The sequence below is a fragment of the Serinus canaria genome, chromosome 3 (genome assembly GCF_022539315.1).
Source record: "Serinus canaria isolate serCan28SL12 chromosome 3, serCan2020, whole genome shotgun sequence".
Taxonomy (NCBI): Eukaryota; Metazoa; Chordata; class Aves; order Passeriformes; family Fringillidae; genus Serinus; species Serinus canaria.
Genome location: NC_066316.1, coordinates 41,887,470 through 42,031,648, shown reverse-complemented (window position 1 = coordinate 42,031,648; position 144,179 = coordinate 41,887,470). Strand labels below are relative to the sequence as shown.

General features: G+C 39.9%; 1 protein-coding gene across 1 annotated transcript; it reads left to right on the top strand.

Moving 5' to 3' along the window:
- Positions 1–42,539: 42,539 nt before the first annotated feature.
- Positions 42,540–132,440, top strand: GALNT2 (polypeptide N-acetylgalactosaminyltransferase 2). Its single transcript, XM_030236274.2, has 16 exons — positions 42,540–42,727; positions 91,819–91,909; positions 93,739–93,892; positions 98,844–98,942; positions 99,521–99,588; positions 100,495–100,560; positions 103,627–103,748; positions 110,355–110,442; positions 114,212–114,299; positions 114,845–114,948; positions 118,773–118,899; positions 122,351–122,443; positions 122,663–122,746; positions 124,512–124,638; positions 128,249–128,368; positions 129,585–132,440. The coding sequence occupies exons 1-16, from the start codon at positions 42,611–42,613 to the stop codon at positions 129,738–129,740; spliced, it is 1,704 nt and encodes a 567-aa protein (XP_030092134.1). The 5' UTR covers positions 42,540–42,610; the 3' UTR covers positions 129,741–132,440.
- Positions 132,441–144,179: the final 11,739 nt, after the last annotated feature.

Below are 144,179 nucleotides of genomic sequence, written 5' to 3'. Positions count from 1 at the left end.
TCAGATGCACCTCAACACCACCAGGGAAGTCTTTCCACAGTCCTAAAATAATTTCAATGGGTTTCATTAGCAAAAGAGGATCTGCTTTGAAAGTGATTTGTCTGAACTCAGGACATCCCTCTGGGAGTCCGGAGTTTCCTGGAACCCTTGCCAGGGGGCTCAGAGACCCTGGCACACAGATAGTATAGGGATAAAGTATTCACAGAGTGTAAATGTAGGTTTTAGGATTTTTGGTATAGGGGTTTCTGGTGACAAGATGGAGGGATTTGGGCATGTCTAGCCTTTCTTCTTCTTCTCTACCTCCATCCTGTCTGGTGATGTTGGCACTTTTAGATTGGTCTAGAGTAGAAACTCACTGTCTAGAGTAGATGACAGGTATTGGAAAATAACTGTAAATATTGTACACGTAGTTTGTAGTATATAAAGATAACACCGCCCTGGGGGAGGGCGGAGTGCCTCTGACTGTCCTGCTGAACGGATCTCGGCTGGACAGGGAGAAAGAATTTTATAGATAAGATGTAATAAATAACCTTGAGACCAAAAAATGAAGAGCCCTGACTCCTTCTTCAAGCACCAGGCTGGGAAAAGAAACTTTTGAACTTTTTCGGGGTCACTCTGACCAGCTAGAGAGAGAGAGACCCCGGCATGATTTTTCTTTAGTGGATGTTTCTCTTTGCAGTTACCCAATCTAAAAACACTCTAGTCTTGATTTTTGCAGTATTTAACTGAAACCCAAGTGAGTTTCCCCTGCTCCCGTTTTCTCTCCCTGTATGCTGTATTTCCTCCCCTGAACATCAGCCAGCATTAAGTAAAGGCAATCTTTTTTTTTAATACCTGATATCTTCAGTGTTTGCTGTTTTGATTGCATTACCCCTAGCTCACTTATACCTACTGTATAAGCAAGGGGCTAAGAACTTTGTTAATTTTCAAAACAAAATGCATCTTTAGGCCTAGACCTGTATGAGTGATGTGCAACACAGAGCTGTGGCTGTGGCTTGATTAGACCTTAACATTTAAAATAATTGAATCTCCTTTAAGTGGTGCTCACACTTTTTTTCTGCCTACTCCTCAGCCACCATGAGGAGATATGGTGGAGCTCAATTAAAAGAAAAGGATTTCAAAATAATGTTCCTATACATGGGCACCCAAACTGAATTTGAAATGTTTAAATATGCATGCCTGCTTTGCCTTCATGTTAATCAATCACAGAGGTGAACTGGCCCATTTTCTGTTAGCTAATCAATTAGGCAGCACAGCTTACAAGCTCTACGTCCAATATTGGGCAAGATGGCTGTCTGTCACACTTGAGAAATAGATTTAGGAGTTAATGGTCTGTCCCCAGATATGTTATGAACAAAAAATTGGCCTAAATGTGTAGAATGAATTATTTACTGTGCACAAGTCTCACAGTTTTTCTCGTTCAAAATGCAAGATAGTTAAACACATGCCATTATCTCCACTTTTCGAGATTCATAGATCTTAAGGCCAAGGGGGTAATTAAGACCATCTAGGTTGACCTGTAGCTTAATGCAGGCTAAAAACTCAGTTCTGATTATTTCTGCATGGAGAGAGTAATGTTTGCTTGAGCAACAGCACATCTTTTAAAAAGACAGCTAATTATGGTTTGGAAACATCGTGTGTTACAGAATCCAGCACATCCCTTTAAGCTGTTTGGGTAATTACCCTTGCTGCTAACATTTTTTTTCTTGTTTCTAGTCTTTTAGCTTTCAGCCATGGAATCTTATTATGCCTTTACATCCCCAGATTACAGATCCATCTGCCACCAGAAATCCCTTTCATATAGGTTTGTAAGTCAGGATCAAGTCACCTTTTGCCTTCTCTTGAATAAGCTAAAAGCATTAAGCTTTGTTCATCTTTTACTATAATGCCTGGTTGTCCCATCTTGGATTATTCCTGCAGCTTCCACCTGAACCTTTTCTGGTTTTAGTTTTTATTAGGCAGGCACAACATTTTCTTAGAATTGCCAAAATCCATAGCTGGCAATTCCCTGTCTGGGGGACTGCATTCAGCATCATAAAGCTCTGGATTAGTCATTAAGTCAGAAAGAAGGGTGCATTGGGCACAGAGCTGAGACTTGCCTTGTTCTGTGTCCCTATTACATTCATAGGGACTAAAATCCAAGTCAGTAACATAGAAGGCTTAGTAGTTAAAAAACCCAGTTTCCTGATGTCAAAAACATTCAAAAGCCAAATAATCCTATAGAAATAATTTGAAATGCAAGACATCACGGTAGTTTTGCTTCCCTGCAGCTCCAAATGTGTAAAGAAGAGGTAGAAAAGTTCAGAGGATAAGTAGAAAAGTTCAGAGCAGGACAAGAAGAATGATCGCAGATACAGTGAAAATACTTTCATTCACGGAGTGATTAAATAGACTAGACTTTGCCAGCTTGGAAAAGAATTGATTGAGGAGGGAAGGTGGCAGAATGCAACTGAAAATGAGGCAGAAAAGGTGAATGGCAATGACTGAGTGCAACAATGAGGGAGGCATCGAATGAAAAGACAGAGTGAACAAAAAGAGCTGCTTCTTCATTTGTCCTCTCACACGCTTTGATGTTTCCTGTCACGGGGCCTGCGTGGCTGCTAAAAGTCTGTCTATATTCCAGAAGCAACCAGGCAAAGGAAGGGAAGAAAGATCCACTGAAGGCCTCCAATACCAGCTAGGGAGGACATGCAGGGTCTGGAGGGGTGGGAGGGGAGGTAGAGGGAGGTGCTGCTGGTGTTTGTGCTGCTCTGTTTGTACTCCAGGCAAGCTGGCTGCTGCTGGAGGGTCACTTTGGAAGGCCTTTGATTGCACTCTTTCCAGCTGTTCTCGTGATCTTAAAATGGGAAGTGTAATTGGGAATTTTATACAGTTGCTTACTGCATGCCCCAAAGCCACGCAGCTCCCCAAGAGAAAAAATGTTGCATTGATAAGAAAAACCAGACTGGCTTGAAATAGGCAAATGTAGCTGAATACAAATGCACACACACACAGAGGGAAAGGAGATAGTAAAGAATATCAATTAGAAGGATGGGAAACCAGAAAAAGTCTTAATGAAGTGACAGGACACCAAGAAAAAGCCTAAGGTAAGAGGGCCATTGGCAATAAAAAAAAAAGGTTTGACTATGTCTGGTAATACAAAAAAAAAAAATCCCTAACAATGATTCTAGTCTGTAAAAACATGTTTTTAATGTAGAAATGTCAAATAGTTTCAATACATCTTGTTCCAAGTGGTTTTTTTTTGAAAAGTCTGCATGAAGAATTCACAGAGGGTGAAGATGAAATCTGTTCCCTTCCAACAGTAACTTGGCATTATGCAGAGCTAATAAGCTGGCTGTTTTTAACCAGTAGGTCTGGATGCAGCAAGAACTTTAAAGAGCTGGATGAGGAGACGTGTGGGCTATTAAAGTTGGTAAATCATGGGAATGCTAGAAAGGCTTGCCTAGAGAAAAAGAGGATTCAGATATTGGTAATTATAGACATATCAGCCTGGCATAGACAGTGAGCTGGAGCAAAATAGCGCAATCTCATTAACAACAAGGCAAAAGAAAAAAAGAACTGCACTTTACAGAAATCAGTTTAGGCTTAAGGGAAACAAATTGTTCAATACCATCACGGCACCACATCTCTTTGTTTGGTGGCAGAGTTGTTTGGAACAATTTATTCATATTTGTCTGAGGTATTTGATATTGTAATATTTTTTTTTGTTAACAATTATTCCAAATAACAAGTCATTTTAAAAATATGGTAACATACTAGGTCTAAAACCTGCTGTTGAGTATAGGGCTATACTCAATAGGGAACTCTTGGCTTTCTTCACCTGTGCTGTCTAACCCTTGGCTGTATGAATGTCTTAAACGCAAATCTCCAAATATTATTGAAGGCTGGGGAGAGAGGATAATGAAGACACAACATTAAGACAAATTACTTCTTAAAATGGGAGCCTACAAATGCTGTGTACTTGAGTACAGCCACAAGTGAAGTGGTTCTTGTAGGGAGGACATGAGTAGGCTGCACTTCCAGAAAGGGGGATGCTGCTTTGAGTAACAGCAACCCCAGAAGGGACTTGACCACAGCCTATATAGCTACACCAAGACCAGAAATCTGATCTTGGAGGGCTCCTGACCCTACAGGATCCAACAGTCTGAGCTGCAGCTACAAAGCTCCATTTTGAGCTAAGATCCACTCTTTTTAACACCATGAGTTCCTAGCCATCTAACTCCTTCCTAAGATTTCTCACAGACTCTTTGTTGCCATAGAAGCATATAAAGCTCTTTTATACAGGAGGTCATTCCAGAAAAGCAATTTTCACTTTATTCAGTAAATGGACTTAAAAAAATATTCCATATGCCTACTCTTTTTGTGCTCTTTTACAGACCTTCCACAATTAGCCCATGGACACCTCAGGAGACCAAACCTGCCCATTGACCCCTTCTGCACACAAACACATTTCCATGAGTCTCTGAAATGGGCACAGTATTTCTGTGAGTTCCACTGGATTTTTCCAAAGGATTCTTCCACCTCCTTGGTATCTTCTCTTGTCAACTGCATAACCATACTGTTGCATAGGATGTTAAGCTGTGTGCTCAGGCTGATCATCCTCACCCTTTTCAGCATCCTGCTGTCCAACTTTTAGGTAGTACTGTGTTCTGTCTTCCTACAGACACGATCTGGCTCCTACGTTCTGAACTCCTTGGATTGCTATGTATAAATGAGGTGTCTCCCTCACTACTTCATGCTCCCTTCTTTTTAGGCTCAGCCAGAACATTATCATTGATGATTTTAATAATTTATTTCAGATAACAGTGTTAAATGCAATTAGCTTGCAAACTGATAGTAAGCAGAGGTCTTTATTGCCCAGCCTAATTCCTCACCATCTACAAAGACACTTTGACTTTGAAGGGAGGTGGATTCAGATTTGACCAAGCAAATTATGTTAGGATTAGGATGGTAATTTTGTACTTAGCTTGTTTTTCCTGCTTGGACTGCTAGACAACACTTCTGTCTCATTTATTTCTATAACAGCAATAAGGGACAAAGCCAGGATTCAATAGAGACAAAGAATGAAAGGCAGAAGAAATGTTCTTCAGTGGTACAGGATTGTTTCTCTCTGCAGAAGCACACAAAGTGCCTGTTTGTTGTGTGTGCAAATGCCAAGCTGAGAAGTTATAGACCATATTGATTTGGGCTCCCAGCTCTTTGGAAGCAGGCACTGGGTGGAAGCCAAGAAGGCTGAAGTCTAAATGCGAAGCTGTTTGGGCTCAATGAGCCATTCTTTGAGAGAGGGGACCCTTCTTTTCAGTGTTTGCACCTGTGTGTGTTATGTGTGTGTGCATAAGGAGTTAACAGGAGGCAGCATTGTCCAGACACCACGGCAGGGAAACCAAGGGAAGGATACTCCCCACTAGTTCCTGCTTCCAAACTCTCTTGCTGGGTTTGCAGGCAGTCCATGTGAGCTCTTTCCTAGGCTACATTTAAGTGTCTCAAATGGGGATAACACGATGCACAGCATGTTGAGTATGGTCAGAGGGGTCTAAATGAAAGCTAAAAATAAACAAGTAGTAAGTTACATTTTGAAATTTCACAAATCCTTTTCATAAGTTTTGATGGATATTAGCTTCTCATGTCATTTCATGACTGTGTCAACCACAAACCTCCTTCCACCAGCCATGAGATGAGTTAATCCAGATTGATATGGCTCTTATTTTTTCAGGTAAACCTTACAGGATGACACAATAATTGTTTGACAGTGACTTCACACAGGTAAGAAGAAATATAACTTTACCAGCCTTTCTGGGCAGAGCGTTTGGACTGGATGTGTGTGTGTTTCACTCCTTAGTGAAACTTTTCTGCCATTTGAAATGTTTCTGTCATGTTCTCTTTCTGATGTGGGGAGCTCGCTGACAGAGAAAGCATTTCTCAATCACAAAACTGGTTGGAAAGTGTGAATTTGAATTATCTTTTCTGCTTTTATGAACAACACCCTTTCTATAACAACATTTACATGGCTTATGACTCTATCTGGTTTTTATGGCCTGTAAATGTGGAAAACGTGTGCCAAAGGGCAAAAGCATTCCCAGAGATCAATATAATACAAACAGTTCTCCACAGCCAGCCTGCAAGAAAAATGTGATGGTTGACAAATTCTCTGCTCCCCACAGGAGCAAACTCTGGGTTCTTGGCTAACCTCAAGCATACATCAGTTAAAGTCTGTGTGGATGGCAGGATTTTGCTCACATTGGCATTGTCTGACCTCTCCATTTCTGCTGCATATCTGTGTCACCTCCTGATTGCTCTCTCTGTAAAATAATCCTCCTTAAATTATTTAGATACATATTCTGTCTTCCCCTTGGCTGCCGTTCTAATTCTGGTGAGTGAAATGACCCCAATTAGAAATTCTTGCTAAAACATACAACATCACTGAGAGCCTTGCAGTTTGTCTTGTCCCTTCTTGCTTTTCTTCAAGGCCCATTTTGTATGGGTTTGCTTGTCTGCAACTCATTAACTCCTGTCATTACTTTCCCTTAAAACAAAACTAAGTAGAAGATAATTATTCAGTTTGCAAAAAGGAATTAAAAAATGCCATAATTAAGGTTACAAGTTTTCCTTTTTATATCCTTGAGGGGATACTATGTTCCCTAATTATATAATCATACAAAACCAAGCACCATACACATATGTGTGTGTTTTATATCAGCGGGAGGTTTTTTATTATTTCATTAGAAATGCTTCCAATTTGTGGCAGCAAAAGCAAGACTGGTGTGATGGCTGCTAATTTGTAACTCAGAGCCTTTTATTGTTGCTCATGTTACTATACTAATTATGACATACAGTGTTGAATGTCTCTTAACAACTCTGTTTCAGTATCACTTCCAAATATGTTTTGCACATTATTCTTATGTCAAAATCAGTAGTACCATGGTTCCAAAAGTAGCTGTTTTTTGACAGAGTACTTAAATTTATCAATTCTTGCTAAAAAATTGTTTCACCCCAGCATCCACTTACTTACGTATATTTTTTTTTGTAGAAATGATCTTGATCTGAAATTTAATTCTGTAGCCCACAAAAAATTTTATCACATTTTTACTTTTTAATTTACCTTTTTGAAACTTCTGGTGCTTCCTCATTCTTCATTACCCCTGAGAAAATCAGGACTGATGACATTGAACTCTGACCTCTGCATGAACCAGGGGTCTCCTTCAGGTCAGGCTTTCCAAGGTCACCCCTGGCTGTCACATCCATGTCATCTGAAGTTTACTGAAAATATGCTCCAATTTTTCCTCATCTTTCCAAAAGAAAGGTACTTTGTGGAGAAAACCCACATCTGTCTGACATGATTTGACTTTCAAAAAACTCTCCTGACTCATGATTAATAAATAATTCTCTCAGAATGCACAGTTTATGGCCCAACTGTTTGATCCCTAATCTCCAATATCAACTGTGGATTAACTCATACTTGCCTGGTACTTTGTGTCTGTGTCCTACATGAGAAGCACTTTTGCAGTCTTTCAATAATCTCAGTAGTCTCTGGTTTGGACTAATTCAGAAACTAGGAAAAAGTCCAGTTGGCTTTTTTTTTTTTTTTTCCCCAAGAGTTCTATTTATTGACTCATTATTTTTCTGCAGTTTTCATTCCTCCACTATGCTGATGACATTTTCTTTCTTTAATGATAACATTTCCTTTCTATATTCTATAATATTAGAATAATACTTCTATATTTATACACTTTCTTCTTGGTTGCCTTTCCCCCTCTTTTTCTCTCCATGTTCTAATGTTACTGGTGTCTCTTCCTATAAATTCTGAAGATTGCTGCTCTGGTGTTTTGTTCAGTACCCACAGTTAGACCATAGTTTCTTTACTGGAATCCTGGAAGTATGGCCAAATTCCACCCTGATAGCATTTGTTGGATTTGGCAGATGAAAACCAAACAACCCACATCCGGCAATGGATTCATCTGTAGATGGATTGCAAAATCAATCTTATATTTACTTCAAATATTTACTGACGTCAAAAGACACCTTTCTTCTTCCTCCTGCCTTTCCCTCTTCTTTTTTTCCCCTTCATTTTTTTCTACCATACATCACCATATGCTGCATCCTGGACGGTGTCATGGGGCAACATCTCCTGGAATCTGTCTCCAGTCACCCTCTTGCCTCTAGCACTGAACACCTCTGGCATTCATGTTGAAGGCTGTTGGATGAGCAAGAAGGAACTGCTGTCTTCCCCTTGAGCCACTGGGCAGGAGCAGGAAAAAGAGAGTGGATTGAGCACAGTGCATTTTTTTTCTGCATCATCTGATATCTCATTACAAATGTATAACTTAATGGGAAAAGAGGATTGGTTAGAAAAAGTGATTGAGGCAAAAATCCAGGAAAATGAAAAGTGTTTGAGGAAAAATGAGAAGAGCTCCACTTCAAACTCGGTCAAATGAACATGACCTTGCTCTATTTTGTAAAACACTATTTCTGTTTTTTCATCATTTCTAGCAAATACACAGGAAGAGAGCTGACAGGAGAAGAGATTTATGGTGGCAAATTATAGTCGGTGGCCAAAGTAAGGGTAGCCTTTTTCACTGACTACAACCTTAGAAAGACATTTGAGATGGTATGAACCCAGCTGTCTGCAGCCTGCTGAATATAATAATCAGAGAGGTACCTGGTGGGTTTTTTAATCTGTGTGAATTTATTATGTAGAGACTCCACACCTGGTGGCTGCGTGCACCAGTATCCTGTATTTTGCTGTCCCTGCTGCCAGTTACTATAGCTTGTAAATCTTCTCACTGGCAACAGCACTATCATTCAGTTTTGACCACCTGTGTGAGAGCAGAAGAGGCAAGCTAAACCAGACTGCTTACACCTACTGCCACTTTGGGTTTATTTATCTTTTTATCACTTTGCTTAGCAATAGTGCTTTGAGACTGACTGTGGACTGAAACCCTACTGTGCTACATGCTGTGCAAGGACAAAACAAAAAGGAAGTCCTTGCCCTGAATAGTTTACTTTTTCAAGATAAAACCCACCCAGACAGCAGAAAGAGATAAAGGAACAATAGTCATCCTAGCAATAGTGGCGCACCAGGATTATAGGCAGGGGATGTGGGTCTCTGCAGCATTGTCCCTGTAGAAGGATAATGATTGCTTTAGCCAGGGAAATGGATATTAGACCAACAGAGATGTGAGATGATGAGGAACAGGGTAAGATTCTTGCTGGGCAATTGCATCATATTATGAAAAATACGTGATTCGGAAAGAAAAGACTGTGGGACTAAGTGGAGAGCCTTGGAATCCCAAAACATGAAGGAAAGACAGAGAAGACTTCCCAGCTGAAGGGACAGGAAAGAAATGCAGCAGCTGCCTGCATTGAGAGTGATGGACCAGCCAAAATAAAGGATAAGGAGGAAGGTGGAATCTTGCAGTCTGATTTAGAACAGTCATTAAGACTTGCCTGTAAATCCCTTGCCAAATCATGTCCCTAATGATTTATGAACAGCAAAAATATATCATTTTCATGTCCTCAATTCCTATATGTAAAGCAGAAAAGGTTATTCACAGGCAGGTGGAATAAGCAGATGTGCAGAGAAAGCAGCATCCCTGTCTGAGAACTATGATTGTTCAGGAAAGAGGAAAAGGAAGGATTAGAAGCTGGTCACACCTTCTCAGCTGCACAGTGCAGGAAGGGAGCTGCAGGGAGCTCTTGTAGAAGCCCAGAGCAGTGGCAGCAATTGAAAAAGGAAGCATGGGGAGTCCAGGAATGATGCTGAGGTTGCCAAAAGCACATGGAAGAGGAAACATGAGGAAAACAATTGAAATGTCAGTAATACAATTGGCAAGAGAGCTGATGAAATCCACCAAGAGATCAGGAACACCAGGACAAGGGAGGAGAGGAAGGAAAATAAATATCAAGATGATGCCAATACACCCCTGTGTGTGCAGACAGTAGCCCCTGGTTCCTGTGCTGTATCCAACAGTACTGCTTCTCCAAAGATGCTGGACAGAGCAGGAGGTGAACAGAGATGTTGGCCAGACACCATGGGGCTGGTGTCCAGTGAAAGGATTGGTTCTGCTGTGGCCTTCTTCCTCTGCACATCACCCCTGCCCCAAAGTGCACACCTGAAACAGGCCATTTTCTAACCATCAGGACTTTTAAAACTCATCCTATATTTTCTGCTCATGGCTTGTGACAGCATCCTCTTTATGTTTATATTCAACTTGGTTTGTTTCTCTGTTTCTTGATGTGTGGATTTACACCTCTGCTTTGTGGTGTGTGAGATGGGGAGAGCCAACATAATATATGGCAGGTGATGTTTATTAAAAAAAGGAGACCAAAACCAGAGAAGTGAATGATTTGGTACAGTAACTCAATAAGCTAAAACATATTTTACAAAAAAACCCACTGGCAATCGTGTAGTATAATATCACATGCTGAGCGAAATTCGTGGCTATGCATAAGTTAGTGCAGTGCCTTGGCAGATAAAAAGATTAATGAAATCTTCCCTTTCTGCTCACAGAAAAAACAGTTCCCACAGACTCCCTTAAATCACTTGTCGTTGCCAAACTCCCATTTTCCTTTTCCATGAACTCAAAAGCCAGGGATGAAAAGGCATAGAGAAATTTTGCCAACCTCCAGCTTCATATTTTCTGGCATCAACATTTAATTATCTCTGCAAGCATGTGGCAGGCAAGTCTGTTGCCATACATTTTTTATACACAGAGTATGAAATTTTGTGTGGTGACTAGAAGGTACCTGATGTGGGATGAGGAGATTAATTGGCTTTAAAATGATTGTCTGTGTATCATCAAAAGTATGTAGGGCACTCTACATACAAATTTAGAAAATCTAACTCACAGTGAAAACGAAAACTTTCCATCTCCAGCTCTGCACTGATTTACATAGGCACCCAAATTAACCTGCCCATGCTGCTTTAGGGGACTTGGAAACCACTGGACTTGATCCAGTAAGCCCCATATGGATGTTTGGAGACAATTGAGGTGTCCCTGGATAATGTGCCACAGCTGCAGCTGGTGACCTGGAGTGCTCCAGAGTTCCCAGGCACTGCTCCACCTGCCCATGTGTCAGGAACTGGAGGACCTCTCTGGCAGCACCAGAGAAAACCTGGTCCCCAGGTGGCTTTGGGAGTCTCTCTGGGTGGCATTGAGCTCCTGGTGAGGTCAGAGGTTTGGGATGCCCAGGTGCTCGAGGTGCCTGGGCCAGGTGACAGCCAGCAGACACTGAGCTGGACAATAGGGTGAGAATTTTCCCTGGCACTGCTTTCCCTTCCAGGATGCTTTGTTAACACCCAGAACAGTGGTGGAGAGGACTGAAAAGTGAACTTAACATTTATTGTTTTCCCTCAGACAGGACTCAGCTGCAGCCTGGACAGCTGTTCTGTCTGCATTCTTGCTGGCTATATTTTTCTAAGATGCTCATTATTTTAGGTGCTGAGTTGTTCAAACCCTGTCCTTCTTCACAGCTGCCCTTTTAGCAGCTCTGTGGATTGCCAATTGATTTTCTTTTACTTTTTACTGTATGTGAGAATAAAAATTGGAGTGTGGAAGAGTTCATTTCCATATTTACAAGACAGATGCATGCTGGCAGAAGGAGTAACTACACACATTATTCAGTCTTCCTTGTGGACTTTCTACCCTTCTTTTCAGACCCTGCTCATAGTCTCTGCACTGTCACGTCTTTCAGCTGCTGAAAGGGCTCCTCTTGGGAGGCTTGGTGTGTCTACCCAGATGAGCTGGCTGATGAGTGAGTTTGTTACCAGCACAAAGCAACATATGTAGTTATTGTGAATGTCACATGGAGACAAATAGTCTACTTTGACAAAAAGAAAAAAACCCAAAACCCAAAAAGGAAATTCTTTAACATGACTTTTTTTTTTTTTTTTTAATTTTGGTGTTTGATTTTAAAAAAATCATTCTGCTTTATTTGAATGCCTCTCCACTGTTAGTATTTTTATTTATTTATTTATTTCCATTCTCCCTTTGGAGGGAGTAAATGTAAAAGAAAAGATGGAAATATGTAAAATGATGGATTTTTCCCTCATGGAACAAACCAGAGCTGAATATTTTTAACCAATTTCCCTAACTGACATAGCTCTTTGCATCAGCAAAGAGTGTAAAAACACTTAACAAGCTCTTGCCTAGAAAAACAGAGAGCAGCGAGCCCAAACTTTCCAGCTCGGTGGGTCATGATGTCATTGTGGTGTCAGGGTGGGCTGGATGCCAGACCCATTTCTCTTCTATCTGACTGGATTTCCTGCCCATGCTCCATGCAGTCCAGCACTTGAAATCCCAGCCCCTCGTCAGTGCATTGCACAGCACAGGTCATTGGCTGCTGCTTGGGGACGCTGAGCAGTCCCCAGCCCAGCAATCTAAGAGCAGATTGTACAAACATCTGTCAGGAGGGCTGCAGGTTTAGCATATGATGAGGCTGGATGGCTCCAGGGTCCCTCCAACCATATGGTTGTGGATGCTGCCCACGACGTTCCTGTCATTCCTGGGGAACTCGCAGGAGGTGGCCACCAGCAGGGCAGTACTGCTGCCTGATCTCCACCACCCTTTTCCTGAGAAATGCCTTCAGAGCAGGCAGACAGAAATGCACTCTCTGCTGTAGCTGCTCTGACAGCTGCTGGGAAAACTCCTCCTTGGTCACTCCCAAGAGAAAAGGGACCAGGGGCAGGCTGTGGACCAGGTAAATAGTCCTGGTAGTCTGCACTTGCTCTATATATGAACTGAGTTTGGTATTCTGGTTGCAGATGCCTCAGGACCTCTCCAGGCGACACACTAAGGTTCAGGTAAAAGCAATGCAGAAAAATGTGAGTGGAAAAGACCCACAAGAGTGAGACATTTGGAGGAAGACCAGCTGGTGGACCTTGAGATTTTCATCCTAAGGAGCTGAAGAGGTAGTAAGAAAGATGTTGAAGAGGCTGGAGGAGACTAGACAGATGGCACCAAATTGGTGTGGGAAGCAGCATCCCAGAGTGCTTCTGGAAGAGCAGCAAGGGAAAGCATTGAGGAGGAATGGGGTAGAGGTTCAGGGAAAGGCAGAGCCAATGGGAGCATGAGGAGCTTTGGGATGTGATATGGGGAAGAAAGAAAGGTGGTGTACAAGGATCAGGCCAAGAGAGGACAAAGAAAGATTGAAAAGCTAGGAAAAGAGGTTATCCATTGCACTGGTTTATACATGGTATGGCTCAGGGAAGGATTATGGTTACCCTGTGAAATGAGGGTGAAGTGACAGTAATAGCCCAGCAAGTGTGTGGCCCCAGTATGAAATCACAAGCTGTGTCTGCCTTTTAATCACTCAGAGACACATCTGGCCAGGATTAGTGTGCTCATGACCAGAGCAGCTCCATTAGTTGTGCCTTCAGGGTGGGTGAGACAGTGGGCTGGCAGTGGCTGGAATGCAGGGAGATCAGGGATAGAGACTGAAAAGAGTAACTTGAAGCAGGGTCCTCCCTCAAAACCTCCAAGCAGTTCTTTGGAGGACATCTCTGCTTTGCATGGACCACAGGGGCAGGCCAGGGAGACTCACCTCCCGCCTCCAGCATCCTCTGCCAGCAACACTGTGCCTGGCAGTGGGGAGGGCAGGCAGGTGGGGTGCCCCAGAGCTCCTCCTGCCATCCCTCAGTCATTGATGCCCTTGCCCTGTCAGCACAAGCAACTGAAATCTTGGTCCCCTCACAGTTTTATCCAGCTATGTGGCTTGCAGAGAAAGTGCAACACAAGTGTCATAGGCAGGTCTGCTGGCCTCAGCTTGGTCCAAGCAGTGCTCAGACTTGCAGGGTGTCAGGTGAGTGCTGTGATAGCTGCTAAATGCTTCCCATGTGCTATTCATGTCCTTATTGTTCTTCTGAGCCGTGACACCTTTTTTCCATTGAAATGGTATCCCCTTCTTGGCAGGCTTTGGGTCAGCAAGGAGGAGACCTGGCCTGATTTAGTTAATTCTGTAATTGCCATCTAACTGCTGACAGAAAGCTTTTGGGACGCTTCCTAAGCAGCCTAATGATTTTACATTGTGTACACCCAGAGAAGCACTCAGCCTTCCCAGCTCTTTGGTGCACTAACATGTCATGTAATGAAACCACTGAGCTGAGATTAGAGGGAAGCTGGAGGGGCAGGCAGCAGGGAGTTGGCTGGTCACAGCTGTGTCTTCCTGGCTCTTGTACTGCCAGGGTCACAGAAACGGGGGGAGTGGAGCATGAAATGAGTACATTGCTGAGAGTCTATTAACAAACCAAATTGATGTTGAGCTATCTAATAGGGAGACTGAGATTTTGCTCCAAAATCCAGATGTCACCCTCAGATTCTTAGAAAGCACTTTCCTTTCTCCAAGACCTTGAAGGACATCTTTGTCTGAGCTCAATAAATTTCAGTGCAAAGAGATGGCAATTTCTATTCCATCACGGAAGCTCTCCCATGCCTTGTTATTAATTGCTTTTAAAAGCTGAAGTTAGGTAAGCAAAATTGCAGTTGCTCTTCCCCTAATCTTCCAGCCAAGGGAGAGAGCATATATAGAGATACTGCTCAGAGTACTTGAGAAAATATTTGTTTGTGGCTTTAAGTAAATTTCCAGTGGAGCCCCCCCAGGGGTTATTTCATAGTTCTGTGCTTAGGGAACTCAGCTATAGTAGTGAAGGACAGACTTCTGCAACCCTCCCAACTGCTGGGTGGCTTATGCTCCTGTGAGTAGCTCCCAGAAGATTCAAGGGACTGCTTTTGCAAGCACAACTAAAATTGCTCATGGGTTTCAGGATTTACCCTGAGAAACCTCAGACAGTGGAGTGGTTTCTCATGCTCCAAAGAGAAGAAATTGTATTTATTTTGTTCTGTCATTCCTTCATTTCTTTCCTTCCTTTACTGCCTTCCCGTCCTTCCTGGCTTGCTTTCTCTTCCTTCTCTTTCTTCTCCCTCTTCTCCAACACAGATAATTGGAAAACCCATTCTGGAATTCCTTTGTCCCTGTAGAAGGCACTGAATAGTGATTCCAAAATAGTTCAACCTTTCTTTCAATCCATAATTCATCATCCTAAATTGTTGCTCCTCACTGCAACCCTGAACAAAATGTCAGACTCAGCATAAAGAAAAGAAATCAAGCAAATGAAACAGGGACAAAAGGAAATGCAGCAAACCCTGAGGGTATCTGCAAAGACAAATAATTTAATCCAAAAAGCCTTCTCAGCTCTCATACAGGAGATCTGACTTGTGCCATGTGTGTCACCCTGAATTAGGGGAAAGCAAGACTGCTCTCATCTCGAGGCGTGCTGTAGAGCGACTTACTGCGGGGTGGGGGGGGGGAGTAAAACAGAGACATGGAAAGACAGTAGAAAACAATTTTATCTGCCACCTGTACTTTCAAAAGCAGAACTGCAGTGAGTAGCCAGGCTTGGCTCTGTCAAGGTCTTCTCCACCCCATGTCAGACTGCGGTTTGCTCAGCTGACACAAAGAGCTGTCGCTGACTGAGCCTGGTGGCCCTGCCCTGATCCCTGTGGAATACTGTAGCAGCCATGGAAAAGCTGTGAGACTGAGACAGTAAAGTGGGATGGGGTCTGCTGGGGGTGGTGGTAGCGTCTTCAGATCCCTGAGATCTGTTCCCAGTGCAAAACTCCTCACGCCTCTGAACATGCAGGTTGCCTCGCAGTGACACACACGCCAGCCTGATGCTGCACTAACATGGATTTTCTTGAGAATGGCTTTAACTGAAAGGAATCCAAAGAGTGAGTTTTGTGGGATTGAAACCTGTAGATTCTCTTCATCTCTGGCAGTGGTCACCTGGAAGCAGCATCCTTCTGTAACCTGTGAATGGCCACCAGCTTCAGGTATAGAAGCAGACAGAATCCAATCCTGTCCAGACAGGATTGTAAGAGTAGGCAGGTAGAAAGCCAGCTAGGCAACAAAGGATCCTGAGGGCTGGAATAATTGAATTGATATGTACGAGTCTTTCTGCCGCTGTTGAGGTCAATAGGGGCTCTTACTATGATCTTCACAGGAAACAGGATCAGGCTCACTTTGGGGAAAAGATAGAAACTGGGGACAAATGCTTGTACATGTGATTGTGCCATGATTTGAATCTTGTTTGTTTTCCTGTGTTTTCCAAGCAAGGATGTTGGAGAAATTAGATTAAAAAAGATTTTAAGCTCCTCCTGTCAAGAGAAAAAGAATGGAGAAAGCCATGGGGTTAGTAAATGCAATTATTATCCATTCATTCCCCTTATCCCCTTAGGCTTGTGGCATTCCCATTAGAGTTGTCCTTTATACACGCTGATTTCAGTTAGTCTTGATGCTCCAAATAATGCCAGAGGAAAAAAAAAAAGATAAACATATTCAAAGCCTTTCAAAAACATGTTTTGCTGTGAGAAAGAGAGGTTAAGTCCTTGATCTAGCAAGGTATTTTAACATATGCCTTTATTTTAAGTGTGTGAGTTGTCCCATTGATTTACACTCAAGAATTCTGCTGAAGAGGGGTCTTTGGCTTGTGCCTCAGCAACACAGCTACACATGCTTTGCTTTTGGCATGTGTAGTCCTGTGACTTTCATGAGGACACTCACATGCTTGGCTGGCTCAGGGCTGAGGGAGAGTCTTCAGGAGAAGAAACATTGCAGCATGGCCAGGGTTAGAGGAAAAAATGTCCCAGATCCGTGTCTCTGTCCCAGTCATCACCTCTCTTTTAACTGTTTTGCTCTGTCCAAAAGTTTGTAGTTCTGGGATAAACCATAGTAGTGGGAGAGATTCTTAGGAAAAAAACCCAAACTTTTACTCAACATTTTGGCCTTTGCAGTTCTGTCCTTTGCCAGACATGGAAAAGAAAAGATGTAGCCAAAATTTTAGAGTGTGTAAGAAGAGGATACTATAAGTTTGGTTTTAATCAGGGAGAGGAGCTTTGGAAAGCGGAGAGGAAACAACAATTTGGGTCTAATTCTGCTCCTTCTGGCAAAATCCCACCCCTCACCCTCTGCATGAGATCATTAGTGTGGCTGTTCTCCAAGCTGATAGCAGAAGTGCCTGGCTCGAATGCCTTGCTCACATGCTCAGATAAACCTCCCGCCAGTTTTGGGGCTAAAAAGGATTTCTCTCCCAGGTCAGCTGCAGTGACTAAGTTTCCCCTTCCTCTGCAGACAGAGGCACAGTTTGCTCCCCCAGACCACTTAGGATGATGTGTCAGACCTCATCCCAGTGCCTTCTGTGAGAATAGCTTCCTGTAGGAATAGCTTTCTGTGGGAATAGCCTCCTGCAGGAATAACTTTCGGTCTTTTACTACAAGACTTGAAGTTATAATGGCACACTGAGAAGCATGGTAGGGTGGAGTAGATTGTTCCTCTGCCCCAGGTCTCACCCCACACTGCCTCCAATGCTGGAGTCTGGGCTCAGCAGTCCCAAGAGAGTCCCTTCCCACCCCATGCCCTCTAAAATCCAGCTAGTGTGTGCACTGTGGGGAGAGACACCCATTGCAAGCTGTAGCTCATTAGATGCTGGCAAATAAATGTTATTACTGTAAGGGAGTGAGGTGGATACATACACAGGGTGTGTTTTGTCAATTCATTTTGAGCTGGAATATCTTCTGTCTCGCTGTCAATGCACAACCTCCCTGCTACTTTCAAAGCAGAGCCAAGCCTCTGTGCCAGGCATGCCACTAAAGCTTTGCTGGGAGCTCAGCAGCCCAGGCAGCTGGAGCAAAGCACACAGAGAAAGGTCTGAGCATACTGGGGTATAGGAATGCTGGGGAAAGGATGATTGAGTTGTCTGGGATTCCAGCTTCTTGGGCCTGACTCAAGGCTTTACACTTTGTTTATGCAATAGTAATCCCAAGCACCTCACGTGATAGATCCCTGGTGATGCATTTCGGGGGGGTTTGCACTGATTTACACTGCTCGAGGCTTTGGCCTCTGTTTTCCAAAGAATTTTCCAAAATTTTCTAATGAAAAATACCAGAGTGGTCGGATCAGTGCAGGGTTAGGTTACCTCAGTGAGCAGGCTGGAGAATGCAGAGAGCCCCTCTCCCCAGTGTGCCCAGAGAAGCCCTGGGTGAAATTCCTTCCAGCCTGCTAAGGGGTACAGGTTGAGGTCTGTAGGCACTTGTCCTCCTAGAGTTTATCTACTGGCTCTCACAGCCTGTGGAAGACTGTCTGTAATGCCCTTGGCTCCCACTTTCAAAAGCAGTGGGGAACCCCTTGGAAGGCACAGAATTTAAGTCTCAGCACAGATTAACTCCTTCAGGCCCAAAGAGCACCCCAGAAATATCCTTCTCCCATTGCCTTCTTTCAGCTCTGGGAGTGGCAAAAATGAGATGACAGTGCAAAGGGGCCTGCAAGATCCCATTTTCCAGGTCAGATGAAACAGCAGTAGGATCCAGACTTATTCTCCATGTTCCTGCTGCTGTACAGCTCAGAAACAGGCACTGCTTTGCCAGTACCTGCTGGGGGGAGTCATTTTGCAGGAGGCAGGAAAAAGAGGTCAGGCTCTGTGCTCTGCAGGAGCCTCAGACCCACCTCTGCACATGAACAGCTCTAGTAGGTCAGCCATGGGATCCAACATGCCCTGGCTCCTGTTTCCAGCAGTGGCACTAGTTGGATGCCACACTTGTGACCCTCAACACCCTTGGTTTCCTTGTCCAGAGCTTCCCTGCAAGGCACTGTGTTCCTTTGAGTAAGGAACAGCACAAAAGTAGGTAGCATCTGAGCATTTCCATCCAGGTAGGAGGAATTTGCTTGTGCTGAGTTTATGGATCAGTGGAGAAAGGGTGTAGGAGGAGAAAAGGGATGATGAGAACTAAGTGTGCAATCTAAACCAGAGTGTTTGTCAGGATTTTGAAGTCTGTGTAAACCATATTATTAATATTTAAACAAGGCTTGCTTTTGAATTTTTTCCTTTATTTTTTTCCCTCTCTCCTGCCTTCTTGTTACAGGATTGCAAAACTCATTTCCAAAGAGGCTTATTTTTTTGCTGTTACTTTTAGCAGCAGAAGTGATTTATATGCACATTGGGAGAATAAGCGCATCTAAAAGAAAAAAACATCCATCCTTTCTTCCACCTGTATCCAAACTTAGTCTTTTTTCTTCCTCTTTCCCTCAGGGCTCAAACACACAATGAACTTAGTGTGGTTTCTGGAGCTGCAATGGTAACTTGATAGTGTGTCCAGGCCCAAGAAAAGCCCAGCTTTGCCTTGTTGAAAGCAAAGTTTTAGTTTCAGGAGCTGGGAAAGGCTGAGATGTTAAGAATATTGTCTGCCTACAGGCAGTGAGGTTTGCTCTTAAATTCACTGCTCTGGTTAGAATTTGCGTTGCAGATTTTCACCTGGAATTAATTTTAATAATTCCATCATGAGAGCTGTGCCAAAACAAGTTTATAATGGGAACATTGTCTTCACTTTAATGGGAGTAATGAGAGGGCAATATCAATGCCTGGGAATATTTAAGCTTGTTTGGGCTATTTTTGGTATTGGAAATCTGAAGGTCTTCCTGAGGAGCCCCAGCCCAGCATCAGGTTGAAGTGTGGTGGCAAGGCAGTGGGTGGCAGCTGTCCCTGTGACAGAGCTGCTGGAGAGGGAGGCACAGACCGTGGCCACACCAGCCCTGCAGTTGGTAGTCTTGCCTGAATGCTTCTCTGTGCAAGTGTTTTGCAACCAGAATAGAGGAGCTCAGCACCAGCACTGCGCTTACACTGTGGGAGAAGGGACAGACTTAACTGAAAAAGACTTTCTAAGGTGAAACAAGTGGCCGTGGGAGGGTTTTGTCAGGTTGGAACACATGAAGTTGACAGCAAATACTGTTCCTGATTTTGGTGGGAGGGTTTTCTCTCTGAGGTTGGTAAAGGTATGTTAATGAGTATCATTAGAATTGGATAACAATGCACTTCCATGTAGGGTTGCCTGACTCTCTTGCTGTGCTTTCAAGCTGAACACATGTTTTCAATTATTAACATGATTAATGGGAGTGAGATGACTTGAATCCCAATGAGCTCTATCTTGCCATCACGTGCAAACCCCTTGGTTACGGGTATGTTTACGCAGTGTGGAAGTGCATGATTTCCTTCTCTTTCTTTCCTTCTCTTTCTTCCTGGTCTTTGGAGGTCCAGGTCTAGGTGTCTAACTCTAAACAAATTTAGAGATCCACAATCAGAGCCCCTTTCTGTATTTGAGTCCCTGGGCTCCTGCCTCTGTGTCTCCAGGAGTATGGGATATGGAAAGGGCTGTGCAGGAGCCAACTCATACTCTGTGCCCCAGCTTGGCCTGGGTTTTGGTCCCAAGTCTGAGAAGGTTTGGGAAACATGAAACCACCTTCTCCCCATCATCACCTGGAACAGCCTACAGGACACACAAATCTGCGATTCAGCTGAGACCCTCCCACTAATTTGTGTGGGCTCTAAACCTCCCTTTCCATTCTCAGCAAATTTTGCTAAGTTGTGCATAATTTTTCGCCCTGCTCTATGTTTTTGGGAAGGGAGTAAACTTGAGGATCTAGAACAAGAAAACCAAACATTGAATATTCTTGTAACGCTTAATTTTTCTTCAGCTGCTAGGCCCAGAGATCCTCTATATCTTGGACCTTTCCCTCCACCCCCACCTCAGCAGTTAAGTCCTGGTCTATTTCCTTCTGACAGAAGTATACATCACTCACCCAAAATCTGAAACCATGTATCTGCCAATGAGTCATTCAGCACCTTAGCAAACAGAGATCAAAGCAGAATTGTACAGAATGAGTGTGTTTGCCAAAGATCCAATATAGAAATGGATGGAGGAACACCCTCCCTCAGATCAACAGAAGCAAAGCAGTGCCATGAGCACTTGAACCAATGAAATCATATTTCCCATTGTTTTGGGTCTGGTTCTTGAATGAAAGTTCCTGTTTAATTTTCCTCAGATTTCTAGACTTTCAAAATTTGCTGTCTCTTGCAGATTCTGTGCATTAAAGTGAGGGTGAGTTCATACCACATCCTTTGCCTCAGTCCCAATACAGATTGAGGTTTTCTCCTGTGTCTCAATGCATAGGTTTGTTGATTCTGCAAGAAACTAGCCATTTCCAGGTAAGCTGCCAGAAAGGTTTGAGATTGCAAGGAGAGCAGGCAGGTGGAAGGAGAATGAATTCTTAATTTTTTATCCTTGGGAAATGTGACTAAAACTGCTATACAGTGCAAGCACAGATGGCTTTTACAGTACCAGCAGAGTGTGCATGTGTGTATGCAGATAGACATAAGTATGAGTTAGCATCAAGGAGCTGTGTGACTAAATCTCCTTTTTAGTTTTGAAATATTCTATATATGTGTAAATATGTATATATACACATAGGCAAAAATTCTATCTTTCTGTCTGTCTCTATACTTATATGTGTGGATTTTTCTGTCTAAGAATTCTCTATATATTTAGAAAGAGTGTACAAAATTGTTAAACAGGCTGATATATGATTATTTGTCTTACTGCACTTTAGTAATATACTTATTATTTTCAGACTTACCAAATCAAACAAACAGGTTGCATATCTGGGCTCTCGAATTCAGCTGTGGAAGAGTGTGGGGGGGGTGTGTGGGGGGTGTGTGTGTTAGTTTAGGTGAGTGTTTGTGTGCAGTAGGTGATGTGCAGCTACACAAAGGTTGCATTCACTTGATGAAAGACAGCTACTTATCACAAGAGCAGTAAAGCCACCCCAAACAATGCTATCAGATAGTCCCTAGTCACCTGTTCGTGCTCCATCTTTCTGAGAGGAATTTTACTGCTGGCAGATGTGAGAATTCATGTCACAGGAATAATCTGCAAATGGTTATGGGTCGTATTTCCCTGTGTGAGTCCAACTGGGGTCTGTATGAACAAAAACTTGCCTAGTAACAAACTATGAGTTCCCAGACTGTAAAATTGTACAATGATCTGCACTCAGCTGCTGCTTTGTTTGGGTGAGCTGCCATGACAGAGAGGAACATTACCAGTTAACTGATGGCATGCTAGTAGAAATTATGGACTCAAGACCATCACTGCTAGAGGTGCACACAGAAGTTGCTGTCAAACAGCAACAATTTCTGGTAATTGCCAAGCACAGGGTGAAACAGCAGTGCTCCATATTCCATTACCCATTCTCCCAGACATCCACTTCTGCTGAGGAAGGGATTTTAGAAACAGAACCTATATTTAAGGTCAATTGAAGTCTGAAGAGATTCCAATTTCTTTTAAAGTTGCCATTATTCAGTGTAATGCATCACTATGAGCATCTGGAAGAGGCAGTTCAGGGGAGGGAGCTGCTCTAATGCTGGGAGCTGGAGCAGGTGTCTGGAAGCAAAGCAGCTGATGTTTGGTTGGGATAAAGCAAGCCCAAACTGCGGCCTTAAATGAAAGCAAACTGCAGCTTGTGAGAGAGCGTGTAGCAAACTGTGAGCCACTTTCTGCGTGATACTTTATCAGCATCAGCTGGGCTAAAGAGGTCATTATTGCAGATGATGGGATTTCAAGCAGGAAAGAGAAACTGGTTTAGCAAAGGGTGTTGATGCATGCTCATGTAGGGCCTGCTCTTATGGCTACCAGGCTAGATCTCTTTGCTTCCTGCATCCTTGGCTGCCTCCACTTGGGAGAAAGCTATGTGTGTGCTATAGCAGGACCTGACAAAGAGGACTGACTCCTTCACACATCTTGTTTTTCTATATGTAGTAGGAAGTAAATAACACATGACAGCCTGAGTTTTAATAGCAAATGTTCATCATCTAGGAAGTGCCTCCAGTTAAAGCTGAGCAGGAGTCCACGGTGCAGCAGTGCTAGCTAGCACCTAAACAGGTTGCAGGGGTTGTTGCCCTGTTTTGGTACCAGCTTTTGCTGGCAAACTTTCAAAAGCCAAATCTTTGTATTTCATTCTCAGCATCAGATTAATCAGTCTGTTGGGCTCCTATGTGACCCTGCTTGAACCTCAGTTCTTGAATTATCTAAAGAGGATGGAGAAAGGGGGATTTCCAAACATGGGTCTGGGAACAGATCATCCAGGCCAGGGTCCAGTATGCAGTGATGTGGGCACTGCTGAGCCCCCAGCTCATCCTACTCAGGATCTGGTGCCCTGAGATATGTGCTGTGAGCTATGTGGGGGTGAGGAAGGAGTGGAGGTTTGCTTTATCCCACCCCTCCTTTCCCAACACTTTGGGTGGGCTGGCAGCCCCTGCCAAATGGCTCAGGGAGAGCTGTGGGAGCACAACAGCAGCTGTGCCCAAGCCTGCCTTCCCTATGCTTCAGTCACAGGCCTAACTCTCTTCCAGACTGAATTAAGATAAACCAAATTAGGGGCTCTCTATTTCTGAATGAGAGTGTTTAATCGGCTGCTGATTATGTGCCATCACCTAATCCCTTACCAAAGATAAATCAATTTTATTCTTCTGGATGTCCCCACATCAACAAGCCCTGAACATGACTCTCTTCCATGCCTAAGGTGGCTGGAGAGATAACCAGGTTTAAGGACATCTAGAGCAAGTGATGACTGGAGGCAGGCATGAGGCATGGCAATAACCTACTTCTCTACAATCCCATGAAGGTTTTCCTGCGAAGACCTTTGTGTCTGTGTCAGCAGAGGCATTTGGTGGCCTCAGTAGGAGAGTGAGAGCCAGAAGCCTGCGGGTGCTGGTGTTGGCTCGTTCTCAGCTCCATCACTTCACACGCCCAGAGCACATTCCTGCAGCTGAAGGCAGCACCATGAACAAACCCACATTCTTCTGCCCACATTGTCTCCAGCTGCAGTAAATCTTAAGCAAAATCAGACCTTGTTTAACAAGGAAAGCTTACCTTTTTTACTTCTTCTTGCAGGTTTCAATTTGTAAATAGTACTTAAACCTCCGTATTAGAGTATTTTACCACTGTGACATGGCAGGCTGTCAGTACAGTGCAGTACTTTGATGAATGCCAGAAGAGACATAGTGATCTGGAAGCATACCAAGACCTGAAACTCAGTTCTGAAAGTACTGTGAAAATTTGCCTAAAATGTAGATGTGTATTGGTACTATTATAAAACTGAGAATCTTTGATTTTTTTTCCATGCAATGGGATGACACTGAGAATACAGAGTTTGCTACTGCTGTGCTGCAAATAATGGGGTTCAAACCCAGCCAACTCAGACAGAAGAATCTTCCCTGCACACTGTTAGAAGGCTGGTAAGAACAATGACAGTTTTGCTGTTGGAAACTACATCTAGAACATCACAGCAGGAAACCTGAGTCATATTTCAAGTACTTTTGAATTAAATGTTTGTTTGAGAGAGCTATTTGAATGCCACCCCCTGAAAATTCAGTAACTGCTCATACAGGACAGAACAGGGAAACATGCATGCTTCCCTCTCTGTAGCCCCCAGTAAGAATGTGTTATAAGCCTCTATGTGATGCACAGAGGGTAAGAGTATTTACATGTATGAAGAGGTGCAGCTCTTTGAAAGCCAGTATTTATGATTTTGTTTTGTTTAGGAAAATCTTGGGATAATGATGATGATGATGATGATTATTATTATTAATACAACATCATTTGAGATGGAAACAAACTATTTTATTTCAGAAAAAACAAAATATTTAATGGAAATTAATTGCAGATAGGCTGTTGTTCATTTCACAAAATCTGTATTTTTTTCCCAGTCCATTTTATCTAAACCTGGAGCTGTTTTTCGTTTTCTTCCTCCTGCAAATGCACACCACACTGGAAATCCAAGTATCACATATCCTAGATCCAACTTTCTTTCAGCACTGTGTTTCACCCACTCAGTCCTCCTGGACTGGAAGGATGTGTCCATGACACATATTAGCTATGACCTGTTTTCCAATCATGGCAAACCCCAGAAACAGAAGGACTCACCTCTGAGCAGTGGGTTATATGACACACCCTCTCTGCTGGTGTCTGGGATTTTGGAAAGAAAAAAAATTTCATGTAGAAGATCCCAGATTTCTTCCCTCTGCCAGATGTCGGCTGAGAAGCTGCCTTTAACTGCTGATGTGAAAGCTCAATTTTTGAGACACATGTCATCTGGTCCAGACCTATCAATATATTGTAGCCTGTGGCTTTTAGCTGAGCAGGATGAACAGGTGAGAAATCACCTGAAGAAGATCAGCAGGGGATAAATATTCCTCTCTACGTAGTGATGGAAGACAAGACTGGATAATGAGTGATTTTCTGTTTCAACAGATGGCTGTTGTGATTTCTTCTTGCTCTCTGCTATACCCAGAATAAACTTCAGTAACTCATTTGTAAAAATACCATTTCATCTTCTGCAAAGCTCATGTTGTTTGTGAAGTACTGCTCAACTGTTTTGAGTAAATGTTTATTAGATGTTAATCACATGGTTTCATGTATTCCTAGTTGTATCTTCTAAAGGACATAGCTGTAGTACTTGTGCCCAGAACACAAGTATCTTATAATTTCTAGTCCTTCTCTTCATTTCTCAATTTCTTCCTTATAGGTCGTCTTCTTGCACTTGATTGCCTTAAATATGATTTAAATGTATTTGATTTAGAGACTTTTTCCCTTGGTGCTTGAATGACAGCATGATTCTTGTCTAGCTATAGTATCAATAACAATCACACAATATTTTCTTATCATCACAGCAGGGACAACATGATCCTGTGGCTTCATCCTGCTTCCTACTGAATTCTGTGGAAATTCAGATAATTCCCTATCTATGGCAGGGGTGAGCTGGAGTCCATTACAACTGCAAGTCATCGATATCACCCTTCAAGGTGCATACCAGGGGCTGGGAGGTTCTGCTGGCTCAGGGCACAGCTCATGCCTGGGTGCCTTTGTGGGGATGTCTTGTGCTTGGTGCTGCTCTGGTCACACTGGGCATCCAAAGCTGAACTGGAGGGATGGTCAGTTCCTCACCCTGATCAGCAATGTTTCTGGTAGCACTAAGCCAGGCAGTGGCTCTTCAATGTTTGCCCAAAGTGCCTGAATGGGAATAGCTGAGATGCCAATTGACAGCAAGTAGCTTCCAATCCAAAACACTGAATTGCAATCTCAGATGCATTTAATACCAGCTTGAAACAGCTGTTGTTCATCTGCTTGTCCATAGTGCTGAATTATTTACCTGTTGGCCATTGCACAGCATTTTCTTGCTGCAGTTTACTGTTTTGTACCCTGCACTCACTCTCAAAAGAATAGTACAGACTCACAGAAAAAAAAACAACTCACTTTGCATGTCAATATCCAGCAACTAAAAGTCCCTTTTATTGCTGCAGTTCATTTTTTAACAACATGAGACAAAGGACAATTTCTGAGATAGATGTTGTTCCAGCAACACACACTTTTGGGCCTTCTACACTTTTCCAGGCTTTTTATTTCACTCAGACCTCTTTCACAAAAAACAAGCGACGTACCACAGACAAGTCTGGCAGGTCATCAGGAGGTAAAGGTTGGACTGTACACTAAGAAAAAAATCAGATATAGTTAACACTTCAGTCATTGTTCCCAGAACACCATCCTTTTGGTTCATGGGCCTAAATATAGTCTGACTGGTAATTTATACACTATTTGACCTAACACACCCACAGATTATTGTTTTTATCACACTGGAATAACTGGTGAAAAGTAACAATTACTGTACTCTGAGCTTGGAGTGGAAGCAACTTCCCAGTGCTGAAGGCAATGTGCCATGTCCAAGGGAGCTCCACACACAAGTAATTTCTGGGTATCCTTTCGGTTCTGCTGCAGATTTTGTTATCGCTGTTTATTTACTGAGCACTGCCAACGAGTTCGGCTTTGCACACTGTGTAAGAAAAGCACGCAGAGCCTGACTCCCAGCCAAGTTAAACTGGCATGTTGTGCTCTGGTGAGTCTGGCTCTCATTCCCTTATCCTTGGGGCTTACCTTCAAAGGTTTTCCCTGCTGCATTTGGTACCAAGCTTATTTCATTTGCTAACTGTGTATTCAAACACTGTTGGGGAACCAGCCTTGATGAGAAACTGGGACTTAAATCAGCTGCAGTGGGAATTCCAGTACCTCATTCCTAAACCACACCAGTCTGCTTTTCCTTTTATTGTGTTTCCCTTATTTCTTTTATACCACTTCTTGCACACAGAAAAACTTCTTACTGTATCTCACTGGAAGAAAACACAAAGGTTTCTCTCATTCCTTTGAACATCAAATCAAAATTCTCCTGGACATGAATAGCCTCACTTGGTGGTGTGAGGTGCTGCACAGCCAAAAAGTTAACCTCCATTACTTTCCTCCTTGCTTGGACTTCTAAATGCTGTTCAGCAAGGGGCTACAGAAAGTCTCTTGTCTGGGGGAAGGCTATTGTATTTGCAAGGAAATGATGAATGTGACTCCATGTTCTCAGAAGGCTAATTTATTATTTTATGATACTATATTATATTAAAGAATATTAAACTATACTATACTAAAGATTACAGAAAGGATACTTACAGAAGGCTAAAAAGTTAATGATGAAAACTTGTGACTCTGTCTCCAGAGTCCAGACACAGCTTGACCCCGATTGGCCATTGAGTCAAAACACACCAGAAATCCAATGAATCAACCACCTGTGGTAAACAATCTCCAAACATATTCCAAAGGAGCAAAACACAGAAGAAGCAAATCAGATAATTATGGTTTTCCTTTTTCTCTGAGGCTTCTTAGCTTCCCAGGAAAAAAATCCTGGGCGAAGGGATTTTTCCAGAAAATGTGAATGCGACAGAAGGCCATTTCCTCGTGAAGGAAATTTCCTTGTGAGCTCTGCAGGGAGCAGCTGAAAGGCTACATTCTTTTGGCAAACTCTGGGCAGAGATGTGCTGAGACATCATGAGTTGTGAGGAAAAATACATAAGAAAAGGGGGCTCAGTTCTCTCCACTGCCATTTCTAGACAGGACCATGTCTCCTGGAAAAGCCCGAGGAACATCCCCCTTTGAAGACCAGCAGAGTTTCTGTGTTTCTCAGAGCATTCTGCAGCACAGGCTGGGGTAATGTGCAGGTGGCTAAAGGCTGTCATGCCCTGCTCATGGAGGTTGTGAGCTCCCTGCTTCACCTCTTACAGCTACTTTGCTATGCAAGAATGGGCTTACATCTCTCTTGGGGCTTGTATTTTTGTCACAGCAATGAGCTGAGCCACAGCTAAGGCTCCATGTATTTATTAAGATCCTAGACAGACTTTGCAGTCCATGCTAAACTCTGCATGGCTCTAGTCCTACTATTTTCATACTGAGCTATTGTGAAACTAGGTGTTCCTTCAGCTGTAATTGTACCCTGGCTTGTAGTGTGCTCATAGCTGGAGGGATAGAGAACAGAAACTTACCCCACCTCCAGGGAACATGAGTCAAAACTGGGACATGATGGGAAATGTGAAAAATGTGAGGGCTTCTGTAAGGACAATAGCCAAAAGCAATAAATTTATAAGTAAATAAATCCATAAATAATTGAGGAAACATATCCTCAGGTGTCATAAGGAAAGTAAGTGCAAGATGGGATAGAATTAGAGAAAGGACTGGAAGAGAAGAAAGGAGAAGTTATGAGAAAAACAGAGTATTTTACCATGTGTTCATTTTTCTTAGGGGAAGCTGGGAGTGGGAATTGTGGAACAGGAAGAAAGGAAATAGAAACATTAAGATCTGTGAAAGTAAGGAGAAAAAGGAAGATGCTGAAAGATGTAAAAAATGTTAGAAATAATGTTGAAGTTAGCGATTGGAAAACACAGGCTGTGAAAGGAAGCCGAAAGCAAGGAGAACCAGACTTTACTGTCCTCACACTCAACATCTCCTGCTCAGTATGATTAAACCAGTGAACTCAGAGGGCTGCTCTGCAGAGCAAAGGGTCTGTCTGTGAGAGAGAAGAGGTAAGAATCTGGCAAGACGGTGAGGTAGATGGAGAATTGGACGGCTGAGTATGTGCGAGAGAAAAAAAGAAAAATCAATGTTACTGTGGAAAGGCTGATGCCAGAACATTATGGCAACAAATATTAATTATTCAGTTTCTGCAGAGCACGACTGCTGAGAGGCAGGAGCACTGGGTATGTTTGGTGGTGGCTGAATTGTGTGTTCACAAGCCCCTGCAGCTGGGTGCAAGAATGAATCTACCTCATCAGAAGTTTTCTTGAGATTTTTTTAGGAGTCACCTAAGTGCATCCATTCAGTGACCGTTTTTGGTGCACAGTGATACATCAGAAGCCAACAAGATCAAGTTAGCAGGAGCCTTCCTTTATTCTGACTTAAAATCCTTTTTGAAAAAAAATAGCAATATAAAAATAAAGAAACACGATCAGACTGGAGATCTTCCTTACATCACCATGCAGTGCTTTTATTAAGGTTGGAAAATACCCTCCCCCTGCTCCAACAGACAACCAAATTCATGTGGAGAGGTAGTAAAGCAAAATGTAGAATCTTTTATGCAAGTGATTCTCTTCTTAGAAAGTGTAAAAAGGTGCAATTGCCTGAGGCTGTCATTCGGTTGATTGCATTGTGGGGGATTTTAGGGCTGTGAACAAATAAGAGCCACAGTGAAACAAGGCAAATCAGCTTGTGAGGTGCTCTATCCTCCAGCAGATAAACTGCATCTTGTAATTTGAGGTTGTCTCACGCTTGTTGACACCACACCACTGTCAGCATCACACAAGAGAGTAGAGACTAAGACAAACATTGCCCACACTGCTCCTCAGCACCAAGACAGGAGCAGCTGAGGTGATGATGGTGGTACCTTCATCTTCTTGCAGCACAGGCACTCCCTGTACTTTAACCTGCAGGGGGTATATTGGAATAGTGCTGTGGATTCCTCATTTTCTGGGCCCTGGTGGGCAGGGATACAGCACATGCAGCAGTTCACACAGACCTGCACAGGAGTCTATGGTTCAGGTTGGAGGGGTTACAGCATCCCACTCAAGCTTTGCCTTTAGCAAGGCTGATCCTGGGATGGAGATTGAATTTTAGGGGTCTTCTTGGACAGCTGAAGCCTGAATAAACCTTTTCTGCCTTTGACTACAGAGAGGACAAAGATTTAGGGTGATCTAGAAAATATTATTGGTAGAGTTCAATGTCAGAACAAGATCCAGGAGTGACTGGAAAGGGGTTATGTGTGACCACTGGAGTTTACTCATGCCATGTAGCTGTGAACATACACAGCTCACCAGGGGGAGAAGGGGAATGGAAATTCCTCAGGACTCCCACCACTGGAAAATCCACATGTGAAAGCAGGGAGCAGAGTTGGACGATGACAATGATTCCTGCTTGTCCAAGAAAAGCATGAGAAAGGAAAGGTGACTGATCCTGAGTTTTTAACAGCCAAAGTGTTGGAATGTCTGAAAAGCACCTGCAGCTCAGCTTCAAGTCTGTGGTGCTGCAAATATAAAGGAACTGGATGAATCTTTTGATAAAATAGGATTGAGAATGTTGACAAGCTGTATGAAACCACTGAGAAAATTCCCCTGCTCCAAGAGGGATAAAATATACTGGTAGCACTGTCAGATCTCTTCCTAAACTTTTCTACTAGCAGAGTCCCAAGTGTTCCTAAGAATTATTAGCCAGTTCTCAATTTTCTTTCATCACTCAACCATCATTCTACCAGATCCACTGGACACTTTCCTAAAAACTGAGCAAAGGAAGTAAGTTGCTCTTTCTTGGACAGTCTTTCATATACTGGAAAACTATTATTAAATCTCCCAGTGAAGCTTCTAGAGTGACCAACCTAATTACACAAGCTGTTTCTGATAGGCCATATTCTATAAATGTCCTATGTTTTTATTGTTTGGTTTTTTTTAAAGAGTTACCCAGAGCTAGATCCAATACGCTAGCTGGCTCTTCACCAGTGCATTGAAGAGCTGAATAATTCCCTATTGCATTTGATACTCCTGTAATAATGCATCTCATATGAGATTTGTCCTTCAGGAGATTTAATTGCTTTGTTCGTATTTGCATTGAGTCATATTCTAGTTCTCACATCATTTTTTTTCCCCCAGCACTTCAAACTCTTTTATGATTTCTCATTTTGTATTTGTGCATTTGATCTTTCATTTCTCCATTTAGTGCTTCACGTGCATTGTTACTAAATTCTGTCTTGATAATTTTAGACTATTTCTCCAACATATTGAGATAATTTTGTATTCTGATCCTATCTTCTAAATTACTTCCATCCGATCCCACCTTGGTGTCATCAGCAAATTTTAGAAATGCTGTCTCCACTCCATTATCTCTGAGGATAGCAAGAAGATACCGAGCTAGGTAATAAAACAGTATTTTAAAACTTTGCAAAGATAAATAGTGAGCTAAACTCTGATAAAGAACACTTCAGGCTGAAAAAGGTTGGAATATATATTGGCTCTAGGATTCTTAATCCCAGTTTGTGTGACAATTTTGCATGTACCTGCACACTTCAGTAAAGATTGGGAAAATGCAATCCTAATTTTTGTTAGAGGCCTTTTTCCCCTACCAGCATAACTGCAAATGAAAAAAGATGCTGGTAAACTAAAGTATAAAAAAAGCCATATTGTATAGTACAAGATAGTACCAGGAAGAAGTTTAGTATTCAGGGAATGTATGGCACTAAAGTACTTGTCAATGTTGCAGTATTTTGACATATAAGTGGGACATGTCTGAAGCCTTCTCTTTGCCCTCCATTGCCTAGTGCTAAGACTTGGCACAGTGACAGAATTCATCTTGCTCAGGAGTCAAGATGTTACAAGAGCCATCTCTAGGAAAAAAAAAAGAAAAAGAAAGAAAGAAATGGCAGCACCTCTAGAAGTCTTATACCTCTGGGCTGGCAATTGCAGCATCTATACTCTTGACAAGCTTGGAAGATTTTGTCTGAACTCAGAAAGGCACAATTTGTGAACTTGGTCTCTGAGAAAATGTCAAGAAGCATTGGATGAAGAGGATACTTTCCTTAGCCTTTGGGATGCTGCCAGTTCTCCCAAATTGCTGTCAACCTTGCCACTGCCTGTATGATTTTCCCATCTGTGTAATCAATTGACAAAATATATCTTTTTGTTTCCAGAAGGTGTTCATTCTGCCTTCACCAGAAGTGTTTTGTTGTAGATTTTTGTTTTGGATTTGTTTTTTTTTTTTTTTTTTTTTCTCTGTAGGGTTGTTTTCATGCCTGGAGATCTAAATGGGACAATGAACTGAAAGTACAGTAAATTCCAATTGTATCTGTTCAATTTTTTTGGTTGGTTCCAGCAAATTTAACGGTTTTGAATGGTGCTGGGCCAAATGCCTCTGTACTGATGCTGCCTTTCTTTTCCAGAAAGCAAGAACAGGATCAGTGCTGGCTTTACCAAGGCCCCATTACTGGTTTGTGTCTCAGCCCAGTAAGGCTAACAGCAGTGTAGGCACTCGGTTGTGGTCCCATCACACAGGTACCTGTTAGAAGTGCAAAAGATCATGAGCTGTGCTGTGGACTCTGATCCACTCTGAGTGGGCTAAGGCCAGACCATTTCAGAGACAGCTGTTGAGCAGCACTGGGAGGGACTGAGCAGCCACTTCTCTCTGGCAGAGACTGGGAGCTCTGTATATGCTGTTCCCAGCTGCCTGGGGCTGCCAGCTCTCCCAGCAGACACATGAAGCCCCTGCTTGTGGCAAGACCAGTCTGAATGCTTCTGTGCGTTTCTCCAGGAAGCAGAGGAAAACCTTGGCAAAGAGAGACTTAAATGTGAAGGGAGTAACTGATTACACACTAAAAAGACTCCTTGGCTCAGTTGATTTATTTATTCAAACTTTTCTCAGCTCTAAATAATGTCACTCGCCATGGGGCATGTAGGATAAAAGCACAGTTCTAGCAGGGTTTCATGCACTGGAGAGGTTCCTCTCTATAGTCTTTATTCTTCTCTGAAAGCAAAACCTCTCCACCTGGTAAATTCAGACTTCTCTCATATTTGCAGGTACATGCCCTTTGGTTCTGCATTTCTCTGAATGTCAGAAGCACACTAACTCCTCTCAGCATCCATTAGGTACTGCCTCAAGTTTCCACCAGGACCCTTCTTCCTTCTCTGTGGGGGTGGGGTGTGGGAACCCTGTCAGGGTTCTCCTGGCTCTTGGAGGCCCCTTTTTTCAAGTTTTTTTCCCTGTGCATTGGCAGAGTACAATTTTTCAAGAACTAATAGAATGACATATGCAGAGGGACCCTGACATGCACTTGAGATCCAAAGTCCCCACCTTTCCCTCTCTCTCTCCATGAGTGATGGTACGAGCTCATGGCTGATCAAATGCAGCCGTTGAAGCACAAGTGGGATTCTGAACTTGTTTGGTGTCCCATCAAATTCTTTGATATAACTGTATAACAGCTCAATATTTTAGTGACTAGGGGAAAAAAAAAACAAAACAACAAAGCAGCTCTTCTGAGTGTATTAGGACTGCTGATGTTTTTTGGCTTTTAGAACAGAAAAGCTAGCTAAAATAATAATCTTATGAACTGCTTCATTTTTCCTGTTTGTTATTGTTACTCAGGCACATGGTATGCCTGGAGATAATCTAGCCAAGAAAGCAGCATTGACAGCAAGGAAACATTGTAGAAAGCCAACACAGAGCATCATAAACCCAGGGTACCTCCAGCTGCCAGGTTAATTATTATTTACTCACATGGTGGAAAATAAGTGATTAATTAAAGCAAGAAAATACACTGTCCGTTATTGAATTTAAAAGAAGTCTGCCTGCGAAGGAGAAGCACAAAATAAGTGAAACTGAAAAAGGAAGTAGGAGCAGGAAAGAGAAAGACACAAGCTAACAGTTGTCCTGCAGTAGCTGAGGCTTCCCATTCCCATTCAGGCTCTGGCAGGACCCCATCAGAAAGGAGGGAAAACCATGATACTCAAGCACTGAGGATATTCCTTTTGTTCTGGCTGAAATTCTGTGCCATGTCAGGGTCCTGAGGAAGTGTGAGAGCACAGGGAGATATTTCTTAAATACTGTTTCTCTTTGCTGCGCAGGTGTGTGCCTGGCTAAGGTGTAGCGCCATGGCCCTTTTCCTGACTGGATCCCTGCCTTCAGGTGTGGTGGTGTCTGTAGCATCAAGCCACCATCCTCCTCGCTCTCTCCTTAGCAAGAACTCCACGCCTCAGCTGCTCCATCACACTTAACATGCAGGATCCTGAAAAAGCAGATGGCTCAGGATCCTGAAAGGGCAGACAAATGGCTCAGAAAAATAATGGTTTAGGTGAGGCACTGCCAGACTTGGCAGGGACTGTACAGGTTAAAGACAGGATCCTGCTGCTGGACTGCTAGGATTTTTGCCAAGGTCAGTACAGTGTATGCACATTTGTCTCGCCACTGTCACACTGTACCTCTGCAGGTACATCTGTGTCCCTAGGCAAGTATTTAGTGAGCTCCTCTGTAACAAGGACACACAGAGAATAGCTGGTAAATGTTTTATATGGGACAGTACACTCAAGGATATTTGTTCCCATAAGAGTGTCCTGGGACATCCATCTCGAGGAGATGACTCAGTGCCAAAAAAAAAAGGTATGCAGTAGAAGTGCTACTTGCAAAGATATGATACCAGAAACAGTGCTTTTCTTGTTCAGCATCACAGAGTTTTCTATTCCCAGAGTCACAGCGGGAGGCATTTCCCAAAATGTGTGAGGTTTCTTTCCTAAACAAGTGATGTGTGAGAGGCTACAGTGCAAAAGCTTCAGGTCCCTATTGCTGGGCTACCTGACCCAAGCAGTACATCACCATACTTCACCAAGTGGAGGGCATGTCTTCTCTTTTTCAATTCTTGCCTCTTTTCTCCCTTCCTCTCCCTGTCCCACTCCCTTTCCCTCTCTCTTTCACTCTCCCTCTTCCTCTTTCTGGGCCTTCTTTACCCTTGCCACCTCTGCCATCCCTGCACACAATCCCCATGAGCATTTTCATACCCTGTTTCCAGTGGTGATACTTTATGCTTTTTTAGGAGTGTTTGGTGAGATATATATGTTAAAGTGCAGGACTCTGGAAGCACTTTTCTCCACTGTATATTACCATTTCTTGGTAAGAGAAGGAGGTCTATAGGAAACCTGATTATTTTTTTTCAACTTACATCAATTTAACCTGTTGTAATGACTTGGCCTTCTACAGAGTCACTCCCAATTTACACCAGTGTGTGTGAGATTACAACTGAACAAAGTATTGCTGTCTTGAACTTACGGTGAATTCCTGAGGCAAAATATGTTATTTTCATAGGGGAAGCCTCATTTACACCCCTATGTGCTGGAAAAATCTAATTTACAAGTAAAAATAAAATCATTATTTGACCACCTCTCCCCAGAGTGCATGCCTCTCAGTTCAGATATAGTTTTGAAAGCTAGAGAAAACAGTGAGCAATATCCTGGTAGAATGTGAAAAGAAAAGGGATATTAACCTCAGCTGACAAAGTCACAGACCTTCAGCTCACAGGACAAGGACAGAAAGTTCTTTTATTTGATGTTTGGCTCCTTGGAAGAAAACAGTTGCTCCTCTACCTGAAACTCTTGAAAGAACAAAGGGGATGGAAAATACATGGGCTCTTTGGGGAAATCCCAGTTTTCCTTTCAAATTATTTTGTGTGATAGGCACTGGGACCAAGGTCATTGTGGTTCAGTTGTCTTATGGAGGGGGTGGATCTGGCTGCTTCTGTTGGAAGAGGAAGAGTGTAAAATTAATTTCTTGAGGTTTGTTGTTTTTGGTCCTGTTTTCAGAAACAGTCTTTCATGATTTTAACAGATGATGATAAAGGTTTGAAGCCAAACTGGTTGTGAAGGTTACAAATGGGGTCAATTTCCATCTCTTGTGGTAAGTGAGCCTATTTACTGTCTGTTCCAAAGTACTGAAAGATTAAACTTGGGAGAAATCAATATATGACTTCTGGAGAGTGTGTGAACTGAAAGAAACATCTCTTTCCCCTATTATATGAAATACGTTCTTGAGTGTGATAGAGATGACCTGTGCAATTTGTTATAATTATTCGGGGATCCAAACACAAAATTTTGCAAATTGGCAAATATGCAAAAGGAGCATGACAAACTAATATATTTATTGATAATATGTGTTGTCTGAAAATGGTACTTTGAATTGCACGATGAAAAATATTCTTGAGCAATACCCAGGAGTACAATATATAGCATTGATAAAAATACATTACTGGTGTTTGTTTGTTTAGCCACTGTTGTAATGCAAAAAACAGAGGTGGTGCTAAGGCAGGTGTCAGGGGAGTGGGTGTCCTTCACCTGGTGCAGAGGATGAACAGCACTGCTAACTCTCAGATTGCTTTGTGTCCAGTGGGAATAGGTTGCTATGGGCAGCACACCACTTTTGAGGCATGAGCTCCACTACGTGCACCTGAGTGGGAGGCAGTAGTATGAAGATGGAAAATTATATTAAAAAAATTAATCAAAGCCATCTGAGCTGTATTCAGCCTGCTCAGGATGGCATTTCTGATGTGACTTGCCATTGTCAGTGATTAGAATGTTTCTCCAGAGAACTGGAGACCTGTTTGCCCTATCTCAGACTAAAGGCACATGCTTTAACTCCTAATATGAGGGAAGTGGGAAAGAAGTAAGAAAATGCTTTCTACTATCCAGCTGAATCTAAAATATTGCATAGCAAGGAAAGGTTTTCTCCTCTGCCCTTCTGAATGATACACCAACACTGAAGAGAAATATTTACAATACCTCATCCAATACTCACTAAGCATCAGGTTCTCCCTGCCATCTGGGTCTGATATCCTGGGTAGCTGGTGATCTGCACCACTTATCAATCTTTTCAATGCAGAAACTTTGGGAGATAAAAGCAGCTTTGGAAGACAAAAGCCTGTGTTGCTTCTTGTACCCTCACCTCCCCTCTTACCATGCCTCCTTCAGTCTTTTTTATGTTTTTTTCTTTCTTTTTCTCTTTTTCTATGGCATTCCCTGTAGTGAGCTGATGATGGTGCAACTGGCTAAGAAAATCTTTATGTAAAGACATGAGCAAAACTTGCTTCTGCTAAAACACGTTGACTAAGGAAAATCTTTCTCTTAATCTCCATGAATCTGATTGTAGGGTAACTTAGCTGCATTTTCTATGCTTTGCTGCAGCAAACTTGTATCATAGATAGTCTCAAATTTCTTGGCTGAAGCCTTATTGCTCTGGTTATAAATCTGAATGGACAAAGCACCAGTTGAGATTACAGCCCCATTGTCTGATGGGTTCACATTTGTCTTTGTTGCTCAAAAATAGGCTTGTGTATTATGCATTAGCACATAGTGTTTACCTCTAGCCTCAAATTACTTACAGTACTACAACTGCACTCCACTGCTACATAGTGTTGCTCGAGAGGAAAGGATGGAATTTCCTGCCTCGTCTCAGATTGTAGATCATCAGTCTTTACCACTTCTGGCAGCTATGACCTTTGGAATTTGGATAACCCCAATGAAGGAGTGTCAAATTACCTCAATCAAAGGTGAGGTTGTTGTTTCTGCAAGTCTCTCTCCACGGCTGATTCTCTCTTTCATCTATCGTTGCTCTCCTATGAGAGAGACTTCTGAGCCATATCACATTTTGATATCCAATCAGCCTACAGAATGCTGCAAGAGGTTTGTTTTGTTCCGCTGAAGTTCAGTCCAACAAGCAAAGTGACTCAGGAAGAATAGCTGGCAGTGGGACTGCAGTTTGTTCTGGCTTCTGCCATCTTTAGTGGGAGGCCGAGCAAAGGCTGAGTTGCTCTTTCTTTGTCTTCACCACCCATAGGAAAAGAATCTGTTTCCTCTCCTTGTTGAACTGAATGACTCCAAGGAACGTTGAACTTTATTTAATAGAGAGGAAAGGCTTCCAGATTTGGATAATTTGCCTTGGAAGCATGAGGGCTTAAGCTGATACTTCAAACTCGTGTGAGAAAGTGCAGTGTTTACAAAATCTGCATTGCATGATGTAATGTGTTGATCAAACTCTAATGTGGAAACAGCATAACAGCAGTGCTATCAGAGGAAATAGCCATTATTTTATGTTTTAAAAAAGAAGATACTACCTTCTCAAATTCAGAGTCTAGGATGAGAGAGCTTTAGTTCTGCAATGCCTGAACATATTTGGACCTTGCCTGGCAAACTCTGTGGTCAGGCACGGTGACACACTGTTTTCAAGGTAAAATGTGCATGTACAATACTGCTGCTTGGGGTTTTAACAGTTCAAAAAACATTCTTGGAGGCTAACAAGATTTTCTGGAAGTGAGCCACTTTTGAATGCTATTGCCAGCACGTCTGCCTACTCTGGGTAGCATCAGAATCTCCACTGAAAAATTAAACAAACATAGTTCTTGGCATCTAAACAGATGGGAAAGGACATGTTGACTCCCAAGTCTTTAGCTGAGGAGGTAGTCTGTTTCTCATTGTTACCACTGTGCAGTGAGGGATTGCAAAACACCTACATAGATTTTCAGACCTGCTAGCTGCACTTAACCTTTAATCCTGCAAGTACTCAGCCATAAGCATATCATTTTAAATGTCTGAGTAGTCCAACTGACTCCAATGGGAATACGCGCTGAATGAAGTTAAACATTTGCATAAACGTTTTCAGGATCAGGCTCCTTCACTACAAACAGAATTCCATCACTACAAACACATACTGGCCTCGTGCTGAGTCAAGATTTCAAGATATTAGTAGACCTATATCCTCTACAGATGTATTTTGAATTTCATGTAAATGTGGGATTTCTGTGTTATAAAACACCCTACATTAGGCTAATAAGTAATCTTTCTCATGAGAGAGGAGAAATTATTTACTTTGTGACATAACTGCATAGGTTTGAAAGAATGTAATACGAACTGGATCACCTGCATTTTAGCTTCCATGTATCAAAGAGGTTGTGACATCTTGAACAGTTATATTTTTGCTTTTTAAAGTCTTTTAAACTTATTTTCTGTGTTTCAGACCTGGTCTGAAAATCCTTCTTCCTGTTTTTGCAAGGACAAGATTGCTAGCATGAGTAAGAGTTTGACTCACTTATTCCTGAAGGTGAGGGTTGCTTTCCATTTGCCTAGCAGAAGGATTTGTTCACCTTTGACTAGATAATATAACTCCAGAAAAGGATAAGCAACTTTTGTGTTGTCCAAATTAGTCTGATCATGGTTGTGGCTGGTTTCATACCCTCTCTTATATGAGTTCAGTGATGTTCCCTCTGGTTTACACCCTAACTAGATCAGAATTCTGCCCCTCAAATCTAGGTGTCTGCATTGCAGATCAAAAGCAAAGTTTTGATAATTCCTTCTGCAAATTTCACTCCCGTTAGTACTCTCACATGCTTGATCTCTTTTGTTTAAAGGGCTGTGCTTGATACAGAAGCATTTCTCTTCAGTGAATCATTCTAGCAATGCTGCTTTTAAAATATGCTAATATTTTCTTTTGAAATGCACTGGAAAAATAATTTAAAAATATCTTACATTTTTCTTGAATTCCTTCCTTTAATTGAAGTGCATTTTTTTCAGTTTTTCTTTGCTGACTAAACATGTTAGGACTTTTGAGGTAAAAAGATATCTGTATGCAGATGCATTGTAATAGAACAGGCAGCTTTTCCTAGAGTTGAATCAGTGTAACATTTTCCATTCTAAACCTCTGTGTTTTCTGTGGTCTCTGAAATATAAATGATTCAGGATGAAATCTGCCGAATTGGGACTTTGTCCAAATGTGAATATTTTGGAAAGACTTGAACAAAACTGGTTCAGCCAGTTCAGAATATCAGGAGTGTAGGAAAAAAATCTTGATCTAAATAGACTCTTGCAACATTTTTTTTGAACATTTCTGTAATTTATCAGTGGAAGGCTGAAAAATGAACTCTGACATGGAAATAGCCTTCCTTGAAGTAGGCATGTATCTGCTTGTTTGAGAAGAAATTAGTTTTGATTTGACTGAGTTATAAACCTTTGAGAACTGTGGTTGAGCATGAGCAATGGATTATTTCCATAAGCTTGTGAAGTGTGCAGCTATGTAAGAATTTTCTGCACATGCATGGCTAGCTAATTTTGCTGGAAAGGGAAAAATCTATCAAAGCACATTGCTAAAATCATTGAAAATACTTGCGGTTGCAGGGAGACCTTTGAAGACCATCCCAAGATATTTAAGATTACGAAAAGGGTAAGAAAAGTTCCTGTAGGCTTTGTAGGGTGTTTAAAGACTAAATGGTCTGCAAATTTTGTAAAGTTAAATAGGATTATGGCTTCCCTTAGCACATGAAAGTGTATGATGTTTTCTGTGGTGACATATGTCACGCAAAGCACCCTTTCTCTCAGCAGATCTGCCCAGTGAAGGAATCTCCCAGGACAGGAAAGTTACTTCTCTATCTCATTGTAGAGCTCAGGAAGTAGAGTTTATCAGGATGTTCCCAAGCTTGGTGGCTGAGTCCTCTGATTTATATAGAAAACCTCACTATTAGAAATTTAGCTTTGGAGTGAGGAGTATTTATGTGTGTATGTGTGCATGTGTCTTTTTAGATGCAGGCACAGTCAGTGATTTTGGAGGAACTGCTCTCACTTGCATCAAACACTCTCTAGATAAATCAAAAACTCTCATCTAGAACATCTGTGGGTCTCCTGGCAGCCCATACTCTCCAGTGTACATCACTTTAAATATATGCTAGCTATTTGATCCCAAAACTTGTATTTTGCCAAAATTGGGTGTCTGTCTCCAACTCCCTCCAAACTGAATTCATAATGCTCAGTTAATTGATAGATTCATTTGCTCTGAAGAAATCAATCTCTTTGTTTTACATGCCCTGAATGGATACTTATTTGGGATTCCTTCCTTTCTCTTTTTACCCATGCTATCTCTCCAGCAGTGCTGTGGCAGGTAGGAAGGTATGCAGTTATCCCTTGAAATCTCTGCATGCCAAACAACTTCTGCCCAGGTAGTGCCAACACTGACACAATTCACCTTCTTGACAAGACTGTCAGTGGACTGACTGTGCTGGTGAGCAGGTGAGTTTTTGATGCCAATTCTTCTAGCTGCTGGATCTTTTTATGCAATAGAATTTATGCCAGACCTTCTGGCCACATCCTGGACCAGCTTGGTGAGCAGTCTGCTACAGAGGCTCTGTAGCCACCGGTGTGGCTGGACTGACAGAAGCCTGACATTGGTGTGGAGACAAGGAGAAATGTGGGGTACAGTCAGAACATGTGGGAGTAAAATAGTCTACTGATAGAACACAGTGAGATGACAGGAAAAAACCCAAAACAGTTCAAGCCCAGGAATGCTCTTCTTTGAGTTGATATTATGCCTCTGACATAGAGGTGCTTTTTAATTGTTAGAGAATGTGTCTCTTGTTAGTTTTGTGTTCTCATTTCTTGATGTCTCACAGTGGGATGAGATAGCAGCAAATGCTGAACAACAGGAAACTCATTGGCATGGAATAACAGCAGCATGAGCTGTGCACATGCGAGTCAGTGAACGAGCGGCACTGTAGTGTCTGTCCTGGGGTGTTCAGGGGTAGAACTGGGTAAGTACAAAGACAGAGAATTTTACCAGACAATGAGCCCATATCAACAGACCAGCCTCTAAGAGCAGAGTCTTACGTGGGTCGCCCATCTGGGAAGATCCAGGCAGAATCCCCCAGAGATCCCTTTAGGCCTGCGTTAGTGCTGCCCATGCTTCCAGACTGGGCACTGCTATAGTGGTGACTTCAGAAGTGCAAGTGGAGCAGGTACGTGACCTCAGTGGGGTGGTGGGCTGTCAGGTCCTTGATGTGTCCCACAGGGCCATGGAAAAATCTCTTCAATAATGTCATGCAGAGGGTAGTGGACATGTCCTGACAAGACTTTGCTTTCTGACCTTTGAGGCATATTGAAGACCTGCCTCGCTACCTACCTCAAGTGACTTCAGGGACAACACCTTCATAGAGCACATTTTCCATTCTGAAAAGAGTCAGAGACACAACTTGTATTGTGGTCAGTCTGGAATTTCTGGTGACCTGGGAGCCTCTAGGTGATCATCCAATATGAGTAGGGGAACAAGACAGCTCCAAAGAGGTGAGAGCCACACACTAGCGCTGTATTATGGTCCTTGGAGGATGCACTGAATGAGGGCGCAGCCACTACCAACCGCTGTGAGCCCGGAGCACCCCTGTCCGAGGTGTCGCTGCGGCACTGCCCACGGCCCAGCTGCGCGGGGACAACGCGCATGGCTCAGGAGCACGGGCACAGACACTTCGGGCTACGGCAGGCCGGGGGTGCGGGGCGCGGACCGGGGCCAGTCTGGAGTTTTTGCGGTATCGAGAGTCACCGTGTAATCGGCCAGTATGAGCGGGGAGGGAGTGGGACAACTCTGAGGAGGAGAGACCCGCACAGCCGCGCAGTCCCGCGGTGCCCCGCCGCCTCAGAGCGGGGAGCGGCCTCCCCCCCGCCGCCTGCCCGCTGCCCGCGGGGCGCGGCTCCCGCCCCCCAGCCCGGCTCAGGCAGCGCCCGCGGAGACCCGCGGCCGGCGGGGGGCGCCCGGGGGTGCCCGGCGGCGGGAGGGGCCGGTCCGGGCCGTGCCGGTGCCCGCCCTGCGCGGGGCGCGTAGCCCCCGGCCCGCGGGCGCGGCGGAGGCGGCGGCCCGGCGTGCTGCAACCATGGCGACGGCGGCGGAGCCGGCCCGCCCCCCGCGGGGCCGGGCGGCGCGGGATTGGTCGGGGGGCGGGCGCTCGCCCTCTGCCCCCTGACCCTGCGCGGCGGCGGCGGCGGCGGCAGGAGCGGAGGCGGCGGCTGCTGGCGGCCGTTTCCTGGTGGCCTGGCGGCGGCGCGGGAGGGAGGATGCGGCGCAGGTCTCGGCTGCTGCTCTGCTTCGCCTTCCTCTGGGTGCTGGGCATCGCCTACTACATGTACTCGGGCGGCAGCGCCGCGCTGGCCGGCGGCGGCGGCAGGAGGAAGGTGAGAGCTCAGCCCGGGGAAGGTGCGCCCGCTCCCTGCCCCGGCGGCGGGGCGGCGCGGGCCGGGCGGGGGGCAGCGCTGCGCAGCCCTGGGGCTGGGAACAGGGGCGGCGGCCGGGGCGATCTCTTCACCACCGCTCGCTCGCAGGCGGCGTGAAACTGCCCCGGGCTGCTCCTTCCCCCTTCCCGCACGCCCTTCTCCAGCCTGCTTCCCGGAGGCAGATGGCTTCTTTGTGGACTTCAGACCGATTTCAGCCCCGTCGCGTCGCTCCTTATCCAACTGCAGCCGGCCACGTCCCGGGCCGGGGGAAGTTGGTGTGGAAAAGGAGGGTGGGGAGGGCCAGGGCTGCGCTCCGGGGCGGGGGGGCCCCGCCTGGCTCCGCTCCGCTCCCGGCACTGAGCGTCTGCCCCTTTCAGCATTCCCCGCCGGCACCGGAGTCCTTCGGGCTCGTGTTCCCACCTAAGAGCACGCGAGGATCCGAGCTGCTAATGCATTTTCCCTTTGGATGCAAAGCACTTCCCTTTCTCTTTAGCTCTGTGTCTGAAGGGTACCGTTTTCCGACCGGTTTTGCAATATTCCAGGAAACTGCCGGATTTGTCATGTTTTGTGTCTGTGGCGTGGAAGGTCTGTCTCTTCCTTCTTACAGCAGCTCATGTTACAAGTGTTAGTAATGTTCAAGAAGTTCCCTGCGGACAATACATGAGTAATTTTTCAGTATTCTAGCCATCAAGTTATTAAATAGATTTTCCAAGGTGTTGTAGTAATTCATCGATCAGGAGCACAGCTGGAAGTTAAGCGCATCACAGTTCACGTTTGTGTCAATCAGAACGGGTTTTTGTGGCATGATGCGGACAAAGTTGCCACTTCCCACTATCTCTGCTAAGAAAAATTCAGTGCTTTTTCTTTTGTGGTGTTTCGCCTGCAATAAAGATTAGAAAAGCAAGAGCTTTTAGAAACTGCTGTTTAAGTCTTCTATTTTGAAATAGGAAAGGTGTAAAATATCTCATAATCATGTAATTTTTTTACAAAAAACCCAGAATGGGGCAAGAGGGCAGCTGAATGAAGTGCACTACACATAAACATTGTTGTTTGCTAATGAATTTCTGCCTCCTGTTAAATGAAAAGTAGTGTTCTGTAGGTCTAGCTGATGTATAAAAAGAAGAATATTTTTATCTTTCTTTGATACAGTTTGGTTCATCACTGTATGTATTCCCTGTAAAAAAATGCTGATGACTGGTTCCTGTGTCAGGTTGTGGAAGCAAATACTTGGATGGCTACTTATGTGAGCAAGGGTTTAGAGAATGAGTCACTGCTCGCTGATAATTGCCTCTCTGTCCTGTTTTTTATTCTCTCAGTACCTTAGGAATATGTTCAACAGGGACTTTTGATGTAATATATTAAAGTAAGTGTAAGTATGTATTGCCACATACAAGTTCCTGGTCCTTCAAAGTAGATACAATAGCAGAAATAGATCAAGCATGTGATAGGAGGTAAGGCAGTAGCCTAAAGCCTTTCTTGAAGAACCACCAGAGTGTATTTAGAAAGTAAAAGCAATCTTACACTGCTGCTGTATAACAGGATAAAGAAAAGCTGTCAAGGCAAATGTATCTGCAGATAGGGAAACATATTTTTAACTCTTATGGTGTGTTACATTTGGAGTTTCCAGATAGATTTGCAATTCTGTTCAATTAATTTTTTCTGCTGGGGAAACTGCAGTGTGGGGGTAGTGATTTGCCCAAGGTCACCTGGAAGACTTGGTAAGAATAAAATAGGAAAGAAACCAGTATTTCTGAGTAAGAATCTGGTGTTTAATCTGCTAGAACCTGTTGCTGTTTATTGTTGATATTAGTAGCAGTTTTTATTATGGTTTTAGGAGATCAATGAACCTGTTACTTGCTTCGGTAGCATAATTTGGTGTCATTCTGCACAAAATTTAGTAAACCTTACTGGTCCGGGTAATTGGGAAAGTTTAGTAAGGAATAATTTCAAGAAAATGAGACATTTCATAGACCTGAGCCGAAAACCAGTGCTGTGTTTAAAAATTTGGAAGTTTAAAGTAAGGCTGTGGTAAGGAAGAAAGTAGGTACTGTGACCACAAGAAACAAGTGGGGAAATTAACTATTATATGTGGATTGGTGATTTAGGATTCTATTTTCTGTCAGTGAAGCATAAAATTTAATCCCAGGCTTCAGCGTAGGTTAGCAAATGTAAGGAGAGGAAGATGTGTGTATTGTAATAGCTTTTGAATCAGAATAAAAGGCTTATTAACTTAGTGTCAGACACTGGTGTAAAGCAAAAAACACAGACTGTCTTAAACTTAGGAGCAAAAACCCTGCTGTAGTAAATTTCTTGATGTGTATGACTTCATATAGTCCTTTTGACATGCCCACTATTTCAATATAATGGAAACAGAGTTGCTTATAGGAGAACACAATTTTTAATAAATTGTAGTCTCTGTTGTTTTCAGTCTATAAATTTACAAAAAGCAGGAGGGAATAGTTCTTCATTTGTTTAAGTAATTTGCATGTTAATTACAGATCTGGTTGTACAAACAGAATGTGTTTTTCCATAAGGATTATATTTTTCTTTTTTTTTTTTTTCCAAGCACAGACCTAATGTGTTATTCAGACATACTGGACTTGTTTGATATGGCACCCAGTCCTGTGATGTGTTGAACAGCACCAATTCTCTTTCTCTTCAGTAGAGTTGAAGGTGTTTGCCTTCTGCCAGGATTGCACCTGAGTAAGAGAAAAGAGTGATTTTTTTTTTTTAATTTGCTTTTCTTATTAGAGTAGTGTCAGAGTTAATTTGAGTTCCTTTTATTTTGGTTCTTCATCTGCAACCTATCTAATAAGACCTGTGAAGCTGTTTGGATGTTGCAGGGTGTGGTACAGCCTTGATAAAGTCTTTGGCCCCTCTCAACAGTGGTGCAATCCACACCTCTGTGTGCAGTATATTGGCCTGCTAGGGTCTGAGCAGACATGAAAGAGTCTAAAGCACACAAACTACAAGATGTCTCACTGGTAAATGTGTAAATAATAATAACCTAAAAAAAAAAGGTACAGTGCTTCTCATTCTGGACGTAGGCATAAAAACTGTAGTAAAAAGAAGTGATGTATTCCACATCTGGAATTTTGTGTGTGACAACTTTTCTTTTCAAGGAGATGTTTTTTTTTTTAAAAAAAGGGTAGAATCAAAGCCTTTCATTCACAGTGTACTTGCAGGGGACAGAAATATTTTGGGTTTTTTTCCCCCTTCTTCCCTCCAGTGAATCTCCAATCAAAATTTTTGTGAACATGAGAGAGCCATGTTCAGTTGTCTCCTTTCCAGCTGGATCACTGAGTTGCAGATTGGAAAGAGTGAGTCTGATTCACATGTCTAAAGGTTAGAGAAATGATTCCCATACAGAGGCTGTGACAGAGAAGAGAGCAAGTTGAAAGCCTAACAATTGTGAGACTGAAAAAAAAATGTGGTCTACTTTTATGTTCACTAAATGTGTTTTATATTAGAAAGCCTTTGGAGTTGAGACTGGAAGTTCCCTTTTTTTCATGGATAAATTTCCTAACCCAGAGCAAAAGCAGTTCATGCTCTCTTAGACTTCCATAAAAATGCAGCAGCTTCTGCAAGATGGGTAGAAAGCCAAAGTCATCCTGATGTGATCCCCTCCTGTAACTGGTGTGAATTTGTATATTTGTCACACAGATTTTAAGTTGTTGAACCACTAAGCTCTTGCACAATAGAGTGAACTGGAATCAAAAAGAAATTAAAAAACCCAATACAACAAAACCCCACACCAAAACCAGCCAAAAACTCCAGCTGATTTCTAAAGAACTTGCTCTTCTAGGTATTAAGAAAGTAGCTCCATGTAATTGAGCCCTTCAGGCTGGACAGAGGAAGGTCTGCATCTTGTTGAAAGTGCCAAATGCTTTGTTGCTGCCAAGAGAGAAATCCTCAGAGGCATCCCCAGAAGGAGGAGATCTGTGGGCAGAATGGGGATTTAGTGGTGAAAGCTAAGGCATCCAGAGAAGCCTGCAAGGTTAAGCCACAGCTGAACCAAGGTTCGGAGCCTTCTGGATTTAGGTACCAGAGTGCTGACAAGCTTTTGCATTTGTTGCCACATAAAAAATCTCAGTTGTTTTTAAGTAGAACATCTGTCATCTTCCACCCTGTCTAGAGGAGAAGGCTAAAAGCAATATTTTGGTAAGGAGTGATGGATCACTTTCACAGGTAGTTCCTACATCTAGAAACATTCTTCCTTTTCATCAACTCCACCCCTGTGAAAACCATAACCCCCAACTGCCTTGAACTAGAAGGCTGTTACTCTCTTGGCTCCCCAGATTTACTGGGTATAGTGGAATGAACTGGAGAAATCTAATTTAGGGCTAGTTGAGCCACAAGGAGGCAGGCTTTTACTGTGGAACTGGTTATCCTGTACATAGTGCTAGTTTTCCCTTCTCTTCCCTTTTGTTTGTTTTGCTTTTTTTCTTTATTATGGAGCAAACTTTAGATAGGTGACTGTACTGGAGCTAGCTGAGGTGAAATAAATGAAGGTAGAGGCTGATGCTTCATATTGAGTATGATTAAAAGTGTCTCAGTCGCTGGGTAAAGCAGGGGGAAAAGAAACAAGCCTTGTAAGTTCTTGTTCTGGATGGATAAACTTTAAAATAACTCCTTTCAGCATACACAAAGCTTTCTCTTCCTTTTTTTTTTTTTTTTTTTTTTTTTTTTGGGACCCCCCCTACTATTTCTGTTACTGGTAAAAGAGGCTTTTATTGACATTGTACGTAATGGCACACATAGCACTCTTCCTCTCTTCCTGCATAAACTACAGATTTAGTGCTTTTTTGATGGTTTAGGTAAGGAGGAAAGGAAATGTGTGTTGACTTAAATTCATTAATCGCTTTATGTGCAACTTGAGTGTTTCTCTTGAGGTATGTGAAACAAAGAGGTTAAACTTCAAATCTCTTGGTTTCTTTCATCACAGGAAGGCATTGCCTGCTTTAATTTCTAAATACTGTTTACTTTGCCGCATCATTTTTAATGTAACTTTAGTCCCTTATGTGTTGTGACATTGAATGTAGTTTTTGGTACCTTGATCCTGAGACAAGTGAAGATATCAGAGGTTAAAAAAGTCAAATTGTCATATGTCCTGTTCTGTATCATTCAATTCCTAGAAGTGCAAGGAGACAGAAAATGATGTTCCTCTCTATAACAGGTAACAGTTTCTGCTAATAGATCTTTCTTTTATATGATTCTGTAATAAATGGGAAAGAGATTAAATGCCTAGGCACTTCAATAATAAATCTGTCCTCTCACTAGAATGTAAATGTCATACATGTATATTTTCTTAATCTAACATATGTCAATTGACTAAATTACTGTCTCGGCAATTCAGCCACTTATTTTTATGGATTACTTCATAAAACTTAACTTTGGGTGCAATGAAAAGGTGGTCTATGGCAAATTCTGCGCAGTCACTTTAGGTCTGTAGCTGTTTTCTCTTTTCCTCTCGTTTTTTAAATGCCTCTTTGAGGGAGTTTCTTTGTTTGTTGACATTGAGAAATAAATTCTTTGCTTAGAAGACTTGTGTTGTCCCCTGCAACCTGCTAGGTTAGAATTTGAGTGATACAGAGGCTATGCCTCTTGGATTACTGTTAGCTGCTTGTTTCATAAATGCAGAAATAGAGCAGGGTCGTAGATAGAAGGGGTTGGAGAAACAAGAATGACTTTTTTGGTAGTTTAATACCAAATGGGGTAGTTAACCACCTTTCCCTGTTCTTTATCCCTTTCATGTGGGTATTGTAGTAGTTTGCTATGCTTCTGTGTTATTTCATTGCTGCTGTGGTTTGCTGCTTTCTGGAATCTCTGGTACAAAGGTTGTAAGTTGTAGTAATGTCCTTTGACAGATAGGTAGTCCACTAACTAATTGTGCATTTGCCTTACCTGTTTTTGTCCCATCAGTCTTGTGATTTGGGGTGTATTGCAAATAAATGCCAGTAATTTTTGACATGTGTTCTAGACACTTCCAAAGATATAACATAAAAAGTGGTGGAATGGCACCTTTTTTGTAATTTAGAAAGGGCACAATATGACTTTATGTGAAGTGGGAAAAAAGTTATGAGATTCATCTTAATGGTGCTACCTCACTTATTCTTTACACCAGCCTAGAATAAAAAGATAAACAGTGTAAACAAATCTTAGCAAACTTAATTCTTAGTCTTCAAAATTACATGAGCATTCAACATTTTTTCCTTGGAAATCATGTTATTTTTCCTCTTTTGACTTGCCTGGCCTTTTCAGTTTTTCAATGTGATGTGTTATTTAAGTGTGTGTATATAACTGGTACTGTTTGGTTAACATGATGGTATGTTAGATGAGAGAAATGATATTGTCTGCTGGAAAGCTGCTTGCGATGATACTCTAGTACAGAAGAGAAGAGACACCTTTGTCATGGAGCTGGGTGTCCCAACAGAGTGACCCTTGTTGCATGCCTAGAAGCTGTTTAAAAACAATTCTACCAGGCAGCCTAGAAATGAGTTTGCTTGGCTTTTGGTAGCTACATATAATTTATACATAATTTAATATGCAGTACTTTTGGTTAATTTAAATCAGTTTGAAAAGAAAACATTAGAATGCAGTTGGACCTGTGAATAGAAACTGCTTAAATTAAGTCAGTGCCAGTGATTTGTTTTAAGTTGATTTGGTCCACTTTTCTTAAATAACCTACTCTTGACAGTGGTTAAGCTATAGTGGTACAAAGCAATATATAGCCAGGTGGTGTACAAACATTTTTTAACTCCCTGCCCAACAGTAACATTGGGACTAAATGTGATTTTTATTAGGACTTAGGAGAAGATATGTATTGCTAATATGTTGGCAATGCCATGTGTTGGCAAATCATTTGAATTCTAAAAATGAATCTGCAGGAAGCAGTGAGGCATTTGCAATTTTTTCAGGAGTATGGGGCTGAATGTCATTGCCCGAATATATCAGGATATTGTGGAAGTGGAATATCAGTGTGGGTGTTACAGAAGGAAACGCTAAGCAGGTTGTTAAAATTACATATTGCCATCATGTAATGCAAAGTGGTGGTATCTTAAGCTATATGAATTTTAAAACCTGGGTGCAGTCTTTCATGCTGTTTGTTTTGAATTAAGTTAGGTGCCCTCTTCTCTTCTGCTTTTCTCTTTCATTTAAGCTTTCAAAGGAATAAGGGATGGATTGAGGAGGTAAAAGGGGGGAAAAAGTTAGGTGTCCACATCAAAATGTTTGGTTTGTGTGTTTAGGATTTTGAAGATATGGCATAAGGGAATCTAGCTAACACTAGAAATTTAACCATTTCATGTTCCCTCTAAGTCCATAAAGTTCTTTCAAAGGAATCTTCTTACGGGAACCTTTTCTGATAAGTGGAAGCGAAGATATTTGAATGTCTGATGTTTTTTCCTTTTCCTCCATAACTTGGAGAATGAATTTTTTTGTATACCAGTATCTTACTGTCATATCCAGCTTATGTGTTCAGCTGTCATTCACTTAAATGTTCATTTGCCATGTGTTCTTACCATGAATTAAGCAGAACTGCTATTTATTGTGTCACATGAAGTCAGTAATGATCAAGAAAGTTAAAAAAAAATCAGCATGTGTTTTCTTTTCTATGAACTGAATCCCCTGTTAGAATGTAGCATATTTTAAATTTATATTTGGCTTATAGATAGGATTTTTTAATTGTTTCTTTGTGTGTTTTTATTGGATCTGTCACATTGAATGTTAAAAGCTGTTTTTCTTCTGCAAAATTAAGGTAACTTGTTAATATGACTGGCTTCCAGTGTAGCCTACTAAAATTACTATCAACACTATTTTTTTTCTTTTTCACTTTTCGTTTGTCTAAACTGTTTAATTTTTCCACTATCCCTGTTTTATACACTAGTTTTGTTAATTGCTCAGGGTACCTGTATTGTCATTTAAACAAGTTAAAATATGGTAGTTCAGATAGCTTCCATCAACTGACAGCAGCACATCTGTGTAAAGGGACTGTGCAGACAGATGTTGGTTTTGAGCTTTGCTTATGAATTGCAAATGGGAAAAGAACAGGATAGTAAAAGAACAGCAAGTTTGAATTTTAGGGCATTCCATATATCTCCAAAATTGCTATGTAGTGCACATCAAAGGCAATAATTTGGATTTGTCTTCTTTGTAGCTGTGGGCTTGTATGGAAAAAAAGAGCCTATTGAAAAGGTTGCAAGTTCAGTTGTTAATAACTTCTCTGGAGCTGTAAAATTGTCATAAAACCTGGGAGCTTTATTAAGGAAAGCAGAGAATAGCTAGAGATTCTGCTGAGTTCAAGCATTATTAAAGTGCAATGGACCACCTGTACTGAGTAACAGATCTGCTTGAACAAAAGGACTTTGGCCAAGGAAAGACTATGCAAAGAGTTGGCACCCAGCTAATGCTATTGTGCATGAATTCTCAAAGAGCTGTGACTTGATGACCAGAAAATGTTTTCTCCTTGTATTAAGTTCCAAATGTTTAGCCACCCTGGAGATATGAGCACAGCTGAAATTTGTTACTAAAATAAATTTTCTCTATCTGGCCTATTGGTTTACAGATGGTCAATAAATACATGAGTGTGTGTATATAATTGATAAATGTTTTGGTGATGTGAAGGTTTTTAAGTTGCTTGGTTTTTCTTTTCTTGCTTCTTTAATGTGAAATGGAAAAGTCTGTTCACTCAAGTACACCTTGACTCTCTTGGGGCCTTGGTAAGGAAAAGGAAAGTTTTGTCCTCATAAAGTAGTTCATTTGGTAGCAAACTGCTCCCGGCTGGTGGACCAGCCTCGATACTTAGAGGTTACATTGTTCCAATATTGGGAAATGCCCCTGTGGCAAAACTGCTGCTGTGGTATGTGTGCCTACCAAGAGCGTGGGGGTGATGGAATTGCAGTATCTCTCTGCTGGAATGTATCAGTGTGTCACAAAATTAGGTCTGCACGTGTTGTCCAGACAGTGTAATAAGCTCTTGTTATGGTGGTGGCATGGCTCCTGCTACAGTGGAATGCCAAAGTCCTTCCGGTTGCTGTGGCACACCATCCATCGACTGCAGCCTTGGCATTATCTCAGTGGAGCAAATAGGGGCTGGTCTTTAGTCCTCTGACTTGTGCTCTTACAGCACAATGTGTTGCTTTGCCAGCAGCCACTGAAATGAAGATGTGCTGTCATTTAGCCTCAACAAACATCAAACTAATTGCTCCACGGTGGGGAATAGTTACAACACATATACACCATGTTAGTGACTACTTTTTAAAGTTAAGGAATTGTTCTTTTTTGTCCCAGTGACACAGTGTATACCTTTCTTTCAGTGTTCTCTGAAAGTGCTGTGGGTGACCAGTAATTGTAGCAAGTCCTATAAGGACTTGGTGAGAGAAATGGAGTTTGATTCCTAAAAGAGCAGAGAGTCATTCTTAAAACTGCTATCTAAACTGATAGATGTCTGTCAAAGACAATGTCCCCACCACATAGGCTAACCTGTGTGCTTTCTGTTAATAAGTATGGATTAAGAATTTGCAGGTCTTGACAATTAAATAAAAAGGCATTTGAAGTCTGAAAGAAGTATTTAGATGAAAAGTAGTGGGCAGTGGTCTAGCAAAGACAGCACTTTTTTACATTCTTAGCTTTCTTAGCCTAATGTTCAAAAAGTGATGTAGAGACTTGACTTATTTGTACTGCAAACAGTATGTTTGAAGCCCCTTTTTTGAGGAAACTTCTTTCCCTATAGAGATATAACTGCAAGTGTTGTTTAGCCTGGTAGATTCTTAGAGAAAAGATTGAACTGAGTGACACGTTGTTGATACCACCCCTGAGTTATCACAAGACTTAGCAATATGGTAGGGCAAAATATATACAGATCAGAGAATTAAAAAAAAATACATTTTGAAAGACTTCTCTGCAATGGCTATCAGGTTTCTGAAAGGCTTGGTAAGAATGCAGTATGCCTTGTTTAGGTACAGTTTCTCAGTTATTCCCAATACTTTCTGAATATTCTCTAGTAAAAATAAGCAAGAGATTGATTTTGATGTTCATGTTAGCTTAGACCTAAATTATCTGTCTTTATACAAAGCAAAAGCTATTTGCTTAAAAATCCATTTCAGTTACCTACTGAGATAACTAATGCCTCTTGCATCCTACACTCAATAGTGAGAAAATCAAGGTGCATCAAGGTGTTAAAATCAGCCTGCAATCATTTAACATTGTCTCTCATGTGCGTGCAATTCTAAGAGCCAGAAACTTGGGCAAAGTCTGATTTTATACACATGGATTATCATGGTGTGTGACTTTTCAAAAAAATTTTTTTTGGTTTTCTTTATTCCCTAGTGGTTGCAGATGTTTCAGATTTGTTCATTGTTTTTTCTTTTAGTTAAGCATGTAGAAAATATTTTGACAGTTTCAGAGTACATTTTCTAGGTTGTTTCTGTATAAGTAATCCTTTTCTTGGTAAACTTGGCTGTTGTAAACATTGTTCAACTGTATTGGAAAGAGTGATGAAAGGATACCACCACTTGCTCAGAACACTTTTGAATGTTGTAGCACTGTTTAGAGTCCTGGTTCTGTTGTCCCAGAGACTGAATGGTCGTAACAGGTTATTTCTACACCATGAACTTAGAAAAGGGTTTATTCCCAGCAGGATTTAGATACCTGAGTGTGAATGTTAGCTGTGGTCATATGGTAGAAATTCTCATGTGTTTCTCTCTTGCTGTGGCCTTTTGCTCAAAACCAGAGTTGTTTTGTACTCAGCAAACTTTATTAGATAATTGCCTTTTATTGATTAAGTCTCAGGAATTGAATGGATTTCAAGAAGTTATAATGTCCCAAGTTATTTGTCATATGGAAAAGATAGCTCAAGCTTTTCAGTCCTCAGCACTGAGGTACAATGGGACCTTGTGCTTCTTACTGAGCTTACTAGAGTATGGATCTGGAGCTGGTACAGTAGTCAGGCAATGCAGGGAGCCATGTCTAGTGTCTAATCTTAGTGTGGTTGATGCTGACCTCTTCTGAAACCCTCAGTTCACACATGTTCAGTTTAGTTTAGAATTGTGATATTGTAATGTTTATTTCCAAGAGCAGCTTACAGCTCAGGGGCAGGCAACAGTTTGGAAATGTCATGGTATTTGTTCAAATTAATTGTGATTGTGGCTGTCATCTCATGATGTTGTTATCCTAGTTTCTGAGATGAGTTTCCAGTGTAGAAGTATGGAAGAAAATTGATGTAAAAACTGATTGCTTTCTCAGTTGTGCTTTGAAGATTTTTTTTAAGGGAACTTTTACTTGAATGACTTGGTGAAATCTTGTAGGGACTTTAAAAACTATGTTAAGAGGTGTTGTTTTTAGTACACCCAGTTTGTGATGAAAGGCAGTTTGTAATGTTGAATAAGCAAGGTGTTGGATGCTGGTGGGTGTAGGTACTTGATAGTTTTTGAAGATATTGTCTTCTTTTAAAAAAGATGTGACTGGTAGAGCTTAGAGCCCTGCTGTACTTAAGAAGGCAATTTCTTATAAAATATTCCACAGAAACGCTGACATTATCTGAGTTTAAGACTCTAAGCATTTGTTATGTATGCGAAACAAATGTCTGTAGTTGGCTTTGATTATTAATACTTTTTTTGTTTGAGTCTTATATCCCATCTTATTTTGAGTTTATTGCTAGCTATATATTTATGTAGGTTATCCCCTTAGCTATATGACTTAGCTGTGTCCTTTCATCTTGTAGTGTCATAAAGCATTGTCATAACCTCATGGCACATGGTGTGTGGTTTTTTTAAAGCATAATTAGTTTCAACAGGTTTTTAGGTAGAGATTCTATTTTACTATACAAATGAAGATAGATGTAGAGCTTATTTTGGCAAAATGTGTATATGACTTTTGTTCTCAGTGTTTTGGGGTTTTTTTCTTTAATTTTAAAGACAGGGGCCTTCTTGTTGATACTGATAATATTGTGTGAGAAACAGCAGCAAACAAATTAAGCATATTTCTCATACAGTATTCTTGCTTAGTTTATGAACTTTGCAGTAATGCAGCTTGATATCAAGTGAGTTGAAGATATTTGTCTGCATTTGTGTTCTGTAGGCTAAAGTAATGCACTCCCTATCCTGGAGGAAGGTGATAGAGCAGGAGCCTTAAATGATCAATCTGGAGAATGTGATTTCACATAAGCATCTTTTCAGAATAATTAAAAAGCTTTTTGTGATCGGCTAGGGCTTGTGGATATCAAATTTCTAGCACTGAATTCTTTTGTCAGCTGGAGGAAGAAGAGTCTCCAATGGGAGAGTTTTTTTGGAATTATTTCAGTTGCTGTTCTGGCAACTGAATGATGTTTTCATTTAGACTGTTCTCATGCTCTTACTGGCAGTAGGCTATAGCAGCTGGGATGGCAGCATGTTTGCTTTCTTGTGACATGGTTTAGGCTTCTTTTTCTGGCTTATCAGTTTAAGACAATAATTGTGTAGTAATTTTCTCCTCCCGTATTTGAATGGCTTTTTGCCATTATACCAACAGTGAAGAAAATGGCAGTGGAATGATAGGAAGTGCTAGTGCTAGCTTCCCTTCTGGTTTTGGAAGTCAGACTTATTTTTGCATGCCTGAATGCTATTATTTGCCCCAGCACAATGATCAAGCACTTGATTCTTTTCTTCCACAGAATATCCTGAGTTGGAAGGGAGAAAACAAAGCTTTCCCAGGTCTGCCAGTGATCAGCAGTGCTTTCCAGCTACTGCAATGATATTAGAATGGATAGAACTACTGGTGAGATGGGAATTGTTTCAATTGTACTCTTTGAATAGAAGCCTAACATGGTAGGGGCTACATTCCTCCTGTTTCTTTGAGTGCCAGCATCCATAAATGTGTGGTCTTCATGTCCATGTTAACCTGAAGATTAATTCCCTCAATACTTTAGGTTAGTATAGCTATCTCACATGCAGCCCTGTGTACTTTTTCAACTGTTAACTTAATTCTGCCTGGTCTTTCTGGAAGTGCAGTTCTAGCTCTTATGCCTATTCAAATGAGAGAGGACTTTAATGTACCCTGCCCTCTTACTCCCTTGAGAACTGAATATGTACAGCAGAAATTGTATTGGCTCTGTTTGCCCAGTTTCTGTACTGTGCTCCTGGGTTTGTATTTGAATCTCTAGCAGCTTTGTTCTTCATATCATAGTTGAAAATTAAGAACTGTGTAAATTAATTGCTTGTTCTTTTTCCATGCAAGAATGTAAGGCCACTGAAACTTACATGGCATATTCCTGCCACCCAATAAAGAATATAGTGTAAGAAATGTTCTTGGGAAATGTGCCGTCTAACCAACAGCTTAAAAAGACAAAGTTAGATGGACCCTTGATTATTTTCCACTAACTAGAACTCTTATGATCTTAGATTTAAGAATTAAATGATTGCCTCCTGGTAGAATATGAAAAGAAAGTTCAATATTTCAGTAAGTAACTTAAGCTAGGAACTGGCTGCTTCTATTTTTGATGCCCAAACCCAGTGTTTCTGTGAAGGAAGAAGGGCTTCAGGAATCTAGTAATTTTAATAGTATCTGGCACACACTGACATTTTACTTGTGTTCTGCAACAGAAAAGAGAGAGATAATTATATAGGCTGCTGCTTTGTTTTAAAGGCTTACTAGCTGTTGTACATAATTTTCATCAGTTGCCAACCATGCATCCTGTGTAGAGAAGGAAGTAATGTGTTGAAGATAAGCTGCAGGTCATAAAAAAAAGAAAGGTTTTTAAAGATATGTAGCCTTTTACTTTGCTTTTGTCTATCTCAGAAAATCATCACAAGCCCTAAGAGAACAAATGTGTTTTTACTAATCTTACTGTTAGTATAAAACCATGCCTGTGTTGTCTGCACTCTGCATGAAAGTCAAATCCAGTTGAACTGAAGAAAATCTGGGGAGAATACCATGCTGCAGAGGTTTTTTTGATGTTCATTTGTACTAATGACAGCAATATATAATTTTAATTATTCTGTTAATTCTCTTAGCTTTCACTTCTACAAAATAATAAATAGTCTCTGTGCTAAGAATAGCAAAGCTTCAGGCTGAGCTGTTCAGTATACCTATTTATCAAGTTTGCTTGCAGGCAAAAGCAGTTATTTTCTATTCAGACCAAACATGAGTAGAAAGCTGTTCTCTTCACCTTTGTTTGGTTTTTTGGGCTCTTGTATCCCTCTGCTTGACCATTCTGTCACTTCTTGACAACACAACTGATTTATTTCTTTTTCAGTCACGTTTGGATTTTAATGATGACAATTCTGTTTTCTCAGACAGTCAGCTGCCTTCAGATTTGCATTAGCAGAGAAGGAGGCTTCTAGAAATGGAAATTACGTCTATCATGGTACTATGGTGTCTTTTTTGTGAGCTCTGAAGAATGGCATGTATAGAGAGAAATAAAATGTGTTGTGTATGAGTGTTCAAATCAAGCTAAGCTATGATAGTCATGGTGTATGATCCCAGGACACCAGGTCATTTTGATTGTACCCACTTTTGATGGATACATTTCCAAGTAACTTTCAAGTCACAGTAATCTGTAAAAATCTGGGTTTTGTGTCACCACTAATGATGTTACAAAGACTGTTGGAAATATTCCTCTGGTTGGGAGAACTCACAACTGGCAATATTAAGGTATTGAAAATCTCTTAAGAGAAGGGTCAGTTTACTCTGTAACCATCACTGTGACTCCAGCTATTGAAATACTGGATTTAGGTTATCTTGAAAGCTAGAGTATATGTCCCTTTTTTGCATTGATGGCTCTTAGAGAATTCACAGTAACTTTTGGCTGGCAGTGCATTGGATTCTGGAGTATGGATTGCCTGTGGCCTCCATTGCATTCAGTGTCTTTGTGTGGTACAAACCAGCTGGCACTGAACTTGTTTTTCAGTCTTCCTTTCTGCTTGGGCCATCACTGCTGCTTGTCATAGGCACTGGCTCTAGCAGTGTCAATGCTTATCTTAATGTTGCACTTCAGCTTATTTCCCAAGAGATCAGAAGATGTTTTGAGGGATGATCTGCTATTACGAAAGAAAACTTAAATTGACAGTGTAGTTTTTTGCCTGGGTTGGGTACCTACAAACTTTAACTTGTGTGCTAATTTTGCAATGTGGTTTTTCAAACTATACATCAGTGGTATGCTTGGACTGTTCATTGGGAGAAGCTGTTTATTTCACAACAATGTTGTTCTGCCAAGGCTCGATTTTTGCAGCTGCCTTTTTAAAGATGCACTAATTCTGAATGTGTTGCATATTCAGCATCCCTCTCTGTCCATCTTTGTTTCCTAAATCAAAACCTGTCTTGTCACATTACTGTAAAAAAATTGGAATAGAGATTTCTACTATTGTAACAAGAAATAACAGGCCCCATTTTTCCAAAATATTTTTACCATTTGATGTAAGCATGTTATTTTATTTTATAAACTGTCTGGTTGAGTGAAAGTGGAAAGTATTATGTCTTATAAATAAAGGCTAATTTAATCTGGTTGTGATATTTTTGCCATTGTACTGTTTACAATTTAAGACTTCCTAGATATGCTGGAGCTTGTTTCTTTTTTGGATTAGCAAAATATCTCATTGCTTTTTTTTAAATCCCCATTTACTCTGGGCTACAGTTTGCAGCAAAAGTGCTGTTGGAGCCTTCAATTCTCTACATAAGGCTGTAGACCAACACCTTGTTTTCTTCATCTTGGGTTATTAGACAGTTGTAGTTGAACATGTGTTCCAAACCAGAGAAATGTTGACCTGAAATGTCACAAGGATAAGGACTTTGTAATAATTTCCCCTGTGAAGGACTGAGGAAATAGAATAAAATCCATGTGTACAGGTCATTTGTGTTTTATTTTTGTCTGTTGGAGGAAATGCACTGTTACTGAACTATTTCATGGCATAATACCATGACCATATGGTCATGATTAATGCATAAGTGGACTTAATTAAAAATGTGACAGTCCTTTCTTTTTTTCCCCCCTCTTTTTCCTCTCCTCAGTGCTCGGTGCGAACTAAGAGGAATGAAATTTTAATATATGCTATTCTTTTCCTTGACAGTTAAAGAAAGTGATAACCTTTGGGAGATCAAGTAGGTCTTGGTAGCTCTTGATGGAGCATGTTGTTCTGTATAAAAAAGTCTTTCTTCTGCAGAGACTGAACAGCACCTTCCACATACAGTTGTCACTATAAACAAATTTTGGTGTGTAGTCAAATGCTTGAAATTCAAGTAGGGTTTAGTAGGCTTTCTTTGAATCATTATAAAGAAGTTGTACAGAGGCTACCAAACTTAAAATTAATGTTTATTTTCATCATTATACTGAAAAAAATCAGTTTTTCAAGTGTTTTAAACACTAATCATTAAGTGTTCAGATGATTAGTTTGTTCCTGTACCAAATTGCATCATCGGCTTTGCTCCAGGAAGGGAGCTTTGATTAGGTTTATAAAAGTTGCTGAGTAGGTTTTCCTCCTGTGCTGATTGGCTTTCTTTGGATCAGGTAACCATGTTGTCCCCTTTGCTGTTGTTTTCTCCCTTTCTCCTGATATTAGACTGCTCCAAGTACCTGTATAGTTCCTGTTGTAGTTCCCTTTCTTGTCTGTTGATGTTTTTGGCCCCTAGTGCAAACTAGTACCCTCTGAGGAGGGAGTTATAAAAACTTTGTAATAAAACAAGAAGAATTTTGACCCCCTCCTGTTTAGAGTGAATCCTCAAATCAGTGTGAGAGGGGGAAGTTCAGAAACAAAGGAAAATAACATGATTATTTTCCTGCTGGTGAGAAGGTGTGACACAATGCTATGCTGATGGTAACCAGAACCCAAGGAATATAATGGTCTTAAAAACCCCCCAATTCTGTGTGAGAGTGTGTGTAGGGTGCTAGAAGGCTGGAAGGCAGCACTTCCGTTTGCTGCATTAGGCAATTTGATGTTTCAAACTGATCTTGGATATTAATTTTTTCCAAAGATTTTGAATGAAGGTTAACTTAGAAACGGCTTCACAAGGACATTTTAAGAGTTTCTGCCAGATCTGCATTTGTTTTCATTGTGGGTTTTCTTTTTCCGAAGAAATCTGCTGCAGTAGCAATCTTGGAGTCTGTGAGTTTGTGTGGCATGGCATATCTCCAAAGGCTTGGGGATTTGTTTTTGAAGAGTGGTGATGTAGTGACTTCTTTATTTTAGTTGCATTCAAAATCAACCATCTTTGTTCTGCACATTCTAAGATATTTGTTCCATGAAATGGATATAACCCTCAATATTTTTCTTTGAAAATTCTCTTGCCTTGGTGACATTGTCAGTTGCTTGGCTTGAAGGACTGACTTTCAAACCCATGAGGTGGTATTTACTGAGAGGGATATAAAAATTAACATTTCTGCTTTTCACAGCTGAGATTTGCACATATGTGCATTGATGACAAGATTACAATATGTGAACTGCAGGGAAATATGCTTTACTGGTGCAGATGATCAAGATGTAGGTATGAGTAGAAATTACAGGAATACAGAAACTCCCTCATATTCAGCTTTTGAAGCTGCATGTCAACAGCTAGATTCAGAAGTTGAAATTATGTTTTAAGTAGTTCAGAGTGGTTTCTGGAATTTAAAATCTGATTTTAGTATTTTTGGTTGTAAGCTATACATTTTTGTGTTTTGGCATAGCCAATGTAAGTAGTGTTCTGATATCAGAAAAAAGCAATCCATTCAGTGGCTTTTACTTTTTGATAGCAACACACTGGAATTCTTGCCTGCCATTGCTCTCCCTGACCACATGACTGCCCTTAAGGTTTTTTTTTTATTACTCTAACCATGTGACTGCTTGTAAGTGGGTTTTTTTTTTTTTGTCAATTTAGTGTGGTTTTCCAGTGGAAAGGTTAAATTTTTTCATGCAGTCTTTCTTTCCCATTGCCATAATAGTAGTATTGCCATAATCTTGAGTAGCTTGTTTTCTGATCAGAAAGCAAGTCTTATGAAGTACTGCATGGGCACTTACCTTTTGAATGGGTGAATAAGTGAATTTGTGCAGAAAGCAAGTAAACTGACATAATTATTTTGTTAAGAGACAGATTTCAAATATGCTCGATTCACTGTAATTGCTGATTGGCTAGTTCAGTAATTGCCCACTTCTGGATATTGTGCATCTGGTAGCTTCAGGCTTTTGGTAGAATGGTCCTTGCCTTGAAGTTTTGAAACATGTAATACTTAATTATCAAGCTGGCACTGACTCCAAAAGCAGTCATTCTAGAAATTGTTTGAAGACCCAAAGCTTCCTAATTCTGCACAAACTTTCATGGAAGTTGTTCATAAAGGAGAAGAAGCGGGTTTTCCTTTTCCTGTTTCAGAATTTAATCTCTCAAGAAGAACATGTGTTTAGAGGAATGGAATTCTTGTGTTGAACACAGGTGCTCCTGTGTTTAATAAATGAATGATTTTGATAGTTTTAACTATTGTTATGTTTCTAAAGAATGTGCTTAGAATAGCTGATTTGATTGAATTGGTTAATTTTAAACTGATTTTAAGCTATACATCTTTGTGACCTTTATTGCGGAGAAGGGGGAGCATAAGAAGAGTCTCAAGAGGGGTGTTAATGAATAAAAAAGGAAGTCTGGTGTTGGACTCTTAGCTACTAATTTTCCCAGTTCCCTAATTTTCTCAGACAGCTGTGCATGACAGAGTGTGTTTATACAAGTGGCTATGAAGATCTTTTCTTAAGAGGTGAGAGGCTGCATGGTTCTGTATACCCTTATTAGCACAATAGTATTTAAGGGTCTTTTTAAAATCCAATTAGTAAATTTTAAAATTGAAAAGCTGAATCTGTCAACTAATAGTGAGGGTGTTTTGGTACTTCTAAAAGTACAATGACTTTCTTGTTAGGCAATCCAGGCTTCCGTTTCCTCCCTGCTTTTGGGGTAGGTATTGTGATAGGTAGCTTCTCACAGTTAATCTGTCTAGTCAGACTCCAAAGAACAAGCCTATGGACAACTTGATAATCTTGGTGTTAGAATCTCCTTTGTGTCTAAAAGGCAAGTAGTGAAGAGGAAAGCCTCACAGCCAGGCATGCAAATACCCCTTCTTCTTTGGTTTTGCTGTATTCTACAGTAATAAGTGTAGCCTACAAAAATAATTCAGTTATTTTCTCAGTGCTTACTCTTTGTGAGATACTTTTTCTTGTAATGTGACAATTCTTGATTCTTGGATCTATGCTGGAATATTGATAGACTCTGAACTCATAGCTACCAAACATCCTAGCGAGTGCCATTGTGAAAGGCCATTGTAGATGGAAGTCAAAATAATTGCTTTGTGCATGTTGGGCTGTGCTGTCTGTGAGATTTTTTTTTTTTTTGTCAAAAGCACTGTGGGGTGAATTCACAACTACAGTAGAGTGCAAGCCTGTGGAATTGCTGCAGCAGAAATAGCTAGCGCCTTGGAAACACAGCAGTGTGTCTGTGTTGCAATGGAAATTAGACCTGCTCTTCCTGCTTGTGAATGACCATGTATTGTCAGCCTTGGCTCTCTGAGGTGAGTAGGATATGCTTTACTGTTCTCCACCACATTAGGGTGGATTACAATATGGTTTTGTGCATGTGGCTTATCCTGTCAGGAAGATTTTACTCTCTAGCTGTGATAAGACTTCATTTGTACAATAGTTTTGTATAAAAATACTTTATATCACAAGTTAGAAAGGAGATTCTGTAAGCACCAAGAAGGTTTGATGGCTATTCATTTTCGAGTCAAGTGTATGACTATAGCACTTCATTCAGCTGTGCTCAGTGTGGTGGGCTAACTTAACTGGCCACAAGGTGCATGCCAAGCTGCTTTATCACTCCCCATCTTCATCAGGATGGTGAGAAAACAGAATAAAAATTTGTGGGTTGAGGTAAGGACAGGAAGATCACTGAACAGTTGCTATCACCGACAAAACAAACTCAGCTTAGGGAAATTGATTTATTGCCTGATAACAGATTAGGATAGTGAGAATTGAGAACAAAAACTAAAACCACATTTTCCTACCCCTCCCTTCTTTTCAGGCTCAAGTCTACTCTTGTCTCTTCTACCTTCTCCCTTTTATCATGTAACAGTACTGTAAAACTCAGTTGTTTTTTAATTTTCTGCTTGTCCAGCTCTTTAAGTGAGTAGAAACGAATGACATTACTTAAAACTGTGGAAAGATATTAAAGCAAGAGAGTAGTTGTCAAATCCAGTGCACAGTTCATACGCACATTTGCATCGTAGTAAAAGGCACCAGCTTGTCTTAAACACGACTGGGAACTACAGCTGGGACAAAGGGGGCTTCTGTATCCTTAGGAGCATGACCGTGGAGATACATTTTTCCTGCAGATAGTATCAGCACACATGTTAAAACCTCTTGGTTATCACTGCTGTTTCATTCAGCAGTTGGAGCAGTGTGTGTGTGTAAAATCTAAGCAGATGTGTTCACCCTCACATTTTGAGGAAATCGAAGTGCACCGTGTAGCACCATTGATATAAAGCAGTTACTAGTCTTGGTAGAGGTCTCAAAAATGTGTGTGAGGCCTTTCATGTAATAAGTGGGTTATTAGACAACATGCCTAAGAAGTGGCCATGTGTTCTCTGACAAAGTTTGGTTGCCTTTCAATATGTGGCACTAAGCCGTGGGTGGTTTTCTAAGAGTTTTGTGCTAGTGCCCTTTTGTTTGGTCTATAAAGTCTGGTAGGACAGTGCATCATCTGGAAGCAAAGCAGTAATGATAAGGAAACAATTTTCTGTTTACCTTGTGAATGTCAGTCTAACTTAAAGTGGTTTAGCTCATGTGTGAGTCTGGGCTCCTGCAGGAGCCCTCTTTTAAGCATTTTATTAACCTTAATTGGTTTATGTGATCTCAATTACTGTATATCAATACTTAGCAATACTGAGTACTTTGCTAGAGCATTTGCTCTAGACTCAGCTGTTCTGCAGCCCATAAAGCAAAGAGGTAGGAAAGCAGAATTGGGAAAGGGAGCAGAAAAGAAGCTAAAAATAACCCCAAAACAAAACAGTAAAGGTTGAGGAAGGGCAGAAGAAGAAAATATATAAGGATGTATACCAAAGTCTACTAACACAGCAGAGTAGGAATAGTTGCTCTGCTTTAGGAGAAAAGAGTTGGCAGAGCACAGGGAGTGGGCACTGTAGAGTTGGAGGAGCAGATGGGTCTTAGCAAAATGAGGGTAGATCATAGAATGAATTTAAGTGTGTTATTTTTGATCTTGTGCCTTTAAAGTGACAGTGGGTAGACCAAACACCTGTTCTTTATCATCACTTTTTAGGAAATGTAAATAAGTCGAAATGTTAATTCACTTCTAAAACTTCACCTTAACTTACTTCTAAAATATTTGCTGGTTTGTTTGCTCCCTTTGGCATGCTGATTTTTTATTGTAAATGCAGCTGGCGTGAGCCACGTCTGTTACCTCATTGTTAATGTTTTCAATGAGCTGTAATCTGCTTACTGAATGCTTGATTACATAGACTCACACTATTATTTTTGTTGGAAAAGACCTTTAAGATCATCAAGTTGAACCTTTAACACACCACTGCCAAGTCTGCCACTAAACTATGCCCTGAGCATTACAACTCCCTATCTTTAAATACTTCAATGACTAACAAATACCCTCAGTGTAGCCCTTGTGTGTTGGTCATGATGTTTTTTTATGCATTTGTATGTTTTTTCATCAGCCATCAGGGCTTACAGGAGTATAACCATGACAAATTTACATGGGGAAATAAGCATGGCCTACTTTATTTTGTGTTTGTTTGTGATTTCAGAAAGTCCTAGTGCTAAATTGTATGAAATTACAACCCTGAGATTTCTATAAGGTAGTGCCAGTATTAGTCTGCACAACTTGAAGTTATAATTTTTCTAATCATTCTTGATTACATCTTCATTTCTTGCATCCCAGGGATAATTAAGTGTTGACTGATTGTAGTGCTTTAGATTTTTGCTGACAAAAGCCTGCTTTAGAAGGTGCAAATTCCTGTTATAGTTGTCTTCTTCCAGCCTATATTTTAAGATACAAAAATATCACTTGAAGGCTGATATTTTCAGCCTTCTGAATCACAGTGATTGGCCTCCTTGAACTTCAGGAGCTGTAGAACTAGCTGACTTGAAATGGTGGTGCTTACTGGGCACATCTGCCTATACAGTGCTGCTTATATCTGCCAGCCACTTCTACAGTTCTTTTGCTGGAGTCCAGGATAGCAAAGAGTTGTGTTTTCTGCTGGGTTGTTACTAACTGAATTCAGGTAATAGAAAGTTCAATTACATTTCACAAAGCACCATACTAAGATCAAATGTGGAGCATCTGTAAATGAGATCTCTAGTTGAGAGTTAGCAAAATAATTACATTGCAATAGAACTACATTCGTTGTAGAAAGCAACTATCTATGGGAATTCCAGGAAATTGAAAGATGTCCTGAAACACTAACCATAAATGTAGAAGAGGATGAAATTCTGGTGATACTCTTCAGCTTTTTAGAGTGGAAAAGGCTGCTTTTTGGTGTGCCAGCTGGCATAACTGGTTGGATATCTGAAGTGAGTCCCTAAAGAAGGAGAGGGTAAAATGTATACCACTCTTGTCAGTATACTTCTTTGATGTTCTATTTGTCAGCTTGGCATGGATTTTCAAGAATTAAGATATAAATTGCTGAAGATGCACCTCTAGTTCTCCTAAACTCCAAGAAGGTTTTATTTTGAATCTCTAAGAGATTCACTCATCAGTATTTTATGTGCAGTACAGTGAGTTACCATACTGGAATCTTTTTCATAAGAAGTACAAACTCTTATCCCATAGCTTTTCTGTAACAATTTTTTTATAAGTATCACGTATAGCCTTGAAGATTTAAAATACTTCTTCACTTACTGTGAATATATAGGGTTGTAATTTTAGATAAGGCAAAATATTCTTGGCACTTCTTGTGATAATACTTCTTTAGTTGACTCAGAAAATAGAGAGATCATAGTGATTTCATGGCAGAGTGACCACAGAAAAATTATTCTTAGTACTGAAGCAGACCTTGGTTCTGGCTTTTTGGTTTTGCTATAAAGCACACTCACAAGCAATTGTGAAAATAAAACTTTACTTATCTAGCCTGCCTGGTGTGTTAGAGGAGTATTGATTGTTCTTGAAATTGATTTAGAGATGCAGCTTGCTGTGTGTCTCTGTGATGACTATATAAAATCTGTGGGCCTGTTCTACATGTGGAGGTTTTTTTAGTGTTTCATTATAAAGAGCCTCTTGACTGTGCAATTGGCACTGCTGTGTGTGCTGCCCAGGAAACAGGCACTGCCAGTGTGCCCTCTGAAGCTTTGCTACAACCCTCACACCCCTGTGCAACTTGTAATGGCCCTGTGTTAGATGTGGAAAATATCTTGCTGGGAGGATGAATATGTCTAATGTTCCTTAATGGCTTTCTTTTGAAATATCTATAAATTTTTTTAATGTACTAGGCAGATTGCTTTCTCGTGAGAGGTTGTATTTTGTTTCTGCAGTTTCAGAACTGTACTTCTTTGTCATTAGCAAACCATCAGTACAGCCAGTCATGTACAGATCTGCCACTTTCTCAAAATGGCTTTGATGACAATGTGATTTGTCAGTGAAGTCAAATGTGTGTTTTCTCCTCCAAACTAGTCTCCCTTGAATGATGAGTTTTGAAACCTGACTGTCAATTAAAACAAGAGTTGGAGCCTGATAGTCTGGGTGGAACATGTAGCTGAGGTATTTTGGATGGAACCTCTGATGTTGGTGGTTTCTGACAGGAAGGTTACAGTTGGTGCAGTGTATTGCAATTTCTTTATGTTATTATTCCAGCCATTTCCATTTGAGTTTCTTGTCCTCCATATTTTATCTCCTTAGTCATTTTATCTATTCACCTCTGTTCTTTTACTGTAGGCAAAATTCTGGCAAATAGATACAGAGGACTCTTCCCTTGATGGGTAGGTTGTGTTGCATAGCACACAGGGTGTACAGGCATCTGTGTTCAGTCAGATTCCTGATCACTCCCTTCCCAGCTCCAGTGAGTCTTTCACAGTTCTTAATGCTTTTGAAAAGTCTCTTGTAATCACAATGCTAAACAAAGGTTTAGTGGTTCTGATCCTGGACTGTGGTTCTGAGAAGAAATAGGTTTTATTGTTACCTTCTGTCTGCTGGGTCTAACAAAAGGCTTCCCAAGCAGTACGGCTTCTCTGGCCTCTGGTAGCAGGTGTAGCATTCATCTAAGCTTCAGCTCCCTCTGAACAGGGGAAGTAAATGTTTTCTTCAGGGTGCTGCAAAAAGATCACTAATCTTAAATGGTCACTTGTTTTTATTGCCAGATTTTCATAGGTTATTTCTCAGATAAGTAATAATGGCATCCTTCAAATAATTAAGTTCATATTTCTGTAGTGTTTGGGAAGGTTTTGAACAAGAATATTTGGACTGCAACAGGGATGCTTCACTGTAAATTTGCTTTCTGTTAAGTCCTGAAAAACTGTCTTTAGGGGAGAATTAATGTCATGTCTGACAGTCATGAAGGAAGATGAAAAACATCTTGACTCTGCCTTCATTTGATGTGATACTCATGTTACTAGTGGTTTGCTGCTATTTTAGAAAGCTGAGAGGAGATACCATCTGATCTGGACAGTATCCCTAGCTTAAAATTACTCTAAAATAGAGATGCTTATCTGCTTAAATGCATGTTGCTATAGGCTTGTTCTGTACCTTCTAAATTTCTTTGAAGAATAAGGTCTGTAGGAAATAAATTTTTAGAGTAATTGGAATTTCTTTGATAATAGGGGAGAAAAATGGTCAACAGTGCAAATTAATATGAAAAATCAGCAGAAATTGATTTTTTTTCTTTGTATGATCATTGCTTTGGCTAAAATTCTAAAATTCAAGTTTTTATGTCATCTTTTGTGTGTCCTTCTTAGGTTGTCTGAGTACTTGAAAATTGACATAAACTATATGCCAAAAAGATTAAATATCAAAATGCAAATTCTCCTAATACTTGGTCTTTCTTGTGTTGGTTCCCTATGTTGTTACCCCTTCATACTTTATTTCCCAGAAATTTTATGCAGGTCTATGTGATCAGAGCTTGGTGGAAACATTCTTTTTATTAACCAGCATGGATGCCAGTTCCATGATGCTCTAAATAAGTTAGGGGCATTGTTAAGGTTGCTAGCTGCATAATTATGGTTTTGAAAGTGAATTTGGACAGGCTGAATAATGAAAATGTAGCTTCTAATGAATGTCAAATTATCTGGATGGAAAAAAAAGCCTTTCAAAAATTGAATATGTGAGAAACATGAGTGTATTCCTACTGTGTAAGTAGTATTCCAGACTAAGCAGACCCTGGATATTCAACACAGAACTTGACATTTCAAGTTATCTGAGAAAAAGATGCACACGGGCTATCAGTTCAGTGAGGGGAGAAATTACTTCTTCCTTTACAGTTCAGTGAAGAAAAATGTTTCCTGTTCCTTAATGTGAAGGTGCTCTATTTTTAGTAGTTTACTTCACCTATGCCTTCTACTAAAGGGTGACAATTAATAGTTGATGTCCTTTGATAAATCTGAGACTAAAAGAATTTGGTGTTATACCCTTTGTTCTCTTGTTTAAAAACAAAATTTAGGAAAAACTTTGAGGGCACAGAGCAGTCCTCTGGTCCTTCTTTTTGTATTGACTTTTGAAAGCATTTCACTCAAGCAAGATTTCACTTGGAGAAAGCATTGTGTCTCATTTCTTGCTCTTCTATTGCAAGTTGTTGGGTTAAGGATGTCTTTTGGAGTTTGTGTCTTCTGAAGCTGTGAAGGCTGCAGTGGTGTGGATTTGTGGTTATGAAAACATTTGTTCAGAGCATGACTGATCAATTAAGACAAGGCTTTCTTCCTTAGTTTAACAGGAAAGAAGCATGGTTGCTTGTGAAGACTCAGGGGGGCAAGTGTAAAGTGTTTCTCTGGGAATTCTAGTTGGTTTCTTGCAAAAATGCTTCTTGAAAGGCATGTAGAGAGGGAAATTGCGTTTCACTTCCAGCATTCTTCACTTGTACCTACAAGAGAAAAAAAGTTGTATTTCAGGAGCTTATTTTTGATCTGTACTGAAACCTATGGCAAGGATTACAATACTCCAGTGGCTCTTGGAGTTTCTTTGTAGATGCATTTAGGGTATCTTGTATACCTTTTTTAGATGCTGGATGCTTTAAATGTCTTTCTGGAGTTAAAACAGTGTATGCAACTGCTTAGCATTTCTGGGCTGGACATGTGTGTCTCACTTCAGTCTGCATGCTTGAAAGTATTCATGGTGAATTTGCACAGTATTTTTACTGAGATTCTCCTATCCAAGAATCTATGGTATTGTCTGATTTTTTTTATTTTTTTCTTCTGTTCCTCATAGTCATGAGGATTTTGAATTATTCTGAAGACACCACAGAGAGATTAGATTTTCCCCAAAGCATCTTTGCAGAACTGAAAGTTATTAGAAATGTCATATTACTAATCTCCAATATTGCTTTAGCAATTAGGTGGCTCTTAAGTGCTCAAAATCCCTTTACCAATTAATGATGACATGGCTTTTAACTACATGCATCTCTGAAATGAGTTTTATGTGAAAGCTCTGCTTTTACATGATAAATGTAAATCCAATCTGCTGGCAGAGTAGAGTTTGAAATGCCTTTATGTAAGTTTTGTCTTAAAACTTATACCAAATAGGTCTAATAGATGGTGTACTTGAGAGATTTTTTTTTCCCTCCCTCTAACTGTCAAAGTATCTTTTTTTGGTATTGATGAAGAAAATTCACTGTGTGGGTTTTTTTTGTTGTTGTTGTTTGTGTGTGTGTAATGATAAACCAAAGCTTACTTGCTTTTTTTTTTCTCCTCCCTCCCCCTGTCCCATTTATCAGTATCAGCTTATTTTTTTAAAGTGGAAGAATTGTTATAGATCTGCCTTTATGGCTGCCTCCTTCCTGAATGACTTCTCTTCCTCAAGAGCCCAGCTGCAGGACATTTCTATAGCTTTATTACTTGTCATTTTTATAAAAGCCCTCTACCTTAATATTTTTCTATTATAAAGTAAGCCAGATAGTTAATTTTTTTAGATTTCACTGAAGCTTCTTCACTGAATCTCAGTCAAAAAAAGTTTGATTAAGGCTCAGTTAAACTTTTGATGGGGAGGGAAGGAAGATAGAGGTTTGGGGAGAATTGCTTTTGTAAGATAAGATAGAAATGTCTCAATTGACTTATAGTTAACTTTTTTGTCTTCACCTGTGTAATACTGAAGAGATTTTTAACTGACTTTTCAATTTTTTTTTCTCTTATCTGGGCACACGCCTACTATCTTGACTGTATCTGAATTCTCTCTTTTCTTGAAGTTGCTGTCTTTACAAGAAATGCTATGGCTTGAAATCAAGTTGGCTAAAAATGATTAGCCAACTTTTCCACATCCCTAAATCATTAGTAATTGCAGAGAACTAATAATCAATGAGAAACAATGACTCTTGTTTTCTAAAAGTACTCTACAGGTGTTAAAGTAGTAAATAAATTATTTTAATGCAAATTTTGTCTTTCCCAGTACCTTTCTCTACATCTGCAGAATCTTAATACTGTGAACTTTTGGTCAAATAAAGATTGGCTTCCAAAATGCCGTCCTTAGAGTAACTGGGAAATTCTTTTGTTGTCAGCATGAACTAATTAGTATCACATTGCTTGGCTTTTAACACTTGCTAAGTGAAGTCAAATTAAAGTGCACATGTCTGTTTGTTTCCAAAATAATAATTTTGGCTGTTTGACAAATGGGCTTTCCTTTGTTATCACACCCTCATTCTGGGATAGTTTCTCCATTAAAAATGAAAATAAGGGTGTCTATGAATTTAATCAGAAGATTAAAAAGCTACATAGAGGTAGCTTTATATTTATGTATTTCAAGGAGATAGGGCCTAATTATGTCCTTAGGTGCCTTAGACTCTAGTCATGCAAATGAAGAGAAATTGAATATTTCTTCTCTTACTGTGACACGTTTTGTTTGAAGTAAGAACTCCTGCTGTTCAGTGTGAGATGGATGACAAAACTGGCTGTTAGTCTCTTCTGCTTTTTATGCCATTTAGTTAGATACTCAGTTGTGTGCCAGAAAGTGAGGCATTCCACAGGCCATGCATCATGGGAGGTGAAGGGTTGCCTGGTTTTCAGGCATATTTGTCAGTTGCTTTTATTGTAGTTAGGAAGTGTATTTTATAATAAATCATCTATTGCTGATGTGTCTGATGGGCTCATCAGAGATGAGGCTCAAGTTGTATTTGCCATGAATGGCCTCACAACAAGGGGACTGGATGCACAGCAAGCACCAGTTGGGCAAGCATGTCCAGGCACTTTGGTTTTTTAACAGTTAAATGTCATCAAAACTGCACATAATTGATTTGAGCTTGCTAAAAGTAGTAGTGAAGCAAAACCCAATGTTTTTTGTGACTGCAGTAAATTAATGGTGGAAAATATGTCTGGAGAAGAGTGATGATGTCTAGTGTGCTTGCTGCTTTTCAAGTTGTTTTTAAGGACTAATTGATTATCAGTTGCTCTTTCCCCCAGACTTTTCTGAATCCTCAGAATAATGGCTTTCTGGCAGAGCTCACGGCTCAGCTGGCAGCTCTGAGCAGGCGGGTGGTGCCAACTTCTGCGTGGTGCAGGGGATGGCCTAGGGCCAAGCAGTGAGCCATGAACTCTGGGTATAGTTCTTCTGCAGGTCATTGTGGAGGCACTGAAGTGAATTCTGCCCATAACACAGCCTTTTGAGTTTAAAGGAAAACATCCATTTGCTCAAGTTCTCATTTGTGCTGGCAGATTGGCCAAACAATTCAATTCAGCTCTCTTTCTTCAGTTAATGCTTCAGAAGGGTATGAGTCATGTTGCAACATGGGTGTTGTGCCTTCATTCTGAAGGCTTAAAATTCTCTCACAAACAAATTTTGTTAGGAATAGCTGTTCTTCTTTTAAAAAAGAATCGGGGAAATTCTGAATATAATACTAAACTCTGTGTGTGTAGACTTCAATGTTGGAAACATTTCATAAAGGAAAGTTTAAATTCTTGATTTAAGCAGGGCTGAAAAAGTGAATGAGCCAGAATATGTTAACAGCATGGAAAAGCTAGCTGTAGCTGCTGCTGAATATTTGACTGTTCTGTAGTGTTCTATTAACTTTATCTTTTAGATAGTTTGAGTAATGTCTACAATATATATTCCTCCAAGGGTTTAAAAACAGAAGTTGAAAATTCTTTTCTTTACAGTCACCTTCTCAAGATGGAAAAGCAATGTTACTAGGTAAGATTTTAATGTATTAAATTATAGAATTCTCACAGATTTGCCTGATTAGTCTTCAGTCATCTGAAAGCAGAGTTGTCTTAGCAAACAGCACCTTAATTCGTAGACCAAGACACATATCTGGTGTAGTCTTAATAAATCTTTATTATTGTTCTTAATACTTGAGTATTACTTATAACAGGACTGCTATCTGCCCACAGATAAGAATTCACACAGAAACTTTTGGGTTAGCACTTTTTTTTTTTCATTTTTATCTGATTTTGATAAAGCCCTTTTTTTCTTGTTTGCTTTTATATAAACCTTATCAGTGGTAATTTCATTAAAAACTATTTAAAAGATGAAAATTTGTTTGCTTGTATGTGAGTCATTGGAAGACTAATGCAAGAACTTGATAAGATCGTGAGTAGGAGGAAGAGAAAGCCACACTTGGTTTTCTGGCACTGCAATGAAATTTGGCAGCCTGACGATTTAAGAATTTAATTTCTTTATTAATACATTTTTCAAGATAGATGACATGTACTGTGTTTTTCTAGGATAAGAGAAGTATTGATTGCCAGAACAGCTATTTCATTTTCTGTTGTCTCCCTTGAAGCTCTCCTCCCTTTGAAAGGAATATGTTTCTGTATAATTTGCTGGTTGTGCAGCAAAAGATCTGTTCATCCAATTTTTTTTTTTTTTTTTTTTTTTTTTTTTTTTGGGACATTTTTATGCTTCTGCTGTGGTATTTGGTTGTATCAAAGTACCATGAGAGACCAGTGGAAAAGGAGAACTACCTTTTTTGTCATATTGGTCCATGTTGCTGTGTAAGGTGCCGTAAAACAATTAAGAATTATTTCCCATAGCCTGTGTTAGATTTCACCTCAGAAGCCTACCTTTCCAGAAGCTGTTTTTACTTTTACACAGAGATCATATGATAGAAATCTAGTTGGTTGCCAACAGGTTGGTTTTTTTTTTTTGTTGTTGTTGTTGTTTTTGGTGTTGTTACAGAAGTTCATATATTTCTTGTATTGCAAGTTAGAAAGACCTGTTTGGAAGTTTACCTGTAAGAATTACACAGTTACAGAATAGTTTGGGTTGGAAGGGTCCTTAAATATAATCGTATTCTAACTCCCCTGCCATGGGCAGGGACACCTCTGACTAGACCAGGTTGCTCAAAGCCCCATCTAGCCTGGCCAGGAGCAATTCCAGAGATGGGGCATCCACAGCTTTTCTGAGCAAGCTGAGCTGGCACCTCATCTCCCTCACAGGAAAGAATGTCTTCTTGGTATTGCATCTAAACCTACCCTTTTCAGTTTAAGACCATTCCCCTCCCATATCACTACATGCCCTTAAGCATTAGGCACCTGAAAAATGAAAGATGGCACATTTCAAAGTTTTGTACCTTTTTTAAGGATTAAATACATATTGTGGTTTGGCTTTGCTCATCCTTTGTTCCCCTTTTTCTTGTGTCTTTGAAAGGTTTCAAGAAAGGCGTGAGGTGTTTTTGTTTTGGTGGGATTTTATTTTGTTAAATTATATAAATTATATTCAGGGCAATTTTGGTGTAGAAGTTAACATTATTGAGAAAATACATCCTTTCTTTGGGGTCAGCAGGAATTAAAAAAAGGCAAGTGAATTTACTACCAGAAAATTGAGTTGACTTGTGTGCTTTTTAAAATGTCTTGCACGTTGTTTTCAGGTCAGCCTGGTGGATCAGATTTAGTAGATCCTCCAATGTCAAGAAAATGAGTGAAGCCTTCCAGGGCACGAAATCCTTTAGTTCTAAGGTTTCTGAGCAGTCAAGGTGGCTGTTCTCATGACCAGATTCTCCTTTTGATGGCTTAACCCTGCTTGCTCCCTTGGCTGGACCATGCCCTCCCAGGACATTATTGAGCTATTTTTGCTGTAGTGTGCCCTCAGCTTTGCTAGCTCTGGCACATGAAGAGGATTAGCGTAATCGGTCTAGCAGAACACCTGTTGAACATCTGGGTTCACATGTCAGTGCTTGCACGCTCTTGAGCTTCACAATTTTTGCCAGGGTCATACCAACATAACTGCACGCCTTGGATTCCAGACTCTAATGTAATGGTTGCTTGGAAATCCTTGAAAGGGTCTTCAGTGGAAAATGAAACCAAAAGCTGAAATGTGGTGCTCTGTTGGCGCTCAGGAAGAGATTAATAGATACCTTGATGGAAGGATGAGAAACTTATCTTCAAAGTATTCTCTGATAGTTTTGAGTCACTACTAGAAGAGCTAAGCTCTGTCAAAGCAGAGCTTTCCTTTGTTCTCTGTTCTGTAGATCCCTGATGAAGAGCACCTGGACAGAAATGATCTTTGTCCACCAGCTCTGCTCCTTAGCCTTTATCCTGTGTGTCTGTAGTTCTTGCTGGCTGAGTTGATTGCTATTGGAAAAGGCTGATCTTTTGGTGGCATTGTGCATGTAACAAAATTTGGTTTACTTTTCTGTGTATTCAGAATTAGATATATAAAACTCATTAGAAATAAGCTTTAAGGTTTTTGGAACAGTTTTTCAGCTGTAACTAAACATGTAGTCAGTGTACATGTGTAAGAATATCCTTCTGTGTGCTGAACTGGTGTAGAAAGCAAATTAAGGAAGCAAACTGCAAAAAGTCTGATATGAAAGCAGAGAAAACTAATTTTAATTTAGTCCTCTGTTGAAAAGCAGACATGTCTAGTTTATCGATAACACAGAGGAGCAAGGTGCTATTTTTCTTCCAGTAGATCTCTCATTTGTGTTCCTTGAGCCATGCTACCTACATTCGATTGCATTTCCTGCTTCATACACTGTATTTCTTACCCTAGCTACAGAAATTATTGCTAGTGTGTAACTGGTAATACAGCCACCTTATCATCAAAAGGGTACTAGATTTCAGTGCAGTTTTTGAAAAGCTGGGAGCTCTTAAGGTCATACTGAACTTTGTTAAGAAAATGCATTGTCATTAGGGAAGCAGTTCTACTTTTAAGGGGATGAAAATGTGAGAAGTAAGCTAAGTAAACATAGCCAGTCCTTTATTTCATCTCCAAAGGAATGATTTCGTTAAGAGAACTAATATTTACCTTCTCTCATCTGGACTATGTATTATTCATACTGTTATATAGCTTGTAGATATTCATGATTCAGATTCATTTTGGACTTCTGGGCAGTCCAAAATGAATTTATTCATTTTATTGAATTTTATTTTTTCTTGATCCTGCTGTTGCAAAGCTCTGGGTTTCTTTTCATTTTGGACAACCATTCCTTATGATCTCTGCCTCCTTTCAGGAAGTTACAGTAGAAGTAATCCCAAAATGCTTTTCCATTATTAAACCTGATTATGCAGGGGAGTTTTTTGGTTCTTCTTCTCCCCTTAGATGCATGTGTTTGGGTTTTGAGTAAACAGTATATTGTATTCTCTTTTCCCCATCCCTTCAGAGTTCCAGATGAGCCCCTTTCTTCTGAAAAGTCTATTGACTCTGCTTTAGTTGTGCACGTTCTGCATTTTTTTTTATTCCTCAAATTGATTTATCTTTGCCCTCACTACAAATTTTCCTGTAATTTAACCTGGGTGGATCTAAGTAGATACAAAGGACTAATTAGTTAAAAAGGAGAAGCATTATATTTTGTTCAGAAGAGAGTCCTTTTAATATGACATCTGAGGATTGATAGCTTATATTCTCCAGATGACCTTTTGTATGATTTACTTGCCTCACATATTCCCTCTTCTTCATATGGTTGAGATTCTCCTGGTTGTGGAGGTAGGTGCTCTGCAAAATTATTCCTAAGAATTGCAGTCAAATAGTTAAACTGCTTGAGAAGTACTCTGTATTTTTTTGTTGGGAAGGCAGGCAAGAAACAAAACAGCATATATAGTGAAATAGGAACTGCTGTTCCTCTTTTAATTTAAATCATTCTATGTAGAGAAGTGAATTTTAAAAAAAATCACTCAACTGTTTTAATCCAGACACCCAGTGGAATGCAACATGTGTTAGAAAACTGGGTTAAGAAATAGAAATTAAACAGGATAGGAAAAATTTGCTACTTTAACATTTTCAAGTTGAAAGTGAGAAGATGCAGGCATAGGTTCATCCTTATATAAAGGGACACTAAGAAATAAAATTGCTGCTTGCAGTCCACAAAGCTGAAAGTTACCAGGGTACTATTTTCAAATACTATATTCAATAGATAAGTCTTGAATAATAGTTGATAAAACTTTGTATCCTAGGCTTAAAAAGTCCACTCTGCTTTTAACTTACAGTGGTGTCAAGGGTATCTCATTATTCCATAAATTCAATTTTATTATTAGTTAAAATATTTCTGAAAAGCAGTGTGAAAGAATATTTGAAAATCTAAAACTTGAATAGTTTTATTTCTCTTCAGTGAAGCTAGCAGCAGTGGTTTGTAGTCAGTGGAATGAACTGATGGTTAAGACAGAATCAATATCCTCCATTCAAGTGTAGTGTAAACTTCAGTGTATGAGTCTCTCTAAGTTTATCTTTGCCTCAAGCAGGTTGATTTCATAAATGCAAGATCTTCCTGTGTCCAAAAATAATCAATAGACCTGTCTGTATGCACTGCTTCAGGCTTACTTTAACCAAGGATTGAACCAAGATCATTCTCCAAATTGTTGTTTGTAGCTGTGCATTTAATAAGATGTTCCTATTGTTGTATCTGAAGAGAATTTAAACCAATAGCCTAATTAACAAGCAATTTATTTAAAATGCTTTTTCTTAAGAGAAAACTCACGGCTCTTATTTTGGACTGTGGATTTTAACAAATACTCAATTTATTATTGCTTTTCACCTACTTGAATATAATTCTAAAATGATAAGTTCCTGCTTCTGACTGACAATTCACCTCTTTCTTCTTTAGCAATAGTCAGTTGTTTTCACTAACTCAACTAGAAAAGAGAATTCTCTTGATAGTAATGGAAGCAGCTGATACAAAAATAACCACAACAATTTTGTCCTACAAGTGTTCCAAACCAATTCATTGTATTTGTTCACCTATGAAGAGAAACTCTTGGTCATTTTTCTGTGTGTGAGAAAGCTTAGACACTGCCTCTCTATAATCTCAGCATTATTTATAAATATGTCCTCTTGCAACAAATGGTTAGCACTGGATATATAGCTGATAATAGGTTTTTGAGTGTTTTGCCCTAAATGCCAATGGTAAAAGGGTCACAAGTATGTCAGTTTTTCTGTATGTGGCTCTGAAGCAGTAGCAGAAAATAGGCAGAGAGTGTTTAATAGAATAAATACAACCACCTGGAATTATCATGTATAGATTTTTCAGCTAATGCTCATGGTAAGCAACTCCTTTGTATAACACCAGCAGTTAAAAATGTTTCGTGAAAGGGAGAGGGGCAGGATTGGAGCAGGTTGTGATGTTAGGTTGAGGAAATAGAGTCAGTGACTTTCAAAAGCAATATCAGAGACAATTGCTGTAACCTACTCATGTTTGTGCTACAGTTTGAGTCAGTGGCACCTGATCAGTTTGAGCATCAAGGAATTCTGCTCTGGTTTTAAGGATTGATGGATCCTTTTTGAGGGAAGGAGTGTGGGTGCATGAGTGGAAAGGAAAAAAAGGAAGAAGGCTGGAGACATCAAGCAATATTGCTTGGGGCTGGCAAAAAGGTACCAGACACTTGGCTTTTGGAAAGAAGCGTTCAGTGACTGGAGAAGTTAATGTGTATCTCCCCCTTCTTAAATTGTTTGTAAATGTTTCTTTGTGTTTCTGTAAATTTAAGGGATTTTCTCTTTCCAGGTTTTCTCTAGCACTTCTTTTTTTCAGCCTTAATCTCAACTTGTGGATAATATCTATCAACAGAATAACACACACTATGAGAGCAGGTGATCTAATCTATGTCTGTCTTTATCTGTGCTTTCCTGCAAGTGAAAAATAAATGAGTTTTCAAGGGATCTATATGTTTAATAATAAACCTTTTAAAGCTGCTGTTATCTAAAACATATGTATCCAGTAGTGAGAATTAAGTGTCAAAGAAAGACTTACTTTGAATTGTTACTTGGTGGGTCTGAAGTTTTTTCTTCATTTTCTCTAGGAAGTTTCAGTTTTTTTCTGGTCTCGCTTGCGTGTGTCAGGCTTTTTTTTAGGCCTTCCTCCTGACCCAGAAAACTCTTTTGATGGACTATCCTTTTCTTTCCTTTCTTATTAGTCCTCCTCATTCCGCTTTTGAATCTGTTGCTCAATTCAAAATAGACTTCACTGTGTCATCTTTGACAAGCTGTTTGAAAGATATTAGACAATGTAGCAGATAAGGGCAGATCAGATTATGACTTCCCTGAAGGAAAGGCTGTATTGTGAATTTAAATATTTGTAGCTCCTTGTGGGTTAAGATTAGAAAGCCTAATTTCTCACCTTAGTTTATAAATGCTTCTGCTTGTGTAGTTCTGTGTAGCTTGTGCCATTGTAGTCTTAACTGAAATATTAAATTATGGTGAAGGTGCATCTAGGCTGCAACTCAACTGTCAATCTGGGTATGTGAGTCAAAATATAAGGAATTTTGACAGATCATATTTACTCATTAGTCTCGAAATAGCTTTTGAGTTATTAGTCTGTGTGAGAAATGTGCTACACACTACTTCTCTGGAGCTCAGATTGTGAAGCTCAACTTGTGTGCGATGGCTCGATATTTTGGTGCTTTTTTCCCCCAAAATAGAAGCAGAATGGGGTAAGGCATTAGAATAATGTGTGGGGTTCTAAAACCTGGTGGCTCTGATTTTTTTGACAGCGTGACTGGTCTAAAAAGTCAAGCCATTTGACTGTACCCGCTTTATTTATCCACATTATTCAAAGCAAGTAATTCAAAAGATAGGACATTCTGACTCATGTAGTTTGAATTCCTCCAAGTTTGATGAACTACTTGTTTCTTATTCTCAAAATATTTTAGGATCTGTCTTATCTTTAAGGACTTTTCTAATCCCTATGACTAGCTAAAGTTGAGAATGCAGCTGTGGCTTGGGTTCAAGATGGTTATTATTGTTTTTCTTAAGTTTTGTGAATTCTTGTTGCTCCTTAGGTTTTGTTTTGGTTTCTTGTCTTTTCTTTTTTGTAGGAATATATCTCTTAATTTTGTTATTTGCTCTTGCTGTGATTGATTTCAACTTTTCTCTCTCTTGCCAGAGACCAATTAATTACATTTTTTGTGCTTCTATCATCTAGTGGAAGTTTACATTTGTTGTACTTTTGAAAGTGTACTTGGTCTTTTACCCTGTGCCTCCCCCCAGTTTTCTAGTACAACGTAAGTCTGTGATTAACTCTGTATATGCATGTGTATATGTTTTTGTGTGTGTATATATATATGGATATATACATGCATGCACATCATACACATCAGTACAAGGAGTTTTTCTCCTTAAATCCTTTTGTTTTCTCACCTACTTTGGGCAGACTGAAATGTCAGTATATGGTGATATATAGTGAGAAGAGGCGGAGAGCTCAGTGTTAAAAATAGTGGGGTAGCATGTGTAGTGAAAACACTAGATGATAGGAGTGACATTTTGCTCTTGTCTGTTATATACCATTCATGACTTCCAAAACAGATGATGGTTTTGATCTCATCTTCTGACATGTTTTGACCTTAAGGTTGATAGTCCATGTATTTGAAGGTATTCTAGAGAATGGTACCTCATAAAGTTCTGCAGAATGGTTTAAATTTAGCCTGAGATGTTTCTAACATCTGGAGTTTGGCAGCCTGAAAGCAGAGTCTGGGTTGGGGTAATTTTTCCTGTTGGAGTCTTTTGAGTTGTTAAATTTCAAGACTTCTTCATATTTTGGTAGGTTTGAGAACAGCAAAAAGCTTTCTGCACTGCACTTGGCTTAGCCGTCATGCTTGGATCGGGCTTTAATTGTGGCTCTCCCCAACTTGTCAGTTTCTGTGAGAAGGGCTTTTGTGGAGGCTGTGTGAGATCATCGCTAAGGGTGCACAGTTGGTGACCTCTCCTCTGAGAGACTGCAGATGAATAGGCCATAACTTCAGCAGACTTGAGCCCCCAGCCTTTTGCTGTTAAGCCTTAGCATCCAGGAGGAGGTTTTCCATCTCTCTTTAGAATGAGATTAACTCCAGTGTGCCTGCATAGTGTGAAATCGCCTTGCTGCTTGCAAGTGTGCAGAATTCCTTCAGTGCCTCAGTAAATTGCCCGGTCTTTTCTAAACTTTTTTTCCCCTCGGTTTTTCCATGAATAAGTTTGTGTATTGTTAACTTTATGTGCTCCCAGGTCTGATAGATATCTGATACACAGTGGGGGTATTGAATGTTTTGCACACAGGACCTAAATTGTATCTAAAGAGCTCAATTTATACTCTTGGTAGAACATTTGCCTGAAATTACTGCTTCCCTCTGTGCCTTACAATCTGCCTTTGCTCAGGGCTGGACTAACAGCATCCCAGCTTGAAGGACTACTTTTTTTGAGAGTACAAACAAACTAATGCAGCCCAGATTGGAGGAAAGGCAGTGCTGTCTGTGAGGAGCAGCGAGGCAAAATGCCTGATTTCCTGCCTCAAAGCTCTGGGTCTGTGTGTGGTCAAAATTTTACTAATAGAGTGCTCTAATAGCTTCCTGTAATAGCATGAGTTTGTGTTAACCTTGGTAGACAAAAAACCTTCAATCTTTTTCTTTTCCAGTTGGTGCCTTATTGCAGACTGGTGTCTTTCAAAGGAATAATCAGTTTTGTTCTGTTTTGAGCAAAGATACAAAGACCTGCATTGCCTACTTCAGGTAGAAATATTTAGTACTAAAGTTTGGCAGAAAAAATTTGAAGTATAGATTGTCTGTTATCTCAGGAGGGATTAGTATTTGTTCCTTCTGATGTAGAGGTCTGTCTTCCACATTTCTTGTCTTGTTTGTGTTAGGCATTTGTTTCATTATGGGATTGAGCTTTGATTTAGTAGTCCAGACTATTGCAGATAAAAGATGCTGTCTGGGTCTGGCAAAAATCAAAGATGTTATTGGATATCATCCATGTGAATTTTGTAGTATGGAGCCTTTTACGTTTAATGCATTAATATATATAATTTTCTGTCAGAATTTTTGAACTGGAGTAGAACTTCACAATAGCTGTGGACAGTATTTTTTTTTTTTTTAGTTAAAATCTGCAGTTAAACACAGATGCTGAAAAGTGATACTATGTGTACTGTGTCAGGTGCCCAGAGCTGCAGAGACCTGATCATAAATCCTAGTGTTGGGATAGAGGGAAAATATGCAGAGAGTTATTGAAGGCAGAAGTCATCTGTCAAGCACAAGCTTTCTCTGAAGGTTATTTAATGAGAGGAGTTACTAAGTAATTTTTCAGACTCCTGGGACTTATTCCATCTCTTTGTGTTCAAAGATGACCTCCTTGAAAGAGGTAGAAGGAAATGGTTTCCTTGTTTTTCAATGCCTTGATATCTGAATCTGAAGATTCACCTTTTTCTATTTAAAAGGAATTCAAGAATTTTGTATCAGTCTTGCTTTTTTCCCCCCTATTGTTTTATTGGAGGCCAACACAATGCTCTTGCATTCTACAGAAAAGTTCCAAGCAACTTTAATTCCATTGTCTCAGTCTATCTTCACTTTCCTTATGCCTGTGGTAACCTTCCATTATGGCTGAGAAAATGTGTTGGGATGTTGTGTTGATTTATTGCATTGTAGCTCTACAGATCTCAGCCAGCAAAACGTTCAACTTGTCAACTGCATCTTGTTGGTTTTTTTTTTCTCCTTTCTTTTTCCTTAATGCAAGGTAGTTTTCTTCATTTAACAATTTCTGTGTAGTTTTGATATAAAAGTCACCTCTCCCCTTTGCTAACAAACAGTAGATGTGACTGCCCCAGCAGTTTTTGTTTTAGATGTAATTGCATTTCTGATATCCTTTTGATCTCAGTTACATTTGCAGGTTTAAATATTTATAAAATAAAACTAAGCGAAAAGGATTTTGTTCCAATTACTTTGTTTCTGCTCTCTGTGCTTCAAGATGCATGTACAAGTTATGGGAATTTTTTGTTCTTCATTTTTGCTGCATCTGTTTCTTGTATTGCTGGTGAACAATTTTCTTATTGTTTCCTTCAGATGTATATAGGTTGAGACTTAAAAATGCCTGTGCTATTGGAATATTGGAATATTTCAGTATACTTTGGATGCATTTATGTTGCATACATACTTATTTATTCAGTACTTCACTTTTATTTCAATTAATTAACTTCAGTTCCCAGGACTTCCAGAAATATGACACTTTCTCACATAAGTAAATATTAAAATAATTTTGTCACCAACATGTTTTATGAAAAATCCTTTCCTTAGGATTTTTCCTCCTGAGAAGCTGAGAGGTCTCAGGAACAAAATGTAAGCAATGATTATCTGCTGCTGTGGAATGCAACAGGTGGTTCTGTGATTGGTCTCATCTGGTTGTTTCTAATTAATGGCCAATCACAGTCCAGCTGTCCAGACTGTCTCAGTCAGAGACAAACCTTTGTTATTCATTCCTTTTCTATTCTTAGCAAGCCTTCTGATTAAATCCTTTCTTCAATTCTTTTAGTATAGTTTTAATATAATATATATCCTAAAATAATAAATCAAGCCTTCTGAATCATGGAGTCAAGATTCTCATCTCTTCCCTCATCCTGGGACCCCTGCAAACATCGTCACAAGCTCTCTGTGCTTTCCCTTTTATTCCTGTGCAAAAACTTTTTTTTCTTTTTTTTCTTTAGCAAGTCATTCTTTAGAGAGCTGAGAGCAAGCAGTGATGAGTTTAAATTCAAAGAGGATTAGGGGTAGGACTTTGAAATACAGACTAATTCCTCAGACACTTCTGATATTGTAGAACTAACAAGAGGTGGCATTAAATAATGCCTGAGCATTTGTTGAGTAATTGCCTTCTTTCAAGGAAGAAAAATTTGTAGTGGTTTTGAGTGATGGGTAGTTTAATGTTATAACTAAACTTGTAATCCTTTACTTGTAATGGGAACACCCCTTTTGGCATTTTTTTCCCTGCTACCCTAGCTGGGAAGGCTCCCTTGTATCTAGTACCTCAGATTTAGTGGTTGGTCTTGTGGTTTAAAAAAATCCCACGCAGTGAAATGACACATCCACACCTCTCCCCAGCTCCCTGTCAAGTCAGCCAAATGAGTTGGATGACCTGATGTGCCACACCGGTGTCTGTAAGGGGAGCAGTGGGGACAGTGCAGCAGTTGGGGATGGAGATGTGGTGAGGTGTGAACAGCTCCTGTCAGCACCAGCTGCCTTGTCAGAGTAAGCAGCAGCAGCTCCACATTGACTGTGCAAAGCATTGCGGCACTTTAGGATGATGTGTTCTGTCTCCCCCTTACTGGACTAGTTGTTCCATGGGATCTTCCATCTGCTTTAAGTAGAATCAACTGGGATTGTTAAACAGGAGTTTAGTCTAATCTCATAAATTAGATTGACATGGCTCCTGTACCCCTTGGATCTGAATTGAGGCCTGTGTACTTGTATTAAGCTATTTGGACGTTGATGTTTCACATCTTGGAAAGCACTCGAGTGAGAAAATGAATGTGCACAGTAATTCTCAAACAAGAGCTATGGACTTTGAAAGAAACACAGTGGTCAGATAGAGTTTGTGTATCAAGCCATGACCTGTTTGGAAGCTGTCGCCACTTTTTCTTCATTTTTCCATTTCAGAAACTCATCAATTAAAACAAAGAGCCCCAGAAAAGAAAAACAACAAAAAACCCAAACAAGAAAGAAATATTGCTTTCAAACATTAGAAATTATTGGATAGGCATGTTACAATTATTGCTACTGCCTAAGTATGTACTTTAAAACACTTTTAAACTCACATCAGACAGGATGACAAAATGTTCCTTGGAGGTGAATATACCAGTAAGATGTTTTTATCAAGTTGCAAATAGTAAAGTTTTGCTTTCTTTTTTGCTATTGAAATTTTGGGGGTTTTTTTTGCTTGCATATCTCTAACAGATCAGCTCAATCAGCTCCTTTTGATTGATGATGATTTGTGATTAATATATTCTTGGATTTTTTTCCCCAATCTAGCACAACTGAAAGAGCAACTTAAACACTATTGCTGCTGAGTGTGTACTTATATTATAAATCATGTTACTGTCTGTACTGACAAATACTTTAAGAACAGAAGGCTGTTTTCAACATTATTTAAAAAAACCCCATGAATTAACTTTTCAAGGAAAGGTCTTTTGTCAACATCAATATTGTTTTTTGGAAACTAAAATTGAGTGATAACGGCCTTTGATGTTACCCTTAATTGAAATAATCACTGCAAATGTTTTCTGATATTTTATTTTTATAGTTTGTGGCAGGTAGTGCAGACAAGTGAGGTTTTTTAGAGACATGATAAATTTATCAGGAAATACTGGATCCTGTTTATGACTCACTGCCATTCTTAGAGGTGTTCATTCCTTGCTTTTAAAGCTACTGGTACACTTGAGATTATTCCCTCCTATCAGTCCCAATACCCTTATATGTTTCTACTACTCTTCTTCCCTCCCCTTTCTTTTTGCCATCTATCCTTGTACATTTATGCAGCTTCATGAATCATGAGGATTGAGTGATCTTAGAAAGAACAGTAAAGCATTTTCATGACTGCTCTGCAGTGTTTTTGTCCATTGGTGTTCTGTCTGGGGTATGAGACCTTCCCCTCACTTCTGCTGCTAATGTGAAGAGGTGACAATCAAGCCAGAAGAGACCCATTTTGCTGCTTGGGCACTGCATAGCAGGTGCTGATTCTGTTTCTGTCTGTGGTAGCCTCTGTGGAGATCTTTGGTTGGCAGGGCTTCTTTTGGCATGAAAGAACTTCAATAGAAGTAGCCTCTAGCAAGAAGATGTGTTCTTACCCACACTTCACCTGTGTGGGGGGTGTGTCATTGCATTGTCTTGATGTCAGTCTGACAATCACTTTAGCTCTAGCAGTGTTTTTTCACTGTAGAGCTGAAGGAAATGAAAAGGGTGTTCCAGTTTCTTGGATTGCTGGTTTTTTGGTTTTTTTTTTTTTTGTTTCCTCTTTCTGGTGATATGTTATATTGTCAGTTTTGCAAGGCAAGTAATGTTTAATTCTCTGCTTTCTTGGTGATAAGTTTGTCCCACTTAGTTTTGACATTTATCACTAGAGTGGATGAAATCTCTAGGCAGAAGGAAACATGGTTTATTAGAGGTTACCTGGAGCAGGATACCTGAATTCTCACCAAGCTGTAAAAGTGTTGGGGTTTGTTTTTTTAAATTTATTGACAGGTACTTACAGAAAAAATTAATTTTTTGTAAAATGCTGAAATACAGTCTAAAACTGTATGGCATTAATGGGCTAATCAGTTAATCCAGTGTATTCTATACCAATGTGGGTATTTGGGAGAGAACTCATGCTATTATTTTTAGGGAATTAATGAAAATTTGAAGATAACCTATAATATACTTGCATGCAAATCTTCATATATAATAGTTTATCTATATTTCTTGAATAGCCTGACCTGCCTTACCTGGGGTTTTCTGGTGCTCCTTGGCTTTTGTCAGTTGAGTAGGTCTATTGAGCCCAGAAATTAAGTTGAACCTGAATTTCCAGTTGATCCTAGTTGCTGTACAAATAAGTCTTCAACTGCAAAGTTGGATGAGACTTTCCTCAGAGAATATATATACTTGTTTTCCAGAAACCTCAGATAAAGCATTATTTTTGTTTAATCCCATTCTAGGTTTAGAAAATGTCATGTTTTATGGTTATTTTAGTACTTTAGATAGTGCCTGTAAGCTAGAAAATATGTGCTTTGCACAAAGTAAAGGTAATATTTACAGAGATGGTGGGACACAAAGGCATTTAATTTTGTCTAGAGAATACAGCTTATAGTAATTGCCATTTTCAAAATGTTTTGAATGTATTAACTGAGAGTATATCTAAACACATTTCCTGTATATGCAGCTATCAAGGTATAATCTTGATGCTTTTCCCTGGGTTTTTTTTGGTTTTTTGAGAATAGAAAATATTCTTATGAGGGCTGTGTGTGTTCCTCCTGCTGGAAGCTTCTATTTTTGTTCTAAGTACTCAAATAGATGAAAAGAATGTGCCTTTGACAGCAATTTACTTACACTGAGTAAAGGAGTAAGAATGAAAATGAAATGAGATTTGCTGTAATAATTTTGGACACTACCAGTGATAATCAAATATTGCAAGGTATATAGTTTTTTAATGTTTATGCTTCACTTCTTGGTGTGCTTGGAAATGTCTGCCTTAGTATGCTAAGCAGGTTGGCAGTCAGAGGAAGTTAACATTTTTTCATGTGATATTTTCTGCTTGTCTTTTCTGTAAGAAGCCTCATTCCAGGCATTTTCAGAGGATACTTTATCTCTGTTTTGTATAAAACGCTTTTGCTGAGAAGGGAAGAAGTGGGTGCCCCATAATGTAATTACATTAACTTGCTAGAGTGCTTGCCTGGCACACAGGAAAGCTGGATTCATTTACTGCAGCAGGAGAGACTGGAGTTGTATTTCTGGAGACTCCTTGGGAGGCAGAGAGTGAGTGCTGGGGCAGAAATCAGGCTGAGCTGGACACTGGACTCTGCTGAAGGTCCTCCTGTGTTGGAAGGAGCTGGTGCTTCAGAGCTTACTCTGCTAATGTGATGGGTAACTAAAAGATTGTGAACTGAATTGGGGTGGGGGGAAGGGGCTCGTACTGAATACAGAGGGAGATACTAAGCAGCAGCAAAGAAACTTGGGTTTAGTGTGTCAGTGTCTTAGCTGTCAGATTCTCCTAATCTTTGAGTCTTTTTCTTAGGAGGAGCCTTTATGCTTGGTTTAGGGATGTAAACTTCAGCAGGCATTACACTGTTGCAATGCCCAGTGCTGCTCCACACAGCGTGAAAGTGCTTCTGTGTGTCTGGTCCCTGTTATGTGGTCAGAAGAGAAGTGTATGAAGTCCTGAGAGGAGTCATCTTGCAGTGAGAGTACCCCTTCCCAACCCATCATTTGGTGTGACTGATCTGTACTGCTGGATGCAGCACAGCCTTTTATTAGGCCAGCTGGATCAAATGCTGCTCTTTGAAGGTACTGCCAGTATTCACTTTCCTCTTACAAAATCACCACTAGAAGAAAATCTGTCTGAGTAGCCCTCACCTAAAAACAAGTTCTGAAACAGATATTAAACCTTAATATGTATTTTGTTCAACAAAGATACATTTCTCAATTATTTTGTCTGAGTGTCTACCTGACCAGGTAGCACATAACTTACAGTCATCCCTTGTGCCCAAATGTTGCATGCTGTTCAGCATCTGTGTTGCCTGTGAGATGAATGGCTGGTGTTGGGAGCACAGTCAGCTCCCACTTGAGATATTTCCAAACTCAAGAGCTTTTCAGAGATCTGTGCTGAGTTGCTGCTTGTAAGGTCTGTGTGATATCTTAATGTATCTAAGGATGTTTCGTGTTGTTAAGTTGTTCTCTTGATAGGAAGCCACTGTGGGGTTGAAGTCTCTGCTATAATGAGATCTAGTTCGTAGCAGTTAAATGTCAAATCCGTGATATTTGAAACTATAATTAAAAGGAAAAAAAGTATTGTGAGACAAAAATAAGAAAAACAGTAGTAGTTTAAAGTGTGGTTTTATTTTTTTTATATAGCAGCAATACCTAGGGACTTGGAACCATTTAAAATTGGTTTTGATGCCAAGTGAAATAACAACTGACGAAGAATTGCTTTGCAATGCTTGTAAGAAATATAGTATTCAATGCATACAAATATACCAAAACTAAAGGGGAGTGGTCTGGAAGATTTAAGTAATGGTAATGAAATTATCCACTAATGTACATCTGTGTATAATTATAGCTTTCAAAACTCAAATTGAGTACTCTTAAATTTCTCATGGAATACGATCATGTCTTGTTGTATGTGTGTAGAAATGCTGGGAAAAATGTTTGAATCCTGCTTTGAATTTGAACTACCTCATCCTTTCCCTGCAGCAGAGCAGCTGCAAATGTGTAGCTAATCATTTCCTGAAACAATTTTTTTTGAGTCTAGTTCTCAGAAACTAGACTTAGAGAAGCTTGATGTTCCATCTTCAACATATCTCAAATTCAGTCTTGCAGCTAGTCTTAATGGAGTGAGTGAGTAGAGCAGGGAAAGAAAAGTGAACTGTAATAGCAAGGTTTGTCAGTAGATGTGGGCTTTCTGAAGCATGCAGAGCTTGCAGTGTCCTGAAAGAAAAAGTTGAGGCAACTCCGTGATTAATCAGCTTAAAAAAAACATCCACCCCACCTTCAGATTAGTCAATTTACCATAATGAATTGTGCAAGGTTATGGCTGCAAGGAATGTTTTAACAAAATGTTAAATAAATGTGCATTCCTTAGTTTCAGAGCTTTAGGAATAGCAAAGGTATTTAGAGAATTGAATTTAAAAATTACATTTAATGTAGATTTATTTGTTACGTTAAAAACATTAGTGTAGTATCATTGTAATATTTCCCATTGAATGGACTTGAAAGGTTGCAGTTTTGGTTTGTTGCCTGTGTTCTGCTACTGAATCAGAAATTAGTGGGAAGCAGTGACATGTGTAAAATTAAAACATGCCAAATCCCTGCAACACCTGCATTTTAGCTGGTGTGCACTTATTTTCTTGTTGATGTGTGTCCTGGCCTAAGAAAATAACTGCATGAGCAGTGCCTACAAAGGTTTTATTCTAGTGGTGTTCTGTGTGCATCTAATGTGTGGTCAACGTCTCTGCTAGTTGGCAGCTACCTTTTTATTTTTTATAACTTCAAAGTGGTCGTCCATGTGCGTTTACATACCAAGTTGTAGCCTGAAATTGCCAGCTCTTTAAAAATGTCCAGAAAATATTATTTTTAAGTATTAGTAAAATTTATTGTAGAAAAATACAGTAGCCTTTTCTTTTTTAATTTTTATTCATTAAATCTCCCTCTTGTGCTCTCATGATGAAAGAGCTGTGCCTCCTCTTAAGCAATTTAAGTCGCTTTCAATCTTCCCTTAAGCTTAGCTTTCTGTATGAATGAGTTTTGTCAGTGCCAGCATTGTTGTCTTTTACCAAGAAGATTACTCCTCAAAAGCAAGTGGCCTTTTAAGATCACATTAGAAGTTGGGATTTTGTTTCACTCAAGGCAAGCTGAAAAAGCAGCTCTATCTGTGGTGATGGCAACATGGTAATGCCATTTGAACATATGATTGATTCCTATAAAGCACCAAGTTACCATGCTGAAGCACTTTGCAATCAGTGATATAAAGAAACCGGGTGTGTTTATGGTTTCAACAACTGCTTTCATCTCATTTTGTGCTCTCAAGTTCTTGCTAAAGGATGTAACATCTTGTTTGCACCTAAAACGTAGGGGTTTCCCACATGTACCTTCCAAAGTCTTAATTGTAGGAAAGTTAGTGCTTACACCAGAGTATCAGTTTTAACTAAGTTGCTGATTTTAGAGCCACAAAGTTCGAATCTAGGGCACAAAGTTCAAGGTGAACATCCCTTAATGCCCCACACTGTCCCATCACAATGCTGTTTTATAAGGAGTCATAGGAGGCAAGGTGAGCATCAAGCAATATACAGTGGCAACTTCCTTCCTGGCTGCTTGGCTCACCTCAAAATGTCTGAAGGCTGTAGCAAGTAGTTTCCTGAAAGGGTCACATTTATAATAATTCAAAATGGCATTTAACTGTGAGATTTCTGAATCTAACTTTGCCTTTGGCAGTTTGTTTATTTTATAAAAAACGAAACACAACAGCACCAAAATCCAAAGTGGAAGAACTTGATCAATAATTACTCTCAATGGCACAGGCACCTTGCCTAGAAGGATTAATGGGAAGGCAGAGTTTTACCCCAGAGACTTAAAGTGAGGAAGCACTCAATAGTTTGTTTTGTTTAATTACAGGAGTAACCTTTGCATTATTACTTTTATTATTATTTCTATCGTTGAGCAGATGTTTTGCATTTATTTTTTAACTTCCATGGTTTTTAAACTCATTAGAGTCATCTGGAATAGTGAAGAGCTTCACTGAATCTTGCAGCTACCGTTGATACTTGGATTTCAATGTTTCTGTAGCATCTTTAAAATGGTGCACAAAGCCAAATAATGAGTGAAATACAACTTTCTCAAAACACAAAGTATCTATTTCACTGTGCTGGTGGGACTCAGTGCACAGTGACATATAATTTCCCTCATCAGTGTGAGTCAAACAGTTTCTTGAAATGTCTTGTGTGGTTCTGGGAGTGTGTTTTTGTGTGGCTGTGGGTTTTCTTTGTTTTTTTGTTTTTTTCATTGTTGTTGTCCTAAATCTTTCTCAAAGCAGAGGTACCTGTTGAGGTCCACAAGGTCCAGTAGCCCAAAGCATGTACTAACATGGGGAAATGTGGTATAACAACCTGTTAACATTTCTTCTCTCTAGGATCCTTGATGCATGTTGCTATGAAAAACATGCATATATATATATATATATATATATATATATATATATATATATAGTAGTACTCAGTTTTTAACTGACTTAGCTGTATTTTTTTTGGGGGGAAAGCATCTGTATTTAGATTTTAATTTCAGTATTTTAGAAATATGTTGCCTTTTTAACATAATTCTAAATATTAGTGCCAACATAGCACTTAGAGACTTAAGCTTAATTTACATTGGAAAGTTCTGGGATGCCTGGGGACAAGCTGAAATAGTATCATTTGTGGTTGAAATATTCCCCAGCATAACTTAGGCCTGTTCCAACTACTTACTATTCCATCAAAGAATTCCCCAGATGTGGCTTAGGAGCTGGGACAGCAGAGATATTTTCCAGTATGCACTTCATACACCATCACCCTGCTCTGGAGACTCTGGCAGATTCCTGTAAGAGATGAGAACTGTTCTGCACTGCTTGGCTTCAGTGCACTCAGTGATTAGTATAGGCATAGTGTTGTATCTTCTGGCATGTTGTAGTAAAGGTCTTGTCTTTCTCAGGGTAGTGCCAATATAACTGGTTTTATAGATGGGACTCCTTCGGTGCAGATTTAGAAAAGGAAACGGAATTTCTTTTGGCATGTGTGCAGGAACAACAGAAGCTGATGGCACTTAAATCAATTGGCTAAGTGTAGTGCACAAATTGGCATACAGTCCATGCAGTTGCTGTTTTTTTTTGTTTTAAAGTTAGCCTCTTCTCCACGTCTTCCAAATGCGTTATGGGGTAATTCCAGCTTCATACTTTGTATTTTTGTGGTGATAAGAATGCAAAAGTGTGGTGGTTAGGGTTTTTTTACTTTCCCTGTTGAAATGAAAATGAGATTTATAGGTTCAGAATAAATGCTAGAAAAGGGAGGAGGGTGTTGGTGAAACTATTGCCCCCCACCCATCTGAATCTTCAATATCTCTGCAGTCACAAATCCATCAGAGTTGCCTGAGAAGCCCAGAATAAATGATATTAACACAGGAAAATATTTTGGAAGTATTTTTCCAATAGTAAGGCTGCCAGTCTGGATATAATTGCTGGATAACTTGATTTCTCTTTTCAATTAGCTTTCTGTTTAGGCTGTTCCTTGTTAGAGCAGGGCTTTCTTCAGGTCTTCCTAAACCTTTTTGCCCACATAGCTCCTCGGAACATCACTGATTATAAAAAGAATTCCATCCTTCCTAATAGATTTCCTTTTTTTTTTTTTTTTCAAAAGAAGAATTTTTACATAAATTAACTGCAAAAGTCTGACTCAATTTTTTTTGTGTTTTTCAAGAAATGGAGAGAATAATTATTGTTTCTCCTAAAATCCTTGTTTTCTTGGACCACTCTAAGTTTAAAATCTGGAAAACCTAGTTTGCTTTGAAGACACAAAACCAAAGTAAGATTACTTTAAAGATTATGTACTTTTTTTTCAGGAGGACCCAAATGATATTGACCCCAAAAGGAAAGAAGTGCGTGGCAATGATGTGGAGGACAAGGCACAAAGTGTGGAGACACTGCCTCCAGGTATTGCAGTAAGATTTGTTATGAAAGTTCCATAGACATAAAACATTTATCAGTGAAAGCCATAAAACACTGCAGCTGTTCTGATTCTAATAATTCTTTGTAGATTGAGAGTGCTGGGATTATTTTAGCAACATGTACTTCTCTGTGCTTATAGCTTCAGCATCCTTAAATCTTACCTGCTTCACTGCTCCTTTGAGATAAAACAATAGGGAGTGTGGTTCTTTGCTAGTGTGTTTGTATTGTCCTTCAATAGGTTTGAGATACTGTAAAAGCCTCTGGTACAAAAGTAGTCCATTTCTCTTGGTGGATGATGCTGGCAGGCAACAGACAAGTCACCTTGGGACTGTTATTTTGGCTGAAGATTCAGCCAAGGTTCATATTTTCTTAGTTTTTTTCCTAGCTTTTGCTTTTCCTAACTGTGCTGCTGGTGTACTTTATTTTTTCCTCATGCTTGCTCAGTATTTGTCACATGCTGGAAAATAACAGAGCAACATGATTTTAATTTTGTTTGAGTGAAATCCTCGTGCCTTGAGGATGAGTTAGGAAAATTAAGTGTTAAGGAACCTTCATTTCATGTGAATGCTTCCATAAACTTCTTTTGCTGCTTAACTGTTTCACATCAATGAGATTTCATTTATCACTACAATTGACATACTGAAGCATGCAGAAAAATGAAAATTGAATTTGAATATTTTACACAATTGAAAAGTTTAACCTGTGACAAGGACAACTACTGATGAGATAGCATCACAGGTTTTGCTTCTCTTCTATGAATCCTCGTGTTTTGCTTACAAATATGTCTTGGCCAAACATTTGAAATACTGTGAGTTCTTGCAGAAAGAGCTAACCTAGGCAAGCTTTCTTTTAAGCAGCTGGGAGCTTCCATCCCCAGGAACATGAGTTATGATTTTACTTTTTCAGTCATAGGCTCTCCAGGTACAGTGTAAGCTCTTTGCTGTTGATGCCTTTTTTCTGTATCCTTTGGCCTACCTTAACTTAGCTACTGTTTGGAGAAGGGAAATAAGACTGGTTATATAAGTATACCTTTTTGGCAAAGCCTTTGCTTCGTGTATGTATTGAGAAATAAATCCCCAGAAGTTGAAGAGCCAGGCTTATTTAAGTTGATTTCTGGCAGATATTTTCAGTTATTTGTTCTGCTTAACAGACCTGTCTACAAATTTTGTTTCTGGTGTTTGATCAGCCAATTTTGCACCTTCCAACAGTTATTATTTTCCTTTTTTTGATGTTTATGTATTCTGGACCAAACTTTATAATTTCCCAGTGGCCTTAAGTAGCCTGTTTGAGTATTAAAGGGAGTGGGAAGTGCCACAGGTTGAAAAGGAGAGCTATCAGAAGCTGGGAGGGTTGAAACTAGAAGATTGTGTGAAGTAGAGTAGGTCATGGCTTTTTTCATTTCATATGTTGTTTAGTAGTCTCTTATGGCCTGGTATGACATACAGGAAAATTGTTACTGCAAGGTATTGTTAGAGTCTGGAATCAAACATCAAAGTTGTCACGGATGGAACAACACACCCTTAAATCATTATTTTCTTTATTTTTAGTTAATGTAGACAAACTTCTGAATCCTTGTGGCAGTGAAGCTTGGTGTTCATATTTCTGCAGATTCATTGCATTGTTTTAGATACTGATTTTCAGGATAGTCTAGACAAGTTTAATATGCAAAAGTGAGTTTTGATGTTAGACTGTTAACACTACTGTTGAAGTTTAGTCACTTAATTAAATATTTCACTGGCTGTGTTTGGATTACTGAATGCTGTTCCTTAAATCATGACTATTATACTGGATGTTTTCCTGTTATCCTACTGTAGGAAAAGTCCGGTGGCAAGACTTTGATCAGGACGCCTATGTTGGTGCTACCGTGGTGCGATCCGGCCAGGATCCGTACGCACGGAATAAGTTCAATCAGGTGGAGAGTGACAAACTGCGAATGGACCGGAGCATTCCTGACACTAGGCATGATCAGTAAGTGCCCAACTGAGCTGTGTTGGCTTGGATTAGCCTTTCTGTTTTTATTGCTTTTGAGCTGCTTTTTCTGAAGCAGGAGTTCCCAGTTTTAGAAAGGCCAGTAACAGTAAACTTCCTGATCCTTGAACAGTGGGTTAAGGAACAATACATCTTATTCAAGTTTTTCTGTTTCCAGGACTTGCATCAGCATGTATTATATATCCAAATTGGTGCTGCATTTCAGTCTTTCTTTGTTCCTGTTTATCTGGTGGCATTTCTTGGTTTCTGTGTTTCAGTGAGGATGATCAAACATTGCAGCGGGTTGCCCAGAGATGGTGTGAAGTCTCCAGGCTTAGGGGATATTCAGAGCCCAGTGCAGAGCCTGCTGTAGCAGGCACTGCTTCAAGGGAATTTGGGCTCAGAGATCTCCAGGGCCACTTTGGATCTCAGTCACTCAGATTCTGTTTGTATGTGATGATTGTCAGCTCTAAACCTAAAGGAATCAATTTATTCACACCCTGGTAAATATAGGACAGAATTATACTTCAGGCTGCTTGTGCAGTTTCAGGAAACACCACCCTTCACAGTAAGGAAAGATAATATTTGCTTTTGGTTAGAGAAGACCTTCATTTTAAAGAGCATTTAATAACTTTCATGAGTCTTGCTTAAAAAAAAGTTGCTCATTAGGACTTCATAATTTGAAAATACAAAACCAGGTTTGGTTTGGTTTTAAAAACTAGGGAAGCCAGTCTTGAAACATATTACTAGCCAACCATATGTGGTTAATTTGCCTAGCTAATTCTACAGTTAGGATGAATGTACATTCACAGATTCATAAGTAGAAGAAGCAAAAAAAGACCCCAGAAGAGGAACGAGAACAGGAAGGTTCCTGTTTTCTCCCATAAAGCTCTCTAATCAGAAATGGTCTGGTGAAGAAAATTTGGGTAGAAACTCAGTCATTTTGAAATCCCTTGTATAATAGTGTGGGTTTAGATTTCTTTGTGCAAAGTAGTTGTAAATGGAGTAAAGCAAGTAATTTGTTGTTTATTGCATGTCAAAGTAGGAAGAATCTGGTGTTTCACCTGTTGTCAAGAAAGCAGTGAAAAGCAAAATGCCTGTGGTGTTGTACTGAGGAGTTTAAAATTACTTTTGAATTTTCTTCATAGCATATACTTTTTTTTCCACAAGAAATGAATTCTAACTTTTTATATCAGGTATTCTTTTCCAAGAGATCAAACTCAACTACTAACTTTTAGAAGTTTCTATGATTCAGAGATGCTGAATTTGGAATTTTTTAGATACCTAATAACGTTGGGGAAGGAGGGGGGCGTCTCTGAAGACAAAGGCTGTCTGTTGAGAATAACTTAAATAAGAAAGACATCCAGAGATAAACTATATTACAATGGTCATGTTTCTTTTAACTGTAAGTCTTGTTATTACAAGTTGGCTTGCTTAAGTGTTTCCACTAAACAGAGCTGAAAAAGAACCCAGAGAGAGGTGTTACTGAGGAAAGGCTAGATCTGAGCTGTGGTTATTACTTAGACCGTGCCATGGAGCAGATTTAAGTGCCTATCAGTCTGTGAATAGTCATCTTTTAAAGAAAAAACAAACCAAACAGTAAAACAAACTGAAGCAATCATTCTTACAAGCTGTTCTTAATGAGTTCCCTGCCATGTTGCATTTAATTTTCATTCTGTTTTGGGAAGAACTTTCACTGCAAAAGCTGAAAAAGCTGCATGAAATACTTTTTTTAGGAAGTGTGCAATGGAAAGAACAAAAGCAATAGCCATAGGAAGAAGAGTATCTAAGCATGAGACACTTTGAAGCATGTTAGTTTCTAATAAAATTGAAGGCAACTGGGTTGAGCTCCTGTGGAGCTGTTGCAGTCTCCTTTAAGGAAAAAAGCCTGGGTGAGAAAATATTTTGTTTCTTCTTAAGTAACTTGTTATTAATTGTATTGATGTGTCCAAGAGGCTCATTGACTTTAAAAAAATTACATAGCGGAATTTTTTAATTATGAAATTTTCTAGACTTTTTAGGAGTGTCTCAGGATACTGCATTACATACGTAGATGTGAGTGTTGCTGTGCATCTTTTAATAATATATTGGTAAGTCTTTTTTTACATTGTGCAAACTTTTACTAGCAGGAAGATAAAAGTTTTCCTCATGCTTTTTGTGAAAGCATGCCAGCAGTACCACCAGACACTCTTGGTTCACTCATTTTAGCTGCTTGCCGTTGTTTTAAGCAAAAGGAAGAAGGGAGAAACAGGCAGCTACAACATAAGAAAGGAAGTTGAGAGAACTCTGAGCAGGAACATGGATTCTCACTCCAGCTGATGCTCACAACTACCACTTGAGCTCATGCTCACAACTCCAAGAAACCTCTGTGTTTCCTTTCATTTCATGGTCGATTTGGGAGATCCAGAAACCAACAAGTGGGTGTCACAGTTGTAATAGCAAACTCATAGAGTGTCCTTCTGTCAGTGTAAAATAGTTTCCCAAGGAGAATAAAGGATTAAGTACTCCAAATCACTACAGTACTAGTGATTTCTGGTCATATCTTCTAATTGATGTGATGTGACAATTTTTAGGAAATACTGTCAAGTACTATAGCTGCAGTAAGCTGTTTTTGTCATTTGACACCTATTAGAAGCTTCTGACCTCACACTTAAGTTTTATTCTTAAGTAGAGAAGTAACAAACTTTCCTGTGTCTTTAGTACCAGTTGAAGTGAATGTTCTTCTTGCATTGGTTAAAATGTATATTTCTGTCAAAAAGTGGTTTCAAACAAATCAGAGGTTTTGGGAAAAATTGTTTATTAAATGAATCAGTCCAAATCTCCGGGGGAAGGAATGTGCTTTTCATGTTTTAACTGATTTTACTGACCTATGTTAGACATTGAAGGTCTTGATTGAAATTTTCAGTTCAAGTTCTGTCTTAACTAAATGTATTTCTTACTCTGCGTGTAAAATTGAAGTGCTGCATCTTGAGGAGACAAAGTTTAATCTTTGTGCCAAAAATAATGACATTGTTTCTTTGGTTTGAATTTTAACTGTGTCCTGTTGACACAGCAGAGTAGGAGGAAGACTGATACTGAGTCAGTTAAAGCAGGGATTTATGAAGAGCTGAAAACAGTGATACTTGGTGAAACATTCCTCCAGTTTTATTTGGAAGGCTAGAAGTCTTATTTCTCCCTCAGAAATGCACAGCAGTGTTCTTCTCTCGAGTTTTCTTAAAATTGAGAGGCTTCATTGCCTTGAGTAATTCCCCCTAATATGTGATCTGGCTCAAGTGGTCTCTTCTGCAAAGAGATCAATATAAGTTTAATGTGACTTTTTAATTATTCTAATGCAAGTGCTTCATGTGATAACTGCGTGCACAGTAGCTCTGTCTTCTGTGGGTAATTTGAAAGCTAGCAGGATAAAGAATATCTTCTTTGGCACTGCAGACTTCAGAGTATAATAATTGCTTGTCTTTTAGCTGTCTAGATGAATTGCCAGGAGCTCACACTAGAGGAGCTGCTCTTTATTTTTCAGGAACACAGGCATTTGAGGTTTTTCATTCCACGCTGGGCTCTAGTGACAAAGCCATCCCGTACACCCACCACAGAGCCAGAGCAGCCCTGCTAATCTGACACAGCAGTTGCAGGCTTGGCATAGACTCCATTTTTGTGCAGAGCCAAGTGAGGTCACTGCAGCAGGAGAATGTTTTGTTTCATGCAGGCACTAATGTGTGTGACACTATGCTTGTGTTGGATCAAAAATACCACAGGTTGTTGGGTTGTTGTAGGGTGGGCCAGGGGAAGAAGCACATTTCTGCTTGCTCTCTGATTCCAAGAAGTTGGAGGTTGTATTGTTTATGGTGCATGTTGCAGATGTTTAATTAGGTGTGGAGTGGGCTTTTATACAGGCAGAAGCCTAGATTTAGAAGTGTGGGTGGCAAACTTCCCTAAAAACTGGTCTGATTAATACTGCACAGAGTACAGAAATTGAATTGCTGAAATAAGTACTGAAATGAATCGCTGAATTTGCTACAGATATATGCTAGTTGGGTTTATTCTTTCTGAAGACAGCTTGGCCTGTTAAAACTCTTAATTAAAGGACATGGAAGAAATACATCACTGGTGTGTGTCACTGCACAAATGGCAATCAGTATTGTGACTTGTCACATTGTAATGCTTTTGGCATAAACTCAATATACATTGTTTTCTAGAACTGTTAGTTTCTAATACAATGAGCATAACATCTTTTTTAGGTTTATTTTATTAGATCAAAAAGCTTAACTGTATGTAGTCCTGTAGGAAGCATTTTGGGATTTGCTTCTTTTTGCTTATTATATTAATTTCAGGTTTCTAGAGGTGATGAAAAATAGGTTGACATAGAATATTTATTATCTTTATGGTTTGGAAGGATATTGTTCTCTGTTTAGTTGGCTCAGCATTGTCTCAGCTAGCTCTGTTTTTCAAATTCTGAATATTATGATCCTTACAACTTCTCATTAGAATAGAAAACTAGTTTTAGCTATGAGTGTGGCCAGGATGTTACAGAAGCTTTAAAAATAGAAGAAGAAGTGGACACATGCCATTCTAAGGAAGAAACATGTGGTAGCCTGTGAACTGTACATTCTCATTGAAAATACGCCTATTGCCTTGCATGTATTGAATGCTTTAAAAGAAGGGCTCTGGTTTCATACTCAGCTGCACAAAAGACATTTGACATAGTGCAGTGATGATGGTCTGGTGACTTGTCTGAACCTGCCCATATCTGCCACTGACTTCTTAGTCTTTTGTGTACTAAAACAGCTGCCAAAAGTGTCAAAAGACAGGTTGATTATAATCTCACTTGAAAACAAGCTATTTCATTCCTCTTAGGCAGTGTGTCTGAGTTTAACAGATAAATGCTTTACTATGTAGGCAGTCTCCCAAGCCTGGGATGTAAAAGGTAGAAATGTCAAGGTTTTGTTTCTTTCAGGTGTCAACGGAAACAGTGGCGGATAGACTTGCCAGCCACTAGTGTGGTGATCACCTTTCATAACGAGGCAAGATCTGCTTTGCTTCGAACTGTTGTCAGGTATGCATCAGAGAGCCTAATTTTTCTTTAAGGCCATTCATTTCTGTCAGCTTGTGATAAGAAAGGGAAGTAACAACCCATTATTGAACTATTCTGAACTATTTGCAGAGGAAAAGGTATCTCAATTTCATTGAGATCTTCAGTTCTTACATCCTGAAATAGTGATGTTAAACAAAATTGCTCACCTTAACTGAAATGCATGAAAGTATGGGACTGATTATCAGATGATGTTCGGAGGCTGCCTGTTCCAAGAAAGAGTCAGGGTAGATGGATTCCTAGGTGATACTTGACTCAAAGATATCTGCAAAAGTTCTGTGTTGGACATTATCTAATGCACTGATTTCTGGGGGCTTGAATAGTGGGGGTGGGAGAGGTAGGGAGGCAGGGAAGAAGGAATGTACAAAATTATACATGGGCCTCTTTTCATGCTTTTTGTAAGAACAGGCCAACAGCTGTTGTTGAAAGTAACATCCTGGGTTAGATTCTACTGCAGCTTAACTAAGTAACTGCTTTTCTGACATTATTTTGGAAAAATAACACTGCTGGAATGATATTTTTTTTGTTTTGGTCTGTTTCAGTGTCCTTAAAAAAAGTCCACCACATCTTATTAAGGAAATCATTCTAGTGGATGACTACAGTAATGATCGTAAGTACTTTTAGAGGATCCTCCCTTACTGTGCTTATTCTGGGAAGATTTCTTGATGCTGATAGGTGAATCAGTTGAGAATAGGACCCATGAATAGGAATTGGCAGAGACTTGCCAAAAACAAGTCTTAACTCTTCCATATGTGTCATTGTGTAAATGTGAAGTCTCTATAAATATTTCCAGTATATCTTGTCCTTCACCTAACAGGAAATAATAAGTATGTATCTTTAAAAAGAGCCTTTTCATGTAAAGTTATCTTAAATAAAAATAAAACCCATGGTTCTTGCAAGAAATGTTTTTTTAGTGCTGTTTTAAAGGAATGCCTGTCTCCACCAGTCTCTCAAAAAAAATCTTACTGAATCTGAAATAAGTCAATGTCTTGTTGGTACTAGGATATCATGACAGAAGTTTAAACAATGGAAATGGACCTCAGAGTAATATTTCTTAGAAGAAGCTAAGTATATATTTGCATTAATACTTTTACTAATACTAGCTTTGGTCAGGTTTGTCTTAATGTTGGTTAGAAAGTGAGCTTTCTTATAGGCAAAGAAAGCAGTTTATTTAATCTTATGGAAGTTTTTTTCTCTCTATGCAGCGTAGAAACTGTCTAAAGTAAGCAAATAGAAAATAGTTAAATAAAATTATTTCAAGACTGTAAAATTAAGCTAGCCTTAAGTAACATGGTGAAGGTAATAATTTCTTAGCCTGGTAATTTTTTTTTATTTCTTATGAGATGAGTAACTAATTATGGCCACAAACATTTTCACCTACAAAGCTTTTGTTTTCTTTGAAGATGGCCTCTCTTCTGGTATACAGTGATGTATGCAAAACTGTCTCTCATCACTTGATTTTTTTTTTCTTTTTTAAAAAAAATTCTTAAACTTATTATTGTTGTTTTTTTTAAAGCTGATGATGGGGCTCTCTTGGGAAAAATTGAAAAAGTACGGGTTCTCCGAAATGATCGGCGAGAAGGTAGGCTTAATTTTAAGGAAGTAAGATACAAATTCCACTGTGCTGCCTTATCTGTTAGTTTTCATCAAGTCTTTTAATGGAACATTCTGCTTTACTTTCCTTGTTGGAAGAGAGATCTTCACTTTGTAAATCTACTAGTAGAAGGAATAAAAAAATGTAATTGTGTGGATAAAACCAGTAATTGTGATTGTTTCCATATTGTTCTGTGCACAATTGCCCATTGTTGGCTTTTACAGTGTGAGCTTCCTTCAAGAATTGCATTTAATCTTCAACCTTTCCTTTTTCTTCCTGCACTGAATCCTTAGTTAAGCTGCTTCCATATTATGCAAGGTCTCACTGTAAAATGTATCTGTGTTTGAAATGATGCAGCTTAAAAATAGCCCTCTTTTTTTGTTGGTTCTCTTATTAGATATCATTTTATGGATTTAGTTGATGGACAGCCAGACAAACAATTTGCTTTGACTTGGGGGTTTGAGCAGCCAGGAGGGCTGAGACCAAGTATGCTGGTTTTTCTGAAGCCAGTGTGCCCTGTAACAAATTTGTCTTACATTTGTGTTTTCTTCTGTGTTGCTTTGTAAATTGTGGTCTCACATCACTGAGCCCTTCCATCAGCAGTTCACTGACAGTGGAGTTTAAAGTATTAGATGCAGACAACTGTTATCTACAGCTGTTTGAAATAATAACTGAGATTTGGCAGTTGAAATAGCTGACTGAATTAGCACATATGTGCTTGCTAATTTTTATAAGCTGTATCTTCTAGACTGCTGGCCTGGCCGAGGGAAGAGCTGGAATCATTAGATTGTCAGGAGCTGGAAACTACATGCACAAAACATGTGTTGTCCCATAATTAAATTAGTGCACTAACTGATGGGCTCTTAGTGTTTAAATATTCTGTTTGGAATATACTTGTGAACAAAGGCTTATTAGGAAAGCGGGTCTTTTATGACTTGCCGTGGTTGCCAGGTTCTGAGTAAGTTAATGTCATTTTTCAGTGTATCACTTGAAGATGGAGGTAGCAGTAAGGGAAAAAACAGAATGAAGTAACACATTTTTGATGTTTGCTTCTTTTAGTCATTTTAAATATTAATTTGTTATCCAAATACAAATACATGCTTAGGAATGTACATCAGTATATCTGAAAATTAAATATAATTTGACAATCTATTATGTCAGAAGAGCACAATTGTTTGCAGATAGAAGGCAGAGTATTAGTTTGCATCTTGTGAGATTAAGTATTACACATACAAATTAAAATTTAAGAGAATTTTTGAAATCAACCAATGTGTAGGGTGCTAAGAGTAGCTCAGTAGTATGAACAGTAGAGGAAAGCAGTGTGTTTTAAAGCAAAACTTGAGGTGAAGAGATGGTGTCAGTGAAGGGGGTGACATTAACTGCCTTTCTTTCAGAAATAAATATTAGCGGCTGTTAGTCTCATCTCTACTGCCCGAGTTTGTTATGGGAACAGATGTTTTTGAGGGTGTGGTAGTCTACAGAATAAATGTTCAGTGGAACCTTTTCAGCTCTATTCATCATAATCCTGAATGTGATTGTGGAGGACTCAATGACTAAAGTGCTTACATCCATTTTTTAAATCTGAAATTAGAAACACTGTTGTGTGTTTTCTATAGAATGAGAGTAAAACAGTAGGCTCTTCAACAACATTATTTAGAAATAATAAGCTCTGGGGGGAGGAATTTGAGAAGTTAAAAAAAAGTAAGTGTAGCGATACTGCTTGAGGAATGGTTTGAAGTGGAAAAACTGAACAGGACAGATTCAAAGGGTGAAATTAAGGCACCAGCACTAAATCAGTGAGGTACAGTTAGATGTCAGTGTGCCACAGATAAAATGTAGAATGTTGGAGAGCCACGGCACAGCATGTATCTGGAACTGTGCTCACAGTTGAAATAAGAGATAGGAAAAGCATCTTGATGGGGCTGTTATTGAATGTTGGTTAGAGCAAACAAGCTTTTCCTCTTAAGCATCTTGTGTTCTGTTGCCATAGTCATGTTTTGCATATTTATTTTGTAAAGGGAGGAGTAAGTAACAGGCTTGACTCGTTTACAGTATTTCAGTTGGGGGAGGAAAATGCCTGAACAAACCAGAACAGATTTAGTGGCAAACAATCAAGAAAGAAAAAGAAAAAAACCCAAATTTAAAAAAGAGAAAAAAACCAAAAAAAAACCAAAACAAAACAAATCAGACTTGGCTTTGGTCTCACATGACAAAAAGAAATCAATGATTTTTTGAATAGTAGTAGAAAAAAGTAGGGAGGAAATTTGCGAAGGAATGGGAGGAAGCTTGCTATGTCTGTATATATAGCAAGGGACTTGAAGGATTGGTGAGGTCATCTAGTGAACAAATAGTAAAAGAAAAGGAAGGAAAGGAGCAGAGTAAATCCTTGAGGGTATCTATGTAATCAAGACATAGAGAAAAGAAGAACCTTTTGGTTTTGCCAGAAGTTTCTGCCTAAAGTTATCTATTCAGAACTGACAAACCCCAAACAAACTGCAACACAAGAGAATGGCTGTAGTCACAGAGGAAGGACAAATGGGTTGGGGTAAGGCTCTCAGATGGGAATTAATGAAACATGGTTATTTCTTGAAGTTCATAGAAGACTGTACAGACTCTGGTAAGTACTAAGATGGGGGGGTGGCATAAAGGTCAGGGGGTAAGTTAATGATGGTGCTTTCCTTAGTTGCATAGTAGAAGTTGAGGAGGCATACTTGTTTTCCGGTCCAATCTTAAGGTTTATTGGTGTAAATACCACTTAGGGTAATACAGAACCATCTGTTTTCATGTGTCACTTGTTTTGAAAAGGAACTTTGCTTCTTCTGCTTAAATCAGATGGAAACCTGTAGAGTGCAGTAAGCTGGGCATTTGCAGGCTGTTTGGCGTGAAGTCATTTCACTGAATTCATAATGAACATCTGATTTTGATAATGGAACTTGTGTATTTGCCCTGTCTGAGTAATTTAACTAATTACTAATTTAGAATGTAATAGTTTCTCACTACTGTTGATTGTTTTTCCCCAGGAAGTACTTAAAACTTTCTATCTTTACTTCTCAGGCCTGATGCGCTCCCGTGTCAGAGGGGCAGATGCAGCACAAGCCAAAGTGTTGACCTTCCTGGATAGTCACTGTGAGTGCAATGAACACTGGCTGGAACCACTTTTGGAAAGAGTAGCTGAGGTTAGTAAAGAGTTGTAAAGTAATTTCCTGAAGAAGCAGCTTTTAAATTTTAAAGCCATCTGGTTTATACTAGATTAATTTTATTCATTTTCCTAAGGAAGCTTTTTCCCTGATTTAAGATGATGGAGATGATTGGAGTGTTCTGTGATTAAAACATTTTTGTTCATTTAATCTGTGAACACAGGAACATAAAATCTGAATATTTATTATTATCTTTGCAAGTAATTCAAATATATGCTTCCTTGATTCTTTGGGGACTGCCTCAGTAAGCTGAAAATCTTTAGAGCAAAGTATGATTCTCCTCTACCAGTATCATCTTGATGTGATTCAGTTTACCTGAATCTTCATGCCTCGTTAAGATTCAGTGTGATAACAGGAGAGCAGATGACTTGTCAAACCAAAATTCTCATGGAAAGTAGCAGGAACTAGAGGCTCTCAGCATCTATGGAAATGATGCTTAGTCTGTGTCCTGGAAAAGCAATTGAGAGGACTGAGAGTGAAACTATACTGTTTTCTCCAGGGGTTGGTTATACTTGTTAACTTGCTCTGGAAGAACTCAGTTGGAGTGGAAATTGAATGAAGTGTGATTCCAAAAAACGCGCTGAGAAATAGTCAAGACAATGGGATTTTTTATTCTTTCTTAATTGCATTCCCTTTCTGGAAAGCTCGTCTTCCAGGAAAGGTTTGGTTCCAAAATGCTTCTGATCAAAATGGCTTTGCTAAGCTACTCTGTTTGGTTAATGCCCAGTTCTTCATTTATCCACCTTATGATTTCCTTTGCATTCTCCAAAATCCCAAAGGGGGAGAGAGAAGGAAGTAAACCTTGTATACTCAGTATGCCAATGAAGAAGCTATCAATTGATGACTGATTTTCTTTATTTCTTTATGCCCTCTGTGATCCTTTTAGAATCATAAAATCATACAGGTTGGAAATTACATTTAAGATCATTGAGTCCAGCTGTTACCCAAGCACCTGCCAAGCCCATTTTTAAACCATGTGCCTGAAGTTCTACATCTCTACATCTCTTAAATAAATAGCTCTGGGGTTGGTGACCCCTCTACTTCCCTGGGCAGTCTGTTACAACGCTTGACCACTCTTTCAGTGAAGAAATTTTTCCTAATACCCAATCCAAATCTATGTGATGTAACTTGAAGCTATTTCCTCTTTCCTGTGCTTGTTACTTCTCAGAAGAGACTGATCCCCACCTTGCTGCAACCTTCTGTGAGGTAGTTGTACAGTCATAAACTCTCCCCTAAGACTCCTTTCTCCAGGATAAACACCCTCAACTCCTCCTCAAAAGGCTTGTGTTCCTTCATAGCTCCCCATTACTCTTCTCTGGACAGACTCCAGCACCTCAGTATCTTGGAGTGAGGAGGCCAGAAAAGGACACAGGATTTGGGGTGTGGCCCCAGCAGTGCTGAATACAAAGGGATGATGACTGCCCTGGTCTTGCTGGCCACACAGTTGCTGATCCAGGCCCGGATGCCGTTGACATTCTTGACCACCTGGGCACATGCTGGGTCATGTTCAGCTGCTGTCAATCAGCATCCCCAATCCCGTAGTATTGCATGGAATTGTGACCTGAGTGCTGAACCTGGCACTTTGTCTTGTTGAACCTCATAAAATTGGCCATAGCCTATTATATTTACTGGGTGTTCCAGAAATACTGCAAGTTGCCCAAGACACATCAGCAGTTGAAATCCTGTTTTGGAGTAGAAATAACTAATCAGCTCAAACCTGGTACCTGTTAAAGTACCTAGTGCCTAAAAAGCCCTTGAGCATGGGTACCATAGCACTTCCTCCTATTTTTTTTACCCATCTAAAATGTTGCAGCTTCAGAAGGTTTAGGGGAATTTCTCTGTATTTATTAACTAGGAAAATAAACTTGAAGGCATAAAATATATCTCTAAAAGAAGTGGAGGATGCTTGCAGCTAAAGCACTAAGGAATTCTAGAACATGGGAACTGTTTTCAGACCTTTTGTGTAAACTATTTGAATCATCTATTTATTCAAGAAATAAGAAGAGAAGTGTTTTTTTTGGTCAGCAAAACCCTGCATTTGGTAAGACAGTTACTTGGTAATTTTCCTGTTTCTCTTCTGTATGACTTTTTGCAGGTCATACTTATTTATCTTTCTGAAACTGATATGGAATTTGAAAAAGTGTTACCTTTTCATTTTAGCAGAATGTAAAACCTCTTGTTATATTGCTGGCAATTTTGTGAAGACCCAGCATTGAATGGGGTGTATTAGGTTGGAGAAGCTGGTGCATGTTTTGCTTTTTGCTGCAGCTACATTTTAGTGGCATGTGAATTATTAGATCCTTCAAAACTCACTGCTTCCAGTTGTCACCATAGTACACACTAATTGTGTACCGCTGAATAGTTTTCAACTGTATGAATATATTTTTCTAGTCTTAAAAGATTGATGTACTGTTAAATAAATAATGAATATAGAATCCCATTTAACTGTCATCTGCAAAGATGACCAGCCAACAGCTATGGGGATTGAAAAAGCAGCTTTTAAGTTTTCTGGTTGTTCAAATAATTAAGGCTGGGTTAGTGTTTATGTATTGTATATGATAACTCTTTGTTATTTTAAATGGATTAATTCAGCTCACAGGGCAGAATATGTTAGTTGATGTTAATTGGCAGCATTTTTTGGTAGTCTCTGTGACAAGAAGCTGAATAGACGTGAACTCTTTTCTGCTCTCACTGGTAACATTTTTCAGGTCAGGGCTTCTGTTCATGAATACTGTGTTTTCTGATAGGCAGCTGCATTTATAGTATATCTGGTGGAAAGTGTGTTTTGTTCTTCTTTTTTTTCTTTTTGTTCCTGAATTGCCTACTTGGCATTTATTTGTGTTGGAGTTTTAGGAGATTAGTTGTGTGTCTTACAATATAAGAATTTATAGCTTCCAGGAAACAGTCTGAATCAAGTCAGTTTTACAGAATTCTATCTGATGTACTATAACCACTTTAGAAAGCTCTCCCTCTGACACCGGAGATTTCAAGCTTTCCTCCTGAATTGAAGCATGATCCACCCCACAGTTTTATTCTGTAAGATGGTTTCCTGGTTAGAATATCTTCCTTTTATCAGGAGCCATGTTTGCTTAGCATTTCTGGAGGGGGTCTGATTCTCGTAGGGAGTTTTCTACAGCAACTTGAGCAAAAGCTCAATGCAGAAGCATCATACACACAAGGTGACCACTTTAGAGTTCAGAATGTGTACAGATACTCGTGTAACCTAGAGCTGGTCTATCTTTTGCTCCTTCCTGAGGAGTGGTTTTCTGCTTGATTTCTAAGGCTACCTTTTATACCCTCTAGATTTTTTTTGTGTGTATGTGATTAAATGAGGAGACCAGTGGAGGTTAACCCTTTGATTCCTCAAAAATGTCAGCAAAGTAATAAGTATACACAGTTCTGAAAGCATCTATAACTACTAGAATTTCATGGGCACCCATCTACTTGGCTTTTTCCTTTTCAAATTTCTAAACACTTTGACATTCTGTTCTTAGAATTCAGCAATTGTGTGAGAAAAATAAATTGAAAGATTCTGGTGCAGCACTGAACTAATCTGTTTTCATAGCATAGCAGTAAATCCTCTGTCACATTTAGGAAGGTATTTTTAAACAGAGATGATCTTAAAAGGAAGAAATAACTAAGATTAAGAAGTGAGATGTGGTTTGCTTTTTCATGTCTGTCTCAGATTTTTTGACTTTGAGTGAGTCCACTTTTAACTGATGCTAAAAGGAAAATATTTATATTTTCTCAAGAGTATTGTTAAGTTTAATCTTTGAAGTGTCTTGAGACTTTTAGAAGGGGGAAGCAATGAATGCAGAATCTCTAGGATAATTTCTCATGGTTTATAAGAACAATATATAAAGCTTATTTCTCTAGAGTATTCATAACTTTCTTATAAATTGTCAAGATGATGTGGTTTGCTACAAATTTTCAGGTGCTAGAGACTTGCAGTGTTTGCAGGCTATTTCTTTTCATTATGTTCACCAAGAAGTACTTGGCTTTCCAGTTGTGCCTTCCATTAGAAAGCAAAAGATTTTCTACATTAAATTATCCTAAAGCAAGGTACTTATTTATCCATGGTGTGATTAAAGACACCAGCTGCTTTTTAGTCTTTTAAATGAGTGAACTCTGTAATTTGGAGACTTGCAAGCTCTCTTTTAGCAGTCTCTGCATTAACAGCTTTCTAATCTCTGCAAAGATTCGCCTTAAGAATGTACAGAGCTTTTTTCTGCTTTGCAAATCCTGTAATTTCAAGTCACAGAAGGGCAGCACATTTCCAAGCCAACAATGTGAGGATTATACACTGGACTGAATGCACATGGCCTGGCTATGTGGCTGTCAGAGAAACAGTTGGGAGTTAGGTGTAGCAAGTGGTGTTGCACTGATAGTGATAGAAATAATCAGGCCAGCAGTAAAAGCTCAGATGTATAGAGACAACATGCTACCTGCTTATGTAGCTTGGTGGAGATAAGCTGAAGCCTAAATGAAGCTCTGCCTAATGTGGCACCTGATAACTTGGGCAGCTTTTACCTCCAGGTTCAACCTGGCCAAGTAGAATCATTTGAAAAACAAATCTTCAAAAATACTTTTAGAGAGGGGCATAGATGTATAAGCTGCCTCAATTTCAGCTAAGAAATAAATGAGAAAGAAAGGAAGGATGTTTTCATTTTTTGTCTTTTATGCCCATAGTTATACTATGAATAACTGGACAGGCTGATATCTTCTGTCTCATCAGTCTTTATTTAAAGGAATTTCCTAATTCCATCACTATGTATAGAATGCCTAAAATAAGGGCATGGGTACATCTAAAGCATTTCAGTGATGTAGGAAGGTGTACAAACACACACACACACACACACACACACACACACCTTTTCAGTGAAGGTGCAGTAAATTGTAATTGCCTCCCAAGTACAACACAGTTAGCAAAACTGTGCCTTGCTTGCCATTGCAAACATGGGCTTGAGGCTGTCACTGGCAGAAACAGGAGCCAGAGATGTGATCCATGGGGGAGTATGACAGGTTGGCCTTTTTTTGTTTATATTTCAAGTTTGCTTTAGACCAAACAAATTAATTCTCAGTAGGAGACCAGATTAGATATTATATTACATTTCTCATAAAAGCAAATTTTTAGCCTGGTTGGCATAGCTGCAGTGATAGTAAAGGGAATGGAAAAAGCAATTTGTCTTCAGCTTTTCACTTAGTCTTCAGCTTGAATTCTCTTGGGCTTGCTTGAATTCTTCTTTTGGATGGTACAGAAATTCATTACCTTTTGCTCTCTCAGGCAGAATGACCTAGTAGATGCCATTTATATAGTTAGGGCTTATTTAAAATCAGCAGAGATTGAATAGTTAAGGTTCAATAAAAAGAAAATGGTTTTTAAAGGTTCTTATTGGACCAAGCAAAGCATTTGTCTAAGTTGCTTTTAAGTCTCTTCTTATGACCTCAAGCTATTTTCTTACTAATTTGGTTCCAGTCTGCTCTGTATAATCCAGGTTAATAAGGGTGACATGTTGCTTGAACCACTGTTTAGAATATATGTGGTGTTGTTTCAAGACATACTTATAAAATAAATTCCTAAAATTGAGATGTTTAGGTTGTATTTCTTTTAACCATGAGAACAGTTTCTCTATAATGGGAGTTACCAAAATATCTCCTGTTTGTTCAAAACATTTTTTTTATATTCACAGATTTGATGATATGCTGTTCTGAAGTTATCTGTTCTCTGAATGAGGTTAAATTGTGTAGCTCCAAACTTTTATTTTGAATTCAAGCAATAACTCATGGAGGCAAACTGGCTTAACTCTGATACTGCATTTCTAACATTAGATGAGTCTTATTTTAGAACACTGAGATCTTGTGATTCTGCTGGATAATACATGTGGAGTTGTTGCAAAGATTTTTGTTCTTAAACTATTTTGGCAAAAACATTAGCTAAAATAATTAACATTGCTCAGAGACCATGGTAGGATAGAGGACTGTGATTATCTGTACCACTGGAATCTTAACTGCTGGAGATTAATAGTATCCATGAGTTTGAGGTGCTTTTTAGGTTCTCTTTCCTATCTGAGTATCTGTTATTGAAGTGTGATTCTTCTAGTGTGAAATGGATTGGCATTAACCTAAGACCTTTATGATTGCAGAAAGTCCTAAGTGTCTCTTAAAGGTTGCAATGATAAGACTGTAGTCCACTGCATGGCTGGAGATTTGCTGTGAAAAATATGAATTGTCTGGATGCTTTTCTTTGCATTGGGTTTAAGAGTAAGAATGGAAGGGCTGTTTGCTTGACTGCCTTTAGAACCACAAGTTTGCTGCCTTCCTCAAGAGCAAGTCAGAAGAGGGGGATTACTGAATAAAAGTAGCCTAGACTAGAAAGAGGATTTCCAGTCATGCCCTATGCTATGGTTTCTGCTCTCTGAAGCAGTGCTGAGCAGTGCTATTCACAGCACAAGCTCTTTGGAAGTAGGGGGAGAGTTGGGGAGACATGCTAATGAAATCCTGCTGAACTGTTCAACATCACATCCTGCCTGAATCTTTATATATTGATTTCATTATTTCAATATTACTTTCTAACATTTATTTTAGGACAAGACCAGAGTTGTGTCTCCTATTATTGATGTAATTAATATGGACAACTTCCAGTACGTGGGGGCGTCAGCTGATTTAAAAGGCGGTATGTACCTGTACTGGAATACAGACTTTAAAAAACCCATCAAGAATCAAAGCTCATAATCACTGCAGTTGTGGCATGGGCAATTAACATTCTGTTCTTCCCTTTCCTAGATCTAGTTTCAAGTTCCATAGGTCACTTGCTTCTTGGCTTAAATTTTAATTGGCCTCACTGTTCTCTCCTTTAAAAGTTCATCTTTATTATACTAATTCTTATAAGTTTATGCTGCCTTTTACCAATATGAAAGACTTGCTCCAAGGTTTCTGGGGTTGTGTAACTGTGTCAGGAAAAGCTAATAGCCAGAGCATATGGTTCTCTTTTTAGATAACACAGGCTTTAATTGCTCACTAGTTTAGAAGCCCATCAACAATGCAGTGTCTATGAGGTTTTTTTCAAGATGCTGGTTTACTTAAAAAATTAAACTCTTCTGAGTAAGCAGAAGGCTTCGGAATGTGTTTTAAAAAATAAATGTTTGTTAGCCATTAGCTGTAATTGTGAAAACACTCACATGTGACCATGAAAATTTGTAGTGTTTATACCTTTGCCATTGAAAATATCCGCCTTTAAACTGAGAAGTACTACAATTTCAGTATGTCTAGGTAGTGTAAAGTATTGACAGCAAATAGCAAGAAGGCTTTTGAAGCCCTAAATAAGAATAAATAAAAAAGTAATTCTCATCTTCTTTCTCAAAGAGGGAGAGGGCAACTGCATGCTAAACTCCTTACCTATTACAGATTTTTAAAACTTTTCAGTGCTAACAAGAATCTAATATTTAAAATAGTTCTTCTCTACCCCCCTTTTTAAACTATTATTTGTAAATAATTCTTCCTACAACCCTGGAAACAGAACTGTCTGCATAAAAGGTGTAAAATAAGCCACAATATAAAAATTAGAGTGCTATTCTCACAGTGTCCTATCTTTTTCTGAATGGACTTCCTGAAGTGAGGAAGGAAAAACCAGTTTCCAGTCTATTCTTTTAGATTCTAGTCTCTGACTGGTCACCTCGGTTTTGGCAGTGAACTAAAATAAAAGCAATATTTGCATAATGTTGCATATGCTACAAGTTCACGAGTGATCTGGAGGTGAGAGGTTCTATATCCTTTTAATTAATGTTTTGAAATGACACCTATGGTGCATATATTCACAGTGTGTTAATGTATAGTTCTGTTCTATCGTATGTGCCAGCATTATTAAACCTTAAGGCCCTTACCCAATCTATTCATTAAATATTAACTACAGAAATCCCTATGCCATTGTGTGGCATTTACTGTTGTCTGCAGGAGGAGAAGGAGGAATTCTTTTTTTGAAGCCTTCGATCAGTTGCTGCTGGGTTCATGCTAAATTCTTCCCAAGTTAAGCAGGAGAGGATTGAGAGATTGTTTCACTTACTACTGCCCTTCATGCTTTATCTTTGAATCTGTGTTACCTAATTCATTCATTTATCTATTATTTTTTAGCACTCATTTTTTTCTTTTGTACATGATAAGAGATTGGGTTTTTCATTTTTTAAGGTGCGTGAATCCTACATACTTCTGATTGAGGAGTGAGAAACTGTCTTTTTTTGACCTTAATGAAGATTTTGCACGTACTAGTGTGCCAAGCTGTTTGAGGGTCAGTTGAAATATAAATAATATATTTGTCAGTTCCCAAAAGACAGATTGCCATATTAGAGGCACTACAGCATTTGGCACCACAGGACACTTTCACTGAGGCCAAGTCTAAACATGGAAACCGAACTATGCTTTCAACCTTAGGTACGGTGTCTGTGTGGCTGAAGCATGGAGAGTTGAAACAGCTGGGACAGCATTTGTGCCTGGTCTGTCTTGAAAGGACTTAGTCACCCAAGACAAGCAACCTAGCAAATGGTACACACTTTTTTTCTAAGTGGACAAGTCTGAAGTAATTCCCAAGTGTGGCCAAAACTAAATCCATGCATTTAATGTTACACGTTCTTTATTTGGTTGTTTCTTTTGTTTTGATTTTGAGGGGGGTTTCTGAAACTGTTTATGCTACCCTGAGAAACACCAGAATTACTGGAACAAGTTATAGTTAACTGAGAGCTAATAATTTAGAGTATGCCTGTGATGCAGTTTACACTGGGTAGAGTTTCATACTGGATATGCACTGTGTTTAAAAATACTCCTTTTACAGAGTTACTGATCCTATCTCATTAAGTGCAGATTTTTCCCAAAGTCTGTGAAAATGGAGACGGAAAACCAGTTTTGAATGGGCAGAGACTTCATACACTTGTTCAGTTAGTGAGAGTGCTGTGTTCCAAAAGAGACCCCTTGTGTTCACTGGAGTACACAGTAACTGCCTCTCTCACTGCTGCTGCTGCAGAACAGTGCGTTTTTCAGCTTCTCCCAGATGCAAGTAATTTTGCTGGCTATCTAGGATGAAATGTGGCTTTTTAACTGCATAGAATTATTGGAACTCACTTTACTCTTCATGCTGGAGGCTTTGCAGTGCTGTGGGTTGTAGCCATTTTTTCAGTTTTGCTACTTGGAGTTTTGGAGTAGTTTGACAGTCTTTCATTTTTACAGTGCAATGTTTCATGAAATACTCAGACATGGAGAGAAGGAGCTGCCATGCCTGCTGTAAAGACTGTTCAGGGTAATTTCTGTATTGTGTGTGATAAGTATCTCATGAGTTAAAGTGAAAACTGCAGAGTTTTTAACTTCCTTCATCAGTCACTGCTATGCACCTTTACGGATGCAGACAGGCAGTTTGTAGGGCTGTAACTGTTGTCTGTTTACATTAGCTTTTTTCTCCACTCCTCCACAAAGCAATTGCTTTATCTTTATACTGGAGAATGAAAACTATTGACATCTGTGCACCAGAAATCTGGAAATCATTCATTATGTGACCTCATAGGATCTAAATGTGTTTGGCAGCAGGCAGAGTGTACAAGGCTGATTTGCTAGGTGTACTGGGAGAGGGCTATGGGTCTTGTGCAGTTTTTTCATAGATGTTCATGATTACGAGCATAACCCAGCACAAAAACTGTTATGAAAGTATTTCCTATGGGAAGTTTGTCCTATACCAGCTCTGTATCATTGCCTAAAAGAGGTCATTTAATGGCTCTAATGTAGAAAGCTGCTATAGGTGACCCATTGATCTTGTATGTTCAAGTGATCTTTGTGCTTCTGTGCTTAACTCACGACAGGCCCAGACCAGTTGTTACTGTGTGTTCACACTTACTTATATATGCATAAGAAAAGTAAGATTTTGGTGCTCTAGCACTTGCCTCAGGTCTAAACAATGATGCATTTAAAAACACAATGTTTTTAAAGTATGAAGTTAAATGAATGCTGACAAGATAAGTGGAACCTACTTAACTTGGTGTGACCTTCATGATGGAGAGCTCTTGCTGTTAAGATACCTCCAGGAGTTCTGCATAAAGCCTGTGTAAGTGTAAATATGAGATGACTGTTAAAGAGTGGAAATGCAGTTATTCTGTAAAGATTATTGTGAGCATTTGTAATGGCTGGAAGATCATCATATGATCTTTTCTATTTGATGTAAGGAAGCCACTTGGGTTTCCCACTTCGTGAAATAGATGAAGACAAGAGATCCAAAGTTATTTGGTGATTGAGATTTACTCTTTTTTCTTTACCTTTCATCTGGACTTCTTATTTGTTTTCTACCCAGAATTTTGCACAAGTTTAAATTTTTCATTTTAATTACAGTTCCTGGTGTTTTTAATGAACATTGTTACTACAAGTTGAATGATGACCTCAGTAATTTTAACATCCTACTTTTCTTCTTTAAGGCTTTGACTGGAATCTTGTATTCAAGTGGGATTACATGACACCAGAACAAAGAAGAGCACGACAAGGAAATCCAGTTGCTCCCATAAAGTATGTCTGTACCACTATTTCTCAAACTGATTGTACTTTGCAATTAAAGAGAGTTAGAAATCATCTTCTTTGAGTCTGAAAGAATATCTTCACCATATCTTACATCAAAATTGAAATTTCATTCATGTATACAGAGCATTATGAGATTCTGAGAAATAAATGATATTTAAAAAATCATTTAAAACACACTAGTTAATTGTTTACCTTTAAGGAAAAGTACATGTCACTCTGTTTAAAGTTGGTGTGTTTTGAGGGTTAAAAATACAGCATCAGTTTTAATGGTTTTTTGCTGGCACAAATTGCCCCCCTAAAGTAAGCGACTTGTGTGCCAAGTGGAGATTTGGAAGCTGCCTCAGAAGGTGGTCATGGCCATAGAAATGTGCCATAGGAATGTGTGGAAACAACATTTGAAGTGGTAGATGCAAAATAAGTTCCATTCAAAAACATTGCAAGTTTTTTCAAGAAGCTATTAATCTTGATGTACAAATAATAGTTACCCCCATGTTCATGGTTCTGTGACTAATTTGTTTTTCTTGTTTCTTTAGGACACCCATGATAGCTGGGGGATTATTTGTGATGGACAAATCCTATTTTGAAGAACTAGGGAAGTATGACATGATGATGGATGTTTGGGGTGGAGAAAACCTAGGTATGTGTATTATTTACCTTCTGATCAACCTTGAAAGCAGGTTTCATAATTTCCTTTACTGTCAAGGAGTCATGGTTTTCCTGATTTTGTGCAAAGAAAAGCATTTAAATTTCATAGACTTTATTGGCAAAATCCAAAACATATATTTTAATGAAAGAATTAAATGAAAAATGATATGCTAAATATGAGGGAATAAAAGCATAAGCTCATTGAACAGTGACTTTTTTTTGTAATGGAAGTTGGTTGGTAAAAAAATTGGAGGCTGTAGATAGGTAATTAAATATAATAATGTTTAAATGCTGACAGTTGAAGGCATGTTTTTAAGATGTTGCTTAATTTAATCAAGAAAAATGGAATGCAGGAGAATGAATTTAATGTTCTTACATACACCTTAGTAAATCAATTAACTTAGCTGACTGAAGAATTATCTGTTTCTGAACTTTGCCAGTAGTATTCTGCCTGGCATCTAAACTTAGTGAATTTTGTTGTTTTATACCTCTTCTTTAGCCCTATGAAATATTAATGGTTGAGAAGGCATTTTTTTCTGTAAGCCCTTTCTTTTCAGATGTTGACATGAGTGAGATTTAGGCAAGAGGGAGGAGGGGCTGAGAGAATTTGTGCTTTAGCCATTCTCCTTTGACCTGGTGTTTAAATCTGGCATTAGTAGGTTTTTCTGGCTATTTGCATTACAGCATTGTGCAGAGGTTTTCTCCAGTTAAGGCCAGTATACCTGTTTTAAAACAAGAAATATTTGAAAGAAACAGAATTTTACACCTCCTCAAGAATTCCAGTTTGTCATTTAGTTTATTTTTTTGGGGTAGAGATGCATCTCAGACATTCCAAGTAATGCGTTTCAGGAAGGCTTCTAAGCAGAGGAGCTTCTCTACTGCACATGCTAGCTGCAAAATCCTGAAATACCTTGAACTTGTAAAAACCCACAAGTATTTTGAGTTACTGAAATCTGCATATGCATTGAGCATATGCTTGGCCTACAAGGAAATGTCTGCTGTGTGGAGACATGGTAACCAAATGTTCCACGCTGCTGTAATGCCCTGAAAAGTTGGAAGGGGTGTTCCTACAGTCCTGTCTCTGACCATCCTGTGCAGTGCTCAAAGAAACCCTATGGGTATTTTGAGCAGTTACAGTCCATGTTTCTGTTGTCTTGCTATTTTGGCTGTATATTGCTAAATTGTATTTATGTAAACACAATAATTTTTCATTTTTTAAATGTCCTGGAAAGTCATTGGATAAATTTAATGCAGCAATACTCTTTTCACTTTGAAAACCACTTTTGCCACTCAAGCACTTAAATATTTGATTAGTTACAAGCGTGTTCTTGAGTTACTGAGTTTTTTTCTGAACACTTAGCACCTACTTTTATGCTTTGATAATTGAGGCCTTAATAGCAGGAAAGGGCACAAGCAGCAGCTTCTCTCTCAAGGATGCCAAGGGATGTTTATGTTGCTCCTGCTGTATTCAGTTCCTCCCCCTCCAAGGGAAGAAAAAGTGGAGACTTGGGGGTGCCTGAAAAGCAGGCAGAAGGCAGCTAATGGTTTCTTCCTAGTTGTTAGACTAATTGAAGATGAGTAAAAATCACATGGCATATGATTTAATTGGCAATAAATGACACATGCACCAGAAAACTGGAAATCTGTGATGTGCAGTTTAAAATTCAATGTGCACACTTGTCAGGCCTCTTTACTCTCAAGTATAGCTCTACATCAGGGGCTTGGTGTTACATGCAAATAAATGCTAAATGGACTAGCAAAATAATTCTGCACATCATATTCATTTATAAAAGCTAGCATTTTTCCTTCAAGCATGTACAGAGCAGCTGTTATGAGGTTTTGTTCACATGTCAGTACCAGTTTGACAAATTTTAAGATGAGCCTGCAGTATTTTCTCTAAATTGCCCAAATTACCATGAAGATAGGTACATTCTCAGACTGCTGCTAAATGTAACTGGTAATGCATGTGTGCTGTACAAAAAGTGGATCAAGATTAGTTCAATCTCTTCTCTAACTCAGAAACTTCAGTTCTCAGTGTATTTATGATGCTTTTTGATTAGCTTAGGAGAATCAGAGTATACCAGAGAGCTGGGTGGACCTTGAGAAGGTTTGGGTCTAATTTGAAAACCTAGGCTTTTCTTACTAGTTTTCCTAAAATCAGGGAATGAGTAAGACATTCCTTGTGTTCTATATTGATGACACACTCCAATAAAAAGAACAAATCTGTTACAGAAATGTAACTTGATTTCATAAACAATTTTTGACATGCTGCTTATGTCTTTTCATTTAAAAACTATGTCCATTGAACTTGCTCTGGTATTGACATTTCCTAATGTTTGAGTAAAACAAAAGAGATGTCTTAAAGGAGTTTGTGGAGTTGTTTTGAGTTTTAGTTGCTGTATATTTTTTTTCTTTTTCCATGCAGGCTTTAGAAGCCATGTTGGTGCAAATAAGAATTAGTTTGCTTCTCCCTGTATTCTCGTCCTTTGCTGTGTTTCCCACTGAGCTATTTTGCATAATATTCACTTTTTTTGAGATTCTTCACACTCTAAGGTGCTGGAAGGTGTACAAAAACGAAAAATTAATTTTGCCTGTGGTCTTATGTGAATACTGTCAGACAATGTTGTCATTCATGTTTTTGGAGTACGATCTGTCTATAGCTGCAGCTGTGTTGACTATCTAGGATTCATGAATATGGCCATCAAGGAGAAAGACAGTTAACTTGCACTGTCAACAGCTGAAATCACAGCATCTCTTTTTATTTACTTTTATTTTTTCTAAATTTTCCCTGGACATGCAATGAAGATGGCATATTCTCTAACTTGTGGTTGTGAGGTTTTATGTTCATTCTGTTTTTTTCATACTTAGTTTCTCAAGTAATTCTGCTAGTATTACTTCTGTGTGTGTGGAGGAGGGCTTCTGAGGGAAGAAAGCATGCCACTTAGTTTGTCATAAAAGATACACACTGACTGCAATTTAGAGCTGCCTTTTTTTTTTTAACCTATGTAAAAACACTGAATGGTTATGAAGAGGCTTGAAATTAAGGCTGTCTAGTAGCAGCTGTTGCACTAAAGGGGGAATCATCAAAATTCAAATAGTGCTGCTGGAAGCAGCCTTCTTACTGCACTGACTTGGAATTAATGTGGAAAAGTTATCTCTTCAGGTGACTTCTGCCATCAGAAGTTGAAATTGAGAAAAGTTTTAGACCTTTGTGTCATCACTTGCTGGTTCAGATCATCAGTTTGGCTTAGAGGCGTACTGTCCATAACCTTCAATTTACAGAAGTTATGTTCTTATTTGGTCTATCCTCAAGTCAGCATTGACTTGATGTAATTCCTTCCACTGTTTGGGAGTGTTTGTTTATCTGCTGTAATAACTTAACAGCTCAAATCTATTGGTTATTTTAGTTTATCTTGATTTCACTTATCTTCAGTTATTCTATTTTCAGCTGAAAATTTTGTTATAAACTAGCTCATTATTTTATTTGTTAAATGTGTCTGCTATTGTTTGCTGTTCAGATAAAGCACATATACCTAACTCACAGGCAAATTGCAGGATTTATGGATTTGGGCAACACTGGTAACTTTAGATAAGAGAAGATACACATTTTGCTTCCAAGATAGTATGTTTGTTTCTGCTGAGCTTGCAGAATCATAAATGCTTTAGATATATGCCTTTGTTTAGCCTACAACTTATAAAAAACTGTCTTGCTTGATCTTCTCAACAACAATCACTAAAAGCCTTCTCTGTAAATAAATATAATAGAAAATAACAGTATTTTACACTGTTGGTCTGTCTTTCCTGTTTTTATTTCAGAGATCTCATTCAGAGTTTGGCAATGTGGTGGGAGCCTAGAAATCATCCCGTGCAGCAGAGTGGGTCATGTATTCCGCAAACAGCATCCTTACACGTTTCCCGGCGGGAGCGGTACTGTGTTTGCAAGGTGAGTGCTGAATCGCAATGGTTTGGGTTTCCTCGGGCGGTCAGCAGGTGGCAGTAATTTCCTTTTAGGGATCTCCTCTTTAGGAAAAATTTGCAATATTGTCTGTCGTGGTAAAATATTAATTAAAAAGAAACTAATGACTTGGAGTCAGCTATGTAGGTTGAGAGAAGAACCTGTGAGCTCAAAGAGGGAAACTTCTGGTGGACACAGACTGAGAATCTGGAAAATAAGGAAATGCTTAGCTTGGCATTTCATCAATATTGTATGTATTTGATTTTAAAGAAGGCTGTGTTTTCAAAACTGTCATGAAGCTTCATTTGTAGAAACAGTTTCATTGTTCACTAAAAGCCACAATTCACTAAGTTATGAATATGCTTTGCTTGCTTTTCATTAATACATGATCAGCATGTGAGACGCAAATGATTATGGAGACTGATTTCAGATTTATGCCAGTCTGTTGGCAACTTGGTTCTCTATAATATTTGCCTTTTCTGTGCTATGTTTAAAAATGCATTTTCTATAGACCTAGGAAGTTGCAGTTTTAAAGGCTTAGATTAATATGCGTGTTAATTTTTCTGTTGGTACCCATGCATAGCAGTAGCTGAAATACTGAGCTGTCTCCTCAGTTTCCCTTCTGTAAAGTGCTGTGAACAGCATGCTCATAGTGGTTTTGACTTACTATGGATGAAAGTATTGCATGAATGTACTGAGGGCATTTTGATCAAGGCTGTATCAGTTGTAGCTGAAGAATCACTGTAGGTTTTGGTTTAGAGACTTGATCTTGATGCTCAGGGAGCCGGAGAAGTACAAGTCTTGACTAAAAATTCAGTGGGCTAAGAGCTGGAAATAAAATTGTTTATTTTCACTTGAAGGGATGTGGAGCCCAAACTGTTTAACATGAAGCAACACAGAGTGCAGATGTACTTAAATTCATAAGAATGTTCTAAGCTGCTGATATTTTTGGACTTGTGATTCACTTTAGACTGAGGAATCTCCTTAGGGTGTAGTTCTTCCCTTCCATGCTAGTTATGCCACCAAGGTGACTTTATTGAATTTAATATCTGCTAAAATAAAGTCACTGTTCTGGTTTTTTCAGCGTAGTAGGCACTCTAGTATTTTTTTACTTTTTTTCCCATTCTTTGAGATGTATATTTTATGCTGCAGTGAAAAATGAATAATAGTACTTATGTGAAAACAAAAGCTAGCAATGAAGTGTCCTCAGTACATCACATCTCTGTTCCAACATTTATAGTGTGCATCAGGAGGGTTGAAAGCTTTACCTTTTAAACTGTGTTATGTAAGCTTGGGATGCAACTGGTGTAGTTTAATGAGGTTTTGAAATGACAGTGTCATAACAAGGAGCATGGCTAATAAAAGTGAATAAATGTATGAATATACTGTGCAGTTTTCCCTCTCCTGCAGCTTTTCCATCTTCAGGGTGTTGCCAAGATACTGCTTTTCTTGTGCTGTAAAGAGCTTTCTTGGATGTCAAACCAATATAATGGGATGCCTTAAAATCCATTTTAGCAATGAGAGGATAAGAAACCCTAGGTAGTAGGATATCCATGTAGAAAGGGCGTTATAATACACATGTGTGTAGGACCATGGTGCCAAGAAACTTGGTGCATGGAATCTGTGCTGCTGGTGCAGTTGGGACGTGTTGGCTTATGCCATGTTGGTCTCTTGGCTGTAGGCAGCTTGTTCTGGAGTCCTCTTTTTAGCTGGCCAGTCAGTATGCACTGCCTTTTGGCAGCCCAAACAGGTTGGTAATTTTGGGTAAGAGACTGGGAGTCCTGTTTCATGGGAAGGGAGACTACATCACCATGTCCTAGCTGTGTGATGTGGGCAGGGACAGCTTGTGGCCAGCAGGATTTGTGTAACCAGTGCTGCCTTAACCCAGCACTCCAGCGAGCCTTGCAGGCCCCAGTCTGCTCCAAGCAAAGCTGCCTCTGATCTCTCAGTGCTGTTTCATCAACTGGCTTAACATTAGGTGCACCCCATACTGTGTTCCTCAGCACCCTGAGTTCTTTAGGGCCTTGCTAGTTCAGGCAGTTCTCAGCATCTACACAGTGCTCATATTCGTGTCACACAAAGCCTGAGCTGTTCTTCCTCCATGAGTATGTGCCAGTGGGCTACAGACAGGCATTCTGGCCTTGAAAATGCCTTTGGGGTCGTTAAACCCTGGGAAATAAAGTAGTTCCTCTCTTACCACCAAAATCTGTTTGGCCTCTGGGAATCCAAGCTGGTTGCTGGGCAGACAGGAGGGGCTGAGTGACTGACACTCACACAGGCCTAAGAGACTGCAGGTGAAGATACATTCACATAGCTTCTAATCTGAATCTAGCAGGATTTTACTTACAAAAAATTAAAGGAATCTTTGCAAGAAAAAAATCTGTCCTCAAACAAAAAAATTATTCAGGTCAGTCTTGTGAAATTTTTATTCCCCACACCGTTTTTGCTCAGCAACCTGCAAGCCTCCTCTCTTAATCCTGATTATGTTTTGTCTTTTGAATTGAAAAATCATATTAAAGTTATTGGCTTACTGAGTTCACTCCAGTTGCTTTAGGTGAACTTTCTGCCAGATGTAAAGTAAGCTTTAGAGCATGGCAGTTGCAAATGAAATAAGACTTACTTTTCAAAGCATAAAATTATGAACAGTAGAAGTAAATGAGTTTTACATGGAAGCCTGGGGAGGGGAAAAGCCATTGGACCATGTTGCAGTCCAAAAGGAAATGTAAAGACACCAATTATATAAATACAGGGATTTTAGTTAGAGGTGTTTGATTAGAAGTAAAACATTTGGATTAGGATTTTTTTCTCATTTATTAGAATAATCAATCTCTCTCAAATTTTAAACCATTTCCTCTTACCTCAGCCACAGAAGACTTGTTTGTTTCATAGCTTAGAGTATTGTGACAGCTTGTGTCTTTTTGGAACTTTGAGTGCTCTACTGGTAGGAATACAATGAAGAGTGAAAATATCTACATCTTGCCTGTGTTAGCATATTTGTTTTCAAAAATGTAAAAGACTTTTAAATATTGCTAGTTGTTAAGATTTTTGTTTCCAATTAGTTTGCTTTATCCAGGTGAACACTCACTGAATTTGTCTTCTGTCAACTTACTCTTATAAAAAGATCAACCAAACATCAACCTAATAAATTCCATGAAGTTTGCAGAAAGAACTGAAAGATGTATGTTAAATTCTGGATGAAAACCTGAAGCAGTGATGAGTGTGAAAAAGATATAAATTTCATTATAAATGCATTGATTTCAGTTATTTTACTCTAATGGTTTTCTATTACTTGGGTCTTTTATAGGGAGTCTGCTGCGTGACTTGAGGCAACTGAGTGTATAGTACTGGGAAGGGTTAAAATCAATCTGAGGGAAAATTGGATGGTTTAATTCCACCATAGAGAAAATATAACCCATGTGTTTCATATGATTGTCCCTAGAAATACACGCAGGGCAGCAGAAGTCTGGATGGACGAGTATAAAAATTTCTATTATGCAGCAGTGCCTTCAGCCAGGAATGTACCTTATGGCAAGTAAGTCACAAGTGCTTCTTTGTCCTATTTGTTAATTCTTCATGACATAGCACCTTCTGAGGTGAAAGCAATGCTCAATCTGATGTTGTAACATATATCTAACATGTATCTCTACAGTTCTACTGTTCTTGAGTTTTCTGTGTATTCCATAAAATATATGAAGACAACAGCCTGACTCTGAAAACTCCTTTTTTTTTTTTTTTTTTTTTTCTCCTCTAGCATTCAAAGCCGAATGGAGCTCAGAAAGAGACTTAGCTGCAAACCCTTTAAGTGGTATCTTGAAAATGTTTATCCTGAATTACGGTGAGTTTTGGCTGAAACAGAGTTCATATGGTGTTTTCCTTTTTGCTCTCCCCAGAAATCATTGGTTTCTCTTCCTCAATCCTTGGATGTGTAAAGGATGTGTTTTACTTTATCCATGAATGCAATGCCTCATGAGATTTATTTGCTTTTTTTAATTAGTTCTATTCCTAAAAAGTAATTTTTCCATAGTTAGCTGCCTTTTCTACTTATGGCAACTACAGCTGCAATATTTTAGAGGAGAGTGTCCAAAGGACTGAACTTACCTGAGCCTGGAGTTAGTCTCCTACCCAAGCCATTTACTCAAAAGCACATATTCTGTATCCTGTTGTCATCCCTTTAAAGCTTTTGCCTATGCCCAAGCCCCTGCCTAGTGAAGTGAGGAGACTGAATCTTGTTGCATTACAAATGATGACATTCAACAGACAAGAGGGCCTCGTGTGTTTGGCAGACAAGGGTAGATGTCTGAGGCTCTGAGAAGCTGAGTCTCCTACTCCTTCTTGTCTCCTATTCTCTTGTCACTGAATAATCACTGACTTCTGGGAAGGGCTGAGAAGAGGGAAGTGAGGGATGACACTGCAAACAGTTTTTGTAACATGAACATCCTAGCTAATGAGAAATCCTTGAAGAGAAATACTTTTCGAAAGGATAGAAAGATTTTGGTTAAATGATCCATTAAGAAGTATGTTGGTCACATCTGAGCCCACTAACTAGTCTGACTAGCCTGTCAACCTAATACTAGTGTAGTGGTGTAAGATATTGTGTGTATCCTGTAAGAATACTTGAGGTTTTTTTCCTGGGGCCACTTCATGTCAGTGGTGCTAGGTAACTGTTAGAGACATACAGGCTTGAGATGCAAAAGCAGCACCAGCTGTTACAGCCCCAGTGCAACATGTGCAGAACCATGCATACTAATGAGTCTCATAAACCAAGATGATACTGAGGAAGTAAGTTTTCCTTTATTTTCTCTTAACAGTGCCAGAGGATATTTGGTTTTGTTTAATCTGTGAAAAAAAATGTCTCTTCTGGAAAATGCACTACCATAAGCATTACATACACGTAATGTTGTCTTGTTCTGTCATCCCTCATGTGCTCATTCTGCTGGGTTGAATTATTATACTCATATTATAGTCTGGAGTTTTTAAAGGCTCTGATATGCCCTTGTTTTACTGTTCAACGTGAACGCATGGGCTCTACCCACAGCTGTGCTTTGCTGAATGGACTTAGGTGTTTCCATGCTAGGGGTGTACTTCATGTGCAACCATTAGAAAATAGATACCAGAAAAACTTTGGTGGTTTTTTTTTTTTCCCCAATTCCTAACCCCTTTTTTAACATTTCAGTAAAAACAGCCTGAGAAACAGGTAGTGTCCTATTTCTGCCACAAGCTATGTTGCCTGAAAAGACAAATGAGCTAATTGATAACACTAAGCTTTGAGTCACTTTAAATGATAAGTCATCTTTGATTTGATTTTTGTGCCAAGTCTGTATGTTCACCCTCCTTCTCTGGTACAAGTCTTCTGGTACTGTGTGTGTGGTAAGCTTGCAAGTTTACTCATGCTTGATCAATTCATGATTAAATAATTGCCTGCCCTCAAAAGATGATTGAGATTTTCACATGGTAGTCATCACTTGTCCTTAACCTCTCATCTTAAAAATATTCTGAGTATTTTTATAAACAAGGAGTTAAAAAAAAAAAAAAAAAACTAAGAAAAACCTGCCAAACAAACCCTGAACTGAATCAAGCAGATATTTCTGGTTTTGTTTTAGGGTACCTGATCATCAAGATATAGCCTTTGGGGCTTTGCAGCAGGGTACCAATTGCCTTGACACTTTGGGCCATTTTGCAGATGGTGTTGTTGGAGTTTATGAATGTCATAATGCCGGGGGAAACCAGGTCTGTATGCCAATAATTTTGCTTTCTACAGTAAGTCTTAAGAAAGAAAGTGAAGCTAAACTTTTAAATTCAAGCAGTTACTGTGTATTGGTGAGAGAAAGATGAATCCAAACCAGCACACCGGTTGTTGTTACAGATGGGCCAAAAAGCTTCTCCCTCAAATATAATTTTGCATTTTCAGGATTAGAATCTGAGCCCAGAGATTCATTCAGTGAGCACCACATTATCCCCTTCCTTAGTCACTATTAATATGTGCTTTTGCACTAGAGTCCATAGCTTCCTTCCCAGGGGTTTTGTACTTGCATAGAAAGCATTTTCCAATGAAATGGTGCGTTTGATTTTTTGGGGGTGATTTTTACTTAAGAAAATATTTGGGTTGCATTAAGCAAATGGTGTAAGATCAGCAAAATAAAAGAATGCTTTGCTCTGCTGCACTGTTAGTCATTTACAGTTTGCAATAGTGGAGTATAAAAAAAATCTGTCATAAATCCCCATTTGGCTTTTCTAGAAAACAGCGGTGCCTAAATGTTCACTCACAGTAAGGGGAGTGTTTTAACAAATCCTTTCTAATCCTACTCCTAAACTAATTGTAAATGTGTCAGATCTTTAAATGAGAGCATTAATTATTTCAAAGAATCTATTTATGCAGTTGTGACTTAGTTATCATTCATGGAATACACGCAGAGGTTCTCACTCCTTTGTGTGCTGCTTTGTCACTAAATCCTTGTCAGATTAAACCTGACTTTAAATCAAATGTAATATTCATGTGTCAAGTACAGCTGTTAAAATAGAAGGCTGACCAATTAAAAACTATTCTTGAATGAGTGTCAGAAGTTTGCTCTAATTTAAATTAGAAGGGGGAAAACCTAAAATAAGATGAAGCCTAAAATGAAGTAATTTCCTGGAAGATGTATGATTACAAATCATTCAAATCAACATGTGAGAAATGCCTTCTTTCCCTGTCATTAAAGAGACTTTATCTGTGGAAGCTTTTTCAATTACCTTTATGAAAGTACTCTCATCTTTTCAGAAATCACAGTGGGGTTTTTGGGAGAAAGGGTAGATGTGTCACAAGTGCCTTGGAGCAGAAATCTTAGAATTTTCTGCTGATGTTGTGTATTCTGTGTAGATACACAAAGTTATCTTCCTTTTTCAAACTCCCCTCCCCTGAAGTTGACCCTCTGCTTTCTATGTTTGTTGTTTTTTTCTGTGGCACTGACCTTGACAAACCACTATGCACTTGCTCTGAACAAATACCTTTGAGAGGACATTCAGACAGGTTAAGAGGCAGAATGGGTCAAACCCAGGTTTTATGTCCAAGCAGAACTCGTATTGGATTGGAAAAAAAATGACAGCATGGGAGGAGAGCGATAGGGAACAAACCACAGTCTTTAGATCTGTACTTTGTGTTTTGCACCTCATTCTTATTGGGAGGTTTTTCGGGGAGCTAAGGTCATTACAGGCTGTGGCAATCTTCTATAACTTGAAGAGTGTACTCTGTCTTATGTTCAACACAACTTAAAATGCAAAACCTAAGTAAAAATGGGATTTCTGCCCCCTTTTTCTCCTGCTCTCCCCTCCTCCAGATTGGTAGAACTCAGTGGTAGTTGTGCACCTCCAGAGGGCTGAATCACTGGTGGTGTGCTTGACAATATGCAAATATGATGGTTGTGATAAAGAGCTAAAGGTAAAACCAAATGCATTTATGTTCAAGGGGAAGGTTTCAGGTTAGTTTATATAATAACTTTTTTTTTCTGATTTGGCACAGATTTTCTCAGATATTCTGATTTTTGCAGTAAAGCTATCCAATTTCCAGCCTGTGCCCTGAGCATATACACTGCTTACAAATCCTCCTCTGCTGTAGTGGAACTTGTTCCATCTTACCTCCATTATAGTTACTGACCTGTGGAGGAAAGTATCCATACACTGTCTTGTAACATGAGAGGCCATCATGTAGATGTTTCCAGCAACAGAGCTCAGCTTTCATGAAGCAGCTGTAGTTTGGCTTTTAAAAGTGTTAATTTCTTGCATAATTTCTGTTGTGGCTGGGGCTCATACAGCTTTTTGATGGAAGGGTAATAAAGGCAATAATTTCAAGGCTCTAACTCTGACTGCAGGGTTCTCAGATGCAAGTTATACTACATCCCTGGTAGTATTTTCAACTGTCATTTTTCTCTATAAATCTTACCAGGGAAGAGATCAGGGCCATTTGTAATTCCTGATAAGCTCTGAAAAGAATTTGCTTAATTCCTTTAGTTGTGGCTAAAAAAAGTGGCTATTAATATTTTATTATACATTAATGGTTCTTGTTTCCGTCTTACAAACTGGACAGAACTGAGAAGGCAAGTAATTTTGCTGTTATCTGAGTTTAGCATACTGAGAGTAAAAGGAGAAGTTATCAGCTTAAGAGTTGAGAAGACAAAGGGATACACAGATTTGTCCTGGTTTTACTTCGTTTTCCACAGTTGTCATCATTCTAGTACTTGCAGAATACAGTACCCATCCAGTGGCTTGGGACCTGTATGATTGTGATTACAAGTAATCTCTTGGGTTGCAAATTCTGACAGTGTTCTGAGCATCTCTTCCCAAAGAGATTTAATAATTGTTAAATCTGCTGAGTATCAAAGTAATTATACATTTCTTTTATTTCTGAAACACTGATTACATGCAAAATAACATTTAAATGTTATTTAACATACAGGCTTGGCCCTGTATGTCTAAGGTTTTGTATTATGCAACACTAAATCCTCTTAAGTTGCTTGAGAGAAGCTAATCATGCCCTTTTAAGTAGTTTATAAGCATGATTTGGATCATTAGCCTGGCTTTAATCAAGTGGCTTCTTTCCTCAAAGGATAGTTAGACAAATGGACACCAGTGTGGACCCTGGAGACCAAACTTGAAAGGAGAGAGGCATATGGAGAGAGTCTGAACATCAGTGCAAGATGAGGCTCTGGGTGAAAAGATGCTGAGATCAAACAGGCTGGGCAGCAGTACATACAGAACAGCTTCTCTTTGCTCTCTATTTAAGAGTTGCATATTTAAATACATTTAACAGAGATTCTGTTGTACATCATGCCTTGGATGGGAGGGAACATTCTCTCTGTCCCTTTTGTGTATTGCTTTCTGGTGTTCTTTATTGTACGAAGAACTGCTGTTTCCTCACTGTGGTCCATGTGCTTTGTTCAGTTTGTGGGCAGGGTGGCCAGTGGTGCTGCAGACCAAGCTTTTATGTATGTAATTTTATATATATATTTACAAATTTAGAAATCCGAAGAAAGGGAAAGGAGTAATACAAACACACACACACATATGAAAATAAATACCTAATTAAATAGGCATTTGGAGGAATATCTCCCACGAGGCCCCGTGTGACTGCCCGCAGCAGCTGTGTAAAGCCAGCAGAGGGAGCAAACAGCAAGCGCAGCCCTGAGCTGATGGGGGGACACCGAAGCAATTTGAATTAGTTTGAAATGGACTTTTCATCTCCTGCCCTGTAGGAAGCAATGAACTGTTCTAATGCCAGTACATAGCTATTTGTAGGATTTTAACTTGAGGTAGCATGTGTTAACATACACAATTTTGTACGTTTTTTGTTTCTTCCTTTTTGTAGGAATGGGCCTTAACAAAGGACAAGTCAGTGAAACACATGGATTTGTGCCTTACTGTTGTGGACAGAGCTCCTGGTTCACTAATAAAACTTCAGGGCTGTAGGGAAAACGACAGCAGACAGGTGAGTATGTCATGACTGCACTCTGCAAACAGTGGGGTAGACAAGGATGGTGAATAAACAAAGTACTGGTGATCTGTCATAGCTTCTATAGGCTCTACTTTTACTGTTGTTTGTGTGTGTGAAGCTAGGATTCATGCTCTCATAAAGGCAGAATAAGCTTTATCCCAGCAGGGCCTTGTGTAAAGGTTTCACCCTTTGATGTGTAACAGGGTTTAACTGCCTCGTGCATCTTCTGGAAGAGTTTGTGTATTCCACAATGTCTTTTTGAAAGGTCTCACTCAGAGAAGTTTGAATATTATCTATGCTGTTTCTCAGAAGAATGTGGTTTGGCTTTCCTTCTTTTCAGTTGTGGCCTGCTTAGAGCAGCACTAGAAATCCTTAAATTAATTTTTATCAATGCAGCATTGTAACTTCATCAATTTCCCATGCCTGAGGAAATTCACATTTGCAGAGTCATACCATCTTTTTGATCTAGTCATGGAACAACTCATCTCTTTCTGCTCAGTCATCAGTTCTGATCATCTTCCAGCTTCCTTGCTTCTATATCTGTTTTTTCAGACAGGTAGCTGAAACACTGTTTATTGATGAAGGAAGGAATATTCTTGCCGCTTTTCAGAGAAGGAAACTAAGGAAGCAAAATTTTCTTGATAAGGTTTACAGGCATAATATGGTAGACATACAAGAGAAACCACCCCCCCTTTTTTTTTTATGCTGAATTTGGGATTTATTCTGTCCTTGATATCATCTTGGACAAAACTTTTGACAGCACAGATACCTTATCTTCTGTAGAATTGAAAGGTGTCTGACAAATTTCTGGATTTCTGTAGTTGTCTATAGTGAATGTGCTTCTTGCTTCTCTATGCTCACCATTGTAGGGGTATGGGGATGGATTTTGATTCTCATTTTTTTCTTCAGACCAAAGGTGTCACACAGGTAACAAGGTGAGACAGTGTATTTGAGAAGTTCTGAACTAGAGGGAATATTTTGGTGTATTCTGTTTCTTGCAGAGTGTTAGCAGAAAGAACAGCTGCTCTGGCAAGGCTTGCCAGAACTTAGATACTCTTACTCAAGAATCATCTAAACTGCTCCTATTATTGCAGTTTGTACACATTTCCAGGCACAAGCCAGGGAAGCTTATGAAGACTGCAAAGGACATGATGTAGAATTCTTCCTTTTTCCTGCTTTTCCAGGTCAATAACTGTATTTTCTCTTCCAGAAATGGGAACAAATTGAAAGCAATTCTAAACTGAGGCACGTTGGCAGCAACCTCTGTCTAGACAGCCGAAATGCCAAAAATGGTGGTCTCACCGTTGAGATCTGCAATCCTTCTTTGTCACAGCAGTGGAAGTTCACACTTAATCTGCAGCAGTAGAAGGACTTACAAGCAAAGTGCTGTTTCAACTGAAAAACATTGGGCAAAGTTTTGATTGAATTACTGATGTATTTCTTAAAACTTTCCACGGAACTTATATACCTCAGTATTCCACCTTTATCTGAAAGTAGAGTGCTGAAGCAGACACCAGGGATCCAGGGGACTTGGAGCACTGCAAAGATGTCACTGAGCATTACTTCACAGGAAGAAGGAATTGTGCTGCAGACTTCAACTGTTCCTTTCTGTCTTCAGCTACTACTTGCACAGCAGATAATTAACTCTAGGAACAACTGACGTATTGTAAACAAAAGGATCTGAAGAAACATCTGTGGGGAACAGTGTGGGAGGGAGGGTGGGAAAAATTACTAGGAGAAGGTCATTTGAAAACTCCATTGGAATAGAAGTCATGGTTTGTCATTTCCAGAACCAGAAGTGTCATTTTGAAGTTTCTTTTTTTTCTCCTGTGTGTACTTGGTAATTTGAATATGAACTTTTCTATGATGGACTCTAAATATAAATATATGAAAGTATATATATTGTCAGCTCCCAATGATTTGTATCAGTTTTCATCATCCTATAATTATCAACAAAGTGATTGACATCTGTATAAGCAGAAATTGGATCGGAGTGCTAGGAGAGAGAAACTCGGAGGGTGCGGATTTTGTGCTGCTGGGTGTGATGTCCGTGCTAACACTGGATGCTTTGCTTTGCAAACTGGATCTTCTAAACACTTCACCCTCGCTGGAGATCATGAAACTCAGGAGGAGAAAGAAAATAGCAGAGGAAGTTAATGCATCTGCCCAGATGATTGCTTGGATCATTCATTCCAGCTTGGGAATTCATCACCCGTGCTCTGGATAATGTTAAACCTGTACTTTATATTTGTGTTGATCATTTCTGTAGTACTTTGTCTTTAAAATATTTTTTCCTTTGTTACAAAATTATATAAACTGCACAGAGCTTTTGTGCAGGTGTATTGTTTCATCAGAGTTTTATTCTGGGCCCTAATGAGGAAAAAATTGTCTCGAACTCCCCTTTTGAGTTGTAGAAATAAGTTAGAATTGAAACACCACTGACAACAGCACAAGATCTGAATTTTAATTTGCAAGGATGAGCAGCTATGTAATATCTCTGAATTGCACTTGCTTAATTTATAGACCTACTACTGGGGAATTTTCTTCCATTTTGTTTCTTTAAATGTAGCTTTTGAATGAATTCAGGCTTGACTCTGGGAATCAGCCTGGATACCTACATAGCCTATGTGTTTTTAACCATAGAACTTGTGCATTTTGCAGCTTCAGTCCAGCTGATGTCATTTTTATAAAACAATGCTGTCAAAGGTAACCCCAACTTTGACCTGTCCTTTCTTATGTTTGCATAGACTATATACTTTTTTATTAAAAGCAAATGCTTCAATGAGCTTTTAAATGAGAAGGAAGGTAAAAAAGTATTAATAAGACAGCATTGACAACAATTAGTGCAGACATGGAATGCCAGGAAGTGGTTTTGGAAAGATGGATCTTGGGAAAATATAAGGGTTGATCATAAGGAGATGAAAAACATCTGCTGTACTGTAGTATGCCGCTACAGTTCCCCTCTTTCTTTGTCCTGGAAGTAGAGTAGTTCCTGATTTTTTATTTTCCCTTGGCTGTACCTGTGCATCAGGTGTAGAGATGGTACTCTCATGGGCAGGGTGGCTTCACTGTGCCCATAGATACCTTGCCTGTCTGAAGTTATGACCTGCAGGTACCTTTTGGATGGGGCCCTTAAATCCAGTTTTACCCATCCATCATCATCTGACTTTTGAAATAAATAATTAATACTTTTTCTCTGCTTATCCACAATCCACTTTCTCCAAAACTTGCCTGTTTTAAAGGCCAGTGGATAAACTATTTTCAGCTTTTAGTCTCTCCCTGTAGCCTTTTGACCTAGCTGAGAACTTGAAGAACGTATTTCATAAACATAGCAATAGATGCCTTCATGTTTTGGAAAACAAATGCTGAAATACGAGCTCAGCAGCAAACCAGTTTTTTGAGGCTTTGGAAAACAGAATTTAAAAGGAAGTTAAAAAAACCCAAGCACTCAGCCTCAACCGTGGAGGTATTTCCATTCACAGCTTTGATCTGATTGAGGGTGGTACTAACTGAAATCAGCAGCTGCAACTCTGAATATTGACCTGCCTCTTATCTCTGAATCTGAATTGCTAGTGAAAAGAAATTTAAAAAAAAAATCCATATTCCATCGCTTTAGTCTTTAATGACTGCAATATTCATAAAGTAGAAATATCTTTTCAGTAATTCCCCATGGATGTTGTGCATAGGGGTTTTAATGTAGGAGCTGTATGCTTTTCTTTGAGAGAACAGACAAGAAGTGGTATCCTTTTGTTATGTTTACATGACAGTGTGCCAAAGTTACTTACTGTGATTTTAGGGGTTTTTAATGCTGAAGAAATTCATCTGTTTGAAAGATAAATTAAGAGCCCTTGAAGCAAATTGTGGTGGAGTCTCCTGAGAACTTTTCTTACCGTCTTCAGAACAAGAATGGTGATACTGTTTATTTTGCAGATTTTCAAAACATAGTTTGGAAACTGTTTTTTTCAGTTGGTTTGAAAAGTCTGCTGTACAGAGCTTGTACTTGTTCATTTTATAGATGGAAACCATCCTTGAAAATTTGTTTAACTTAAATAAAGAAGAATGCTTTATAGATAAGTGTGTGCTGGTTAATAGAACTGAGTAAAGCCAGTAGAAGTCTGCCTGGAGCTTGTAGGTTGAAGTAGTTTTCAAACACTTCATTTCACTTGGTTGCTTCGTAAAGTCCCTGTTCTATAAGTGTGTATATGTAGGTGTATATTTGTATTTATGAAAAGAGATTTTGTTTGTGTTTGATACTGTAATTTTGAGGAAATTCTTATTTTAGAAGCTGTATTACACTGAGGAGAGGGCTAATGCTGACTGTATAGTCACCTGAAAATATACTGTCTAGGCACTCCCCCTCCTGTCCCTCTAGGCCTGAGCTTCTGGAGATCCCCACTGTGCCCCCTTTGCTCCCAGCAATCCCTGTGCCAGGGCCTGGTGCAGCTGCAGCTCTCAGCCCCTCAGGGTGCCTGTGCTCATGGGCTCCTGGGCAGGGACAAGATCATCTATTGTAAATATTTAAACAATTTTTTTTTTTTTAATAAAGGTTTTTTAGGGGGTAAACACTCCATCAGTCTAGTTTAGAGAATTTGCAAATGAACCTGCACTAGGACAGCTGGGGAGGGAGCAAATTCCACTTGGGAGGTGTGAAAAGAGAATTTTCCTGCTGCCTTTAGAAGAAATGGGGATGCCAACTGGGCATGGCCTGGCATCCCCTTGGCAGAGCTGGGGTAACAGGCTAAATGGGCTGAAGGTGGGACCAAAAATTTCATCTGCAACCTTCTGTGCAGCCTCAGAGATGCCACAGGGCAGCTTTTGGGGCACACCATTCTTTCCCACTCCATGGTATACAGGGCAAGGTTCTTTGCTCCTGGTCTAAGAAACTCAGCTTTGCAGTCAGCCCCAAGGGCAGGATCAGCCAGCAGAACCTGCAGAGCATCTCTAGGAAAGAGTGAAACATTTCCACTCTCAGTTGTACTGCCTGGAAGAGTTTTGCCTAGCAGCCTGTGGGAAAGGAGAAGTCATGGGTACAAACTTCCTCTGCGGAGCAGAAGTCAGTGACTTTCAAAATCTAAATTAAATCAAGGAAATAGGTCTTTAATATTAATGGCTGGCAAAAATAAAAAGGCCTTGTCAAGCTGCAGTAAACAAAAGGAACAGTTTTCCATCTGCTGATTATATTTGAGAATTCAAATGACGTTTCTGTATCTTAAATGCCCTTTAACACCTGGGAGCTGGGAGGTGATACCTAAATACAATTACAAAGGGCTTCTGGCAATAGAAGCTTTTAATCTAATCCAGTGTTAAATGTAGGAGTCTGTTACATCTCTGCCTGGTCTTCCATGTTTCCTGTGTGTACAGCTCTCAGCTCACTTCTCAGTGTAAGTAGCAGGAATGAACCATCCAGCAAATTTTTTGCATTGCTGCTGACCAGAACTCCCTTGTTGCCATGTTACCTGAGTATATATGTCTGAAAAAAAAGTTCATTTTCTGGAAATTCAGGTCATGCTTTTTAGCAGTTTTTTGTGCATGGGTTTACTCTGCTTGTTTGTTGATGTGCATAAAAACAGATATCTTTATACTGTTTTTATAAGAGAATGTTTAAGCTTTACTCTTTAGAGATTTAAAACAGCATTTAAAATCCTGATTTTTCACAAAGCTGCCTTTCTGTAGTTGGAAAAGAAGCTGAATTTTGGGAGAGATAAAAAGGCTGGAACCTGCTTGAGGCAAAGACTTGTTTGAAGTGGATCCTATAGAGCATTGCCTGGTTCCATTCTGGGTGTTACTGCCATAACCTTAGTTGTTTTAAGATGTTTAATTGTTGTACACAAATACCAACATCTACTTTGCCTTACTTAGGTTTATTTTAAATGTAGATGCTGTATGAATTTATATGGCCACAAGTGGCACAGAGGCATCACCTGTGTCCTCCTTCAAGCCTGAAACAGTGAGTAATTTCATAGATCACTCTAGCAAGAGCCTTGTTCCTCTACAGAATCATTTCAAGTGAATGAAGCCACTGAAAAAAACCTCTGGGATAATAAGCCATGATTACAGAATGAGCACAAATGTCAGAGTTGCAGCTTTTGTTAGTCTGCACATTCTATTTACAGCTTAGCATCCAGTAGCTATTTTAAGATCTGCTAGTAATCAAGCTCAAAAATTGGGAATAAACTCAGTCCACAGATGTTCTCTCTACAGCCCTCCAAGAGGTCTGAATGGGTGCAAAATACCCTTTTGATTTGTACTGATTTCTTGCAGCACAGCAGCAGGTTGCTGCTCTGTATGCAGGAAGAGGGATCTGTTTGATTTCAAGTTCCTATTTCTACCCAGAAGATGTTTTTAATCCAAGGACTTTTCAAGGTATTTTTTAATTAAAAAGGATCTGGAAGTAGCAAATAGCTGCCAAACCTGTGTTAATTAAAGGTCACCTTTGGTAGTCTCGTAAAAACAAGGTTAGAAAATTACTACCAAGGGTCTGTTGTGCTCTGGTAGTGTGATCAGCAGCACTTCTGTAAAATACTTTTCTCAACTTTTGTGCCACCTCTCTCCCTGTGTAGCAGGTTGGTTTTGAAGGGACCAGGAGTAGATTCCTGGTGGCAGCTCTGTGCTCAGCTGAGCCAGCCATTTGTTACTGCTAACAGGGAAAGGAATACTGATCCTGCCTCTCCTCCCTTGGAGTAGTGTTTCTGCCCATTCCATAAGACAATATAGGGAAGGGTGGCAAAAACAAACAAAGAAAATAATCAACGACCCAAACATAGAAAAGTGTTGTCACTCTTGGTAGCTGAAAGCCCTTTGAGCTTGGCTTAACTAGATCATAAAATCAAGCCTTATATTTGTATCTCTCTCTTGTAAGAGAGACTGAGGCGAGGGATGCTCTGGTTTGCCTTTCGGTTGAGATGCCTATTGTAACAACAACAACAACAACAACAGTAATAATAATAATACCTTATGCCAAAACAGCCTTATTGCTGTATCTAAAGCCAGCAGCACCTGTAGTATCAAGAGAATAGGAACAGGGGTGAGAGAGACAAAAAGATTTTAAGCTTTGCATCAAGGTGTTGGTTTCAACATAAAGCCAGTGTTTGACAGGGAGTTTCTTACTAGAAAGGGATATAACACTTTGGTCTAGACAGTCTGGAGAAAATGCTCCACCCTGTGTGCAGTTTGTGCTTTGTGTGGCATGGAGCTCACCATACTGCTGTCAGGCTCTCTCCCAGCTGGTTTCAGAATTGTATGAAGATGTTGCTCCTACTTCTCCTGTTGAAGAAGTTATTTGTGAGAGGGGGGCATCTTCTGGTCACTGGTGAGGATCAGAGCTTCTTCCATAGGGGGAGCTTTGAAAGAAAATGACACACACACTCTCTCTTCTTGGTGTCTAGGTAGAAAAGATGTTTAAAAAAGTGAAGCAGAAGAGAAAGGTGCAAAGTGAGAGGGTGTGGAGAAGCAGATGCAGAGCTGCAGCTTAGAATGTATTTCAAAGTCAGTAATTCATAGTTTAAGGAAAAATGAGATCAGGCTATCCTGTGCTCTGCAGTATCAGCTGTAAGATCTTCAGCAGTGGTATCTCTGCCAAGTGCTCAGCTTCTGTCTGGATGTGACCTCTGGGAAGAGCTCAGATGTAAAAGACCAGCTGAATTTTCGGAAGTTTTTAGGACACTTAGTTTTTAAAAATAAAATTTAGGAAGTTTAAACGTCTTGAGAAACAGATGAATTTGAGAGTTAGGAAATCTTCAGCTGATCTAATTCTCCTTTTGCCAGCTCTTCCAATATAAGTTGGCTATAATGAATAATTACTTCCAGGCTGAATGTCTGGCTTCAACTGCCAGCCATTTCTCTGCTGATTATGTTTTACCCCTTAAACTGTTTTTTCATAGAATCAGAGCTCCTGGAATATGATTCTGTCATTTCTTTTTCCCTTACAGACTGAGCCCTCAAACTAGGTGAGAAGCAGGTTTTTCAGGTCACACATTGCTACAGCTCTTCCCTGAGCTGCCCTCAAGGCTGACAGAGGGCTGATGAGGGGTGCAGGTCCTCCTCTCAAATCCAGAAAAATAGGATGGGACCCCTATGGTTGTTACATGTGTGGGATTCCCACTGGTGCTTCTCACTCCCATTGATCTTGGGGCTTTGTAAGAAGGACAGCCAGGCAGTGCTCTGAATGATCCTGAGGGCTGTTACATCTTCCTCAGCTTCCAGCAAATCCAGTGTGGCAAGGCAAATCAGTGTTGGGCCTGTAGCTGCTTCTTTTTCTGGATGAAATCAGCAAAGCCAACACTGCTAGATGTACACGAGCAGTGCTTGCAGGCAGCTGGTCAGAACTGATGCTCTTGAGGGCCTGTCAGTTTGCTCAGGGAACATCCCAAAAATTGATTGTGCACCTGGGAATCTCTGTGGTTCCCTTTTTACAGAGCAGGATTAGGTGCTGGAATGGATCAAAGTATTGTCACATCATGGTAAATCTTAAGAGGGGAAAATGGAATAAGGGAGACAGACAGACATACATAGCTCAATTACAAGCCAAGTGGCGCAGAGTGGATGCCAGGAGCCACTTCTTTCCCTGCTACATCTGAAGTCCTTTATCTGCAAGGAGCAAGATTTGTCCATTTGAGCTAGAAAGGCAGGGTGCTTGCACAAGAAGAGGTTAGATCATGAACAGTAAGGAGTGTATGGATAGGGAGTTAATTCATGCCTGTTCTTTACAAGTAGTGAGTGACAAGACAAAAAACAAACAAACAAACAAAACATTTCCAGGTGCAGGTTTAGGATAAAAGTTCTTCATGTTGTTGAAAATTCCTCCATGGATGTGACAGCCCTTTCAGAGGAAACCAGGGCTATAAAACATGCAAATGTATAAATGGGCACCAGGAAGTCTCTACACCAGAGACTGATGGGAGCTTGAAGGGCAGGTGGAGGTAATACTATTTGGTTTTTAATTCCATTCCTTTGTTCTTTCCTTAGGCAATTGTTTATTGGCTTATTAAATCCTTTGGTCCATGCTTTGTTTTCCACCTGAAGTGTCCTGAGGCTGGACAAACCCATGGATGCACTGAGCACCTTTGGAGCGCAGCAGGCAAGAGAAGACAGTGCAGCACCAGGAACGTGCCAAGGTGAGCACACCCAGAAGGAGTGAGCCAGCAGCTGGTATTTAATGTGCTGTGTGGAGAATCCCATCTCCAGCTCTCATCTCAAATTACTTTTCTTGCTACTTACAAAATGGTGTCCTCATCCTCTCACATAAAATGTGAAGATGCTTCTGGGTGATTTTTAAATTATAATGGAAAATGGCTGCAGACAGTTTTTAAATTTCAGACTTTCACATTGAGGAATTATGTGGAAGAAATGAGTCTGGAAAGGATTAGTAAATTAATTTTGTATTTTTTTGTGAATAGCAGTTTAGTGCCTTTGGGGACCAAATTCTACATGATTTTAAGAATTTTATTCCTATCCAAAACTGCCACAGACATAGACCCATAGAATTTGCATTTTCAATAGTCTCTTAGGAAGAGGATGGCATCTTTGACATTCTGGTGTCTTTTCATTGCATGAGTCCCTAAGGACAGTCTTTGAGAGCTTCTGAAGAAAGCAGGTAATACAGAGTTCTGAGAGCATGCCATGGGATTCACAATTAGCCTGGATGCAAAGATCTTTGTGCTGCATTTGAATTTTAACCTTCGTTAGCAGAGCCTGGGAAAGGCTGGTACAGGCTTCTGGATATCCTCACCTGGCACAAAGGAGATCCTGGTTCAAGGTGGGGCACCCTGGCCCCCGCTGCTGGAGAAATTATGACAAAAAGGGCAGGTGGCTTTTGCCCCTGGGAACCCCTGCACTGTGGGATCAGTTGGAACCAGCGCTGTTGTTTAGAGTCATGCCAGTGCTCTGGACTTCTGTGATCCACGTTGTATGGGTTAAACACTTCCTGGTAATGAAGCTGAAGATGTGCCCAGCCTGTGTGGAGCAGAGCTGAGCCTGGCAGGAGTGAGCAATGCCCTTGTAGCAGTGACCCTCGGATGACTTTCCAGGAAGATTTAAAAAAAAAATAAAATAGGAAAAGCATTCACTTATATAGATTTGGCTAAATAAAAATCCATTTCATGGGGGACATTAAGTGTGAGCCCAAATCTATGTGAGTGGAAGGTGACCCTTTAGCCTGCTTGCTTCAATTCTGGCTTTGCCTGAGTACTTGTATTAGGGGAGGCATGGAGCCAGCCTGGCTCCCTGTGCCTGTACAGGCCAGAGCAGGAGCAGTCACAGACAGTGTTACTGCTCCTGCTGCTGTCTGAAGAGCTCTGTGATTGTGCTGGTGCTCTCTGGTGGGGCAGGGGAGGTTACCTGCCCCTCACAGGAAAGATTTTTGCAGGGGGGGGAGTTGTACATGCAAAAGAAGCAGTCTGAGCCCAAGGTATTCCCAGAGAAAATGCTTGTCTGTGCAGGATGGTTATTTCTGTGTCCACATATGCATCCCACCCCACTGCTGTTTTATCTGTGGGAAATGTCCTTCCCTTTCCCAGCAGATGGACTTGGCTTCCCTTGTGGGTAGGATCAGAGTCGTGCATCCTGTTGGCAGCTCGACTTTCTTTGACTGGGTGCCCTGGAGCATGAATTTCCTTAGGAAAGCCAGAGATGGCAGCAAGACAAGTTTTCTGCCAGTTCCCTTGTTCCAGTTTCCTCCTTTTGGCAGAACAGGATTGGATTTTCTTTCTCACTATTATTATGGGCTGCAAAGAACAGCTCCTAAATTAGCCCCGAGGAGGTGGAAGGGTAGAGGAGTCGCTGTGGGGAGTTTGGTCTGACGCATGTAATAAGCACAAGCTCTACCTGGTTCGACTGATGAACCCTGTCATAGGCACAGCCCTCTCCCCAGTTTGTTTTTGTTGTTTTAATTAACTTTTGGCAGCCGTGCCAAATGCAGCTCCCATGCCTTTTCCCAACCACTGCTGCAATGTTACAGTGAAGTTCTTTGGCCACAGCTTGGCTTGGGAGGCTTGGGTCCATCCAAGGAGCTTCCTGTGAAACTCAAGGTCTGTGTGAAGGTGCCTAAATATCCCCCAATAGTGACCCTTTATCCTTCTTTCCTAAAACACTCCTGGCTCCATCTTCTCCCCACTGCTTTGAGCAGCTCAGAGTCCGACAGCTCTGCTGCTCTTCCCACTTCTTCGGGACACTCCTTTGGCCAGAGGTGCTCCTACTGGTAGGGCAGAGTTGGGCTCTTCAGCCACCCAGTGTGGATGTGCACCCATGGGGATACAGGTCTGGTGTGTGCGACACTGCTACCAGAGCCTCTGAAGCAGGGGACTGACACCCTGGAGTACCTAAGCTGGTAGGGAGGGGAGGGAAAGCAGCACACAAAGCCCATCAGTGCCCTGAAGCATCCTTGGACAAAGCAAGATTTAGATCACCTGCCTAGGGAGCAGTTTGTGCTCTGCTGACTGCCTCTGTCACACAGGCCTGAGGTGCTGACAGGAGAGAAGGGCAACTTTTGAACCCCAAGAATAACTTCCCTTGACTTCAGATAAAGTGTTATGGTTTGCTTTCAGTGAGGGAAGGGAGCCTTGCAACCACCCATTTTTACAGAAACCTGCCCTAAGAAGGTGGAGCTGCTCAGGCATTCGTGGGTGCTTCAGCCTTTGTGCAGAGCCCCAGAGAACAGCAGCCACATCAAATCTCATCCACTGCGGATTTTCATTATCCACATGAAAAACTGGGTTAAGCTACCTCAGGCAAAAAGAAATCCTGCAGGCTACTGTGAGGCTGTCATTGCTAGAGAGGCTCTGGCAGCTGGGAAAGGGCACTGCTTTCGTGCAACAATGAACCTTTACAACCATGTCAGAAATAGCTCCTCGCTGAAAGAAACAGAGGAAATTCTTCTCACTCCCTTTCTGTTGCATTTTCTCCTTCCAGGTAGCATAAAAGCCATTTGGTTATTTGCAGCACAGGAACAGAGCTGGTTGGGACCAGGAGCCAAAAAAACCAATGAGACAAAAGGTAGGGTGAGCACACGGGGAGAAGAGTAAGCATGTCTGGTGGTTAAACCTGATGCACAGGAATGAGGCAGGGTCCCAAGGGATGCAAGACAGTGTTTTCAGCTCCCTGGGGTTTGGGCTGTGGCAGGTCAGCTCCCTTGCAGCCAGGTTGTGTTTGGCATCTGCTCTCCCTTGCTCAGAGGGAGCCTGGTCATCAGCCCTGCAGGCTGCTCTTTGGGGAAGCAATCAGGGAGAAGTCCCTCCCAGTGCCTGCAAGCTGTTCATGATCTGTGATTTACCACTGGCCTGCTCAGCCACCACTCTATATTGAAATTTGGTGGTGATGCTACTGGAAAAATCACGAGCAACGGATCGTATATGCTGGCCTGTGGGAAGAAGTTCCTGAATTTGTTTTGCTTCTCACATATGAGCAACAGAAAGCTGTTGCTGGCAGCCACTGAGTCACTTGAATGTCTGTGCTTGGTGTGTGTTCGTGTGTACTTGCCCCAGGCCAGGGGAGCTTTTTTCTGTTCAAAAAAGCAGCTTCTAGAATCACTGTATTGCACCATGCATTGAAATTGGCTGCTGTCATCTCAGGCAAGAGAATGCTGCTGTGCATGGGTGATTGGTTTAAACTGTCTATGGCCAGTTTGTTGCACTGGCCACAAAAGGGCCACAGATGTTTAACAGCTGCTCTGAGTCCTACTGAAGCAGCTTGCAGATCCTCCAGGGTCACCTCAAGCTCCTGGCTGCAGTAACAGGTTTTCTTCATTAAACGTGCAAGTCTTTCTTCTATTTTAGTAAGTTTATTAAACCTGACTTGCAGTATTTAATAGCACTACTTGCTCAGCCTGGCTGCAAACTGTGGGTGATCATCCTTGACCAATTTCATAAATACTTGACATTACCTGATGTCTGAAAAGACAAACTGTGGAACTCTGCAGTGGCACTTTGCAAATTGCTTTTCTGAACAGAGCAACAGAGCTCTACCTGTTCAATATTAATTACAGGACAGGAGTGAAAAATATGTGATAATCTGAACACAGAAACACTATGCTGATGTTATGCCAAGCTACTTGTTGGGATGCCTCTCTTCCATCAGTATCAGAAGTAGCTGTGTGTTTTAGGTGGTGGTGAGCTGCTGGGCACCATAATGGAGAGGGCTGAAAAAAGATGAATTGGGATGTCAAGGAGAAGAGCAGCACACATAGCACACATACTCTGGAGGAACACCAGCAGGTACAGAATTACATTTTTCTTTGCAAAGTGTTAGAGGGGGCCTTTCCTCTGTGGCTGTGTGCAAATACAATTGCTTATGCTTGGAGACCAACTTTTCTAGTGCATATGTCCAAGATATAACTATGCCTACTAATTCATGTGTTTGTCTTTCTCACCAACAATTTCAGTCTGAAAAGGCTGGGATACTGATAGACTAGTAGGCAATGAACTTTTCCAATTCCTGAGAGTGATCTGCAATTTATTCTAGCGTGGCTGCCTGCAGATGCTACTCTTATTCACAGCAAATAAATGTCTCTCCCCTCCCTGCTTTCCCTCAAACCTTTCTATTTTTTGGAGATTATTATTTGGCATCATTTTAGCAGACTGTTTCTAAATTTTGTGTGTGTCCAGGAGAGATGGAAGAGGTTTGCTGTGCTGTTTCCTCAAAGGCGTTGAGACAATGCTGCCATCTTAAATCCTGCCTTGTTGGCCCTGGGGAGTCTGAATCTGGCAGGAGGAATATCTAACATTTTTTTTAAGGCTGCAGTCCAGCCCTGAGCCATAGAAGTAGAAAAAGGAGGATGTTTTGGCTTATTGCACCGAGTGTGTTCTCTGAGGTGCAGTTGGTACCAGCTGCCTCCAGGGCAGGGCAATGGCTGTGCTGCGGGAGGTGAGTCCGTCTGCTCAGGGGAGCTGATTCTCATCCAAGCTTGTGGATTGCCAATTCCCCCTGAATCTGAGAACCTCCACTGCTGCTGCTCTTGCTTCTTTGATGAAGGGCAGACTGCAGATTCCCTGGCAAAACCTGTGTCAGGAAACATAATCTGCAAAAAAAGCCATGGTAAAATACATGAATCCCATGCCAGTATTGCCGGTGCAGGTGTTCCTGAAGAATCCTGCCCAAGCCCTCACCTGGGGAAGTGGGAATATCAGAGAAGTGAGAGAGGTTTCTGATTTCTCAATTCCCATCACCTTTTGTGTATTGATTTCTTAAACTCTCATTCCCAAGACGAAAGTGTGGCTGTGCTGTAATCTAAGGAAACTGCTGCATGCAGACTGTCTCTGAAGAGAGAGGGGAGATGGCTTTGCTTTGCAGGGGTCTGATGAGATGCCATTCATTACTGCCTGTAAAGTGCTTTTTCAAATCTCAGGTGAGGGTGCTTTAGGAGAGTCTGTGCTTTGACTTGGTGACAGCTGGGGGTGTCCTTCTCCACAGTGTCTGCGAGGTGGCAGTTTGATTCTCTCTTTTCCTCTCTGGAGACAGAGGGACAAGTGGAATAAGATAATGGAAAACACTGCAAAAGGGCATGTTACGTTTGGCTTAATTAATAAAAACCATACTGTTGGAATTAATTGCAAATTCTCCTGAGAATAATTTCACAGGAGATTGAGTTACTGTAGGCCCTGGCCTGATCTGAATGGATGGCAATGTTGTCAATGACTGCACCGAGGTAACGTGTGTGTCTGTGTCAATCAGATCCTGGGTTTTATAATTTCGTAAATTAAATTCCTTCTTTTATTCAATTAGTGTGCTAAAGATGATTTGCATTGCTTATTGTCCCTCTGTCTGGCGTGGGCTGATCAGACACAGCGTTAGCTCAGGTCACAGCACATCCAGGGAACAAAGTGCTGTGCTGCTGGGGGTGACTCTCCAGCCGTGACGGGAACAAGGAGAAATCCTCCTTTGGTTTATGGCACAGCTGCATGTCTCAGCTGGTGTGTGGCTGGTCTCACTGCAGGGGCTTGTAATCCTCTCCTTGGGTGCCTCGTGCCGTGCGTGCCCAGGGAAGGATGGAGGGAGGCACCCGTGCAGGGCTGTTCCTGTCCCGGGGAGCCCTGCTCTGATCCAGGGTGTGGTCACGCCGATCCGTCACGCTGGCGATGCACCCGCACATCTCCAGGCTCTGCACTGCTTTGGGATGGGCCAGCCTCCACGCTGAGCTGCAGGCACGCACGGTGCTTTGATCGCCTCTCGATGTGGATGTGACGTCTCACAGCAGAAACTCGTGAGTTCCTCCCCTGCTGCTCAGCAGTGACTGCTGTGGTGCAAAAAACACACAGCAAAGGAGAAAAGGAGTCTGTTTCTGCTGTGAAGGGGACAGAGTGTCTTTCAAACCAGCATTAAGGGCTGCTAATGCAGCTACTTACATGTTGAAAAAGTTTCTGAGATCTTGGCTGTGTTGAACAGCCAGAATCTCTTGCCTCCCCTTTTGTGATACTAAGCAACTTCAGAAAAATAGTCTCCCAGGGACTGGGCCCATAAAGACATCAAATAGGTCAAGGGGACTTGTTGCTGGTTGCTTCTGTTGATGTTTTGTTTTTCCTGGAATTCTGGCTTTTTCTTAGCACGGCATAGGTGCAAACTAAATTCCTTCATGTGGAAAACCCAAGATGCTCTGAAGAAACACCCTGAGCAAATCTGACAGGGCAGCCCGACAGAGCCTGGCCAGAGGTCAGTGTTGAGCCACACTGACACACCTGGAATGCTGGGCAGCCTGGTCCCAGTGGAGCCTCTGCAGCCACAGGGAAATGAGGGACACAGCCCAAAGCATGGGGGACACCTTTACTATGGCTGTTGGCAAAGACTGACTGTAACCCCACTTGTGTGTTCTGCAAGGCTT

What these genes read in the sequence shown, in the direction of transcription:
- GALNT2 (XM_030236274.2), top strand. Translation starts at nt 42,611, where the DNA reads ATGCGGCGCAGGTCTCGGCTGCTGCTCTGCTTCGCCTTCCTCTGGGTG. An exon ending in TTGCTTCGAACTGTTGTCAG is followed by an intron (nt 98,943 to 99,520) that starts GTATGCATCAGA and finishes GGTCTGTTTCAG; the next exon opens with TGTCCTTAAAAAAAGTCCAC. An exon ending in GTCAGCTGATTTAAAAGGCG is followed by an intron (nt 110,443 to 114,211) that starts GTATGTACCTGT and finishes TTCTTCTTTAAG; the next exon opens with GCTTTGACTGGAATCTTGTA.